Source organism: Manis pentadactyla, chromosome 10, assembly GCF_030020395.1.
Source record: "Manis pentadactyla isolate mManPen7 chromosome 10, mManPen7.hap1, whole genome shotgun sequence".
Taxonomy (NCBI): Eukaryota; Metazoa; Chordata; class Mammalia; order Pholidota; family Manidae; genus Manis; species Manis pentadactyla.
In genome coordinates this window covers 20,319,204-20,463,382 of record NC_080028.1, presented here as the reverse complement: position 1 = coordinate 20,463,382, position 144,179 = coordinate 20,319,204, and the positions used below count along the sequence as shown (strand labels likewise).

General features: G+C 35.0%; 2 protein-coding genes across 7 annotated transcripts; one reads left to right on the top strand and one right to left on the bottom strand.

The window, feature by feature from the left end:
- Positions 1 to 24,588: 24,588 nt before the first annotated feature.
- On the bottom strand, positions 24,589 to 119,526 carry BLTP3B (bridge-like lipid transfer protein family member 3B). Of its 5 annotated transcripts, XM_036891585.2 has the most exons (23): positions 119,202 to 119,525; positions 110,253 to 110,400; positions 81,646 to 81,763; positions 79,688 to 79,850; positions 78,317 to 78,355; positions 76,171 to 76,262; positions 73,309 to 73,498; positions 70,985 to 71,125; positions 69,863 to 70,033; positions 65,283 to 65,463; positions 62,990 to 63,073; positions 61,961 to 62,143; positions 61,287 to 61,405; positions 58,563 to 58,704; positions 54,860 to 55,053; positions 51,981 to 53,479; positions 51,264 to 51,439; positions 48,220 to 48,362; positions 47,412 to 47,562; positions 43,968 to 44,221; positions 43,540 to 43,648; positions 28,541 to 28,734; positions 24,589 to 26,887 (listed from the first exon to the last, which is right to left on the bottom strand). In XM_036891585.2, exons 4-23 carry the CDS (start codon positions 79,748 to 79,750, stop codon positions 26,768 to 26,770), a joined length of 4,245 nt encoding a protein of 1,414 aa, XP_036747480.2. In that variant the 5' UTR covers positions 79,751 to 79,850; positions 81,646 to 81,763; positions 110,253 to 110,400; positions 119,202 to 119,525; the 3' UTR covers positions 24,589 to 26,767. The 5 variants fall into 5 exon arrangements, with proteins under 5 accessions (XP_036747480.2, XP_036747482.2, XP_036747483.2 ...); XM_036891587.2 differs by lacking the exon at positions 81,646 to 81,763; XM_036891588.2 differs by lacking the exon at positions 110,253 to 110,400.
- A 4,643-nt stretch (positions 119,527 to 124,169) lies between these two features.
- On the top strand, positions 124,170 to 140,910 carry ACTR6 (actin related protein 6). 2 transcript variants are annotated; one of them, XM_036891399.2, is made up of 11 exons: positions 124,170 to 124,309; positions 125,341 to 125,458; positions 125,968 to 126,036; positions 126,941 to 127,064; positions 128,214 to 128,349; positions 128,441 to 128,497; positions 130,852 to 130,950; positions 131,046 to 131,124; positions 135,869 to 136,040; positions 137,581 to 137,659; positions 140,293 to 140,910. In XM_036891399.2, exons 1-11 carry the CDS (start codon positions 124,242 to 124,244, stop codon positions 140,420 to 140,422), a joined length of 1,131 nt encoding a protein of 376 aa, XP_036747294.2. In that variant the 5' UTR covers positions 124,170 to 124,241; the 3' UTR covers positions 140,423 to 140,910. The 2 variants fall into 2 exon arrangements, with proteins under 2 accessions (XP_036747294.2, XP_036747293.2); XM_036891398.2 differs by having other exon boundaries at positions 137,521 to 137,659.
- The last annotated feature ends 3,269 nt before the right edge of the window (positions 140,911 to 144,179 follow it).

Below are 144,179 nucleotides of genomic sequence, written 5' to 3'. Positions count from 1 at the left end.
TAAAAGTTTTATCATGAATGGATGTTGAATTTCACCAAATGCATTTTCAGCATTGAGATGATCATGAGGTTTTTAATCTTTTTGTTAATGTGATGTATGACATTGATTTACAAATATTGTACGACCTTGCATCCCTGGAATAAATCCATTTTGTTCATCATGGATCATCCTGTTGCTGTAATTTTTAATTTGGTTTGATAATATTTTGCTGAGGATTTTTTCATCTATGTTTATCAGGGATATTGGTCTATAATTTTCTTTATACTGTTTTTGCTTGGTTTTGGTATTAAGACATAATTATAGATTTTTAAATATAACTATACTGAACAATGTTTTATAAAAAAATGGAGTGTTAGCTATTTTAAATTGATGTGCAGCAGCAACGATTTATTTGCTGAATAGCAATTTTTTTAAGAGAAACCACCTTAATGTATAACCCTTAAAATCATTATTGGAACATACTTATATAACATAAAATTCTCATTTTAAGTGTAAAGTTGTATGAATCTTAGCAAATGTACAGAATTCTACAACCACCTCTAGAATCAAATTTTAGAACTTGAATTACCTCTAAAATTTTCTTATGCCCGTCAAGCCTTTCCTTATCTCCTGCCACAAGGTAAACACTGATCTGCTTTCTGCTGTTATTTTTTCCAGAATTTCATATTCATATTTCACATGTCTTTTGTGTCTGGTTTCTTTTACTTACCATATTGTTTGGGGATTCTTCCAGATTGTTCTGTGCATGAATAGGTTATTCTATTTTATTTGCTAAGTTGTATTCTGTTGAGCACTTATATCACATTTTGTATACATTGACCAATAGATGGATATTTGAGTTGTTTCTCTTGTTTGGTCATTATCAATAATGATGCTATCAACATTTATGTGCAAATATTTGTGTGGACATATATTTTCATTTCTCTTAGGTAAACATCTGTGGTGGAATTGCTGAGTCATGTAGTAGGGATCTGTTTCAGCTTTTAAGACACTGACAAGTGGCTGTGTCACTTTGCATTTCTACCAGCAATAGCTGAGAGTTCCAACTGTACACATCTTCACCAACACCTGGCATTTCAGTCTTTTTAATTTAAGGTATTCTAATAGGTGTGTAGTAGTATCTCAGTATAGTTTTAATTTGCATTTCCCTTATCGTCAATGAAGTTGAGCACCTTTTTGTTAAGTACCTGTACAGATCTTTTTCCTGTTTTTAAAACTGAGTTTTTTATTTTATTGAGTTGTAAAAGTTCTTAATTAGATCTGGATACACGTCCTTTGTCAGATATATGTTTTGCAAATACCTCTTCCCAAGCTATACTTCCCTTTTCATTTTCTTAATGGTGTCAACAAGTACAATATTTTAATTTTCTTGCTGTTCACAAATTTTTTCATTTATGGTTCATGCTTTTTTGTGTCTAATCCCAAGGCCAGAAAGATTTTCCTCCTATGCTTTGTTCTATAGGATATATGTGGTTTTGTCCTTACATTTAATTTAGGTCTATGATCCATTTTGAATTAAGTTTGGTCTATGGTATGAAGAAAGATCAAAGTTCACTTCTTTTCCATGTGGCTGTACAGTTATTCCAAAAACATTTCTTGAAAAGACTATTCTTTTCCTATTGAATTTCTTTGACACTTTTATTGAAAATCAATTGACCACATAAGTGTGAGTTCATTTCTGGATTCTCAATTCTGTTCCATTGATCTTTATGTCTATCCTTTGAATCCTCTCATTTTTAATCATGCAGAAAAGGATAATATTTAGAGAGAAATAATCATGTTCAATATCTTCTATTGAAGCATACAACTTATCAAAATTTAAGCACAATTAACAGGCAAACAAAGATGATTAATCTTTCTAAAAAATGAAACTTTATACAGTTAAAGCAAAAGTGTAATTAGATCATTTTGGATGTTTTTACTGGATCTGGAGAAAATTTAGAAGTGTTAAAAAGGAAACCACAGGCTTAAAATGGAGTCACTTCTGCTAGGCCAAGGCACCAAACCAGGACTTAATACCTACTCTAATTGCAGTTTCAACTCCCTACCTCAACCCCATGGCATCTTCATCCCCCACCCTCAAAATGTAGTCTGTCAGGAATTTTCTGGTCTGCATCAGTGAGGTAATCTATTACATGGGCCCTCTCCATCCCCCAAAAGAAGGTGAAGTAATCAGCCTAATAAGACCTCCTGCAACTCCTCCTAAGGCAGGGTGGCCTTGCCTGAAACAATCCTTTCTTTTTTCTTTTTTCTTTAAGTATAGTTGATATACAATCTTATATTGGTTTCAAGTATACAACACAGTGGTTCAACAGTTACCCACATTAAATCCTCACCCCTACTAGTGCAGTTACTATCTGCCAACATAGAAAGGCCTTCAGAAACATTGGCTATATTCTCCATGCTGTACAATCATCCCCATGACCAAATTATATTATGATTGAGATTTTTGTGGCCCTTTATCCCCTTCACCCTCCCCACCAACCCTCTTCAACCCCTTCTCCATGGTAACTGCCAGTCAGTTCTCAGTGTCTATGAGTCTACTGCTATTTTGTTCATTTTGTTTTGTTGTTTTTTTAGATTCCACAGATAAGTGAAGTCATATGGTATTTGTCTTTCTAAGCCTGCCTATTTCACTTAGGCCTCTAGGTCCATCCATGTTACCACAAGTGGCAGGATTTCTTTCTTCATATGGCTGAATAATATTCCACTGTGTATGTGTACCACCTCTTTTTATCTATTCACCTATTGATGGACACTTAGGTTGCTTCCATATCTTGGCTGTTGTCAATAACATGACAATAAACAGGGGTGCATGTATCTTTTCAAATGAGGGATTTTATTTTCTTTGGGTAAATTCCTAGAAGTGGAATTAATAGGTTGTATGGAATTTCTATTTTTAGTTTTTGGAGGAATCTCCACACTGCTTTCCATAATGGCTGCACCAACTTACATTACCACCAACAGTGCAGGACAGTTCCCTTTTCTCCAAATGCTTGCCAGCATATGTTATTTCTTGTCTTTTGGATAGTGGCCATTCTGACTGGTGTGAGGTGATATCTCATTGTGGTTTTGATGTGCATTTCCCTGATGATTAGCAGTGTGGAGCATCTTTTCATGTGCCTCTTGGCCATCAATCCTTTCTTTTCTTTTGCTAGTAAATTCTTGCCTCACCCTCCTTCCTATAAAAGCCTCCCATTCTGTTCAGTTTCTTATAACATTTCTCTACTTGCTAGATTGGATGCTGACCAATTCATGAATCATTTAATAAAACCAATTAGATCTTTAAATTTTCTCAGATCAATTTTATTTTTTAACAGAAGGAAAAGCCTTCAGATAGTAAATGATTCATAACTACAGTGTTGCTTATATTCATTAAGAATAATTTTCAAATTTAAGAGGGTTAAATAAACATGATTATGAGACAATTGAAGCATAGTGAGAATACATGTCTTTCCTTTAAACTGGTTTAAGTCCTCAGTCACAGATGAATTATATCCACGGGTATAAAACATAATACTAGGTGATGTAATGACATAATTATTGTCAGTAATTTTGAGAAAGAGAGAACACAAGAGTTGCCAGCAGACTGAAGATGCACAGATGTTTTCTTTTTCAAAACATAAAAAGATAGATTCCAGAAACAAATGCTAATAAGCATGATATTGAAAGCTGGCAAAATCATAGAACAGATGAAGCATATATAGTTTATCAACATCTTTTCAAGTGATCACTAGAAGATAAAATCATTTTTTCACCCAACTAAATTACACATCTGAAAGTGGCTAACATAGATCCTGAATTGTTGTAAATCACTAGTAAATACCTTTTAAAAAAACAAGAACAAAAACAAAGCAACCTCTCTGGGAAATTACATAATGGAAAGAAAAGAAGTGAAGTAAAAAACAATGGAATCTAAACAGAATTATTTTTAAAATATCATGTATAATTTCTACACTTAAAAACTAGAAAATCTTGATGAAATGGACTCATCTCAAATTATCAAAACTGATGCCTCCTTCTCTGTGCATGTAGGCCCAGTGACACCATGTATAAGCTGAGAACTATCCACTTGGAAGTTGAAGCTATGAATCTGGAGTCCAGGGAAGAAGCCAGGGCTGGAAATATGAATTTTGGAATAGTCAATACATGTTGGCATTTAAATCCACGAGACTGAATGACATCACCTAGGAAGTGCGTGTGGACAGAGAAAACCCAGGACTGAGTCTTGGGACACTTAGGAATATAAGGAGGATTCGTTAAATGAAATTGAGAGGGGATAGCCAGTGAGAGTGGGTCCTGAAAGCAAAGATGTCACCAGTTGAGTGCACTGTGTGTTCTCTATCCTTGTCTTCTCAAAGGAAAGAATTCAATCAAGACGGGCTTAGAACAGTCAGTCCTAAAGTGGCAAGAGTTTATTAAGCACAGTGGAAGTACACTCTCGAGTAGGGCAGAGAGTGGGCTGTCTGGAAACCGGAAACAGCCCTGCTCTTAGGGTTAGAGTTAGTTTTTTAAATGGTGGGAAGTCCCTCCCTGCACCTTACATTCTTCAATTGACATGCTGATTGATAGTTCCAGGTTATAGAACCTTCCTAGTGAGCAGGCACGTACACCCATATGTACCTAAGTGAAGCCCTCAGTGCTGGGTTTGGGGTGGGTACTGAACCCCGAGGCAGCTCCGAGTTACCTTCTGGTTCTTGGTGTGCCTACGGCCAACACTGTGTGTTCGGGTCTGGAAGCCCTGTTGGGCTTTCTACATCTTGTTTGGCCCTGATAAGGTAGGAGACTGAACCATAAACAGGAGGGGTTTGGGGCATATTCTGCCATCTGGCGACAAGGGGGTAGGTGGAGAGGGGGAGGACCTTGTCCAGGACAGGGTGGGACCCACTTCTGTCTGCCTACCTACCTGACAAATGAAGCATGTTACAAAAGGAGGAAATGATCCACTCTGTTAAATGTTTCTGAGAGCTCAGACAAGATGAGGACTCAGACTTGAAGTGCCAATAGGACTAGAATGATTTCAGTGGAATGGTAGGGACAATTAGAATTGGTTCAAGATAAAATGGGAAGGGACAAAAGGAAAACTTTGAAGAGTTTTTCTATAAGAGGAGCAGAAAAAACTAGCAGAAGCTGAAAGTGAATATGGTCAAGGGAAGTTTTTGTTTCTTAGATTGAGAGATTTTACGTTTATATGCTGGTAACAATAATTCTTTCTCCTATAGATAGAGAAAAATTGATGATGTAGAAGAGAGAGGAAAGCATTTCAGGAGAAAAGCCGTGAGTTATTTAGAAGCAATAGTATTCAGTGTGCAGACTGAGGATTTGGCCTGATTGGTAGCCTGTACATTTCACTCATGCAAGGCAGATTTAGGGGGTGTTTCAGGGTTCAAGGGGTGTTGAGGTTTTCCAGAAAACAGATGAGGAGCCTAAAATGATTATTGGGGATGGACTCCAACAAAAAGACATGGGTCAGGGGAGTCATGAGACTATGATGTGGCCTTTGTGATGCTGTCCTGATAATCTCTGCCAGCCTGGCTTCAGAGTCAAGATTGCCCATTATAGGAGTCCCACCCTGAATGAAAATGGATAGATCCTTGCACACCACTTTGTCACTGGCAGGGGGCCACTGGAGAAGACCACAGCCTCAGCTTGAAAGCTGAAGTGGACACTGAAGGCATTAAGTGCTGGAAGCTATCAGCCAAGCACACACCTAGCAACTAGTCCTTTCTCAAAAGGAGTATAGTGGGTATATATTTATGTCTGTCTGACACAGGATAGGAAGATGTAGAAATTCTTTTTTGATTACTTTCATCTTCAAGGTGAAATAATAGGCAAAATCATGGGCTTGAGTGAAATCATGGGAGAAGAAAACATGAAATAGTTGACTTAAAGAGTAGAAATGTGAATATATAAGGATTACTAGGCAGCCCTGATGATATAATAGTGTTTGGTGGTCATAAATTTAAAGCAAGATCAGTAGATCAGGAGAAACAACAGGAATTATTGAATTATTTGAAGAAAACTGTTAGTGTTAGAATTGAATCTGCCATGTTAAAAGGCCAAGTGCTAAGAAAGATATGCAACATTAGTATAAACAATAAAGCAGATTTATTATCTCACATGAGAATTTCTAAGTTGGCTCTAAGACTGGTTAATTCAGTGGCTCGAAGAACTAGGTTCCTTCCATCATTCCACTTTGCCAAGCTCGGGGGATCAGTCTTGTCCTTAGTTACTCATCTTGTTCATAAGATGGCCCTACAGTTCCAGGTATTACAATTAGACATGAGAATATTAAGTAACCTATGAAGGATTTCATTGGCAAGAGTTGTGTTACATGCCCATTCCTAAACCAATCACTTTTAAGGGGACTGCAACTGGCATAGTAAAATCCATGTTTGGGCAGCAAGCAAAGGGTGGATTATCCAAACCAGAATTCTCTAAGTAAGGAAGAGGGGGAAATGGCTGTTGGGTAGGCAAACAACTGTGCCTCCTTCAATGAGGAAAAAAAATATTGCAGCCTGAACATAAAAAGCTCATTAAACTTTTTTTTTTTTTTAATGAGGGCACATTCTCTGACACAAAAATGCACAGAAAAATATACTACCCAGGCTGATGCTGAAAATTTTTCTTGAAAATTTTACAGATGACTGAGAGAAGAAGAATCAAAACACCTCAGAAAGGGGAAGTCAAATAATGAAAGAGCTGGTAGTAATCAATGAATCCAATACAATGAAGTCTAATTACTTATTCTTAACAAGTATCTCTGTGAATCACTTTAAAAACCAAACACTTATATGACACTTAAGCTGAGACCTGAAAACTGAGAAGTTTTTAGACAGGTGAAGTGTTGGGATAAGAGCGTTACAGACAGAAGGAACGACACGTGGGCACTTCCTTATGACTGGCACGGAAGTAGCACAAGATGACTCCGGTGGGAGTCGCATCATGCCGAGCCTTGTGAACCATGTTAGGGATCTGAGGTTTTAAGAATATTGAAAATTAATGATGCATTTTAAATAGAGTGTTATATCTGCATACTGTATTAAGATTATTCTGATTGCTCTTTAAAAAGACAGATGGGAGAGGGGCAAGGATGGAAGTTGAGAGGCTATTGAAGGTAAAAAATTATGCTGCTTGGACTGGGAAGGAGTGTGAAATGGTGAGCAATTGATGGATAGGAAATATGTGTAGAGAGACTCAGTAAGACAGGCAGATGGATTGCATGTATATGAGGAAAAGTGAAGGAAACTGCAGAAACAAAGACCCAAACTTCTGGCTGTGTGGGTGATAGTGACATTTACTAAAATAAGAAATACCAAAGATCAATACGTTGCCTGTTAACATGGGAAGAGGAGACGGGGTTAGGGGAACCGAGAGTTCTATTTTGAACATTTTAAGTGTGATATACCTGTGAATTTCCAAGTAAAGATGTTAAATAGTTGGGAGTTCAGAGCAGTGGCCTGAGCTGGATACATATTTTTGGAAGTTGTGACATGTAGAAGATACTTAAAACTACAGGAAGTGAATGAGATTACCCAAGCAAAGAAAAAGAAAATAAATCCCAGCATATAAAGGTTGGATACAGAAAAAAATAAAGTGGGAAAAGGAACAGGCAATGAATTAACAGGAAAATCACACAATCATGGAAGCCGTAAGAAGGGAATCATCCATTCTGTCAAACACTGCACAAAGTCAAAGGTGTTTTCACATGCCTGTTTTCACTGAATATGGTGACAGAAGTTGATGGTAACAGAAGTAGTTTCAATTGAGTGGTAGTGGTGGAAATTCAGGTTGTAGTGGAATTGAGAATAAACAGAATGTGAGGAAGTGGAGGCTTGTTTTAGATAATTACTGAGATGTTTGGCCGTGAAGACTAGAGCAATATCAAGGGAAGCTTTTGTTTTTATTTTAAAGGTGGGAGACAGTGGTGTAAGTTTGAATGCTGATAAGTGGTCTGACAGTGAGAGGCTGAATATATGAGGGAGATGAAGTTTAAATGAAGGAGTGTCTTCAGAAGGCTTAAAACCCATCAGTAGATTGAAAGAATGGAATCTTGATGTATTCATCAGTCAATAAAGTTACAATAGTCCTGCCTTATCAGTGGGAGATTATGTTTCAAGACCCCCAGTGCATGTCTGAAATAGAAGACAGTACCAACCCCGATATATATATACTATGTTTTTCCTAGATGTATATACTTTTGATAATGTTTAATTTATAAATTAGGCATAGTAGATTAACAATAATTAATAGTGAAATAGAACAATTATAACAACATACTATAATTAAAAGTTATGTGAATGTGGTCTCTCTTTCAAAAGCTCTTATTGTACTTTACTTGCCCTGCTTGTGATGATGTAAGAGTAATACCTACATGATGAGCTGGAGTGAGTAAATGATGTAAGCATTTTGACAGTGTCACACTACTACAAATGTGACAATACATCAGGAGGAGGATCATCTGCTTCCAGACCATGGCTACCTGCAGGTAATTGAAACTGCAGAAAGCAAAACTATAGGTAAGGGGGGTGACTACTGTATTGAGTGTTATGTGCCGAGCTAGAAGAATGAAGAAGATGGTCAATAAACCTGCCCTCAAAAATTGTTCTAACTAGTGTGGAAGAAAGAAAACATATAAACAATTAAATATACAAGATCATTTTTAATACTGGTAATTGCTATAAAGTCAAGAGAATCCTGTGCTTAGAGTAAGACTATCCTCTGCAAGCCTCCATAGAGTACCCATCAACAATAATCAAATGGGAGCTTCCAAACCATATGTGACCCAGGCAAGACCACACTTCCCCTTCCCCTAAAATTCATGCTTTCACCGCTACCTTCTTCTCTGGGACCAAAAGAATGAGCATCATACCTTCAATCCCTATTTATGTCACTTATCTCAAGCCATTGGCTCCTCACATACTCCATTCTGTCAATCTCTACACGGATCTGTACCTCAACTTTTCTGATCCCATCTTCCATCCCTCTCCACACCTAAAACTTTTCCACTTTTGAGTCCCTCTCGAACTAGTCATCGGCAAAATTAGTTTCCTTAATGTCTTCTTTATGCATTCCTTTAGCTACTTTCTCTGAGACCCGTCCCTCCCCTTAGGGCCCTGCTTCTCCTGCAGCCCTCCAGAGCAGTGGCTGTTTCTCTTCCAGAGCCTTCGTATCACAGGGCCTGAAAGTGGGGTAGGCTTTCTCTTTTTGCACTTCATTGATGCTGTCAGACATTTTCCCTTCTTTTTCTCTTCAAAAACACTATCTTTGACTCTTGCACCATCGAACTTTGGCGCCTTTTGTCCATTCCTGTTGTATTTCCCAACTCACAGTTTACTCTTCTTGGTCCTTGAACATTTTAGCTCCTGGATCACCTCTAATACTCCTCCTGCCATTATTCTTAGGGACTTTAAGATCCTCACGGATGATCCATCTGACGCCCGGCCTCTCAGTTCCTTGGTCACAGCTCCTCCATTGACATTGTCCCCCACTCTTTAGCTTCTCACTCCTAAATTCATTCTAAATCTTTCATAACCATTCATTAACCCTTACATAATCTCAATTTCAAACTTCCCATTTTATAATCCCTACTTTATTTCTAGAATCCTACCTTCAAACACCCTTCAATATCATTGGGATCTGTAATCCAATGATCCTACTACTATTTCATCATCCCTTATCCTCTCATGCCCTTACTTCCCTCTGTTCGGGTGTTATGGATTGAATTGTATCCTTCCAACATATATGTTGAAGCCCTAGTGCCTGTGCCTAGTATCCCCAGTACCTGTGAAAGAGACCTTATTTGAATATTGGAGCATTGCAGATGTAAGCAAGTTGAGTTCATTAGGGTGTGCCTTAATCTATTATGACTGGTGTCAAAAAAAGAAAATTTGGACATAGACACAGTGGGATGACAACCATGAGAAGACAGAGATTTGAATTATGCTACCACAAGCCCAGGAACACCTGAGGCTACCAGAAGCTGGAGGAGGTGAGAAGGGTACCCCTCTAGAAGTCTCAGAAAGAGCATGGCCCTGCCAGCACTTTGACTACAGACTTCTAGCCTCTAGAACTGAGACAACAAATTTCTTGTTTTAAACTACTCAGTTTTTGCTATTTTGTTGTAGCAGCCCTGTGAAACAAATATACTAGGTTAAATTATATATGGTCGTGATAAAATGATAAAGTATTAAATGGTAAAATGATAAAATCATTCCTTTGTTTACATTCTGAATTCCCTTGCCTTTCTCTTTATTGTACTTGGCTGAACAATAAACCCTGATTAAATGCAATTTTCAGTTCTTCCCATGACCATACCGGCACAGTTAAACCTAGCTTGAGAAACACAATGTTGATTGGTCTCACTTAAAACACATCATCAACTGCTCAACCGGACCCATGTCCATTCCTTTACATATTGACTGTGGCTGCTTTCATTCTGCAAAGGCAGAGCTGAGTAGCAACAGAGACAACACCATCCAGAAAATATTTAACTGTCTGACCTACTACAGAAAAACTTCACTGATTCCTGGCCTAATAAATACAGAGCTTAAACAAAATGAGGTAAATGGAAACACTTACATTTATGTTTAAAAAATAAATTACAGACATACAAGATAGGAGAGACTTGATTCAGCAGTAACTACATGAATGAAAAACTCCTGATGGTCACAAATCAAAACAAATTGTATATGGAAGGAGAAAGTGCTTAAAACCCAAGTAAACTTACTCTTAGACTACCCTAAAAGACACAATATCTGGACTAGTAGCTGCTGTTCACCTGGAATCAGCCATGTTCTGATATATACTCTTGTCTCCAACCTGCTAACTAGAATCATCTCATTCTCATCAACTCACTTACCTTTCAGACTTTAGCTTAGATGTCATCAATCCTTGCAAGCTTTCTTTGATTCCCCAAGACTGGGTTACATGTACTTACCCATGTTATTTGGCATTTAACATGTACTTAAGTTGAAATTTACTTGTCCAGCTCAGCTACTAGATTGAAATCCTTGTGAGCTGGAATAGGTAGTGGTATTCTAACACCAGACCCACTGCCTACCAGGCACTAGTTTTAAACATGTCTGGTGGTAACAAATCCCATTATATTCCTCATCAGTTAGACTGCATGGTGTTAAGTATTCAGTTTTAGCGATTAGTAGACTGTTGATCGCTTGCTCAAATCTATCCCCTTCCCTGCCCTTCTGGTAGGTAGAACTCCATTTTAACTGGATTCTCACTTCCGTGTGGCCATATACTCAGGGAAGCGTCTGTACTGCAGTCCTGGGAGTCATTAATTTTAACCAATGGTAGTTTAGGCAGGAGTGCAATGTATTTCAGTATAAGGGCGCACTTGCTGAGGAATTTCTGGGAAGTTTTACTTAAAAGGAAATGAGGAAAACACGCTTCTCTTCCCCTGCCTCTGATGTGGCTATGCAAAGTGGTTGCTTGTGTGGCACCTTGCAACCAGGAGAATGTAAGTCTGAGCATAAAATCCCTTGTATTGAGGATGACAGAGATGAAAGGCAGCCTTAGTCCTTGGTAACATGGATTAGCATTTAGAACCACTCCATCTCCAGATGTATTGTTTTGTAATGTGAAATAATAAACTATTTATTTTAAAACATTTAGGGTATCACTACTTTTAGGTGGGTTTTCTTTCACTGGTAGACTGAAGCAATCCAACTTATGTGACACTTTAAGAGGGACTTTGATAAACTGGGGTGTATCTGAATGACAACTATTAGTAAGGGCTTTGGAAACTGTCTCTTGAGGAGTAAAGGATTAGAGATGTTAAGCCTAGAAAAAGGAAGGTTTGGCAGGAGAGGAAATATAACATCTTTTGTAATGTGAATGAAAAATACAGGGCCTACATGTGGTACTAGGTAAGGAGATATTTTTATTCACTAATAGGGAAAAAATAGTCTAACAATTAGAACTATTTAAAATAGAAAGGCTTATGCAGTACTATGTTTTCTGACTGTTAAGACTTTTCAACTGTAATTTGGCTACTGTAATAAGCAACTCCCTAGTGGGAGAAATCTGGATTTGCTTTGAGTGGGAGGCTGAGCTAGTGGACTTCTAAGCTTCCTTCCAACTCTTAAGGTGCCATGATTCTACTCTTTGACTTAATAATATGCACTGCAATTCTGACTGTAGAAGTGTGAAGTAAAAATAAATATAAGATCAGTGTGTTTTTGCATTATTTGTGGTTCACTTTCTAATACTGGTCATTCTTTAATGGCCTCTGGGCATATTAATTTGATCCACACAAAAAAATGGATTAAAAAAAATCAAAGTTGAAGACTACTCAGCAAAAGATATTAAAATGAAACTGAATTCTGAAGGTAAAAGAGGGGAAGGGACTTAGATATTTGTAAACACTGCGAAGTATTAACCGGACCCCCACTAAAATTATAGGAAAGGACATGTTTACAGTAATTCTCAAATGTCTGGGCTAATGAAGCCAACATCTACCACTTTTAATGAAGATATAACTTGGCTTTGGAATATTTTTATATTGATATTATAATATTGGATTGCTTTAAGTTCTAGAAATAGAAACAGGATATAAAAAAGTTGCTTAACTTGGTCATTCTGTATCTCTTCAAAACTCTTTGGCCTTCACAGCTTTAATGTTCTGTATGGGAAATCTCTTGTTCAACTGCAAGGAATGGGGAAAGTAAAAATAAACCAAAATGAAGAAAGCATCAACTAACGATCATGCCTATTGTAATGATGCCAGTAAGAATTATGAAGCAAATATATTGAATTCAGAAAAAATACTAAGATGTCCCATTATTGTTGTATCAGTAAAATGTCTCCAAAAATAGCAGTAAGAGTCCTCATGCCTTGTGTCAATATTCGAATCTTCATTGATTCTAATCTTAACAGCTTCTTAATAGAATCCAATAGATATTTTTGTGGATGTTCTTTATTCAAGAATTGAATTTCTGGGAGAGGGGCGGAAGATGGCGGCGTGAGTAGAGCAGCGGAAATCTCCTCCCAAAACAACATATATCTATGAAAATATAACAAAGACAACCCTTCCTAGAATAAAGACCAGAGGACACAGGACAATATCCAGACCACATCCACACCTGAGAGAACCCAGCGCCTCGCGAAGGGGGTAAGATACAAGCCCCGGCCCCGCGGGAGCCGAGCGCCCCTCCCCCCAGCTCCCGGCGGGAGAAGAGCAGGCAGAGCGGGAGGGAGACGGAGCCCAGGACTGCCGAGCACCCAGCCCCAGCCATCCGGGCCAGAGTGCAGGGCGCTCGATACTAGGAAAACAGGGCAGCAAGAACAGTGAGCAGGCACTGGAGGCTGGGCGACAGAGGACATAAGAAAAGCGCGCGACCATTTTTTTTTTTTTGCTTTTTTGCTGTTTTGTTTTGGCGAGCGCTTTTTGGAAGTCTTAAAGGGATAGGGAGCCCAATACTAGGGAAACAGGGCAGCAAGACTGGTGAGCAAAGGCCTGAGGCTGGCGCCGGAGAATAAAGAAAAACGAGCGGCCACTTTTTTTTTTTTTTAATTTAAATTTTTTTCTTTTTTTTTGTGGTCGTCGTTTTGTTTTGGCGGGTGCTTTTTGGAAGTCTTAAAGGGGCAGGGTGGGACACTTTATCCAGAGGTAGGGAATCCGGGGATCTCTGGGCACCCTAACCCCTGGGCTGCAGGGAGCAGGGAGGCCCCTTACGGAGATAAATAGCCTCCCAGCAGCTCCTGCTCCAACGCGACTCCACCATTTTGGAGTAGCTGCCCGAGCCAGGCCACGCCCAGAGCAACAGCGGAGATTAACTCCATAGCAGCCGGGCAGGAAGCACAAACCCTGTCTGCGCGCAGCTGCGCAGCAAAAGCCACTAGAGGTCGCTGTTCTCCCAGGAGAGGAGGGCCACAAACCAACAAGAAAGGAAGTCCTTCCAGCCGTCACTCGTCCCAGCTCTGCAAACTATTCCTATCACCACGAAAAGGCAAAGCTACAGGCAGACAAAGATCACAGAGACAACACCAGAGAAGGAGACAGACGTAACCAGTCTTCCTGAAAAAGAATTCAAAATAAGAATCATAAACATGCTGACAGAGATGCAGAGAAATACGCAAGAGAAATGGGATGAAGTCCGGACGGAGATCACAGATGCCAGAAAGGAGATCGCAGAAATGAAACAAACTCTGCAAGGGTTTATAAGCAGAATGGATAGAATGCAAGAGGCCATTGATGGAATTGAAATCAGAGAAAAGGAACGCATAGAAGCTGACATAGAGAGAGACAAAAGGATCTCGAGGAATGAGACAATATTAAGAAAACTGTGTGACTAATCCAAAAGGAACAATATCTGTATTATAGGGGTCCCAGAAGAAGAAGAGAGAGGAAAAGAGATGGAAAGTATCTTAGAAGAAATAATTCCGGAAAATTTCCCCAAACTTGGGGAGAAAATAATCCAACAGACCACGGAAATACACAGAACCCCCAACAGAAAGGATCCAAGAAGGACAACACCAAGACACATAATAATTAAAATGGCAAAGATCAAGGACAAGGAAAGAGTGTTGAAGGCAGCTAGAGAGAAAAAGGTCACCTATAAAGGGAAACCCATAAGGCTAACATCAGATTTCTCAACAGAAACCCTACAGGCCAGAAGAGAATGGCATGATATATTTAATACAATGAAACAGAAGGGCCTTGAACCAAGGATACTGTATCCAGCACGACTATCATTCAAATATGACGGTGGGATTAAACAATTCTCAGACAAACAAAAGCTGAGGGAATTTGCTTTCCACAAACCACCTCTACAGAACATCTTACAGGGACTGCTCTAGATGGGAGCACTCCTAGAAAGAGCACAGCACAAAACACCCAACATATGAAGAATCGAGGAGGAGGAACAAGAAGGGAGAGAAGAAAAGAATCTCCAGACAGTGTATATAACAGCTCAATAAGCGAGCTAAGTTAGGCAGTAAGATACTAAAGAGGCTAACCTTGAACCTTTGGTAACCACGAATTTAAAGCCTGCAATGGCAATAAGTACATATCTTTCAATAGTCACCCTAAATGTTAATGGGTTGAATGCACCAATCAAAAGACACAAAGTAACAGAATGGATAAAAAAGCAAGACCCATCTATATGCTGCTTACAAGAAACTCACCTCAAACCCAAAGACATGTACAGACTAAAAGTCAAGGGATGGAAAAACATATTTCAAGCAAACAACAGTGAGAAGAAAGCAGGGGTTGCAGTACTAATATCAGACAAAATAGACTTCAAAACAAAGAAAGTAACGAGATAAAGAAGGACACTACATAATGATAAAGGGCTCACTCCAACAAGAGGATATAACCATTGTAAATATATATGCACCCAACACAGGAGCACCAGCATATGTGAAACAAATACTAACAGAACTAAAGGGGGATATAGACTGCAATGCATTCATTCTAGGAGACTTCAACACACCACTCACCCCAAAGGATAGATCCACTGGGCAGAAAATAAGTAAGGACACGGAAGCACTGAACAACACAGTAGAGCAGATGGACCTAATAGACATCTATAGAACTCTACATCCAAAAGCAACAGGATATACATTCTTCTCAAGTGCACATGGAACATTCTCCGGAATAGACCACATACTAGGCCACAAAAAGAGCCTCAGAAAATTCCAAAAGATTGAAATCCTACCAACAAACTTTTCAGACCACAAAGGTGTAAAACTAGAAATAAACTGTACAAAGAAAGGAAAGAGGCTCACAAACATATGGAGGCTTAACAACACGCTCCTAAATAATCAATGGATGAATGACCAAAACAAAATGGAGATCCAGCAATATATGGAAACAAATGACAACAACAACACTAAGCCCCAACTTCTGTGGAACACAGCAAAAGCAGTCTTAAGAGGAAGATTATAGCAATCCAAGCATATTTAAAAAAGGAAGAGCAATCCCAAATGAATGGTCTAATGTCACAATTATCGAAATTGGAAAAAGAAGAACAGACGAGGCCTAAGGTCAGCAGAAGGAGGGACATAATAAAGATCAGAGAAGAAATAAATAAAATTGAGAAGAATAAAACAATAGCAAAAATCAATGAAACCAAGAGCTGGTTCTTCGAGAAAATAAACAAAATAGATAAGCCTCTAGCCAGACTTATTAAGAAGAAAACAGAGTCAACACAAATCAACAGTATCAGAAACGAGAAAGGAAAAATCACGACGGACCCCACGGAAATGCAAAGAATTATTGGAGAATACTATGAAAACCTATATGCTAACAAGCTGGGAAACCTAGGAGAAATGGACAACTTCCTAGAAAAATACAACCTTCCAAGATTGACCCAGGAAGAAACAGAAAATCTAAACAGACCAATTACCAGCAACGAAATTGAAGCAGTAATCAAAAAACTACCAAAGAACAAAACCCCCGGGCCAGATGGATTTACCTCGGAATTTTATCAGACATACAGGGAAGACATAATACCCATTCTCCTTAGAGTTTTACAAAAAATAGAGGAGGAGGGGATACTCCCAAACTCATTCTATGAAGCTAACATCACCCTAATACCAAAACCAGGCAAAGACCCCACCAAAAAAGAAAACTACAGACCAATATCCCTGATGAACGTAGATGCAAAAATACTCAACAAAATATTAGCAAACCGAATTCAAAAATACATCGAAAGGATCATACACCATGACCAAGTGGGATTCATCCCAGGGATGCAAGGATAGTAAAACATTCGAAAGTCCATCAACATCATCCACCACATCAACAAAAAGACAGACAAAAACCACATGATCATCTCCATAGATGCTGAAAAATCATTTGACAAAGTTCAACATCCATTCATGATAAAAACTCTCAGCAAAATGGGAATAGAGGGCAAGTACCTCAACATAATAAAGGCCATCTATGATAAACCCACAGCCAATATTATATTGAACAGCGAGAAGCTGAAAGCATTTCCTCTGAGATCGGGAACTAGACAGGGATGCCCACTCTCTCCACTGTTATTTAACATAGTACTGGAGGTCCTAGCCACGGCAATCAGACAAAATAAAGAAATACAAGGAATCCAGATTGGTAAAGAAGAAGTTAAACTGTCACTATTTGCAGATGACATGATACTGTACATAAAAAACCCTAAAGACTCCACCCCAAAACTACTAGAACTGATATCGGAATACAGCAAAGTTGCAGGATACAAAATCAACACACAGAAATCTGTGACTTTCCTATACACTAACAATGAACCAACAGAAAGAGAAATCAGGAAAACAACTCCATTCACAATTGCATCAAAAAAAATAAAATACCTAGGAATAAACCTAACCAAAGAAGTGAAAGACTTATACTCTGAAAACTACAAGTCACTCTTAAAAGAAATTAAAGGGGACACTAACAGATGGAAACTCATCCCATGCTCGTGGCTAGGAAGAATTAATATCGTCAAAATGGCCATCCTGCCCAAAGCAATATACAGATTTGAGGCAATCCCTATGAAACTACCAGCAACATTCTTCAATGAACTGGAACAAATAATTCAAAAATTCATATGGAAACACCAAAGACCCCGAATAGCCAAAGCAATCCTGAGAAAGAAGAATAAAGTAGGGGGTATCTCACTCCCCAACTTCAAGCTCTACTATAAAGCCATACTAATCAAGACAATTTGGTACTGGCACAAGAGCAGAGCCACAGACCAATGGAACAAACTAGAGAATCCAGACATTAACCCAGACATATATGGTCAATTAATATTTGATAAAGGAGCCATGGACATACAATGGCGAAATGATAGTCTCTTCAACAGGTGGTGCTGGCAAAACTGGACAGCTACATGTAGGAGAATGAAACTGGACCATTGTCTAACCCCATATACAAAAGTAAACTCAAAATGGATCAAAGACCTGAATGTAAATGAAACCATTAAACTCTTGGAAGAAAACATAGGCAAAAACCTCTTAGACATAAACATGAGTGACCTCTTCTTGAACATATCTCCCCGGGCAAGGAAAACAACAGCAAAAATGAGTAAGTGGAACTATATTAAGCTGAAAAGCTTCGGTACAGCAAAAGACACCATCAATAGAACAAAAAGGATCCCTACAGTATGGGAGAATATATTTGAAAATGACATCCGATAAAGGCTTGACGTCCAGAATATATAAAGAGCTCACACGCCTCAACAAACAAAAAACAAATAACCCAATTAAAAAATGGGCAGAGGAACTGAACAGACAGTTCTCCAAAAAAGAAATACAGATGGCCAACAGACACATGAAAAGATGCTCCACATCGCTAATTATCAGAGAAATGCAAATTAAAACTACAATGAGGTACCACCTCACACCAGTAAGGATGGCTGCCATCCAAAAGACAAACAACAACAAATGTTGGCGAGGCTGTGGAGAAAGGGGAACCCTCCTACACTGCTGGTGGGAATGTAAGTTAGTTCAACCATTGTGGAAAGCAGTATGGAGGTACATCAAAATGCTCAAAACAGACTTACCATTTGACCCAGGAATTGCACTCCTAGGAATTTACCCTAAGAATGCAGCAATCAAGTATGAGAAAGATCAGTGCACCCCTATGTTTATCGCAGCACTATTTACAACAGCCAAGAATTGGAAGCAACCTAAATGTCCATCGATAGATGAATGGATAAAGAAGATGTGGTACATATACACAATGGAATACTACTCAGCCATAAGAAAAGGGCAAATCCAATCATTTGCAGCAACATGGATGGAGCTGGAGGGCATTATGCTCAGTGAAACAAGCCAAGCGGAGAAAGAGAAATATCAAATGATTTCACTTATCTGTGGAATATAAGAACAAAGGAAAAACTGAAGGAACAAAACAGCAGCAGAATCACAGAACTCAAGAATGAACTAACAGGTACCAAAGGGAAAGGGACTGGGGAGGATGGGTGGGTAGGGAGGGATAAGGGGGGGGGAGAAGTAGGGGGGTATTAAGATTAACATGCATGGGGGGGTAGGAGAAAAGGGAGGGCTGTACAACACAGAGAAGGCAAGTAGTGATTCTACAACATTTTGCTATGCTGATGGACAGTGACTGTAAAGGGGTTTATGGGGGAGACCTGGTATAGGGGAGAGCCTAGTACACATAATATTCGTCATGTAAGTGTAGATTAGTGATACCAAAAACAAAACAAAACAAAACAAAACAAAACAAAAAGGGCAGTTCCTGTGTGGTAACCTCCAATGAGTTCTACACAAGGGTATAAAGGGCACATAAAAGTGTAGGCAAAGGGTCTGTTTGCGTTTATACAGAAGATAAAAGCCTAATTGGGCTACCCTGAAAATGAACTAAGATACGATATGAAAGAGAACTTCCAACATCAGCACTCTCTGGAAGACTCATGCCAGAAGATGATCATCAAAAAACCCCAACAAAGATCCACGCACTGCTGCAGCTGTAGATGCACTCATCCCACCAGCTCCTGGACTTGCCGTGGGAATGAAGGAGATATCTAAGCTGGCCTGTGCATACAGTAAAACAACAAATTTGACTGGATCTATACTGTTGGAACTCAACCAAGAATTAGGAGAAGTGCAAATTGTAGTGCTCCAAAATCTTACAACTACAGACTATTTACTGTTAAAAGAACATAAGGGATGTGAACATTCCCCAGGAATGGGTTGTTTTAATTTGTCTGATTTCTCTCAGACTGTTCAAGTTCAGTTGGACAATATCCACCATATCATAGATAAGTTTTCACAAATGCCTAAGGTGCCTAACTGGTTTTCTTGGTTTCACTGGAGATGGCTGGTAATTACAGGTATGCTTTGGTTATGTAACTATACTCCTATTATGTTAATGTGTGTGTGCAATTTAAGTAGTAGCTTAAAACCTATACATGCTGAAGTTACTCTACAAGAAGATATGTCAAAGAAATAATCAATCTTCCCATGTTTTCTTCCGCCTGCTACTTCTATAGCTTTTCTTCTTCCTTCCTAATTACAACCCTTAAATAGAATTCGTGCCTCGTATCAAATTTACCGAGTATCATAATTCTTCCAAGTGGTAAAGATACCTCAAGACAAATGCTGGGCATAGAAGCCACAGGGCATAAATATGCAAGGAAATAAAAAGCTAACCATTTCAAACAATAAGGCTTCTCTCTCACTTACCAACTTTACATTTCCCTGTATGGCCCCGGAAGATGACTGGTTAGCCAGAGATGGGTAAGATTCCTCAAGGGAGGAACAACCTAAGACAGGCACAGTCGCAGGGGGGTCATCAGGTGAGAAATTGGGGATCAACAGAGGTGAGGCTTAGAACCTCACCCCCCCGTTCTGAGAGAAATCTTCTGCATACGTGGATGTTTTATTGCCCTTGTCTAGCTTGGATTAACACATAGTCTACAGGCACACACCTGATCATCTACATTTGCTCTCTTACAACACTAAACTATGTTTTCTACCTTTATCTTGTATCTACCTACCACTTCAGCATTTTATTAAAAATAATAATAATAAAGAGAGAAATATGGTATCCACATATAAATCAAGTATAAAAACCAAATGAGTATTCATATTTGAACTGACTGTTTAGAGTTCATAATGCATGAGCAAAACCAAAAGTTTCTGTGATGACTGCCCTTGTACTGTTCACTATGTAACTTATTCATTATGTAAGAATTTGTTCTACATGTAAAAACTTGTTTGTTATGCCTCAGAAGATTGGAGACTGACAAAAATTAGGCTTGGGGTGGAATAATGATTGTGCATTGAGCATTGACTCCCCTATACAGAATTTTATTGTCGTTAACAACCATTTGATCAATAAATATGAGAGATGCCCTCACAAAACAAAACAAAAAAAAAAAAAAAAAAAAAAGGACAGACTTCCAATGGTAAAATAAATTAGTAACCGGGATGTAATGTATAGCATAAGGAATATAGTCAAGATATTGTAACAGCCTGGTAGGGTGATAGCTGGAACCTAGAATTATGTATATAAATGTTCTACCACTGTGTTGTACACTTGAAACTCATGTAATGTAATACTGTGTGTCAACTACCCTTCAATAAAAAATAATTATTATAAAAAAAAAAAAAAAAAAAAAACCAAATGAGTATTCATATTTGAACTGACTGTTTAGAGTTCATAATGCATGAGCAAAACCAAAAGTTTCTGTGATGACTGTCCTTGTACTGTTCACTATGTAACTTATTCATTATGTAAGAATTTGTTCTCCATGTAAGAACTTGTTATGCCTCAGAAGATTGGAGACTGACGAAAATGAGGCTTGGGGTGGATTAATGATTGTGCATTGAGCATTGACTCCCCTATACAGAATTTTATTGTCGTTAACAACAATTTGATCAATAAATATGAGAGATGCCCTCACAGAAAAAAAAAAAAAAAGGACAGACTTCCAATGGTAAAATAAATAAGTAACCGGGATGCAATGTATAGCATAAGGAATATAGTCGTTATTGTAACAGCTTGGTAGGGTGATAGCTGGAACCTAGAATTATGTATATAAATGTTTTATCACTGTGTTGTACACTTGAAACTAATGTAATGTAATACTGTGCGTCAACTACCCTTCAATAAAAAAAATAATCTTAAAAAAAAAAAAAGAATTGAATTTCTGTTGGCACATGCAAAAATTATTTCTGTACCAATTTTTGGCCTTAGGTTTTAATTTGTATGATAAACGGATTTCTTTGTCATAGATCTTTCTCAAGTGCTTAATTATTGGAATCTTGTTCCGTGTGTTTCCCTGCACTGGATTTGCTCACTATGGTCACTTTCAGAGCTCCTGCTCTGATCGTACTATCTGTCTATTTCAGTTGGATTGATTTTAATATTCTGAAAGATGGATTTTGGTCATACCCCTATAAATTTGTTTCATCCATATCCTTCAGGGATACTTCTGATTTCTATTTATTTAAACCTTCATTCAGGTGCTTTTAATCCAACCTTAAACTCATTTATTCCTGATGATATCTGATTCAGTATTTTGAGTTTTTCATCATATCAAACAAAACAATCTTGGCAAGTGGTTGCAAGAAACAGGTTAGTCACCTCACTGTATTCTCCTAGCCTCCATAGCAGTCAAATGTTTCTTCACATAAATGAGCAAGTTATTTCTTCATATGAATAGTGAAGAATGAAGGCAATAAGCAATTTTACTTGCCAGTTTAGCATGACTTGTAAGGAATGACGGACTTTTGACTGGTGACACAAATTGAAAAAAAATCTAATTTATAAGTTATGAAGTGTTGCCTTTTTCTCTAAATGGTTTCCGAATCTTTTAAAAACCAGTTTACTCTTTTTGCTTATTTAGTGACATGTGTTTTTTCTAAGGCCAAAAAATTATAGCACGTTCTATTATACAAATAGAAAAAAAGACTTTGATTTCCTGTTTCTTAAAAGAGTTTCAAATTCTCAAACTTGCCAAGACTACACAGTTGTGTTGGCAACACAAAGGCTGAATTTCACGCTGTACATAAATTTTGCTCCACTTTATGGTGATTCATTAGATAGTATCTAACAGCTTACAAAATCCATCATGCTTACATTTTTGCTGCATGCTACCTTAATTTTTGTATTTCTGAAAAAAGGCAGCAAAAATAAATTAAGTATTAAAATTTATCAAAAAGTTAGTGTTTTAAAAATATTGTTGCTTTAGTGTTTCTATATCCTGTGTAATGCCAACTTTTGGTATTTTACATATTCTTAAAGGAAATTTACTTTCCTTAGCATCTCTAGGTGCAAGCTAAAGTAAGATTGTTTGCACTTCAAGGAATTAGGCACAACTGATCCTGTCTATCAATTTCTCAAAAATCAAAAACTATTTCAGCCACTACTCTTTTGGCCTTATTTCCATTTTGTTTAGCTGATAGAACTGGCAGATTTTGACAGCCACAACACCGTATGTTACAATTAAAGCCAGATGACATTCTGGCACCTTAACAGTTTTATAATGTGATGTGCTAATTTTCTGTTTGTGATGGTTTGTAATAAATCAACTTTAAGTTCAGATATTCAAAATTCTGAAGAACACAGTATAGCAAATGTATCTATTCCCCACCTTTTTCTTTCCCTGTGGACTCAAGGAGTCTCTCTCTTAATAACTACCACCACCTTGATACCTCATCCATTCATTTTATTCTTTTAATAAGTTTACTGAGCATCTACTATGTGCTAGGCACTGTATGACACATAAGAAATATAAAATTGAGCAATGACAACAAAACACAATTCCCATCCTCATGGGGTTTTACATCCTAGAGAGTCTGTATTAATCAAACACACATAAAATTATGAAGGTGTTCCATGCTAAGTAGAGGCATGTGTTCATATGACAGTGTAGAGAGTGGGTCTTACTCTGTGACAGAAATTAAGGAATGCTTTCCTAAGGACGTGATGAATGAGCTGAAACTGAAAGTTAATAGCAATTAACTAGAAAATTAACAGGGAAACAATTCAAGCCAAAGGAACAGCATGAAGATATTTCGATTGTGGGAGAAGCACTGTAGTTCTCACTTATTCCAGATTATTTAAGCAATGAAGGTAGAACACAAAGTAACTGCAACATAAGCAGCAGTAACAATAACCTCTATTATGTGCTTAAGATGATGTGCCAGCACTGTCTTTCATGTTTTAAGACATCAACTCTTCGAATGCTCAGAATTACCCCATCAAGTAAATAATAGCCCTGATATATGTGACTTTGAAGAACAGGGATAGGTGGGTTGCCTTGATTAAAATTGCACTTCAAAAAAGAGAGTTCTGCCTGCTGTACAGAGAATGAATGAGAGGAGGGCCAGAGCAACTGTAGGAAGACCAGTCAGGAGCCCAATGCAGCAATGTGGGCAAAAGGTGCTGATGGCAGCTTAGATTAGGGAGATGGTGGGAAGTGCAGAGTAGACAAATTTGAGAGGTAAAATGACAGGACTTGGTAATGAATTGATGGGGGTGGGGAGCAGGGGACATGACACAGTTAAGGACAGGAAGGTGTCTAAGATGAGTTCCAGGTTATTAGGCTGGGAACAAAGTGATGGTGGTGCCATTCACTGAAATAGGAAGATGCCTTGATGAGACTGGGGTTTACTAAAAACTTGTTAAAGAGGAATTTACAACTCCTGTAGTCAAGTACTGAATAGTAATAACTACAATAAAACCCAAAAAGCAGTTTCTGGTTAATTTTTCCACATGTTTTTCGCCTGCCATCACACACAGCCATTCTCACATGGCTTAAATAAAAATAATGCTTCATCACAACTAGTATCACATAGTGGTCTTATGATATTCTAGGATAAAATGAGAGAAGAGAGAAAGATACCACAAAAATATTTTTGACATATATGAAATTAAAAAGCAAAACATAATTATCATTTCTTTCCCCTGGGGGTGAATCAAGAGGGAGGATCAAGATATGGCAATTTTATTTCCAATTTTTAGTCATTTAAAAACTCTGGTAAATTTATTATAGGATTATCCCTACATTTCTCATGCTGCTAAAAAGGTGGTCAAGGTTAACTTAGTTCAACAAAAATGTTCCCACTATCTTTTAACTAGTTTAAATAATATACACACACATCATACATGAACACTATTAAAAGTATATTTTATCTTTAAAAGAAAAACAGATAAAAGACAGTAATGATTCCTCTCCCCACCTCTGTGAATTAATGACTAAGGTAAAATAAAAGCATATACTGGGATTTCAGTCAAAAGAGCAGGTTATTGTGATTTCAGTCAAGTCACTGGCTCTTTCTGAGTCTTGGGGTTTACTTAACTTATAAAATGTAAATAATACCTACCTCCCAGGTTTGTTGTGGAATTTACATGAGATATGTTTTTGGAAGTGTTTCTATGAATTTTAAATCTTTATAAAAATAGCAGTCACTGTAAATTTTTAAAAATCCAACAAAGCATACAGAATGTGCATATCCTTATTATCATCCTCTCTACTGCTTCTATGATTTTCTTGAGAATGCCAAATATATCAAAAAGGCATAAGGAAAATATTCAGCTTCTATAACACAAAACAATATCATAAATTAAAAATTTATATGGAGCAAATAGGTCGATCCTGAGAAACGTTGTCAACTCTGGAAGTTAATGTCCCACCAATTTTGCTTATCTATTATAGACTGTTATTGTAGAATATGTATCTATAGATCAAAGTAATCTAAAAATATAAGCTATACACTTGAAATCTTTAATTAGAACCATATCTGTTAATCTAAGACTCATATGTTTTAGATTGACGTGGTTTATTACTGAGGTAAAATTATTAACAATTTAATGTTCTTTGCTACTTAGCTCCCAAAACAGTGTCTGTAGTTTTAAATAGCATCAAAGAAAATGTATGTTATCAAAGGGAAAGAAAGGCCTGTACTATTTTCAATAAAATCTAAATCACTCCAACACATAATTTAATTGAAACACAAAGTTTCATCCAGATACTCAGATAAAGGGATGTCTATGTCATGCCAAACAAGCACAGCACCATAACATGTCATAATGTGGCTTAAGATTTTCAAGTACCTTAGAGAAAGACTAGCCTGACCTTTCATGCTGTATCTTAGATGTATTTGTTTAAAGAAAGTGGATTTTAGAATAGACTTCACTTCATTTAGTTCTATCAGGAATGTATTTCAAATCGAACTTTTATTTCATAATGCATGACTGATATTCTCTCTCATGCTGGTTTCAATCTTAATCCCTAGAAAATAGAATTTAAAATTACCAATTATTCTTATAGAAGATGTCAAATAGAACTTTAGTCAAAACTAGCTTTATAAATTCAGTATGTGCAAACATCTACCTAATATGATACTGTAAGAATGGTATGAAATTGTTTAATGTATATGAAAAGAAAATTCTCTGAAAACACTTCCTTCCTTAAATAGAGGAAAGATGAAGGTAAAGAAGTAATATAGTTAAAATTCATGTAGTTAAGAAATGCTGCCGAATTCAGCAGGATAAATTACTCTTTTACTTCTAACAATAAATGTTTAAAGGAATGTACAAGTTTGTAAATCAGCTGGCCATATACTCTTAATATTTTTTGATTTTTTAGTTTGTGCTTTTTATTTTTACATTTGTACCATCTTTTTGTTGAAAATTATAGCTTCAATTTAACAGTTTATCCATCATTTAAAATGATTTCTATTTCACATTTTCAAGTCACTTTATAAGTTCAGTAGGGTGATGATTTTCCAGAATTTTCAAACCCAGTACTTACATAATTTATTAATCTGATTGAACTTTACAGTAATTAAATAATTATAGATTTAAGTACATAATTTTAATAACATTTAAAATGTAAGCCTACTTTTATATTACATTAGCCCTAAAAGCATATGAATCTCTGTAAATAATAGTACATTATTAAATAGTGATAAATAAATTCAGCAATCTGTGAGAACACAATAGGTTTTCATTTTTCTTAAAAAAAATGTCTATAATGTGATTATCAAAATTAGGAAATGGTATCTTTTTTTCATTAGGCATATAATTATTTTACAGCACGTATTGGCTTCCCTGTGTCATACCAGTTTAAAAGATGGTTGAGCCCCCAAATACAAAACAATCAAAAGATTGCAATGCGTGTACCTAATACTTTCTAAACTGGCTTTGGAATAGTCACCACTTCACCACATTCCATTCCATTTTACTGTCTCTTCATGACAAGGAGTCTTCCACTAATTGGTAACATAACATTATAAATATAAACCCCCTACAGCAGAGGTTTAAAAGAATTTTTGACTGCCACTCCTGCTATTCAACTGTCATCTTCTTTATATGATGAAGAAGTGCATCTTTTTCCAAGTAAGCCTCTGCAAGAGCCGTTTTAGCTTTAGCTAATTCCTGTTTAAGAGATTCATTCTCTTCCATGAGCTGAAATGATAAAATATGGAAAATAAGAGAATTTAATGATTTTCAGAAATTATAGACTCCATAGTATCTACAGGTGTGACACTTGGAACAAGACAAATCCCCAATGTTGATGAAGGTGTACTTAAGTTGAAAACTGTTTTGAGAAGCTATCTGGAAACACATTTCGAACGCTCAAAAATATTTGTAAGTTTTGACCTAATGATTCAAAATACTGATTAACTCCTAATATCCAAACCTAACAGTGACCTTAATTTCAATTTCCCCAGGCCGCGTGGCTTTAGACACTGCTGATTTGCCCCTTGTTCCTCAACCTTTCTCCTTTTTTGCTTTATGCTACAGCTCTTTCATGTTTATCCTTCTCCACCTATGAACCTTCATCTTTTTATCTGCTCTTTAAGAACACGTATTTTAATATCCTACTGTATTCCATGTTTGGTCATTTTCCCTTATCACTTGGTTCACTCCCTCGGATAATCTCTTCTATTCCTGTGGCTCCAATTATTATATAGTATGATCCAGCATAAACCTCTCTCTTCAGTTCCAGACCCCATTCGAATATTTCATTAGACATTTGATCTAGATGGACAAGTCTCCCTTCCCCTTAAGACCTAGGTTAAGTACTTTTATCTTCTTAGAGAGATTCCCTAACCCCTAACTATGAAGATAACACTGAAGTATTTTTCTCCAGAAAAAATTTCATTTGCACAGATACATTAAAATATATGCATTTAATTTCAGAGTTCTCAGACTTCTTTCAGTTCCAGCTTAAGGATTCTTGCCTTATGGCCCAAGCTGGGTATCACTATAATTCCCCAATCTCTAGTATAGCACCTGACACAGTATGTTGTGACCACTGTGTGCACATTCCTTTCTTTCTCACTAGACTTGAGTTTTTTAAAAGACAGGGATATATACTGTTCAATTCTACATTTGCAGCTCAGTGCTAACACTCAATAAATCCTCTTGAACAGATGAATGACCTCATTCTGTGGTTCTATTATAGACAATTAAAATTCTGCTCGACATTTTATTTATTTATAATGGCAAAACAAGAAGCAACTCAAATGTTAACAAATGTTAAAAGGAATGTTTAGAGATGACAGTTTATCCACATCCATATATTCTACCTTAAAAATATGAAGCGTATGTAGCAGTATGAGAAAATATTTGTTAAACAATAAGTAGAAGGAAAATATAGCATAAACACAAGAGAATAATAATTATTTAGAAAAATTATGGAAATGGGACTGAGAGGAAAGATTTAAAAAATATTGATAGCACTACAGGAGGTTAGAATATATTAAGGTTGTTTTAAAATATTTTCCCAATGTCCTGAAATGTTATAATACTTTTGCAACTTGAAAATAAGCCAACAAAATGAATATATCCTGCAGAAAGTCTTCTTAGATTCCAGAACTGGCAATCTCCCACATTTATTCCTCTATCTTTTCACTGGACTGTAACCTCTCTGAAGGCTGGGAATGTCCCTATCTTGCTCAACACTAGACCCACAGCATCTAACATAATGCCTGGGCACATAAAAGGCACTCAATAAATATAATTTAAGTAGATAAATAATGTTTTAACTACTAAGTATCTAATACTTATTTTAATTGCTGAAACCGAATGAGAATGAATTAATTTCCCCATTACCTGTTCCCTAGTAAAGTCAAAGGAGCCCTCAGGAAAGTTAACTGACTGTGAAGGCCAAAGAACCTCTGGACTTGTCTGAGTAGCTTGAGTGACACTGTGTTGTTTCTTCAGATCATACTTTCCACTGGTAAGCAGCACTGAATCACATTTGACATATTCTTTCAAATCATTTCCAGTGTTAAGCATCTGAGAATCTGAACAAACAAATAAAATGCTTAGATAACATTTCTCTGAAACACTAACTTAAAAATGAATCTATCTCTACTAGTATGAAGATGTTATTATGAAATAGAAAAACAATAGAGGACATCAATAAAGTCAAAACCTGGCCAACAGACACATGAAAAGATGCTTGATATCACTAATCATCAAGGAAATAAATGCAAATCAACTTCCAATTATAAAATAAATAACAGCACAGGGAATATGTCAATAATATTGCAATGTCTTTTTTTTTTGGTATCATTAATCTACAATTACATGAGGAACATGATGTTTACTAGACTCCCCCCATCACCAAGTCCCCCCCACATACCCTGTTACAGTCACTGTCCATCAGCGTAGTAAGATGCTATAGAATCACTACTTGTCTTCTCTGTGTTATACAATGCAATATCTTTTTGTGTTGACAGTTGATAACTACACTTATTGTGGTGAGCATTTAGTAACGTATATAATTGTTGAATCACTATGATATACAACTGACACCAATATAATATTGTATATTATCAACTATACTTCTAAAAAATAGAAAAGGGAACACAGAGACTGGCAATATATGCACACATACATTCCTCATGCATACCAATGATTCAGAGACATACACAGACATTGGAAGGGTGAAGTAAGGAAGGAAGGAAGGAAGGAAGGAAAAAAGGAAGGACAAATGAATGAATAACTAAATAAAGCAGGAGGCTTGTTCACTGAAAAGATATTATCAACGTAACTTCAGATTTACAAAAAAAAAATGAAAAATTGCTAGAAAAAGAGATGAAAAAGGAGACATCACTATTAAACTTACAGAAATAAAAATGGTTAAAAATATTATGAACAACTGTATGCTAATAAATTAGATAACTCACATGAAACAAAAATTTGCAGAAGACACAAACTACCAAAACAACTAAAGAAGAAATAGACAATGACAGTAAATGTATAGCAGGTAAGAGATTGAGCCAGTAATCAAAAAACCTAGGCACAAAGAAAATCCCAGGTCCAGAGGGCTTCAATTGTGAATTCTTCCAAACATTTAAAGAATTAATAACAGACCTCTATAAACTCTTCCAAAAAATAGATGAGGAGCATTTCTCAAAGCCAGTATTACTATGATTCTAAAACCAAAGAAACCACAAGAAAACAAAACTAAAATCTGTATGCTTATAAACATGAGCACAAAAATCCTCAACAAAATGCTAGCAAACTGAACCCAGCAATATATAAAAATTCTTACACATCATGTCCAAGTAGGATTTACCCCAGAAATGTTAGTTGATTTTTAAATCAACTAATGTAATAGACCATACAGATACAATAAAATAAAACAAATACCACATGATCATCTCAGCAGATGAAGAAAAAAACACCTGATAAAATCAAATGCTTTCTCTGAACTAGTGGTTACCAAAGGGGAGGGGTGTGGGAGGGCGGGTGGGGAGGGAGGAAGAAGGGGACTGAAGGGTATTATGTTTAGTACACATGGTGTGGGGGATCACATGGAAAACAGTGTATCTCAGAGAAGGGACATAGTGGATCTCTGGCATCTTGCTGCACTGATGGACAGTGACTGCATTGGGGTATGGGTGGGGACTTGATAATATGGGTAAATGTAGTAACCACATTGTTTTTTCATGTGAAACCTTCATAAGAGTGTATATCAATCATACCTTAATAAAAAATTAAAAAAAAACAAAAACAAAAAAATGAGCATTTATAAGTCATACAGGGAGCACAGAATTTTGTTTTTTCTATTTTTTATGCACATATTCATTTTAATAAATTTATAAAATTCAAATACATAAAGAAGATTTAAAATATTAAACTTTTCACCCAAAACTGTTATCTAAGAACATTTTGATGTGCAATAAATATTTGGTGACCTCAAAAATAAATAAATAAATAAATAAATAAATAATCAAATGCTTTCTCATGATAAAAACACCTCAGCAAACTATGTACTGAAGAGAACCTCCTCTGATAAAGGACATCTACAAAAAACCCACAGCTAATATCATAATTAATGATAAAAGACTGGATGCTTTTCCCTTAAGATCAGAGATAAGATAAAGATATTTACTCTCACCACTTTTATTCAGCACTGCTATAAAGTCTCTAGAGAAGGTAATCAGGCAAGAAAAATACATAAAAGTCATCCAGATTAGAAAGGAAGAAGTTAAACCATCCCTGTTCACAGATGACAAGATCTTGTATATAGAAAAAAACTGAAGAATCCAACAAAAAACTCTTAGAACCAAGGAAGAATTCAGCAATGTTGCAGGGTATAAGGTCAATATACAAAAATCAACTGCAGCCTAAACACTTGTAATGAACAATCAAAAAATGAAATTAAGAATAATAAAGTTAAGAGGACTCACACTTCCTGATTTCAAACCTTACTCCAAAGCAAGCTGATAACCAAGAGAGCATTCTACTCACACAAGGATACATAGATAAATGGAATAGAATTGAGAGTCCAGAAATAAACCCATGTGTTCCTGGTTCTTACCCACACACCAAATAAAAAAATTAACTCAAATGGATCAAATACCTATATTTAAGAGCAATTCTACAAAACTCTTAAAACATGGGGTAAATCTTCATGACTTTAGATCTGGCAATGGATTTTAGATACGACATCAAAAGCATGAAAGAAACAAAAGTGACAAAAGCAAGAACAGATAAGCTAGACTCCATTTCAACAGAAAAAAATTTATGCTTCAAAGGACTCTATCAAAAATATAAAAGACACCCCATAGAATAAAATATTTTCAAATCATATATTTGATAAGGGACTTATTTCTACAATATACAAAGAATTCTTACAACTCAATAAAAAGACAGCCCATTCAAAAAATAGGCAAAGGATGTGAATGAGCATTTCTCCAAACATATACAAATGGCCAATAAAGATATGAAAATATGCCTGACATCATTAGCCATTAGGGAAGTATAGATCAAAAACTTAAGTGATATACCACTTCATGCCCACTAGGATGCCTATAATCAAAAAGTCAGTTAATAAAACTGCTGACAAAGATGTAGAGTTGGAACCCTCATACGTGGCTAATGATAAAAATGTAGAACGGTGCAGCCACTTTGAAAAACAGTCCAGCAGTTCCTTAAATGGTTGAACATAGAGTTACCATATATCCCAGTTATTCCATTCTTATATATCCAAGAGAAATGAAAACTTATACATGAATGTGAGAGCAGTATAACCCATAAAAGTCATAATAATGAAAAAAACCACTGACTAAAAGTAGAAAGAACCCAAATGTCCATCAGGTGATGAATGGATAAATAAAATATAGTATTGGCCACAGAATGAAAAATTACTTCACCATACAAAGGAAATGAAGTACTGATACATGTAACAACATGAATGAACCTCGAAAATATTATACTAAGTGAAAGAAGCTAGTCACAAAAGACCATATATTGTATGATTCCACTTACATGAAATGTCCAAAATAGGCAAATCCATAGAGATAGAAAGTAAATGAAAAGTTGTTTAAGGCTGGGAAAACAATGAGAGACTGCTAGTAGGTATGGGAGTTTTTGAGGGGGAAGAAAAGTATCCAAAACTGTGGACATGGTTGTACCATTTGTAAGCATACTAAATATCACTGTATTGTATAAATTAATTGGGTGAATGGTATGGTATATGCATTAAATCTAAAAAATGCCTTTATCAAATAATAATTATAAAAAACAAGTCAGAATATCTTTCATATCAACACACATGTATTTTACTTCTTGGCTCTCACAGTCAGAGCGCTTTAGGTTGCAAGTGAACAGAAGCCCAACTCAAATTTGTTTTTAAAAAAGGAAATGTACCTTTCTGTAACAGGGAAGTCCAGGTGATGGTATTTCAGGCATGGTTGGACACTGTGATTCTTATGATGCCTTCAGGAGTGTCCTTTTAGGAATCTGACTCTATTTTTCAGGTCCCTTTTCTTTTCCTGTTTTGGTTTAATCATGTGACAGTGGAGGTAGCCAGTGGTGACCCAAATAAGTTTTATAGCCTGTCATCCCTCCTCTGTGTTCTTATCAAGTCACAAAAAGGACACAATACTTGGGTCACAGCTAACTCATGTACGAGTCACTGTGTCACAGGGCTGGAATCTCTTGATTGATCAAGCTGGGTCCTATTCCCACTTTTGTGATAGGGCCAATGATTGCCAGGTCCACAAAAATCACATGGGAGAATGGCAGGTCACCAAATCAAATTACATTGAGTAGACATAAGACTGGTGTCTGCTCAATATAGTTTTCCCCCTTAAAATGATTCTCAGGAGTGGATAGCTAAATCAAAGAATAAAAATATTTTTAAAGCTTTTGTTCATATTGCCAAATTACCCTCAATGATGGTTCTATCAATTTCACCCCATACTGTATATATAAAATGTAATAGTTCTGTCTACATGTATAAGTGCCATCATGTTGAGTTTTGGTCTATTCCTGACTTCACTTTATTAAACTGGTCTCAAACCAGACATTACTTTTTATGATACTGTTTTGTACCAACTATGCTTTAGTAATATAACTGGAAGACAACTACAAAAACTGCTGTATTGGTTCAGATTAGCATACCACTCAGCTTGGTACTGTTAAGAGAAACCCTGAAGTACCGTATCATGGGAAAGCCAAGTTTTCCCCTCTTACAACCTCAAAAAAACTAGTAACACCCCCAAAGTACTGCTTGATTAGTGATTTATAACATACTTTGGTTTTCAAACTTTTAAAAGAGCAAAAATCTTCTTCTAAATGAAATCTAACGTAAGAGTGCTAATAAGAACTACAAGTAAAAGCCGAGTAACACTGACTGTAGTGAGGATAACAGAGGACCCACGATCCATTCTATTGAGAGTCTTACTGCTCAGGAGATCTTAAGAATAATGAAAAAAACACTAACCAACCACTTCTGAAACCCATTTTCTTTCAATTATTGGGAGGTGGAATGAAGAGAGGAAAGAGGAGAGGGAGAAAAGGGAAGAAGAAATATGGGGAAAGGGAAAGCAGGAATGAGATACCAGAGAAGGAAGGAGAGAGAGATGGGGAGTGGAAGAAAGGGAGGGAGGAATGGATGAAAGGAAGAGGGGTGTACAGATAAGGGGATAGACAGAAGAAAGATAAGGGAAAAGTAAGGTGGAGGATAGGTATAGGGAGAGAGAAGGGCAGGAATAGGAAGAAAGAGTCAGGAAGAAGGTAAAAAGGGAAAGACTGGAGAGGGATGGGAAGGAACAGAACCTGTGAACAATAGGGGTAACTGGAGTCTATTACTATAGAAAGACTTATTTTACTTACTTTAAAAGAGCTACTTTCAAGTATAGAAAGCACAGAGAAGACAAGTAGTGACTCTATAGCATCTTACTACACTAATGGACAGTGACTGCAATGGGGTCGGTGGGGGGGACTTGCTAATATGGGTGAATGTTGAAACCAACATAATGCTCATGTGAAACCTTCTTAAGACTGTATATCAATGATACCTTAATTTTTAAAAAAAGAGCCGCCTTCAAGTTTTTGGACACAATTTGATGAACAAACTCATGTCCCTTCATGGATGAAATGTGCAGCATCTCACAGCAACATACACTTTTTCCCTAGTGCACATTCTGCCACTTGACTTCTAGCTCTTTCATCTTGAACAAGTCATTCAGTTTCTTCATTTGCAAAACGAAGGTGATGAGAATACTTGCCTGAATTATCTCAAAGGCTTATGGTAAGGATGAAATGAGTTAATATTTAATGTAAAAGAACTTTATAAACTGGAAAGCATTACAGAAACATTGTTATTAGTACCCCAGTAGGTGCTCTACAAATATCTGACTTTAAATATAGGCTCATTAATAGTTATGTGTATCCCAATAGAAGATTTGTATTAATTTTAATTCTCTGGTCATATAGATACCTTTCACAGTTCAGGTTTTATACCTTTCTTTGGGCTTAGTAATCAAAAAAATCTTCCTACATTCCCAGTTAGGAAGCACTATGGTAGTAATTGTACAGGTGTGTATAGCGAACAGTAACTTATCACAGCCATTTAAATATACAGTGTCCCTCACTGTATCCTGGTACAATCTACTGGGAACTAGTCGCTCCCTCACAACCCTTTTGGCTGAGACTCGATGACATCATGGCCAGTGTTCTACAGGGGAGTAGCCAAGTTCTGGGTGTGTTGAGTGGGAAAAATGCTGAGAGCCAGTACACTCATACAAAAGTAATTAACAAAAGATGGCACAGTATATATACACACAATACACAGACACAGACACACACCAAACATTTTCTCTTATTTGTAGTCTCATTTATAGTCACCTAATTAGCCATGTTTCACTGGAGCAAGAAAGAAATTGCAGTGTGTGCACTTTTGTAATTTTCTAAATAACTTGACATTTTCCTTTAAAGTCTTTACTGAAAAACTGGTATTTTTTTAAGACATTCCCAAGAAGTGTGAAGTACTATAATAAGCAGCAAAAAAGGTATAAAACACCTGTTCCTTCATGATAGACTTTACTTAATCATATCCAGAGCAGCTGTAAGAATACTTTAGAATACACTAGAACAGGAAGGAGTGAAGAAAATACTAGGTAAGCTGCCACTACCACAGCAACAAACACCTACAACTAGTTTTTGAAAGCAACAAACTAGATTACTTTGAATGTCCCTGCTTGCTACGTAACTCTGCTTCAAGGAGGAAGAAAACTGCATACCCTGAAATTTCTTAAAAGAGCTTTTTGAGAAAGTTGGGCCATTTGGATCATTCCCCCAAAGCCCTTCTAAATGCTAAGCAAATAAAATTGTTATGTATTGGTTTTTCATGACTGATGTATTAAGTAATATTTATGCATATATTATTACACAAGCTGTGTGTTACATTAGACTACATATTACAATGCACACTTCATATATTAAAGACCCTAAAGCAATTAACATCCACATAAGATAAAAATCTGCTTTGTGACACTGCTTTCAAGAATACATTGAAATAAGAATACAACTTCTCAGATTCAGAAAGACATATGCATCCCTATGTTTATTGCAGCACTATTTACAATAGCCAAGATATGGAAGCAACTGAAGAGTCCATCAGTAGATGAATGGATAAAGAAGATGTGGTACATATACACAATGGAATACTATTCAGCCATAAGAAAGAAACAAATCCTACCATTTGCAACAACATGGATGGAGCTGGAGGACATTATGCTCAGTGAAATAAGCCAGGAAGAGAAAGACAAGTGCCAAATGATTTCCCTCATTTGTGGAGTATAACAAGGAAGCAAAACTGAAGGAACAAAATGGCAGCAGACTCACAGACTCCAAGAAAGGACTAGCAGTTACCAAAGGCGAGGGGTGTGGGAGGGCGGGTGGGGAGGGTGGGAGAAGGGGATTGAGGGGTATTATGTTTAGTACTCATGCTGTGGGGAATCACGGGGAAAACAGTGTAGCACAGAGAAGGCAACAGTGAATCTGTGGCATCTTACTACACTGATGGACAGTGACTGCACTGGGGTATGTAGGGGACTTGATAATATGGGTAAATGTAGTAACCACATTTTTTTTTCATGTGAAACCTTCATAAAAATGTATATTAATAATACCTTAATAAAAATTTTTTAAAAAAAGAATACATTGAAACAATACATGAGACATTGTATATAACAAAGCATACTGGTTTATGCTTAAAATATGTGTTCTTTCCCATGCCAAAGGAAAACTACTTTAAAGTACCTTGATTTTGTACAATGCTAATATCCTGAATAGCACAACATACTTTTCCATCAGCCCAATGAGCTTTCGAAGGATACATTGACAACTAACATATAAGAGCTGCTGCTTAAATACTGAATTTTGATGCCCTTTAAAAAAATCTAGCATATGCCTTTTCCTCTAACATTTCATCACTACCTAAACTGCTTTGCTGAAAAGATCCATGTGTCACTGTAAAAATGTGAAATAAGAATAGTTTTACAATGTAAAACATTTCATAAGGATCAGCTTTTAGTTTTCAAAAAGGTTAAGAAATGAGGTGCATAAATATATGAGACATGCCATAATGAAAAAATAAAAATAGATATTATCTTGCCTTGTTTAGGGTAGACTGGTAATTTAGATGTGATTTTTAAGACCACTCAACTTTAAAGGCAAATATTAACAATTTCCATACTGAAATGATCTTCATGCAAACAAATGCTCTTTGCTGGACCCGTGATTTACTTCTGCCTTTAGCTACTACATTAAAATACAGTTCAAAATCGGTAAAATATGTACTTGACTATCGGTAAAATATAGATGAGAAATGTAGGGGAAAATACTGGGGAAGAAATTTCAAAGCACCTTAATTTTTAAATTTGTTTTTACTCATTGAACTGATGTTTAATTTGTGAGTGTTTCTCCAACATGTGTATATAAGTAGGTATTTTTCTTCAGATACCATAAACTTCTCACTTAAAACAGTATTTTTTTCTTTACCAAATAGTAATTATTTAGCAAGTCAGGTTCTACATTTAATGATGTGAAAAATACCAAGAAAAATGACCTAGAATGACTATAATAGCATTTTAAAGCAGAGAAGCATGTTAGAAATAATCTAATCTCACCCCAGGTCAGACCAAGTATTTTATTTTCTGCTATACTTTGTGAGTTAATGACAACTTTTATTACATTGAAATCAGACAAATGACCTGCATGAACTCTGTTTTGAAATCTGTTTGAATTTTCCTTGACACTCAATAAATAGAAGTTTCATGGATATGAGAAACTTGTTTTTTTAATCCAAATATGTATATTTATTATGTGTGTACATATATGCATATATATACATGTGTATAAAATTAAAGTTGTTAAACATGCTAATTCAAATTCTCCAAAATCAATTTTTTTACTCATTTTTTGAAGTTTTTTAGTATCTTTTGAAAGGCCATATTTCTCAGTATGATTGTAGTATCTCAATGTATCTCCTACTAGATGACTCCCCACCCTATCCATACACCTCAGCATTTTTAAAGATTCCTTTTCCTTAGACTTTTTACCCTATTCTTATGGCCCAAGATATTCCCCGCACACTGAACTGTGTTTTGCCAGAGCTACAGACCTTGAAGCTCCTTTGCCTCTATTTTTCTTTCACTCCTTCCACGTTGTTTTTCTTGATGATTGCCTCAATATTCTAAACATACTTTTTTAAACACCACACCCCCTTTAGAATACCCTTTGTTCAGTCTTCTATGTGCTGTCCAAAACTGCAGCCATGAGTGGCTATTTAAATTTAAATTAAGTATTGAATAAAATTTAAAATTCAGTTGTATAGCCACATTTCAAGTACTCAACAGCCACGTCATTAGAGATTACAGAACATTTCCATGACAGCAGGAAGTTCTTTTGGACATGGTCCTAGTCAGCTATTTAACCTTCAGCTGTGTTCATTCCGTTTTCAGACTGTGTTTATTCACCGAGTCATTCAACAAGTATTTTTTTGAATGTTTACTAGGTAACAGTGTTTTAGGAGACAGGGATAGCTGTGTAACAAATGAATTCCTGTTCTCACGCAACTTACATTCTAGTTAACAAGTAAACAAGAAAGAATATAGGATATCTAAAGATACAGTAAGTGCCTACTGAGAACAATAAATCAGGTTTAGGGAGAAAGGAAGCTAATGGGGATGGGAAAGGATGGATGGAAATCTCCATTAAGGGAAGATTTGAGCAGAGACTTTCAGAAAGTGAAATGAGGTATGTGGATATTTGAGGGAAGAGCATTCAAGGCAGAGGGACCACCAAGCAAAAAGGCCCTAAGACAGGACTATGCTTGCCATGTTCAAGGACAGCAAGAAGGCCAGAGTGACAGGAGTCAGTGGTGCAAAGGGGGAGAATAGGAGGAGGTAAGGACAGAGAAAAACGAAGAGCTAGGTCATGTAGGAGTTCATAGGTCACTCCAAGGACCTGGGTTTTTACTTGGGAGTGAGAAAGGGAGCCAAGGAGGACCTGTAGCTGGAAAGTAATAATATATCAATTCAGGCATACCTCATTTTATTGTGCTGCAATTTGCAGATACTACTTTTTTTTGTTTGTTTAACTGAAGGTTTGTGGCAATCTTGTGTTGAGCAAGATTATCAGCACCAAATTTCCAACAGGATTTCCTCACTTCATGTATCTGTGCCAAATTTTGGTAATTTTCACAATATTTCAAACTTTTTCATTATTATTGTATTTGTTATGATGGTCTGTGATCAGTGATTATAACTTGCTGCAAGCTCTCATGATGATTAGCATTTTTTAGCAATAAAGTATTTTTTAATTAAGGTTTTTACTTTTTTTTAGACATAATGCCATTGCACACCTAACAGACTACAGTATAGTGTAAACATTACTTATATATTTACTGAGAAATGAAAAATTTATTTTAACTCTGTTTATTGTGATACTTGCTTTACTACAGTGATCTGGAACTGAACCCACAATCTCCTTTAAGTAAATGCCTGTATGTTTTAAAAACAGCACTCTGGTTGCTAGGCTGACAAGAGAATACAGAAAAGCACAGACAGAAGACACATGACTAAGGAAGTGAATATAATCTTTCACGCAGACTGGAAAGTGCTATTGTTATAGATGGTGGGAAAAGATCTGACTCTAGATCAATCTCTTGAAGGGCAAACCAATGGATTATAGGTGAGCTTTTATTTTCTTACTTCAAAGATCAATCTTTTAATTTTCAAGGATTTCTTACCGGTTATTTTCTATAAGAGCTTGTTCTTGTTTTATAAGTTCAAAATCCTACCATCTGTCTGAGGATATAAATTATTTTTCTTTAAAAGTCTCCACTTTTCACGAAAATTAGGCTTGGGGTGGATTAATGATTGTGCATTGAGCATTGACTCCCCTATACAGAATTTGATTGTTGTTAACAACCATTTGATCAATAAATATGAGAGATGCCCTCACAAAAAAAAAAGTACACACTTCCAATGGTAAAATAATAAGTAACCGGGATGTAATGAATATAGTCAAGATATTGTAACAGCTTGGTATGGTGATAGCTGGTACCTAGAATTGTCATGTATATAAATGTTGAATCACTATGTTGTACACCTGAAACTAATGTAATGTAATACTGTGTGTCAACTACCCTTCAATAAAAAATAATTATCTACAAAAAAAAAAAAAAAGTCTCCACTTTTCTTTAGCATCAACAGCATTATTCATTTATTTCGTCTCTTACTGTATTGGTTTTTAAAGTAGGTATTTTGTCATTTATTTCAGCCATCCATCATCTGAATTTCTTTTTATATTTGATGAATTTTATATTTTGAGTTTTATGGGGAGTAAAATTTGCTTCCTTTAGTAAATGTGGAAAATACTACTGAACTTCCCAGATTCCTTTCCATGCATGTGACCTAGATACTGGCATTCAAATTGCACTCACTCTAGATTTCCCTCAGACATGGATGACAGGAGAAGAGAAGAGAAGGGAAGTGAACCTGAGCTGCAAGCTCAAGTTCTAATATAAAAGCTGAAATGAAATAGTGTTAACTGCAGCAGCTGAAGTATAAGTTGAATTTATGGGGCAATAATGATAGTTAAGTGCAAACTATAAAGTCAATGTCCACTGACAGGCAGCAGTCTTTCCCGTAACACCAGATTATGCTGTACTCTTATTTGGGGCATGGGTCCTGGAAGGTAAGCCTTGAGACTAGTTCCCCAGATTACCCACGGTTCTAAAACTACATTTTTACTTCTCAACAGCTTTACTGAAAAATAATTCACATGCCCCATTCATCCATTTAAAGTGCATGATCCAATGGTTTTCAGTTTGTTCATCAATGGTACAACCATCAAGCCACATTCACTGTTCGAACACTTTCATCACCCTCAAAGCCCACTTACTTATTTGCAGTCTCTCCTCATACCTTTCCAGTCCTTCCCACACCCACTAACAGACCAGCCCTAGGCAATCACTAATTTACTTTATGTCTATATGGATTTGCCTATTCTGGGCATTTCATATAAATGGAGTCATATAATACCTGTTATTTTGTAACTGACTTATTTCACTTTGCGGAATGTTCTCAAAGTTTCCACGTTGTAACAGGTTTCAGTATTTCATTCTTTTTATTGCTGAATAACCTTAGATTGTGTGGCTTTTCATTGCCTGTTGATAGCATAATGACGTTTGGGGTGTTTCCACTTTTTGGCTATCATGAATATTACAGCTGTCAACTATTATGTAGACGTGTTTTTACTTCTCTTGGGTGGAATTGCAAGGTCACAAGTAACTGGGTTTAACTGAGTTACTGCCAAACTATTTCCTAAGCATCTCCGCCATTTTACAATCCCAGGAAGGTAGGAGGGTTCCAATTTCTCCATATCCTCCTACGATTTGTCATTATCCGTCTTTTTGATAGGACATCTTTGTGGGTTTGAAGTGGTATTTCACTTAGATTTCCATAACGGCTAATGATGTCAAGCATGTTTTTTCACGTGCTTATTAGCCATCTGAATATCTTGTACGCAGAAATATCTGCTCAGATCCTTTGCCCATTTTTAAATTGGGTTATAGTATTGGGTTATAAGAGCTGTTTATATAGCCCGTGTACCAGTCCCTTATCAGATATATGACTTATAAATATTTTCTCCCATATTGGGGACTGTCTTTTCACTTTCTTGATAGTATCATTTGAGACACAAAAGTTTTAAATTTTGATGAAGTCCAATTCATTTATTCATTTTTTTTGTTATTTGTGCTTTCGGTGTGGTAGCTGACAAGGATTTGCCTAACCCAAGGTCATTAAGATTGACCTTCATGTTTTAAGAGTTTTACAGTTTTCACCTCTTACATTTAGGTCTTCGATCCATGCAGAGTAAATTTTTGTGGATGTTACAGGGATGAACTCCAGCTATATTCATGTGGACACCTAGTAGCTTCAGCCCCATTTGTGCCCTTATTGGCACCACTGTCAAAAATTAGTTAGCCATAAATGTATATGGGCTTATTTCTGGACTCTCAATTCTATTCCATTCCAGTATCTTTTTAAAAGGTCCTCTCTACCCAATTAGCTAGGGAGTGAGTGTGTTTGCAATCATGAATGCTGTCTGGTACTGTTTTCCTCAAATGTTTGAGAATCTTTTGGATTTTTGTTTAATCCCCTTTTCTTGACTAGGGATGTTTCTATGGCCATAATTAATGTCCAGTGATTGTGGGGGCAGAAGAGGTTGTGCTGCTGGGTGAGAGATACCATGTTTGTTAACTAGGTGTGGAATCATTTCCTTCCTGGGGCTGAGCAGCTCTAGAATATGCCCTCAATGCTTTAGTGTATATGCAAACCCTACAGAAGCATGCTACTTGGTATGAGTGCAGGAAATGGTCTCAAAAGGAAGTGCCTAGATTATTCACCCTATTGCCTCAAGGATCCATTCTAATCTCAGCATCCTGATGGGAAGAGTTCTCCTGTTTTTGAGGAGGAACTTCCCTTGAGTAGTTCTCCTGGATTCTCTTGGCCCCCTTTTCCACTTCTTCACAGGGGAGAAGGTTATGACTTACCTGACAAATGTATTTAGTAAAGGAACTACATGTATGTAATTCAGTCTCTTCTCACTTTGGTATAAGCCTTGTCTGCAAAAAGAGTGCATTCTGTTCTGCTTTCTCTGTAAGACAAACCTGCAGTTTTGGGGTCTAAAGATTTTGGGAGAGCCTTACAGGAAACCTGTCTTCTCACACCTAAGTTATCTTCTCTACTGTTTATTAGTAACAAAGCTGACATTTTAGTCTTTGTTGGCCTGATTTCTGTGTTTGCATTAGTTGGTCCCAAGCCCCAGAGGGGAAGACTTCAGTTAAGAGTCCTCCACAAACTGCTCCTACTTCAACAATAGTCCTCTCTTTCATGGATCTAAACAGATCTTTCTGGTTTTCCCTCTTTGGTTTGCTCTTTGGTTGTGCTCTTTTAAGAATTTTTGACTCACCGATGGGATGTATTTTTCTTTTGCAGTACTATTATGGCTTTATTCTTCATTTAACATATTTTTATGTCATTTCATTAGATTTTGATAGATAAAATAGATCCATTTATCAGTTGCTCTAATTTCATACTCTAGCAGCTACTAGCAAAGTGAAAACTATACAAGTAAGTCTACTGACTCAAGCCCTTTCCACTACTCCGCCTGTATTATAAAATATAGTTCTTATACTAGAGATCTTACAAATTTTGTTAGAATGGAGATACAAATATTAATGCAGAACTAAATACACAGCAATGAGTAACTAATGTATAAAGAATAAGTACCTAGGAATTATAAGTCACACCAGGTTACAGAGAAGGGTTTAGTGAATGGAAGCTTAAGATAACCTTGGAAGGGAACAAACAATTACTGAAAAATAGCAAGGTGAGTAAGAATGTGGAGATGGAAAAGCGCAAAACAAATTCCATTACAGGGTATTAACAGGTGATTGGTTAAGTACACATAAAAGAACGGTGGAAAATATACCTAAGAAAGAGATGAAGAGACCCAAGCAAAATTAGAAGACATGTAAGACTGTGAAAGCCTCTCTTACTACCATTCAAAACACACTTGTAGAATAGATACTAAATCAATTGTAGGTGAGTTATTTCCAAGGTAGAGGTCAAAACACAGATGATCTTTTATTACAATGCACTGAAAGTTCTCCTGAATCACATACCAGTACATATGTACATCCATATAAAATAAAAAATGAGTTAAAAACAATCAGCAAATAGAATTTAATTTAAAAATTCATAGTGTTTATTTAAATTGTTTTTCATATATACCTCTGATATGAAAAGAGCCATCATCATTTCTCTCTACCACAAGATGGTCAATATGAACAGTTACAGGAGCTGTTTCAAGGGATATTGTACTACTACGAGGGCTATCATCCTACAGGAAAGAGGAAAGGCTGTTATTAAATGATAAAATTAAAATAATCATTTCCTAACAAATATTAACTCAGTCAAGAAATGAGTTAGAAATCTTTTTAGATGCTTTAGATGATACAGTAGGAAAACTGCCTTATTCTAATATTTTCTAATTTCTAAGAAGGATCTTGACATCACTCATCACAAAGACCCACAAATTCATTTCAATAAATGCTGATAGAGTATATCATAGAGAAAGCGTATTCTTAGACAAGAATCAAAGTGCAGGAAGGCAAAGTGAACATTTATAATGTGAAATATGAAAGCATTTTTTAACATACCTTTAAATTTATTTTTGTGTTAGAAACTTGTATCTGCATTGGCATCACTGTTGCAACAGTTTCATCTTCCAAAAAATGTTGAATGTTCATAAGAGAAGATATAAGAAACTCAGTGCTAAAGTTGTCTATATGGCATTGCAGAAATCCATTTTTTTCTGCAAGCGAAGAGTGTATTACAGCACCAGGTCCACTTTCAAATCTCAGTGTAATCTCAGGACAGGATTTGGAATGAATTACAGATTTATGAACTGAACCTATGGAAAAAGAACACAAATATTGTAACTTTGTAGCACTACTCAAATCAGTCTCGATTAACTGTAAGAGGGTATTGTCACTTTGTATAATGTTAAAGCAATGATAAAGTTTTAATATTTGCCCTAAATTTAAATAGTATTTGCAGTACATATACAACATACCACACACAACCCTGATTTAAATTTTTATAGATTATAATAATCTATAATAGCATTGACTTGTCTATATATGTTTCTATTATTTTCTATTTTTTGGTAACATGAATAAACATTCCATGATACGAATCTATATTGTATACCTCAGAAATTTATAGAGTGTGTTTGAGTATGTATCTATCTACACACTTGTAATATAATGGACAACTGTGGTAGAGGAACAGCCAATGAATTCAAAGTTGACTCTAAAGCCATTTCTCAAGAAGTAACAAAAGCCTGAAGCTTTGCATCTTCCTTATTAAAATTGGGTCCTTAAACAATTGGAAAAGTAAATAGAGAAGACCTCATTAAATTGCTGCTATTACATTATCTTATAGCTGAAATTACAGCAAAGAAAATATAAGTATTTATTTATGCTTTGGCCTTGTTCTGAAAAAAAATTTGAGGTGGCTTACAGAGATATAAATACTTGAGTCTCAAAGCAAATTTTAAAATTTCAATAAAGTACCTATAGAATATCTAATTTCAAAAAGAATAGTTCCTAGTGGAACCACTGAAGTGAATTGGCAACTATTTTATTTTACATTACCTAGCTCCAAAAAAGAATAGGAAACAACATGCACATGGTGTAATCAGATAAAATATAAGCAAGCAATGGAAGAGGATGGAAGGAAAAAGGTAAAGATAGATGGCAAAGTTATTAATTCAAAATTTTATTTACAGTGCCAAAGGAGGACGAAAATGAGCTTCATAGCAGCAAAGAGAAAAATAGTCATTTTGTAATTCATAGAACCCATGAGTTGAAAACAAACTAATTGTTCTAGAAAGGCAAAGCTGTTTCAGTTACTGAGGTATCAAAGTTATCTATTCCAAAGGTCCTCATAAGAAGATGCCACTAATTAAATTCATGATAGAAAGATGCTTGTTTTCCCTCAGCACAGATATGAATACTTTAGTCTTACAGAAGTCAGATGTATACGTTTGAGAGGAGAGGGAGGACAAGAAATTAGCGATACATATATTTATGTACCAAGGATAGAACTCCCTATACAACTCAAGGGGAAGAGTTGTTTCTGTAATTGTTAATTAAGATTCACAATGATACTTAATGTCAGTACTACTTATTAACATACAAAATAAATAAATAATACAGATCCAATAAGAATTCAAATAAAATTCCAAAGAATTCTTTAAACAATTAGAAACACAGATTTTTTTTTAAAAATAGAAGGTAAAGGAAACAGCCACAAACTGACAATGGTTAGATAGTGTTCGACCTACATCAAGAAAAACAAGAGTTGATTGACTTGTGTATTTCATTCTTTTTTTTTAGAAACAAACAACTTGGGAAATGTGACTTTATTTTGCCTTTTATCTATGTATTTGCATATCTATTGTGTATGTGTATGTGTATGTATACACACACTCACACACTCTCTCTCTCTCTCTCTCTCTTTCTCCCTGTCCAGGAAGCTGAGAGACAGCAATAATTTCAAAGAAAACAAGTATTTATTTGGAGCAGAAATAAGAACAAAATCAAGTAAAAAATCACTCCTGTCTTCTGTCTCTTATGCCATGAAACAATTATATTAAGTCTTCCTATTAAAGGAATCCAAAATCCATACATCGTAGAAAAGCAAAATCAACTTCACAATTTTAATTGTTCATGTCAGAGTAACATCAGTATATTTAAACTGTAGATCAGATACTATCTTTGTTCATATAGCTTTTAATGTTTGAAATGTGCAACCTAAATTATTCTTTTTCTGCTTACCCCCTTCCCCTTCCTTTTCCTTTCTTGTCTTGTTTTTTTGTTTATCTTCAAAACAACTAAGACAGTTGGAAAAAAAATAAGGCACTGGACAGCACCAACTATATAACCCATTTCAAAATGATTTCTTCAGTTAGTAACAACATGAAACAGAGTAATAGAACACAGAGCTATAAAAAAATAGTTGAAACAAAATGTACAACTGTAAATAATCTAAGAGTATACAATTTGAAGTGTCTGGGTTGGATAAAGAACAAGGTCGAGGTTTTGAAATATTATATTCAATCATTTTTTTCATTTTTGTGCCCTATGAACCCTTCCCAAGTATATGCCTAGCTTCCTCCATTTTGCATGCACTTGGGATTTACACCTGCTAATGTAAACCTCTTGAAATTTTTTAGCAGATATATTATAAACTGCAAGGCCCACACATAGAAAAAATCTAGGAGCTAATTTTTTTCTACTATGCTGGTTTATGGGCAAATGGCACATTTACTTGCAATTCGCAGGGTGTGAGGTAATAGCATATTTCTTTGACATCAAGTGGGACTGTACGTATTTCAACATGGTATGTATCAGAGAGAGCATTCTGTAAGTACAGCAAAGTATCGCCGCTCAGTGACTTTTTAAAAGATACAAAAAAACTGAACATTGTCATTTTAGGTTCTTAACAAGTATATTCATAAATTCATTTCTTCAAATGACTGAAAACCGTGGTAACTCCATATCAACTTTGAAAAAAGGTATGGTTTAATGTGATTTCCCCTTCATATACTACATGTTTTACTGCTTATATTCCTCTATGTTCAAGTGAATGTGTTGATCTTAGTAGAATGAAGGTCTATTAGAACAGAATACATGATTTTTCCAAATACCAAGTATCATACCAGACTCAGGAAATGTTTGCTTATAAGCAAAATAATAGAATATAGAAATTGATATTTATTCTAGTGTGGAATTAAGTTTGATCTTCTAGGATTACTTTTTCACTCTTTTTATATAGAAAGGAGCTCAGTTTTTTAAGGCTTATTATCTCAAAGAATGGGAAGACTAAAAAAGTAAAATATGGAACTTTTCAACAGCAGAAAGAAAAAAAAAATTAGAGAACATGTCTTCCACACACTATATTTCTAGTAATCAAAATGCTGTAAGGAACGTAATCTAAAAGAACAAATAAATGAATTCATTTATATCAAAGATAGGACTGCTGATGAGTCATGTGTATAAAAAACAAACTAAGTTTAAATTATATTAAAGTCTTACCTACTGGACGATTACAAACATAATGCCGAAGGCTGAGATTGCCTAACTGATCTGGAGTCACTTGGTCCACTTGAAGACAGATTTCTGTATCTTCCCCTCGGATGTCAATTTCCCCATTAACACCAGTAATTTTAAACACCACAACTGACATCTAATAATGATTGCATAAATAATATTAGTATATACCAAGTAATTAAAAATAAAATTCAATATATAATACAGGAAACTGCTATAACCTCTAAAATTACAATCATGACCTAGTAAACTAAAAATATACTTGTGATCGACAGAATTGTGGTTTTTATATATAGTGAAAAACCTTAGCTTATTTTCTTCCTATTCAGTTAAGAACTTTTTAGGGTCACAAAGATTCATCAGTGACATTTCCAAGTGAAATTATTTTCACTAAAAGTTGAATGTGCTTTTTAAGTTATCCAGAAAATTATTTCATGGGTGAGGGGGGCTTAAAATAAACCAGTAACATATTTATTTTATAGAAAGCCCCTCATAAGGACTGACTACCATTCTTACGACCAATTTTTTTCCAAGTGTATTTACATGGAGCTAAAATAAAGGACAAAAACTAAAACATGGAAAAATATAAAAACAGAACTTCCCCTCCTAAATACAAAGAAAAAAAAAATCCAGTAAGAGGGAAGTAAAATTTTCAAGAGTTGGAAAGAGCAAAGTGAATCACCCACCATCCAAGTCAATTTATTTTATATATAATGTCTTAAAAAATGTGTACATATTGCATATGAGATAAAGTCGGTGGCAATTCTCTACTGAATTTCTCTGCAATGATTACCAGGTCATCACGATCTTCTTGAGCACCCTCTGAATTTGTACTAATGGCATCTGGAGAGGCTTCATCATAACTCTGTAGGTTTGCATTGGCATTTGCACTCTCTGCTGGGCTCTGGTAATTTGTAGTTGAGTTCTTTTTAATACCTGAAATAATACAAAAATCATTTCCCTTCTCAGTATCCTACAGTAACTTCTAACTATCTTCTATGTGAAGTTAATGCCACTATTATCAAAGTAATCATTTTCCATCCTTATCTACTTGCCTTAAAATCTCAATGTGCTGTATTTCAGTATTTCTTGAACTCTTTGTGGAAAAAAACAATTAAAAAAAATTTTGTCTCACAGATTAGTACTTCTTAAAAATGCCAAAAAGTGAATAACTAGAAAAGTTAAATTAGAAAAGCCAAAGACATACAAAACACAGCCTCAATTTTTAAAATATTTACTACTATATAATCAGCTTCTAATTCAGTGCCTGACAACACAGCAGGTACTCAGTGTATTATCTATTGAATGAATAAAATCAATTTTTTAGGGCCAGGGAAGATGAATATAAATATAATTGTGGTATAAGGAGATAACAAATTCCCATTTCAAAAGGGGTTCCTAACACAGTCAGGGGTTAAGAAGGCTTCCCTGATGAGATAATATTTAAGCTGAGGCAACCAGAAAGAAAAAGGGCATTCTAGGCACAGGTACTAAGACCCTGAGGTGGAAAAGAGTTTGTCACAGTGAAGAAAATGACAGAAAGACTGAAATATACTATAGTACATATGAAGTATAGTAAGCATGTAGTAAAATAGCAGAAAAGTTAAGTGGGGTCATATCGACAGAGCATTGTCAGTAATGTTAAGGTTTTAAAACAGCCTATAGCAGTGAGAAGTTATCAGGATTAAAGATGGAAATCAACATGACAGTGTTTACATTTTTAGAAGAGTGCTCTGCCTATGGAACAAAGAATTAACTGGAAATTGACAAGAATAGAGGTGGGTAGACTAGTTAGGAGCCTTTAGTGGGGTAAAAATTGAAGGTATCATTTTAATACCACCCTTACTCTGTGCTTGATACCATTTTCCACTCCAGAAATAACCATCAACTTGTGGTACATATACTTCTAGACCGTTTTCTACGTATTTATATATGTGTGTGTATGTTTACACATATCTGTGTGCATATATATATACACACATATATATACACACACAATGTAAACATATATATGTTGGTATATATATTTTAGCACATTTTTACTCTTGATATTTCCATCATACTTTATTTTTCTCTACAATGAAAAAGTATTCATATTTCTCGTAAAATCAGAAAACAAAACACAAGAGTCTTTTCCTAATGAAAATCAATTATTCTGACAAAGAAAATCGTTGCGATTCAGGAGAACCAGGAATATATAGCTTCATCGACAGTTTCACTTTCCACAGCTTCAGTTACCCACAGTCAGTTGCGGTCCGGAAGCACGGGGGACTGACACAGCGTCAGAAGGTTAACAGTGACCTCAAGCTACATCACAATGTCTACGTCATTCATCTCACTTATCTCATCCCATAGACATTTTCTCATCTCACATCATCAGAAGAAAGGTGAGTACACAGTATAGTAAGATATTTGGGGAGAGACGATGGTCATGTGACTTTTATTACAGTATATTGTTATAAATGTTATTTTACTAATAGTTATTGTTAATATCTTACTGTGACTAATTATAAATTGAGCTTTATCAGTTATGTATGTATAGGAAAAAACATAGCATATGTATATATATATATATATAGGATTCAGTATTATCCATGGTTTCAGACTTTCACTGGGGGTCTTCGAACATATCCCCTGTAGATGAAGGGGGACTACTGCATTTTCCAAGTTTCCTACAATGAGCGGTCAGTTTTGTTTAATTTTTAGAAATAATAAAATTCTTTTGTTTTTCTGAGAATAAGTAGGAATATTTTCTACAGGAATACTCTTGTTGAAGTGTATTTTGATCTTAGAACAGAAATCCTCTGTTAAATTGGCCCTTAAGCCACAAAGGAGGTAGGGGAACCAGGCAATAAGGCTACCTGAGAATCTGGCATAGATTTTCATGATCTCTATCAGTACCTCTTCTACACTTAACTGTAGAGTTTGAAGGAAAGGAGATTGCTATGAATTGCCAGTAACAGGATTGAATTACTGGCTTTTTGTTTACATATGGTAATCGTATCCCTAGGTTGGGGAGCTAGTTTAGCATACTGGTTCACCAAAAGCTTAGGCTCTTAAGTAAGACAAACTGAGTTTCAAATGTGCCTCTGTTACTTTCTGACTATATACTAATTTAAGCTTCAATTTCTGAAGCTATGAAGCCTTTCCTTACCTAAGCTGTTTTCAACTGCATCAAAAGGCTTATTGCCCTATTGGTAAATCACGCACAAAGCAATTTATATTTGCCTCTGGTCTCTTATGTTTCAGTGTCTGTGCTAACTAGTCTCTGAATGGTCCATGCTTTTATTTCTGTTCACAGTCTCTAGTGCCTTAGTGATGGGCATGTATCTAATACTTTCTGTCATTCTTAGTGGTCTTTACTGAGTACAGTTGTCTCAGAATAAAATTGGGGAATCATACAATCCTATGATATATAATTAAGCACGTGAAAGAATCCTGGTTATGGGAATCAATAATCCAGACTAGAAAATGCTAGTCATAGAACCACATAATTGGGAATTCACCATGCAAATTAAGCCCACCTAATCAAAATTCCAGTCACAGGAATCTCTGAGTTACAGGCTAGAAGCTTTAATGTTGTCTGCATTATGATCTTAAATGACTATATACAAATAATTGCTGGATGTAAGCCATAATAAGGAAGGAATACCTGGTTAAAAGAAGCAATGGAGCAACCATTTGAAAGTTAGATAACAATGCTTTTGTATTGTGTGTATATGGGCACAAGTAATGTCTTTTGGGGACTGTAATTAGCTATTGAATATAACTAAAAATACTTAACTGTCACTTTCAAGATTTGTATATAATATGGATTCTTAAACTGTATTGCATTACCTTTTTCCAAAAATATGTGACTGTCACTTCCATCACTTTCTAACAACTGCTCTTCCAATATCATACTGTCAAGTGAAACGGTGTCCAGTGAGGTTTGTGAGGAGCTTCTTTTCATGTTCTTATTATAAGAAACACAGAGAGGAGCCATGGTTGGGCAAGGTTCTTTAGGCTTTCCACTGTCAACAAACAGTTATTTTATTAGAAAAACATTACACATATGGAAAAAGTTATTTCTAAAAAACACTTCTAACAAAAAATTACAGTACCCACAACTTTTTAAATTATGTAAGTATGAACATATATATAAATTATTTTTTAATCTAAAATTTTTATTCAGTAAGTTTAAATACTTTTTATTTTACTTAAAAAACTTTTTATTGAAGTATAGCTGATGTACAGCATTATATTGGTCTCAAGTAGACAACACGATTTCAGTAATATACATTAAATCCTCACCCCAACTAGTGTAGTTATTGTCAAAATAAAAAGATGTTAAGAACTACTGACTATATTCTCTATGCTGTACTTTCATCCTCGTGACTAACTTATGATTGCAAGTGTTTTCATATTTGAAAAACCTACTTGTCCATGTGTTAATTCTAACAATACCATGTTTTGTCAGAAGATTTTCTGTCCAAAAACAAAATATGTTCACACACACACACACACACCCCAAAATGAAACTCCCTCCACAAAATTCCAATAGTATGTTGTTACCTTAAAGATGACTGGAATTTAAGTGGTCTAGTTGTGGGTACTTCTTCCTTACTGATATCCAGGTTCTCAGAGAGTAAAGCTGTTTCTGGAGGCAAATCTTCAGCTTTAAAGATTGACTCTATAGTTTCACTTCCTTTACCAGTTAAACTATTTGAAAGTATATTTTGATTACCATCATTATCAAATGACAACATACTTGAATCTTCTCCATAGGTTAAGATACTATTTGAATCTGTGTAAGATGAATCCTTTTTGTCACTTGTTTCTGATCCAATTTCTCCTGAGCCAGTTTTGCAAACAATTCCACTACTTTCATCTTCACTTATTTTCCCTAAATTTTTATCTGATAAATAATCCAGAAACGAAATACCTTTTTGCAGATTTGTATCACTAGCTGATTTAAAAAGCAAAGGATCTTTCAAAGGGACATGGCTAAGATCAACACTCATAGATCTGTTGTCTGACATATGATTAAGAGTAACACTTCTAATTTTAATTATACCATCACTAATTTGTTTTCTCTTTGAAGACAAAAATTGTTCATTTTCTGTTGGCAAATCATCAGGGACCAGTGGGCTCACATTTTCAGAAACAGGAGACTTAAGAATATTTGCTTGATCCACTGGATGTAGCAAAAGAGCTACTTCTGCACTTTTAAGTAAAATTCCAATGCAAATGGATGTTTGACTAGCAGGATTGCCAGTCACAGCTTCTACATCTTTCCTTAAGTTCTCTAAAAGCAGAATAAGTGACTCATGGAGGTAAAGCAGGAGTAGATACTGGTGGTGATTGATCTGCATACTGACATGTTTATGAATGTGAACCAGAACATGAATATCTGCATCTGATGATGAAGAGGAAAATCTTAAAAATGAATCTGAAGATTTCTGACTACCATTTGTCAAGGGCTCAGACTCTGTACTATAATACTCCTTCAAGAGCTTTTTCCGCTTCAGTCGGCCTGTCAGATCACTAGATTCACTTTGTGATGTATTTAGAGATACCTGATTGCAAGTCTGCAGCTCTTTTTGTGACACTGCATACCTTATTGGCTGACAGATCCAAATGGAAAGAGGGAATGAATCTATAAAATTTATTGGTCGTCCTTTTCCACTTTTCATCCCTTCATAATCTATCCAAAATTGAGAAAAGTACACAGCCCAAACATCTGTGGCAGCAGCAGTTTTAAGAGTGTGTTTATTCAACTTGGGAGTAATATTTCCTTTATAAACTTCATGCATTTTGGTATCCTGTTCATGAGCATGTCTCTGGAAAATTGGATGCAGAACATTAAAATTGTCACCAGATTTGGGGAAGCTGGTATAAGTTTTACTGAAGAAATCACAATCTTTGAAGTTTTGAAACAAAGCTTCTAGATCAGTATGTCGACAATTTGGACAGTGCCTTGTATTTGTGGCAATCATTTCAGAGCTCTGAATAGAAACTGCATGTGGCTGATCTTGATGACATTCAGATTTCACTTCAGAAGGAATGACAAACTAGAAGAGAAAAAACATTAGTCTGACTTACAGACTCATACATCTTGAAGATAAAATCATGACGAACATGACTTAGCTAGGGAAACCTTCTTTACACTTTTGCCAAAATATTAGTTTTCTACCCAGACATAAAATACTCTCTTCCCCCAAGTCTTTTTATTAAGTTGAGTGAAAGGAACTAAAATGAAAAACCAGTAAGAGAACTTAAAAAAAACAACACATAATGACTAATGTACATAACATACATATGTATTTGCATACATCATAAAAGAACAAAACTGAATCAAATCAATATTACTAAATGCTTACTATGCTCTGAGTATATGTAAGAAACTGCTAATTTAGGAAAAGGGAATTGTTTTGATAGGATATATTAAAATCCAAGTAATTTGGAGGATGAATGGATGAGTAAATGGAATGACTAGATTGATGTCATTAGAATCACTTTTCTAGGAGAAAACTAAGAAAGTTAACTTTAGAGTACATAGGTCAATTTACTAAAACAATTCACCCAAGTCCTCAAAATATTCACATCAAAGAGTTTAAAGTGACTGTTTTTAAAATTGTCCACACTCAGAAAATGTAAAAATCATTGTATAATTGGGTCTTAAATTACAATTGTAAATGTTATGTGTCACTTTATATTAAACATCATAAGGTCTCTGAGAAGCTCTTTGAAACATGTCTGCAATGCAGTTGTTCGGTATTATTAACCTCATTTTATAGAGGAGAAATTAAAGCCATCTAGATTTAGTCTATCAGCAACACATCTAGAAACTGAAATTTTCATCCATGCTCAAGTTTTGTTTTATTTACTACACTATACTAGCTGTTTTAAACAACTACCTTCCTACAAACTTTAAATATTCTCTATTTACTATACTATGCCAGCTGGGTTTCTTTTTAAGCTTCCTTCTTTTAAAGTTTAAAAATTCATGGAATTCAGATTAACAACTACTTGGCTATAACAAAAAGTAACTTTCTATTATCTCTGGATATTAATAACAGAGTATATGTGAACAAATAAAACCCTGCTGTAGCTTAAAAGCTTCACTGTATTACTTACCCTTCTTAAAAATTTTTCTCAGGTCTGGTAAGTAAAAAAAAAAAATGACTAATTTAAATTTTACTTCTACTACTTACCTCCAAAGGGATAAGCAGCGAAAAAAATGAAAAGGAAGGGGGGTGGTGGAGTGTGTGTCTCTTAAAACTTTTTAAATTGAAAATAAAAATTAAACATTAAATTTCAAAATAAAAATTAAGATTGCAATGAAGTGGATTTATATTAACCACCCATCTTATGTCCTAGAAATTACAATGCTGTCAACTTTTCTTCTGTAAAAGTCATTTTGTTATCACAGCCACTTGTTTACATGGTACCTTTAGCATTAAGCCATCAATTCGAATATCAACATGCTCATCAGATTTTGAATTGTCATTCAACTTATATACAGCCATAAATTGATTAAGACTCTGTTTTAAATCCAGCAGAAACTGATTTAACCATAGAATGCTTCTTTCATCCACAGTAAACTGTAGTGCATTCAGCTGGCTATAAAGGTTGGGAGATGGAACTGTGAAGAAAAAAAATTTAAAAAGATTTTTAATGAGCAGATAGTTCTGAATCTTCCCTGAAAACAGAAAAGATACTTTAAGCAAGTTTTATTCTTTTTTAATAAAGAGATCAAGTTTTTCAGATGCTAAAGTGATACATGTAGATGATAGCAAACACATTTAAATAGACAAACCATTTTTCTATGCTTCACTAACTGAAAAAAATTATAATTTAATCTAAAACTAACTGTATAAATAGGCTATACAATTTAGATTTCTTTTCCTAATGCTACAGTCACCATGAGGCTTATCTTATTAGTAAGTATCATGTCAAAATTGTGGCTCTTAACTGTGTATTTCCGTAAGGGCTTTTACTACCTGCATCTTAATATAAATCCTCTGATATGAGAGAAACACGTCTAATGACTAAGTTCTTTTGAATATTATAACCTAGGCAGATCTCCCTAAGAGGAGGGACCATGCATAGTTTTATTTTCCAATTAATTGTAAACCTTGGTGTAAAGTAGAAACTCAACGATCCCTTGAATAATCAAAAGAATGCACGCTCTTTCTCAGAGCTCCACCTCAGTATTAGAATGCTTAGGGGTTGGATAACTGTTTAAGTACTAATTTTTTTGATTGATGTTTATAATTAGAGTATACATCACTTCCTGAAATCCATATATTTGTAACATAAAAGCCATTATTATTTTCAGAGCATTCTGATGATCTTTTATTCCAAAAATTCAGGCCTATTTACTTCTACCAGAGTAAAACCTATTTATTCACATCTAGACCTTTCAGACTGCAATAATTGAAGGCAGGCAATAAAAGGTATAGGATACCAATAGAGAGAAAGCACCTAACACTGTCCTGAATAGGACTTTTTTGCTTTCATTCATTCATTCATTCATTTTCTTTCAGCAAAGATTCACTGAATGCCAACTATATTTTGTGGATTATGTTAAGCAGAGAAAAAAAGGCTAATAGATTATTATACAAGACAGACATGAAAGCAGAAAGATACAATTCAAGTCCAACAGAGACATCCAACTGGGATGTGGAGATGCTTGTCTTTGGAAATGGCAGAGAAGTAGGATATTGAGGAGGTCATCACATCACACTCTGGAATGGAAGTAAAGAGAAGAAATCGCAAGTATAAATTGAGTTGATTGATGATGGCAGCCAGAGAGAGGACTAGAGAGCAAATGAAGTCCCCAAGGCTAGAGCACAGAAGGAGAGGAGAAACCTGACTGCAGATCTGGGACAAAGGAAGAAACTGCTGTGCTATGCAGTGGAAAGTTCTATATGCAGAATCTCACAGAGGTTTACTTAAGGAAGGATTATTATATAGCTATTGAAGATATTTAAAATGGACTTATAAAAACCTGGAATATGTTCGTATTATTAAGAAAAGGACAGGATGAATTCAAGTATGTAAAATAAACATATACATTAAAAACAGGACTAACAAAACTGTACTTGTTACAGTCTGTATGTTACCACAAAATTGATTTGCAGAAGTTCTAGCCCCCATACCTCAGAATATGAATGTGTTTGAATTATGGTAAAAATGAGTTCATATGGGTGGGCCTTAGTCCAATATGACAGGTGACATACAGGAGATTAGGAAACAGAGGAAAGACCATGTGTGAGAATGGCCATCTACAAACCAAGCACAGGTCTCTGAGGAAACAAACCTAATTGACATTTGGATCTACAATTTCCAGCCTACAAAACTATAGGAATTCTTCCAATTAAAATTTAACAGAAACTCTTTGGTCCTTTGGTATGGCAGTCCTTGCAAACCAATACACTTAGGTTTTAAAGTTGTCTCTAAATTATAGGCTCATGGATACTTTTTTATTTTAGGCATTTTTAAAAATATAAAGGACATATGTTTACAGTTCTAAAAAAATATTATATATATATTTGAAGTTGGAATGCTTAACAGAAAGATATGAGGACTGAAAATGAATACTTGTACAGGGAGACTCAATGCATTACCTTCTTTATTTTTGTGTATATTTGAAAATTTAAATTAAAAATTTACATTAAAAACATTTAAATATAACCTAGCAATTCCACCCCTAGGTATGTAGGGGGCTGGAGTTTAACTACTGGGAAGGAATTTCATATCAGGAAAAATATATAGTTATACAATGGGATTGTAATTCTTTTCACACACACTAATAAAACTGATAGAAATGAACTTAGAACTAAAAAATCCTGGAAAGTAGCCTTCACTTTGAAGAAAATTTACTAGTCCAATGATGCAGTATTTAAAGAGAACAATTATTTGTGGGAATAGAGAGCTGGAAACAATGGAATTATCAATGACAGACAAATGGCTGTGAGTACCGTGGGGAGGCAGTGTAATATAGTTAAAAAAAATTAATTTCAATTTAGAAGACCCATGCTTGACTTTCAGTGGTACCACTTTACTTTTTATAAGGTGCTGAGCAAACGTCTTAACTTTCTCTTCATTTTAGTCAGGAAGGTAGAAGAGAGAAACAGATGAGAAATACACAGAAGACTGTTGAAAAGCATGAAGACAGATGAGAACTAGATCCAAAGGTCACCACAAATGAAGATTAAAGACATAGTTCAGTATATGTTTCTCTGAAGTAGTTTTCAGAATACCTTCTTTTTAATAACAGAGGCATGTTCATCAGTAATTCCCTTTGAAACTAAAAACCTATATTAAGTCAGTATTAAACAAATAGGCAAAGTAGGTCAAAGTATTTTGCAGTTTCCTTTCAAAGAGAGGACATAATTTTTTTTTGCTTCCAATAACATGACCTATTTCATTTATATACTTTTTTTATCAACAATGATTTTCAACTAAAATAATGAAAGAGGTACCACACAAAGGCAAATTTTAATTGGAAGAATTCCCAGATGAACTAAGATAATAGCATAGAATATTTTAATATTTAAGAAATGCAAATGCATAATCATTTTAATTTTATGAAGCTTAAGTAGCTTACAAACAAAAATTCACACAATTCAATGTTTCTAACTAAAGGCAAATGCCAAAAGTAGCGCAAAGTATACACCTGAGTGTTAAAAAACAGCCAAAAAATTCCTCTAGAGCTAAAAGAATAACTCCATTATTCATTTTTTAATTAAATAGTTTTATAAAACAGCTGAACTGTAAATGGATTTTTACTAAGGAAAAAAAATGGTGTTATCCTAAAAATAACCTAACTTCATCAATTTTTTCATTTAACAAACAGCTACCGAGGCTAAAAATAAGTTAAACTTCAGAGATAAAATGAAACATGACTACTACATGATTCCCAACACCAAGGATGCTACCAGCTAGTGAAGAAAAAGAACGTATGAGCAGATAATAAGGATATGTAAAAATGCGATACTAGAATCACATACTAATCAAAATGTTATAAGAGTACATAAAACAATGTTTTCATTTATTTCACACTTACGGAACTCAGAAACTTAGCAAGAAAAAAAAAAAACTTCCCAAGTAATGGACACATAATAACAAAATATGAAACTCTCTTACTTGGAAAATCTTTTCCATCTGGATAGTAGTATTCTGTGAACTCAACATAGACAGCTGACATTTCTTGTGGAAGATAGAGGGATTTTTTATTGCAAGAAATCATACTTTTGGGAGAAGAACGACATTGTTCTGCTGTAGAGACCTGAAAGAATAATTAAATATATAATACTGAATAAACACTTTACAAAGAACTTACAAAACATGGACATCACTTCGAGCTTTAAAACTACTTCTAAAAATTTAATAACAGTTAATTTCAAAGTTCATATATTTAATTTTATATTAAATTATTTTAAAATAATACCAATCAACTTTTAGAAAGCTGTCACTTCTTTAATCAACTTTGTACAGTAGTACTAGCAAACTTATTATTTTGAGCCTTAAAATAACAGAATAGTTCTATAAGATAATAGAAATAAGTAAATGATAGAGTTAGGACACAGATCCAAGTCCTCAAGACAAGAATGCTTCCCCATTATGTACTTTATAAAAAGTCTTCATCGTAATTTATTATTATGAAAAGTAATATATCTATATGCAGTTTGAGTTTGGGATAATAAAAAATTATATAGATAGCAGTGATGGTTGCACAACAATGTGAATGAATATACTTAATGCCAATGAATTTGACACTTAAGAACGGCTAATTATGCTATCAAATCATGTTGTACACCTGAAAATAACATTATGTCAATTATACCTCAATGCTGAAAAATGGCTAAGATAGTAAATTTTATGCATGTGTTTACATAATAAAAATTAAGACAACTATAAATGCTTCTGCCGAATCTTATTTTTCCCAAAAACACTGTTACTTTTAAGGTTCTTGCTATACTTTTTCACTCTCCCCTCCAAAACAGCCAATTTACAATTATATCAAAAATGCATATACTAATTTCCCCAAAGTCCAATGAACAGTTTTATCAATTTCATATATTTCTACTTGTTTAGTAGACCCAAGGATATATCTCAAGGTTTAACTTTTTCCTTCATTCAACAAATACGTATATTTCTCATATGAGGTGGAATTTTTTTCAAAGGTTTATTTATGTTTTCTCTCGTATAAATTGCTAATTAAACCTTTTGACTATTTGTATGTTCTTTATAAATTTAAGTCAGTTCCTGACATTATCTAATTTGAACTTTTCTCTGCATATATGGAAACAAATCCTTTCAACTCAAAGTTTCAACTTATTTTAATAGATAACAGCTTATATCCTTTAATAGTTTAAAAAATTAGTCAAATTGGGATGAATACTCTTATTTTATTTTCTTCCAGTTATTTTTGTTTCGTTTTTGTGTATGTGAGATTTCTTTACTGTATTCCTCCCTCAACCATCTGAGTGATTCCTCTGACCCATTTCCATATGAATTTATTTACATCTCATAATTTAAAGTCTGCTTAAAATAAGATGCACTATATACAGAAAGTAAAGCAGCTATTGCACAGTAAGAAAATAACTGTTAAATCAGGGATTCTCTTAATTGGCACTACTGACATTTTGGGCCAGATAACTCTTTGTTAGGGGGCTATCCAGTGTATTCTAGAATGTTTACCAGCTTCACTGGTCTCCACCCACTTGATGTCAGTAGCAATCCCTCCAGCTCTAATCAACTTATGTCTTCAGACATTTTCAAATGTCTCCTGGGGGTAAAATCAGCCCCAGGTGAAAATCACAGAGTAAACTGAAAACTTTTCAGATACAGTTAAGTCTCAAAGGCATAGGCTTATTAAAATAAACCAGAACAATTCACAAATACTATATACCTAAAATCCTTTATTTTTTAAAAAATAGGTTATATATCCTATTGTGTTGGTCTCATGGATTGTGATTTTAGACATGTTTTATGACTATAACCGGAATAAGACAGTACGACTGAGACAGAGTTCTTAGCTATAAAATTATGATCACAGTACAGTCAATTCTTGGTAGTTCAATAATGCAAAAAAAGTACCTTATCAATCTTCCACTAAGACCACTTTGCAACAAGGAATCTGGCCTCCAAAGAGGTGTGGCTTTTGTCCCTGGTTCCTGGGAGGTAATTCAAAACACTTGGAATTTCCTATTCGTGGTGGACCCCTGGGACCACAACTGACAGTTCATGCTCACAAGATGACAGAGTGGGGCTGGCCACACTTGATAGCCTTTGTTGTGCTTAGAGAGCGGAGGCTTTGGATCACCTGGTATCAGACCACTAGACACTGAGTTCAACTATGTGGGCAATACCTCATGCATATTGGTACAGGTCCGTGTGTCCACGCCCAGGTGCTAATGTGTACTGAGGACAAGAAATTCTGCATTTGCTACCCTCCAAGACTCCCCTCCAGGCTTTCTTCCTATGGTTGGTTCTAACTTACATTCTTTCCCTAAAATAAATGTGACTCTCAGAATAACCGATTTCAGTGAGTCCTGTGAGTTTTTCTAATGAACTCTTGAATCTGCAGGTCATTAGGGTAACTCCCAAACTTGCAGCTGGTGCCAGAAGTTTTGTGCATATTTGGCAGCCTGGAGGACTCTACTCTTAACCCCCCAGTTTGCTAATTTTGGGTAATCATATAAACTAAAATTAATCAACTGCTATTTTCTATCCTGTGTAACTCAGCCATTTCACAAAACCATTCAACACATTTTTCAATAAAATGATGGCATTCATTTTATTACTAAAGTTGCTTGTGGGAAATATTAAAAGTGTTTATCAGAAGATTTAAAAAATAAAACATACCTGGTATATGTTGAAATCTGCAAGTCTAACCACAAGTGAACTAGACATTAACTTAGCTTTGGATTGTGGACATAATACTGAGGGTGTTTTGGAAATTCCTTTCAGAGATGAGTCTTTCTCTATGGGAAAAAACCTCTTTTCAATTTTTTGCAAAATTACTTTTAACAGTCACTCTTCCATTATTAAAACCACTACTAGAAACATAGATGAACCCTAATTTCTCAAAATAATATATGTGAAAATATTTTATATATAAATTGATACAGGAATGTAACTTATTGTGATTGTTATTTTTTTTGTGATTATTCTTTAAATAGAAGCCATACTTACATCACATTTAAGATACTTCATACAATAACTTTTGACTGGAATTCTTCTTAAAAGACAGACTACTAGCCATTTAAGAGCTGAAACATTTTTTTCTTAAAAGACAGACTACTAGCCATTTAAGAGCTGAAACATTTTAGCTGGGTATTACTCTAATTGGTCATATTTATTTAAAAGTACTTTCTTTAGTCTATTACCATCTGAATGAGGTGCAGGATTTTTAGATATTTAACATAATATTTATTTACAGAAAATACATTAAAATCACACACACACACACACACACACACACACACACACACACACAATATTAGGGGAATGCCATAATGTTGTTATAGGTAAAATACCTGTTTGTGTGTGCTGGGGAGAGGCATGTGTTGGGGATTTAGGAGGTGAACCTACATTATGATCCTTTACAGCCTGTTTTAGCATTTCAACGTTGCACTCAAATTCATGTAACAACTCGTTGGCCCATCCGTTTTTTGTTTTGGTTGCATCACTAAAATACATCCAATGATTGCAACTATCTCCTGTAAAATGAACAAGAGGTATTTGCCTGAAAAATGTACAGTTTTCAATTATTCTATTATAGCAATGCTTTAATGACATTTATTCATTCTCTTAAGGGATTCTTTAATCTTACAGTAAATTTATAGCCTGACCTACTATAGATTTTAATATTCCTAGAAAATATGAGTAAAAGACTTAGAATACAGAGAAAGAATGTCAAAAGCAAATAACCTAGGAGGGCTTCTATCTAGAACTCAACCTTGGTTGAACATCAAAGTTTCAATTTGGCCATAAACATACATATTTGTTTTTATTATTTAGGAGAAAACTACCCTACCAATATTTAATTATTAAAGAACGTATTAAATCGTATTCATTGACAAAATTTAGAAAATACAGAAAAGTTAAAAAAAAAAATTTTCTGGAATCCCACAACTTGATTAAAAATTGCTGTTATCCTTTTATCTTTTTCGAATTTTATGATATATCTCTTAAAAATTCAAAACATATTAATAACTTGTTTTTGTCACAATCAGCAAAATAGCACAAATATACGTCCTCTGTATTCTGATTTAAAATTTTTTTAAATAAGTTATTTAGAATATTGCTTATTTCTAACAATTATATTTTCTAATAATCTACATAAACCTCAATATAAAATGCATGAATATGTTCTATGGCAATTACATTTTCTTGGTTAAGAAACTGTTGGGAGAAAAAAGTAACAAATGTTTTGTTCTCTCTTCTCCTTAAACATTTAATTAAACTAAAACACTAAATAATAAAACAAAACAAAATGAAATAAATTGGCTATATAATTTTGAGGTAAGACTTACGTCTTTTAAAGACATAGTTATTACACCTACCTGCTTTGTGATAAGGATAGTAATCTATTGTGAGCTGAGTAAATGAAAGTTGCATAGCCCCTCCAGTAATACGTCTGTTTGAGTCTGGGAAAAGAAAAAAACAGAATTGAGAGAAAGAAAAAGAAATACTAATCAAATATCAAAAGCACTCAACTTATCATAATTTCACTTAAGTAATGATAACTGTCTCTCTGTTATCTTAGATAATACATTAAGGATTTTAAAGTGCAATTCAACCTAGTTAAGTATTTAATGATAAGCCCCTATCATTTGCAAGGTACCATGCTAAAAGGTGACGATATAAGAATAGCACAACTTTTATATTTACAACTCTAACCATAGGCTAATATTGCTTTAAATACTTATTCATTTGTTCTTCATAAAAACTCTACGAAATAGATACTATTACTAATATCCCCACTTTCTAGGTAAGGAAATTGAGACACCAAGAGGTTAAATAAATAGACTGAGGTCATACAGCCAGTAAGTACAGAGATGGTTTTGAACTTCCGAAATCTTAACCACTACTCTCTATCATCCTGCCTCTTATTGAAGAGGAAATTGAGTTACCCAAGATCTTGTAGCTGTATTAAGATCAGAAGTAGATCACAAGTCAGTGTAACTCCAACATAAAAACCAAACTTTAAAAAAGCATGGACAAGCCAATTAGAAGTGAGGAAACTACAAATTAAGATACAGTATAATTGGTTAACTCCAATTTATATGAACTAGCAGAATTTCTAGTACTAATCTACAATCCTTTATTTTAAAAACTGGAGCCAAATGTTTCAGAATTCAGAAATTTTTTAGATTTTATTAAGGTAATATGGTATACACAGGCATATTATATAATACTCTCAATAGGTTCTGGGACAGCACTAACAAATAGTGAATTTCAAATATTTATTTAAGTGAGTAAAATAAAGATGATAATAGCAATGTGTTGTTTAGGTCAGGTTTTGCCAGTAAATGAGTTTTCCATAAACTTATGAAAAAACATCTGGGCTTTTTAAATTTTAGAATAACATAATTAATTACAGATATGTATTATGAGGGATATTTTTGTGTAAGGGTTTTCACATTAAATATCATTAAACATTCTGTGAGGGTATATAAAGACTGAGGAATTTGTAGAAGACCTTAGAAAACACTGTAAACTGTTCTTTTGCTTATTATTTAACGTTGACTCCTTATTTTGTTATTTTGGTTTGTTTTAACTTTTTTGGATTTTCCTTTCAAATCACTAAGCAGAAGATGCCAACTATAAGCCAAATGACACAAAGGCAGACAAAGGAAAAGACAATAAATCCCTCTCCAAACTCCACATCTTCCTCACTTTTTCCACTCCACCCTTTATCTGGCCGCTGATACCTGGCTGCCTTGTCTGATGGAAGGCAAGGTAACTTTCGCAAGGTATCCAGGATTGGCCTCAATATTCACTCTCTCAGCTTTAAAAATCCAAAACTAAAATTTTCAAAGATATAGATTTCTGATTCAGATCTGACATAAATAGGTCAGATATCTCTATTTTAGAGTGTCCTCAGCTTAATCATCAAGTTTGAGAACCACTGTCCTAGAAGTAGGCCTATCTGCCAAACCCTGCCAACACTTAACGGCCAGGGACGTTCTCCAAAGGACAAACATAAGTGCCTAGAACCTAGATTATGGAATGACAGAATTTCGAAGCGACCAAGAGCACTTCCTGCTTACCCTATTGCCTGTGTCTGCTAAATAAGGAAAAATAAGAGAAACAAAAGCTAAAAGGAAAGAAAAAAATCGTCCTAACTGTAACTTAGCTTCTTAATCAAATTTTGGAGGACTGTGGGGAAAGAGACATAAGAAATGTTGAACAGTCAGAGTTGTGTTTACTTGCATATGCAGTCAGAAGAATGTAGTTAAACCGCCATGCTCAAAACACATATGCAACTAATTATGAATTGAATACGGGCTAAAATTTACTTTATATTCAATTTCAAAATTATGAAAATGTTAATTCAAAGGCAAGTCTCCCCAAGGATGTCACCTATTCAGTCTTTCATTTTTTTAAACTTTATTTTATTTAGCATTGACAGCTAGTAATTAATTGTGCTGAAATACTACTACAGCAAAATAAAATTTCATACCAATATATAATGCTTAAGATTATACTTTTCATATTTATGTATCACATAAATGTTAAAATTATGACTAATAATCTTATACTACATATTATATATTACACAGGGTAAACAATCCAGTTAGGTAGAAAATTATATAAAAGTCAAAATAGTTTGAAATAAGTAGCTTTTATTACCTTTTTCTTTAGCATGAATATCATCACATATGTGTAGATCTAGATGAGAAATCACTAAATGATGGGAAGTTTCTTTAACATCAAAGTCATTGAATAGTTTCACAATTGCATCATTTAAATCAGGAGCATTTGAAGTCTGTGATGTCTTCACTTGCTGGGTAGATGGGGCTACTGTGGAGCTCTAAAAAATTCAAAACTGCCTTATCACTGAAAGTTAAATATTTGAAATTCTACAAACAAGAAAACTTAAATCGTTTTAGTAATAAAGTCATGAAAAAGCTAAAACACTTTCATTTGTACCAAGGAACTTGACCTAAAATATTTTCTGAATTATGTAGGAATAAAACTAAAATCTAAAAACTGGAGAACTAAACACAGTTTGAATAAGAACCCAATATATATTTTGGTAAATATCTGAAGTTATATGTACATATTTATAGCCCTTCTTATTTTAGAAAATACATTAACTATTAAAGGCAGCTTATTGAATATTAGTTCTATATACTAAAAAGAAAATGAGTGTAAGTCCTGGACACATCAGCTATATAAACTATTACATATCCTGTAGAAATAAATCACTTCTTTGTAAAAATTATTATTTAGTATTGTAAGTGCTCAGGTGCATCTCAAGAGGTGTGGTACTTATCTAAAGAAGCCGGAGAGCAGAAAAGATTTATAAAAGATTGTGAGTTCACAGGGAAGGCAGTACAGCACGGAGGAGAAGTAATGACTCTATAGCACCTTACTACATTGATAGACAGTGACTGCAATGGGGGGGGTGAGGACTGAATAATATGGGATGTTGAAGCCACAATGTTGTTCATGTGAAACCTTCATAAGATTGTGTGTCAATGATATTTTAATTAAAAAAGATTGAGTTCATATTCTTTTCTCCCTAAAGCAAAAAAGCATAGAATACTTGAAGTGCAAAAATATATATGAACCTCTAATAGCCTAAAATGATTCTGTATCTGTAAGTATACTCTAAGATGATCTGATATATAAGCCACAGAACTGCACATGAAACTATGGAGTAATCAACAAAATTAAGATAAAATTTTCATTATAATTTAAAAACTATGAACAATTCACTAATATAAAAGTATAATTAACAGAAAATTAAAGTATATATTTTTTGCATGTATACATATCTACACATATCTTAAGAACTATGATCATAAAGAGTTTTCTAAAAATTTCAAAGTATACTCAGTAAATGAGAATATCTCAGTGAAAATGATTAGGGCTCACAGTAATTAAAGAAAAGGAAAGAGGAAATATAATTGTGAAGTCTTAAATTCTATAGGCTCACGTAAAACTTTACTAATTAAATGTTAAACTGATTTCTACCAGAAAAATCACTTTTTCTTATGTTTTACCCATCTACTTACAAAGCATTAACAAACTAATATTTGTATCTATGATGGTACTATTTTGAAAGCAAACTCTCCTATATTTCTTTACTCATGTTCTCTCTTCATCAAGATAGTGATACAAATAAAAACAAAATCATTAATCTTCCTATAAACTCTTTATTTAATACTGTGGTTGATTTTAGGTTTCTGGATGCTGTTTTTGAGGGGAAAAACATAAAACTCTTTTGCCTCATGAGTAATCTTAACATCTCCTAATTTTCAATGGAGTCTTCATTCTCTTTTAGAGAAGGAAAGGGTGAAGCCAAGCCAAGTATTTATGATTGAAGAAGGCTGTCAAGTTGTAAAGCTCAGCAAAGGAAGACTGTCAACTACTCCACTTTTTAATCTACTCTCTTGGTACCTCAAATAATCAGGACGTTCTGTATGGCACCTAAATAGTGATATGACAACTATAATCTAAAAGAAACTTTATGGTAATGTGAATTGTTAAGATCTATTTAAGTATTATGGAGCGACAAAAAATAATAATTATAAAAACTAATGACATGGAAGAAAATTACATATATTCACTTACTACATATTTAATAAAACTAGGGGAAAATGCAGATACCTAGGCAAAAAACCTGTAAGAAAACACCTCAGAATGTTCACACTAGTTTTGTTATGGTGGCAGAATTATAGAATTTTGTCTTTGTTTCTAGTTTCCTAAATTGTATCTTTATCTAGTTTAGTAATCTATATTCTATTTTACATAAACATATTCACCTATTGTGTAAGTAAGAATTACAGTACCATCAACAGTTTGTCTATTAGTCTTCAATTTCAACTGCCATCTTTGCTAATGACATCCTAAGCTATACAAATCCTCACTGCAGGCCTTAAGAGACTAGTGTGTTTCTATGATAGGAATATTGTATAATATTACCTCTTCTACTTCTTTGTTTTTTTAGATTCCAAAATAGGACACATTACCTTTTCTTAGCTTTACCTCCCTTAATCAAACCTGCTTTCTTCTGCATTCACTTTACTGGCTAATGGAACTACCAATTATCATTCAAAAAATCCTCAAAACTTCTTCCTTCTTTATTTTTAACTCAGACATCTCTCCTCAGTCTGGCTTGTTACTTCTTCCAAACTATTACCAGAGATTCAATTCCACCCCTCCTCTAGACTGGCAATCTTTTTCTTCTTTTTCCATCCACTATAATACCACCATGCCATACTTAAAAAATTCCGTTAGCTTCCACATGCCTGTAAGAAAAACTCCAAATTCTTCAACATATAATGTCCTTTTTGTCTAGTCACCACATACTTGCACTTAAACTCAGGTTATCTGCCCATGAAAACTTTATTCTGTTATAGCCCAGTGTTCTGTTCATTAAACTTTCAAAATCAGGTTGTCCCAGAGAATTATGAAGATATGCCATTGGATAAATGTTCTCTGATACAGGGTTCACCATCCATCTCTATTTGTTTTTATGGCTAAAATCTCTGTAAAACTTTACTCACATAAATAGGTAGATGGGAACAAAATGAGCTCAATGTGACAATATTCTTTTAATTCTTCAAAGTTACATGCCGGGATTATTTTTAATAATCTAATAACTGACATTTATAGATTCTCTTTCAAATCTGTTGAAGGCAAAGAATTGGAAATCACTGGACTTGTTACTTTGTCTTTAGTCATTCACTTCCAACATGAATACAGTCTTTCAAACTGCCTGTGTCTTGTTCCCAAGAGTTTTGTTTTGTTTTGAATTCCTGTACAAATCCATCAAAGTAAAAATGAGTAAGAAGAATGCCTTTCATTTGTACAGTAGGATAAGAGTTAACTATGGAAAGGGAGAACCCATCTGACATCTTATCACAAGCACATTCTCAGGCAGATCAAGTTTAAGAAAGTACATATCAATGTAGAAGATGTGGAATTCAGTTTCCTTAAAACTTGGAAAGTTACCATATATTTAAGAAGTATGTGTATCTCACTTTCAAAACCCCTGCTCCAGTAACACCAAACTCCTTATTTTTATCAGAAAATACCATTGCTCTTTAATAATACCATACTTTTACAGATTCTATTCCCTCATCTGAAATACTCTTTCCCTCTTATACAAACTTCTATTCATTTTTAACCTTTAATTTCATTATCCTCTTTATGAAACTTTTCCAAACTCGGCAAAGAGTTCACTAAACTTCTCTATACTTCTATGGGCCCCTTATTCCCTTTTTAAATTTTGCATCTAGCATTTACTGCTGAACTCTAATGATTTGTTTTATATTTGACTCCCTACTATACTCTGAGAACCTTGAGAGCAGGATCACACAATACACATTTTTACACCCATAGGATCTAGCCCTGAACTTTATGACATAATAGCAGGCAGTAAATAATGTCAATTCCACAGCCATAGAAAAGCCTAAAATGTATGCCATTTCCATGTACCAAGCTAGATCAACAACAAACTATCTGCAGTATATTACTGTTTCCAAGAAATAGCTTCACAGAAGTATGATTTCATAATATCCCATAAGTTTTTATTAAGAACAGATATAAAAACTCAACTGGACTCCTTATTAATTATCAAATATACTACCCATTAGTATTTTCAATGTCCTTTCTACAAAACCTTCATGTTAAAGTTTTAGAATTTAGTACTGCCTGGGAATGATCAGAAAACCTTTTTCCTCTTCAGAAAAAAACAGTAATGCATCTGATTTTAAGAAAGCAGTCATTAAATGTTCATTGTGCTTCTCCTATTTTTGCCACAGCCATCAGACAACTCAATTTGTGTTCAATTCCATCATTACCCATGGCTTTACATTTTCTGCACTATCAATTTTCATACTTTCTCCCTTGACTATAATTATCAGGTTTTTCTCTTTGCCCTTCTTTTAGCAATTTTAAATTGTATTTTTTACTTCTTGAATAGAGGTATTTATAACATCAAATACTTTTATGTCATCATTACTCTAATGCCTAGTACAGAGTTCCAAAGAAATAAGCACTATCTAGATAGAAGAATGTTCAATGTATGTTTTCATATAGGTGTCATGTATATAAAATTAAATAGCAAGATATCCAGACAAAGAAGATTTTTGGACTAAAAGTCTCACAATTTATTTCACATAAAGAAAACAACTAAACATTCTGATTTTTAAAGCATTTACACATAAAGTTTTTTTCCTATTAATTTAATAGCATACCTGTGTAGGTTCAGGAGCCATAGTCTTCCTTTGTTCTGTTGATTTTTCTATTGCTTCACTAAGAGATTTTGCATATTGTACCATAGCCTTCAACTGGGAATCCGTTAAAACCCACAGTAAATCATCCAAAATTAGAACTAATTTTGTTGCAATGACATTACAGTCCTTTAACTGTCAGAAAAAAATGATTCATAAAATTAAGCTAAGAATTAAGACATATAATGCACTTGTACTAAGAAATGTTTAGAATTTTGAATGGAATTAAATAGGGACCCTCCCCTCATTCACCAAATATTTACTGAGCCCTTATAATATGGAAGGTATATCTCCTGGTATTAGAGATACAGGAGTAAAAAAGCAAAAAAAAAAAACATGGACAAATTTCTGTACCTTAACAGGTAGAAGTTACGGAGGCTCAAGTATTTATATAATTTAATTTTGCATTTGTAGCTAATAAATCACATAATTATCTATATTAATTTAACTAATTCTAGCACAGAAAGGGGCATTAAATTAAATAAAAACTAAAATGCTATTTTGACATTTCACATTTCTTAATATTTGCATTGGTATACTTTGAAAAAAAATTTTTCAACTACATTTAAATTTAAAAGTAATTTGTGTCTAGTGATATAAAACATATTACTGAGACTTCAATTGAGCCATGGTTAAGAAAGTCATTACTCTATCATTCAATTTCACCACAATTCATAAGCAACTCTCAATGTCTGATGTCTTTATGCAACTATCTTTAACTGTTTATCTAAAATGCCAGCCATATCTTAATAACCTTCTAAAGCTAGTAGTTTTGGTGACTGATCATGGAGGCTTTATTATTTGCCCACTACTGAGCAAGATTCATTCAATAGATGAAATCGTAAGACAGTTAATGCTCAATATATATTTCTCTATTTAATCTATCAAAAATAAAAATCTATTAAATCCAGAAGACTGAAAAATGTTACCATTACACTAGATTTCTTCAAATACTGCTTGAGGCACTGTATTTCTTTTTATTTTTTATTTCTTTAATATTCCAGTATTTCACCTAAAATTATTTAAAATTTCCTGTCAATTCTAACACTTATCCTATGAATCAAAAAGGTAACCTTGTTGACTTACTCTTCTTTTAAGTGTAACTCTGATTTTTGATTGGTTGGTTATTAACCGAACAGGAGCACACATAATTTCAAGATGTGAACTTTGTGTAGCATCTGCCTCTATTCGAATCATCTGCCAATTTATTTCTTTAAATGTCAAAACCTGAGAACAGAGATTAGTTTCATTTACTCATACAAATATAATGAGAAAAATGTAGTTGTACAAAACAGAAAAATTTACATAAAAATATCTCTTTACTAATTTTCTAATGACATTCTAAAAGATTTATTACAGTAAAAAATTACAATATGCACATTTTAAACAAGAGTAGTATAGAGAATAGTTAAAAGAATAACTGTAGTAGTATGTGAATCTAAGTAACCACGTGAAGTAATTATTTTAAACATCTTTTTTTATTTATCAGTGACTAAGCCGTTTTGTTTTTTTTTGTCATCTGCAAATAGTGACAGTTTAACTTCTTCTTTACCAATCTGGATTCCTTGTATGTTTTTGTTTTGTCTGATTGCCGTGGCTAGGACCTCCAGTACTATGTTAAATAACAGTGGAGAGAGTGGCCATCCCTGTCTAGTTCCCGATCTCAGAGGAAATGCTTTCAGCTTCTTGCTGTTCAATATAATGTTGGCTGTGGGTTTTTCATAGATGGCCTTTATTATGTTGAGGTACTTGCCCTCTATTCCCATTTTGCTGAGAGTTTTTATCATGAATGGATGTTGAACTTTGTCAAATGCTTTTTCAGCATCTATGGAGATGATCATGTGGTTTTTGTCTTTCTTTTTGTTGATATGGTGGATGATGTTGACGGACTTTCGAATGTTGTACCATCCTTGCATCCCTGGGATGAATTCTACTTGTTCATGGTGTATGATCCTTTTGATATATTTTTGAATTCCATTTGCTAATATTTTGTTGAGTATTTTTACATCTACATTCATCAGGGATATTGGTCTGTAGTTTTCTTTTTTGGTGGGGTCTTTGCCTGGTTTTGGTATTAGGGTGATGTTGGCCTCATAGAATGAGTTTGAGAGTACTCCCTCCTCTTCTATTTTTTTGGAAAACTTTAAGGAGAATAGGTATTATGTCTTCTCTGTATGTCTGATAAAATTCCGAGGTAAATCCGTCCAGCCCGGGGGTTTTGTTCTTTTGTAGTTTTTTGATTACCGTTTCAATTTCTTTGCTCGTAATTGGCTTGTTTAACTTTTGTGTTTCTTCCTTGGTCAGTCTTGGAAGGTTGTATTTTTCTGGGAAGTTGTCCATTTCTTCTAGGTTTTCCAGCTTGTTGGCATATAGGTTTTCATAGTAGTCTTTAATAATTTGTATTTCTGTGGAGTCTGGCATGATTTTTCCGTTCTCATTTCTGATTCTGTTGATTTGTGTTGATTCTCTTTTTCTCTTAATAAGTTTGGCTAGAGGCTTATCTATTTTGTTCATTTTCTCAAAGAAGCAGCTCTTGGTTTCATTGATTTTTGCTATTTTTTTATTCTTCTCAATTTTATTTCTTCTCTGATCTTTATTATGACCCTCTTTCTGCTGACTTTAGTGCTCATTTGTTCTTCTTTTTCCAGTTTCGATAATTGTGATGTTAGACTATTCATTTGGGATTGTTCTTCCTTCTTCAAGTGTGCCTGGATCGCTATATACTTTCCTCTTAAGACTGCTTTCGCTACGTCCCACAAAAGTTGGGGCTTTGTGTTGTTATTGTCATTTGTTCCTATATATTCCTTGATCTCTATTTTAATTTGTTTGTTGATCCATTGATTATTTAGGAGCATGTTGTTAAGCCTCCATGTGTTTGTGAGCCTTTTTGCTTTCTTTGTACAATTTATTTCTAGTTTTATACCTTTGTGGTCTGAAAAGTTGGTTGGTAGAATTTCAGTATTTTAGAATTTACTGAGGCTCTTTTTGTGGGCTAGTATGTGGTCTATTCTGGAGAATGTTCCATGTGCACTTGAGAAGAATGTATATCCTGTTGTTTTTGGATGTAGAGTTCTATAGATGTCTATTAGGTCCATCTGTTCTACTGTGTTGTTCAGTGCCTCCGTGTCCTTACTTATTTTCTGCCCGGTGGATCTATCCTTTGGGGTGAGTGGCGTGTTGAAATCTCCTAAAATGAATGCATTGCAGTCTATTTCCCCCTTTAGTTCTGTTAGTATTTGTTTCACATATGCTGGAGCTCCTGTGTTGGGTGCATATATATTTAGAACGGTTATATACTCTTGTTGGACTGAGCCCTTTATCATTACGTAGTGTCCTTCTTTATCTCTTGTTACTTTCTTTGTTTTGACTAAGCCATTTTTAAACAAAAAAAGAAAAGTAAAAAATTTTACCTCTCCTCTCTGGGGATCCTGAATACGAGTAAATCTTAAATCTCCATGCTCCCAGTTTGCATTTACGCTATAGATCCGTAGCTGGGAAAGTTCAAAGGATGCATTGAAGGCTTTTGCTCCAATGCGGATGACAATGGAATTTACAGAAACAGAAATTCCCTCAACTACTTTTTCAGCAAAGCCATATTCACTGGAAACACAAAACAAAATATAATGCACCCAAACTAAATCATTAAAAGAGAAAAAGTTATCTGTTAATATTCACATAGAAGTACATAAACTGCCAAAATATTCATTTTTGCTTAAAAAATGTTTGGTGATAATAATCAGCTAGCCTGGTTACATGTAAGTTATAAAAATGCTCTTCTCAAAATAATAAAGTATTTAAAAATTGGAGGTTATTCCCTAAATAAAGTTATTGTAATCATTGCTCAAAGGTGCCTATTTTGAAAAAGCATTAGTCCAGCCAACTGGCATCTATAAGGTAAATAAGAGAGTTAAATTCTGAACAAAAAGGCTACAGAGTCTAACTGGAAAATAATCTTAAAATTTAGGAATAAGGTCAAGAAAAGTCCCTAATTCAGTTCACCAAATATTTACTGAGCATCACTATGTGATCAATGTTGGAACATAAGGAAAACCAAAATACAATTATGATATTTATATGGCTCACAGGTTATTTAGGGAGGAGAAAAACACTCTTATAACTGAAACTGAGGCAGCCTGTGATTAAATGCTTTAAAAAGAGGAATCATCATTTGATAGAGGAAGAAACAGCTTGTAACTGGGGAGAACTATATCCAGGGGAAAAAAAATGAACTTTACAGGAGAGATGGGAAAGAGAAATCTTAAAATAGGAAAACACATACGCAAAAGAACAGAGAAGTAGGGAAGTAGAGATCATGTTTTGAGAATGATAATACAATATGACTGGACTGTATACTATCAATATATTTTGGCAGGAGGGTTGGTGAAAGGGGCATATTACTTCAATAACCAGTATGACCATTATTCTTAAATCTATGTCTCTATCTAATTATCTTGTTGGAACTTCGACTATAAAATTCAAATGTCCACCAGGTATCTCCAACCTTGCTGCCTTTCACACATTTCAAAGCCAATATATGTAGAAGTGAACCCATCATCTTTATCAATCATACACATCTCTTCCCTACACCTGCCACCTAACATCTTGATTTACTATCTTAATATAAAAAAAAAGACCCAATGATCTTCACCCCCCCAAAAAAATACATAATCATATTTTTGATATCTATTACAGACATAATGAATCATAATCATATTTTTGATAACTATTACAGACATAATGAATCATAATGAACAAAAAAAAGCTATGGATTTAATAAGCATCCTAAGTGATTACTATAATCAAGCAAATCTGGAAAACACAAAAATTGACTGACCGTACTGTCATTTATCAAAACATAAGGATTATCATATTATTATAGAATTATAAAGCTTACTGATACTATAAAAACATGAATTAGGAAGAACACTATCAACTACACTTAGCACACACTGGCAAAACACCTAATTTCTGCCACACCTAATTAAAATACATCTTTCACTAATAGCAATTTTCCCGATCTTTTCCTCTTTCAACAATCTTGTCTACTTTTTCTCTAATGTTTCTTACTCTAGTTAATTTAAAGAACATCTCCAATCTACTCTATTAAACCTGGAGTTGGGGGTAGAGGGCAGAGCCGAAGGCCAATAATTGTGAAATCACAATCTAAACTTTAAAATCTCAAATAGCTGGATGATGCATGAACTAATGTGAAAACTGCACTAATGAGAAAGCTCTTTCTCAGTCACTATTACCTGTAGTCTACAGATAAACCACACATCTAATAAACCTGGCCCCTAGTTTACTCTTCGTAGTGGATGGATCACCACCAGATTCCCATGTAGCAAGCCACTGAACTGACGGTAGATATTTTCATAGAGTGCACAATGTAAAGGTGGTTCAACCTTGGTGAAAAAGAAGGATGTGTGTGTGTGCGTGTGTATTCAAGGACACGCATATCTGTACGTATATTCATCCTGAAGAAGAGTTTTATCACTGGTTTTACAGAGCACCTAGAATACTATAAATGTTCTGGGCTGCCAGGCTGTACAACTTGAAAGAGGCACTAATCACATTAAGGCCTATGTGAACATTTTATCTAACAGGTGCACAATCCCAAGATAGTGCAGAGAACCTGCCTTAAGGAAATTATAATAAAGTGCCAGATCCAAATTTATGGAATGCAAAAAAAATAAAGTCAATTAAAAAAAACCTATTTTTAAAGAACTATTCTAACTTTTCAAGAAAGCTTTGTGATTGGCCCTCATGCTTCTACTTTATTAGCATCTGATTTTTATCTATAAAAATCCCATCCATATAAAGTGTAAGCATTGTATATTTAATGAATTTTAGAGTAATTCAAAGGTCTATAATTTTTAAGGCATCAACTTAACTTTTAAGAGTCATAAAAGTTCCACTGACATATAGAATAAATGATATGCAGAGAAACTATACAGAGACTAAGTAAGAGACTATCTGAATTACAGATTACCTGATCTCTTCGGTTTCCATTTTCTGTTAACTGCTCTGCCTTTGGCTGATCGTTACTATTTAATATCAGGAAAAGCAATATGATAAAAGAAGCTAAAAATTAACTCTGCTACTTTTGCAACATATGTACTAAGACTGCAAAATGTTTGATAGGAGAGATGACCAAAATAGAGACTGTTTGAGGTTATGGTATTTTTATTTTATATCCCATTATTGCTGATAACATAGCTGACTACAGAAAAGAATTCCTTTGCCAGTCATATAGATTAATAGAAATAGCTTACCTCTGTCCTGAAGCAGTTGCAATTGGAGATGGGCCATTAGGATTTCGTGGTTCTTCACATGTACTCATTTCCATGATTACTTTATCCAGGGACTAATAAAAATACATTAAAAATGTAAACAGATACTTTGTGTATATTAAGAAAATATTATTTAAGACTATTTTCTCTTTTCTTTCCTTAGGAGCAAAGTAAACAGTTAGTGAGTAGCCTCTCAAGTTCTAAAAAGACAAATACTGAAACAGGAAACAGTGCTCAGTCCTTTCTTATGGCACTATTATCTGGTAGAAAAGTTGTATTATAGGGATATGGGAGGAAAAAAAAACATTAAAAGAAGTAGCCATGTGGAGGACCTGAACAGACACTTCTCCAAAGAAGAAATTCAGATGGCCAACGGGCACATGAAAAGATGCTCCACATCACTAATCATCAGAGAAATGCAAATTAAAATCACAATGAAATATCACCTCACACCAATTAGGACGGCCAACATCCAAGAGACAAGAAATAACAAATGCAGGTGAGGATGTGAAGAAAGGGGAACCCTTCTACACTGCTGGTGGGAATGTAAACTGGTGCAACCATTGTAGAAAGCAATATGGAGGCTCTTCAAAAAACTAAAAATAGAAATTCCATTTGACCCAGGAATTCCGCTCCTAGGTATTTGCCTGAAGAAAACAAGATTCCTGATTTGAAAAGACATGTGCACCCCCAAGTTTATTGCTGCACTATTTATAACAGCCAAGATATGGAAGCAACCTAAGTGTCCATTAATAGATGAATGGATGAAGAAGAGGTGGTACATATACACAATGGAATATTATTCAGCCATAAGAAGAAAATAAATCCTATCATTTGCAACAACATGGATGGAGCTAGAGGGTATTATGCTCAGTGAAATAAGCAAGGCAGAGAAAGACAAACACCAAATGATTTCACTTAATTGTGAAGTATAAAAAAAAAAAAGCAAAATAGAAAGAACAAAAGAGCAACAGACTCATAGACACCAAGAAGGGACTAGTGGTTACCACGGTGGAGGGGCTGAGGAGGATAGAGAAGGAGGGGGAAGAGGACTGAGGGCCATAATAATTCTCAATCACAACACAAGTTGGTCATGGGGATGGTAGTACAGCACGGAGAATACAGTTAATGATTCTGCCACATCTTAGTAAGTTGATGACAGTGACTGCACTGGAGAGGGTGAGGACTTGATAATATGGGTAAATGTTGAACCACTGTGCTGTGTATCTGAAACCAACAGAGATTGTATATCAATGATACTTAAAAAAAAAAAAAGCAGCCATATACTGCTGAGATCATCAGATTTTACGGAAGTGAAATCTCTAATCCCAGGATGTAATACATCATCAACGGACAATGACATTATATGTTAATGAATGAGACTAAGCCGCCTCTAAAAGTTTATCCCAATTTAAGACATTAACTATAAAAAGTATGAAACTGGCAGGAAATGTGCAATAAAATGAACATTCCCATAATGAAAAAATGTCTTTCTTGGGGTAACGGTTTTTTCCTGACGTAGACTGAATGTCCTTAGTAGTCATCACTAACACAACTCCAGTCATTCTTCATTTTCTATTTTAATACAGCATTTATTATCTGAAGCTGTCTTATTTTATTTACTTGTTCATTGTCAGTTTCCTCTTTAAAAATACAAGTTCTCTCAGGGCACAGGGGAGGTGCTCAATAAATATTTGTGAAATGTATGAATCACTAAATGACCAAGTGATTTTTCTTCAATCTTCCTTAAAAAATAAAGTATATTAAAGAATATATATTTTTATTTACTAGATCAGTAAAAGCAGAAACACAGAAAATTTGAACTATGTATTATTAAAAGAATCCCACAGTACATCAATAAAGACTTAAATGACATAATAAAATACACAAACTTATTAGAACATAATATTCTAGACCTGAAAAACTTTAAAGACCCTCCTATTTTAAAGTTTAAACTTCTCCATAAAGGCCATAAGTTTATGGACTGAGAAAAATACCATCAAAATAAAACAAAATCTAATTAGTGGAAAAGCCAGATTATGTTTCTATGACAAAAAAAGAGATTATCATTAACAGTTAGGTCATATGTACATATAAATGTTTATTTCTGAGGCAATTCAGAACTCACCAAAGAGATGGGATGTGTTTTCAGTTTTGTCCATGGGATCTATGAAAAAAAAATTTTTTTTTATAAATAAATCATTAAAAAATAATGTAAAGTAGTAATCGACAGATATTCTCTTAATATAGTGAGTCACTAAATTAGATGACTTTTTCTCAAACTGAAAAATAAATTAAGCTATTCATACTTCTGAAATCAAATGTACCTATTTTATATAAGAAAATACTACTTGTCATATTTTTCCTAGTCATCTTTTTTTTTCCGAAGTTTTTTATTTTTTATTTTTTATTTTGATATTGTTAATGTACAATTACTTGAACAGCATTTTGGTTACTAGACACCCCCCATTATCAAGTCCCCCCCAGATACCCCATTACAGTCACTGTCCATCAGCGTAGTCCTAGTCATCTTTTTAAATAAAAATTTCAGGTTCTCTGAAAAATCTTTTTTAAGTCCTTAAAACAAATTTTAATTTCATAATTTAAACTAAGACTGCAACAAAACATAGTGTTTTGTTCATCTTTTTTCTTAATTCTAGAATTCTGACCAATCTCTTTGTAGATACTTGAGAAAAATACAAAAGTTGATGTCAATAATGTAAAATGTAAGCAATATAAAATAAATATTGTTCAAACATACACTACACTAAAAAATCGTATTTTGTAGATATTTGGGTTTATGGAGGACAGAACAAAAATTAAACGTGACCACATAGGTACCTTTCCACATCTTTTCTTTGGAGCCCAATTTTAATTTCATGAAACAAATTAGAATGCAGTTTTCTCCCAAGCAGACTCTCAAACAGGCCTCATCTTTAAGAGCAAGATGTGATATGACATTATGATTAGAGTCAGAGATAAGAAGGAATAAATTTTAATAAGTAGGAGTAACTACAATAACGGAAAACTATAAAATCCTCAAAATATGGAAAAAATTGAGGAAAAGGGTAAAATTTTAAATAGAACTATAAAGTACAGAGTAAGAAAATAATTCATCAGTCCTTATGCCTTCATTTGATATAAAGTGCTTACTAGAAATTTAAATTACTCCATTTGACAAATCCTTTGAAAAAATATCCTTGAATATATGCCAAGTTTAACCAATTATTTAATTAAATTACCGAATTTTATAAATGTTAATATCACTAAATTTAAATAGAATTAAAATCTGTAAATTAATAATACATTAGTACATGACTTCAATTATATTCTTAAGACTCACATTCACATAATTATTTAGATTAAGGTATCTGTGTTTTTAAACTATGTCAATAAAAATGCTTCTTTACATAATTATCTAAAACAAAATACTATTTTAGAAGATGGGGATGAAAGCAAAAGATGAATAAAATTCCTTCCACAGACATCAAAGTCTCACCCTAATTGATGCTTTATTACAAAAAACTTTGTTGATGGCAAGCCATGTTGGCAAATCCAACATATTCTGGAGCACCTCTTCATCCAACTCCAAATTCTTCAGTTCACCTTCTCCTTTGAGGGTACTTAGATTTATCTTGTCAGGAGATAAATTTTTTGTAAATCTGAAAGAGAATGTATAGTGATATTAATTTTAGGGTCAGTTGCTGTACCCCAATCTCATTCCTCTAAATATAAAGGACATTAAAATTAATAGCAGCTCCTAGAAACAAACATTAAATTCACATTGGCTATAGAGAAGCAAGGTGGGGTCATGCAAACAGGTAAAGTGTGTAGGTAGGTGGTTAGTCCATAGAGAGGGCTCGTAGATTGGTTGTTGGATGATGCTTCATTTCAACCCATGCTTTTAAATGTGGTTATTGTTTTGATCTCTGTTGTCCATAGTTCTCTTATACAAAGCCTAGTGTTTTTGGCATACATTTGAGTATCATATCTCTATAAACAATCAAGCTCTGGTTCTTAGTGACCTTCAAATGGTAAGGGAATGAGGAAACCCTTTAAAATAGCAGCAACCACCACGGTTCACCATCGCAAGAATGATGATCAAAGGGCATCGGGATGCCTTTCAGAATCGTCCCGTCATTCCCAGCTTCAGAAACTGAGCCAGATCATTCCAGGAATTACAGTACATATACATAACATCTTGTCCTAAAAAGTCTCTGAGAAAGGGGATTTTGCAACTCTATTTAAGCAGCTGATTTTGGTGTTTCCTACATGAGATTTTTAAATATACCGATTATTTAAACCCAGAATTAGCTGTATAAATACCATCTATCCTTTCCACGGAAGTTAATTGATATTTAAAGTGCCAGAAGTCACAAAGGAAACTGGACCCTAAGATTCTGATTAAAGAACTCAGATTCTCTATAATAACATAAAAATGGAAGTTTTTAAATTTAAAGAAGATTGGAAATTATAATAATAGTTAAAATAATGGTGAACATTTTCCAAGAGTTTACTGTATACCAGGCTCTTTGCGTGCATGCATTACTAACAATTCCCACTAATGAAGGAAAAAACTTTGAGATATTCTAAAATTAAGTGACATTAAGGACCAGAGAATGGAGGAGACAAGAGAAGTTAGTCACCGGCTGTAGGCATAGCCAACGAAAAACTTCACATTCCTAAATGGAGGCTGATAACTTTGTTCCAACTTCCAGGCAGCTCATGAGAAACTGCACCTTCCTGAATGAAGTATTTCAACAGTTATCTAGAAGACCCCACAACTACCTCATCCCTCTTACATGTGAACAGTGGCTGATCATTATCCACCAACAAATCCATGAGGCCTCTCTATGGATTAACCACCCAACTCTACACTTTACCTGTTCACATAACCCCACCTTCCTTCTCTGTAGCCAATTTGAATTTAAACAACTCACTTTCCTTGAAACTCCTTATAAACGTTCCCTGTTTCTTGAATCTGATGGACATGTTGCTTCTGTTAACTGGCCTTGCTGCTGGTGAAGCAAAAACTCCTGTCCCAGGATTCAGTCCTTTTTCTGGTTAGCATCTGTGATGGCTCAATAAACCCTTTATTTTATTTCAGAGATAACTGTCCCTATAATCTTGGATTTGTCACTATGCTTACCAATGAGGAGGAATACTATTTTTATCCCCACTTTTAGATGACTAAACATGAGAAACTAACTTATTTGTCTAATATCACAAATATTATAACAGTAAATCATATATGTACTTCAAATTGCTTTCATATACATTATTTAATTCTTAAAACAACCCTAAAAAATGAAAAATTGCTAACTTTACCCAGCAAATACTTTTTCAAAAGTAAATCTACTGGCAAAACTAATTACTGGCTAAAAAAAAGAGTTATTAGCCAGTCATTTACTTTTCCAAATTAAATATTAAAGCAACGAAACATACTGAGTTATTTACATGCCTTACACATCCAACAAGAATATCAATCAATATACACATTCTTCTCCATTGATTCTAAACCAGAATTTCTTGAGGCAAATTTTATCTGGAGTCATATCTTCTCACAAAATGTGAACTGACAACTAAGAAACGATATGAAAGAGAACTTCCAACATCAGCACTCTCGGGAAGACTCATGCCAGAAGATGATCATCAAAAAACCCCAACAAAGATCCACGCACTGCTACAGCTGTAGATGCACTCATCCCACCAGCTCCTGGACTTGCCATGGGAATGAAGGAGATATCTAAGCTGACCTGTGCATACAGTAAAACAACAAATTTGACTGGATCTATACTGTTGGAACTCAACCAAGAATTAGGAGAAGTGCAAATTGTAGCGCTCCAAAATCTTACAACTACAGACTATTTACTGTTAAAAGAACATATGGGATGTGAACAGTGCCCAGGAATGGGTTGTTTTAATTTGTCTGATTTTTCTCAAACTACTCAAATTCAGTTAGATAATAACCATCATATCATTGATAAGTTTTCACAAATGCCTAGGGTGCCTAACTGGTTTTCTTGGTTTCACTGGAGATGGCTGGTAATTACAGGTATGCTTTGGTTATGTAACTATACTCCTATTATGTTAATGTGTGTGTGCAATTTAAGTAGTAGCTTAAAATCTATACATGCTGAAGTTACTCTACAAGAAGATATGTCAAAGAAATAATCAATCTTCCCATGTTTTCTCCCGCCTGCTACTTCTATAGCTTTTCTTCTTTCTTCCTAATTACAACGAATTCTTAAATAGAATTCGTGCCTCATATCAAATTTACCGAGTATCATAACTCCTCCAAGTGGTAAAGATACCTCAAGACAAATGCTGGGCATAGAAGCCACAGGGCATAAATATGCAAAGAAATAAAAAGCTAACCATTTCAAACAATAAGGCTTCTCTCTCACTTACCAACTTAACATTTCCCTGTATGGCCCCGGAAGATGACTGGTTAGCCAGAGACGGGTAAGATTCCTCAAGGGAGGAACAACCTAAGACAGGCACAGTCGCAGGGGGGTCATCAGGTGAGAAATTGGGGATCAACAGAGGTGAGGCTTAGAACCTCACCCCCCCTGTTCTGAGAGAAATCTTCTGCATACGTGGATGTTTTATTGCCCTTGTCTAGCTTGGATTAACACATAGTCTACAGGCACACACCTGATCATCTACATTTGCTCTCTTACAACACTAAACTATGTTTTCTACCTTTATCTTGTATCTACCTACCACTTCAGCATCTTATTAAAAATAATAAAGAGAGAAATGCGGTATCCACATATAAATCAAGTATAAAAATCAAATGTGTATTCATATTTGAACTGACTGTTTATAGTTCATAATGCATGAGCAAAACCAAAAGTTTCTGTGATGACTGCCCTTGTACTGTTCACCATGTAACTTATTCACTATGTAAGAATTTGTTCTCCATGTAAGAACTTGTTCGTTATGCTTCAGAAGATTGGAGACTGACGAAAATTAGGCTTGGGGTGGATTAATGATTGTGCATTGAGCATTGACTCCCCTACACAGAATTTTATTGTTGTTAACAACCATTTGATCAATAAATATGAGAGATGCCCTAACAACAACAACCAAGAAAAAGTACACACTTCCAATTGTAAAATAAATAAGCAACCGGGATGTAATGTATAGCATAAGGAATATAGTCAAAATATTGTAACAACTTGGTATGGTGATAGCTGGTACTTAGAATTATCATGTATATAAATGTTGAATCACTGTGTTGTACACCTGAAACTAATGTAATGTAATACTGTGTGTCAACTACCCTTCAATAAAAAATAATTATCTAAAAAAAAAAAAAATGTGAACTGAGGAACACAAAGTTCATGTTTAACCCATATTTGACGAATGATGCTGGATTGTATTATACTTCCCATCAATCATGTCTGGCTTAATACTATTAAATTTCTTGATAAGCTACCATTCCTAATCATACAGGAATGACCTGCCACTTCTGCAAGGCCGGATAGTAGAGATAGAAGGTAGCATTCAGTACGTGCTTACTGAGGATTCACTACTCAAACGCACACACAATGGCAAGCAGTACATTCCAGATCCCTGCCTTTGTGCAGTTTTCAATTCAGTTGGTGGGACAGAAGATCAAATAGCACGACTAAGAGAGAATACACTAGGGGTCTTAATCCAGAGCTTCTTTGAAATATGGACTTTTGAGCTTATATCTAAAATATGAGTAGTTGAAGTTAACTAGACAAGGGCAGTTAACTAGAGGAGGGCAGGGAAAGAAAGAATATTCCAAGCAAAGGAAACAAAACATATACAGGTTCTGAGGCAGGAAAGAGTATGGTATAAAATAGGTAGGAATGAAAAAAGATCAGCAACTGGAATTTTGCAAGAGAGCCAAGGAACTAGATGATAAATCTGGAAAGACAAAGAGTGTACTCAATCCTTTTATTCATTCATTCAATAAATTTTCATTGAACAGGCACTGGGTATCTGACCATGAACAGAATAAGAATGCCTTCATGGAGCTTAATGGGGAAGAAGGAGTACACAGAAAAAAATTTTTTTAAGTTAAATGTATAGTGCACCAGATTCTGACATCTATGGAAGAAAAAAAAAGCAAAATAGTACGATAGAAGGTGCAAGGAGAAGGCCTTTTAATTTTTAAAAGGAAGGATAGGAAAAGCCGCACTGAAGAGATGAGATTTAGGCAAAGGTCTTTAAGAAGTGAAGGAGCTAGATATGAAACTACCTGAAGAATGCTCTAGGTAGAGGAAAAGTGAGGGCAAAACTTGAGATGGGAACATGTTTGGCATGTGGAGGAATACCAAGAAGGCCAATGTGACTAGAAGAAATGAATAAGGACAAAAATAAAAGGAAATGAGATTAGAGAAATAATGGGCCAGATCATGTGGGACCTTGGTAAGCCAATCTAAGGATCCTGGCTTTTACTCTGTATAAAAATGAGAATGACAAGAGATGGTTTTGACTAGAACAGGGAACTTTTTTTTAATTAGGGTATCACTGAGATACAATCTTACGAAGGTTTTACATGAGCAACATTGTGGTTATTACATTTACCCATATTATCAAGTTCCCCCGACACCCCATATTGCAGTCACTGTACATCAGCTTAATAAGATGCTGCAGAGCCACTACTTGTCTTCTCTGTGCTACACTGCCTTCCCCGTGACCCCCTACATTATGTGTGCACATCATAATGCCCCTTAATCCTCTTCTCCCTCCTTTCCCAGCCACCCTGCCAGGCCTCTTCCCTTTGGTAACCCCTAGTTCCTTCTTGTACTTTGAGTCAGCTGCTGCTTTATTCCTTCAGTTTTGCTTCATTGTTATACTCTACAAGTGAGCAAAATCATTTGGTACTTGTCTTTCTCCACCTGGCTTATTTCACAGAGCATAATACCCTCTGCTCCATCCATGTTGTTGCAAATGGTAGGATTTGTTAAGGCTGAATAATATTCCATTGTGTATATGTAACACCTCTTCTTCATCCATTCATCTACTGATGGACACTTAGGTTGCTTCCATATCTTGGCTACTGTAAATAGTGCAGAGATAAACATAGGGGTGCATATGTCTTTTTGAATCTGGGATCTTGTTTTCTTTGGGTAAATTCCTAGGAGTGGAATTCCTGGGTCAAATGGTATTTCTACTTTTAGTTTTTTGAGTAACTTCCATATTGCTATCCACAATGGTTGAACTAATTTACATTTCCATCAACAGTGTAGGAGGGTTCCTTTTCTTTTCATCTTCACCAGCTCTTCTTGTTCCTTTTGGATGTTGGCCATCCTAACTGGTGTGAGGTGATATCTCACTGTGGTTTTAATTTGCATTTCCCTGATAATTATCAATGTGGAGCATCTTTTCATGTGTCTGTAGCCATCTGAATTTCTTCCTTGGAGAAGTGTCTGTTCATATCCTCTGCCCATTTTTTAGTTGGGTTATTTGCTTTTTTGGGTGTTGAGGCATTTGAGTTCTTTATACATTTTGGATGTTAACCCCTTGTCAGATATGTCATTAATGAATATATTCTCCCATACTATAGGATGCCTTTTTGTTCTACTGATGGTGTCCTTTACTGCACAGAGCTTTTTAGTTTGATGCAGTCCCTCTTGTTCATTTTTGCTTTTGTTTCCCTTGCCTGAGATGTGTTAAGGAAAAAATTGCTTATGTTTATATTCGAGAGTTTGTCTATGCTTTCTTCTACGAGTTTTATGGTTTCATGACTTACATTCAGGTCTTTGATGCATTTTGAGTTTACTTTTGTGTATGGAATTGGACAATAATCCAGTTTCATTCTCTTACACATAGCTGTCCAGTTTTGCCAAAACCATTTGTTGACGAGGCTCTGGTTTCCCCATTTTATATCCATGGCTCCTTTATCATATATTAATTGGCCATATATGTGTAGGTTTGTATCTGGACTCTCTATTCTGTTCCACTGATCTACGGGTCTGTTCTTGTGCCAGTACCAAATTGTTTTCATTACTGTGGCTTTGTAGTAGAGCTTGAAGTTGGGGAGCATAATCCCTCCAGCTTTATTCTTGTCAGGATTGCTTTGGCTATTTGGGCTCTTTTGTGGCTGGTATGAATTTTAGAACATTTGTTCCAGTTCATTGAAGAACACTCTTAGTATTTTGATAGGGATTGCATTGAATCTGTAAATTGCTTTAGGCAGGATGGCCGTTTTGACAATAATACTTCTTCCTACCCATGAGCACGGGATGTGTTTCCATTTATTGGTGTCTTCTTTCTGAATGTCCTGTAGTTTTCAGGGTACAGGTCTTTCACCTCCTTGGTTAGGTTTATTCCTAGGTATTTTATTCTTTTTGATGCAATTGTGAATGGAATTTTTTCCTGATTTCTCTTTCTGCTAGTTCATCTTTAGTATGCAACAGATTTCTGCATATTAATTTTGTATTCTGCAACTTTGCTGAATTCAGTTATTAGTTCTAGTAGTTATGAGGTGGATTGTTTAGGGTTTTCTGTGTATAACATCATGTCATCTGCAAACAGTGAGTTTAACTTCTTCCTTACCAATCTGGATGCATTTTATTTCTTTGTGTTGTCTGATGATCATGGCTAGGACCTCCAGAACTATGCTGAATAAAAGTGGTGAGAATGTACATACTTGTCTTGTTCCTGATCTTAAAGGAAAAGCTTTCAGCTTTTCACTGGTAAGTATGGCCTTTATTATGTTGAAGTACTTGCCCTCTCTACCCATTTTGTTGAGAGTTTTTGTCATGAATGGATGCTCAATTTTGTCAAATGCTTTTTCAGCATCTATGGAGATGATCATGTGATTTTTGTCCTCCTTTTTTTGATGTGGTGTATGATGTTGAAGGATTTTTGAATATTGTATCATCCTTACAACCCTGGAATGAATCCTACTTGAGCATGATGGATGATCTTTTTGATGTATTTTTGAATTTGGTTTGCTAATATTTTGTTGAGGATTTTTGCATCTATGTTCACCAGGAATATTGGTCTGTGATTTTCTTTTTTTGTGGTGTCTTTGTCTGGTTTTGGTATTAGAGTGATGCTGGCCAGACAGAATGAGTTTGAAGTATTCCCTCCTCTTCCACTTTTTGGAAAACTTTAAGATGGATGGGAATTAGGTCTTCTCTAAATATTTGATAAAATTCAGCACTGAAGTCATCTGGTCCAGGCATTTTATTCTTAGGTTGTTTTTTGATCACCAATTCAATTTTGTTGCTTGTAATTGGTCTGTTCAGATTTTGTTTCTTCTGGGTCAGTCTTGGAAGGTTGTATTTTTCTAGAAAGTTGTCCATTTCCTCTAGGTTATCCAATTTGTTAGCATATAATTTTATATAGTAATCTCTAATAATTCTTTGTATTTATTTGGTGTCTGTAGTGAATTTTCCTTTCTTAATTCTGATTCTGTTTATGTGTGTACACTCTTTTTTTCTTGATAAGTCTGGCGAGGGGTTTATCTGTTTTATTTTCTCAAAGAACCTGCTCCTGGTTTCACTGATCCTCTCTATTGTTTTATTCTTCTTATTCTTAATATTTTTTCTTATTTTTAATAATTTAATTATTTCTAATTTAATAAATTAAAATAAAATTATTTTATTCTATTGTTTTATTTCTGCTCTGATCTTTATTAAGTCCCTCCTCCTATTGACTTTGGGCCTTATTTGTTCTTCTTTTTCTAGTTTCATTAATTGTGAGTTTAGACTGTTCATTTGGGATTGTTCTTCATTCTTGAAGTAAGCCTGTACTGCTATATACTTTCCTCTTAGAACTAACTGCCTGTGCTGCGTCCCATAGATTTTAGGGTGTTGAGTTGTGTTTTCATTCATCTCCATATATTGCTTGATCTCTGTTTTTACTTGGTCATTGATCCATTATTTAGGAGCATGTTGTTAAATAAGCCTCCATGTGTTCGTGGGCTTTTTTGTTTTCTTTGCTTAATTTATTTCTAGTTTCATACTTTGTGGTCTGAGAAGCTGGTAGGTACAATTTCAATCCTTCTCAATTTACTGAGGCTCTTTTTGTGGCCTACTATGTTGATCTATTCTGGAAAGTGTTCCATGTTCACTTGAGAAGAATGTGTATCCTGCTGCTTTTGGATAGAGTGTTCTGTAGAAGTCTGTTAGGTCCATCTGTTCTAAAGTGTTGTTCCGTGCCTCTGGGGGACTTTCCTTTTTAAAGGATCACTTTACTGAAAATATTTGAAAGAAGCCCATGGATAGAAGCAGGGAGCCTAGACGGGAGGCTATTGCAGTAATACAGGTAAGAGATGCTGGCTTGTACCAAAATAGAAGAGCAGGAAGCAGTGTGATATATTCTTAAGGTAAAGCCAAACAGGATTTGACTATACAGACTGAAATAATGACTCTTGATTTTTTGGTCTGAGTAAATGGAAGGATAAAATTGCCATTTATTGGGGTAAAGAGAGAGAGGGAGAAATGTTTGGGATTAAGGAGCAGATTTTAGGTTTTAAATAGTTTAATTAAGAGATGCCTATTATATATCCAAGAGTAGCAATTAGATAGCCAGATATTCAAGTCTCATTCAGTAACAAAAGATATAAATTTGGTAATCACCAATGTTATAGATTATTTATGGTTATAAAATGGAAAGAGAAAGTGAGATGGATCAAGCACTGTGATCAGGGACCACTAAGTGTCCAAGGAAATGTAAAAAGAAACCAATAAGGGAGATTAAGAAGGAAAGGCCAGTGAGAACAGAAACCAGGCTTTCTTTTTTTAAGGGTGAGAGAAAATTCAGCAGGCTTGTATGCTGGTAACAATGATGCAGAAAAAAGAAAACTATTGAAGGTATGGGAGTGATCAGAAGACAGCAGATAGAGTACACAAGAGAAAGGGTTGGCTTTGAATAATTTTGACTATGAAGCATGTTGATACTCAACAAATGAAAGAAAACAGTAATAATAAAGAAAGAATGAGAAGATGGAAAACACTAAAACTGAAAACAAACTGAAACAAATTGTACTTCCAAAATACTGGTAACCATACTCAAGAGGATTACAGGAAGAAAGGAAGGACAGGCAGGGGAATAGATGTACAAAGTCTAACCTGAGTAACTCAAGAACACAAACTACATATCCTTTGTTTGGGCAGGACAGAATGTGTGTGTGCACACCTGGAAGGAGAGGGGTTAGTGCAACATATTGATTGGGATATACAAGAATTAATCTCCGTGATATTTACAAAGGGGAAACACGTACATGTCCAAAGGGGAATAATCCTTTTAATATATTATGTTGGTTAATTATCAAATAATATGTGTTGCCAATCACATAAAGAAATGCTTATAATGTTTGGTGAAAATTCAAGGTTAAAAATTATACCCTATTATTTCAATTAAGTAAAAAATGCATTTAAAAATCATGAATACCTATGGTTGGTGAGATTTTAGATTTATTTCTGCATCTTCATACTTCCCTGTTTAAGTGCTCTAATGTATGAACATATACATTGTTCATAAAGACAAAAGTTCAACAGAAACCCAGAAAGACAGGCTGGCAACAGTAAAAGTGGAAGATGGAAAAATTAAAATACATTATCATTCACAAAAAGTTCTACCTTCAATTTACTTCATACCTAAGGGCCAGCATCTACAAGGAGCATAAGCCTTAAAGACAGAAAAGTATGAATTCTAGTTTAGCCACTTAGTGTGATACTTCTCTGCCTCAATTTGCTCATCTGTAAAATGGGGAAAATAATACCAGCGTCATCTCAGTGCAGGTTAAAGGTAATATATAAAGCATCTGGGTACAAAACAGATATCCCTCTTTCTATTTAAATTATGAATGCACTGATCCCAGTTCTAACTGGAACAGTACCAAAAATCCATGCTTATCCAAACAGGACTTTGAAATGGCCACTTTTAAGGAGCTAACCTTAAAATATCTTACATTAATATTGCTTATCTATTAAAATACTTTAAATAGAAAGCTGAAGATATTGGTAACTTACATCTCCAGCTATTAGAATGCTAGTTTTTTATATTGGGTAGGCACTATATATATCGAGTTATTTATCTTCTATTACTCATACGTTAGGCTTTAATTTACATATATTTCACTTTTACACAAATGTTTTCCAATCATTCATTAATATAATTATGCTCCTTCCCAAAACAAAGAGGAGAATGGTTTTTCAGCCATATTTGTCATAATTTAAATGATATAGGAAAAGCAGACTTTCATCAAGTGTATAACTGGGCAAACAGAAGAAAACTCATGAAAGAGCATTAAGGCATGGAAGAGCTATGCATTATTTACTTGGGCTTTTTCCAAGTGTTGCTGCAGACTCTTTGGACTAAGTTGTCATTTCAAGTCCTCAAAAACTGTGTATTCTACTAAATATTATAATTGAGAAGGGTATAATACTGGGCCTGGTCCTAAAAAGAACAGGTTGTTATCTGAAATAAATGAATTCAGCTCACTAAAGCATCACTTAATACTCTAAAATGTCATATAAACATTTTAGCGCTGAACTTAAAAAAAAAAGGTAGAAATCCAGGTCAGTGAGTTAAACTTCTGAATAATTATTTATTTGGTAAAGATAGGGGGAAGGGAAATGGAAATATGAAATCTATACAAGACCAAACAGATATGTTAACAAAGACTGAAAATAAGGATAAAAGAGAAAGCTGACCTGAATATGTCAAAGTCCTAACAACTGCACTGAAAAAAGTCATACCACATAATAAAAAAAAAAAGGCAGAACAATTACTGTTTCTTCTTATTTTTAAAATTCAGAAAGCACACTGATGTTTCATTATTATGTACATTATGGCAGGCAAAGAGGTTTATTTAAAATAAACGTGTCCTTTTTTCTAACATTACATATGAAATCAATTTTAATGTGAATATATATTTTACTGGTTAACTAACTGTATTTTTTAAATGTAACAATTTAAAAACATACTTGAGATATGAAAACACACTTTCATTTTATTCAAAATCTTCTTTAATGACAAACAATACCTGAAAATACAACTTAGTAGCTTTTTCAGTATTGACAAAAATAGCTAACTATATGAATGAAAATTCTAGACAAATAATGTTTTAGATTATACATTTTATAATAAACACATGATTATTAGAGTCTGAATTATATGTAAAACACTGTGCTAAGTAAAAATTCAGTGCAAAAGACAGTAAGTCCATACAATCCAAGATTTTTATTTGCTTAAGGGAACATAGCATAAATGCCCTAAAGGTCCAAGAATCCCAGCTCTGCAAGAATAAAAATGCCACATGTTACTTAACCTCTGTATGCCTCCTCAGTTTCCTTGTCCATAGAATGGTAGTAATAGTACCTGCCTCATGGAGCTCTTTTGAGGATTAACTGAATTAGAACTTGTAAAATCCTCAGAATTGTCCCTAACACATAGGAAAACTCAGTGACTGTTAGCTATTATTAATATGAACACACAAGTTAAACAGCCTTATGAACAATACAGAGACATTACATAACAATGGCCAAATTTCTAAAAAATTCTCCAGGCTTGATAAACATTAAGTTTAGGGTAGATCATAAATCTGAGGGGTACACATTTTATATTTGACGTTAGTATAAATTTTAGTCATGATTTATTTGAACTTTTTTCAGATTTTACAGCTACATCATGAAAACAAAGATCACACAGTTGTTTTATTTGCTAAAGCAACCTGAAACAGATTTTTGAAATGAACCATCCCCAGGTTAAATAAAACATTTGGGGGTAGAATAATAGAATCTTAGAGCTACAAGGAATCTCGGAAACATAGTTTACAAACCCTTTTCTGACATAATTACCTACATTCTTCCATACTTAACTCTTTGTGTTCCTATAACGAACCCTTGGGACTTTCTTTTAAAACCTCATCAGCAAATACGCATTTCTTGAAATATCCACTTTGTCCTGAAATTGTTTATGGTTGCTATTATTGTACATGTTGTTAGAGATTCACATCAATACCTATTATTCTTTTCAACTTAAGAACGGGCCCTACTACTTGATATTATCTTCTCAAATAATAGCTGTAATTAGAAATAATCATTCCTATTCTATGACATTTCATGCTATCACAGAAAAATAGATTTTACAAGGAATTAAAAAATGCAGTTAAACTGTTTATTTAAAAAACTTAAAGCAGGCACTCACAATGTGAAGTTCTTAGATGGGCTTCATGGTCCAAGGTATTTTATCATATTTTGAAAGGAATTTTTTGTTGGACATTGACAAGACTAAGAAAAATTACCTTAAAGAAAAAGGATTAATTTTAACCATATGGAAAATAATTTCAATATTGTGGTTTGTTTTTTAATACTGTTCTTACTTACTTTAATTAATGGGTCATTAATAAACAAACATCGCTTAGGATGGCTGCCCAGCAACGAGAGATTCTATCTTCCCAGAGAAAGGCTATAAACATAGGGGAAAGGTGCACATCTAAGACATCTTATCATATTTCCTTGGTTACAGCTGACTAATCTAGAGGTTGATAAGGCATTTAGTCTGTAATCAGATTCTTTCCTTCAGAAATCTGAAGTTATCATATGATCAAGCTGACAAATAACAAAGGAGTATGATTGAAAGAAAAACACAGATCCAACATTTAGAATTTAAACGTCCCATATTCTTCCCCTATCATTGTTCGGTTTTTCCCAATAAGGTACAACTCAACCTTTGAAATGAACTAGTCTAGTACCTGAAATCACTAGCTAGTATCTCAAGACTGTGTGCCCCTACAAGGATTAAATTTTCATTGCAAATGAAGAGATAATACAAGACCCAGTATCTCTGTTTAAGCAAATTTAATAGCTTCTGCTTGATTTTATTCAGAACAGTATTTCTAGAAATATACCTTAAGACCAGATGTAAATTGATACAAGAAAGGATGTCCCTGGAGAGACTTCTGAAAATCTGACAGACTACGAAATCTTTCAGTAGGAGTATTAAGTTATTAATCTGCAACTAATTACATCCTTTCATACTCCATAGGATTCATCATGGAGCCATTAAAATCATTCCAATCAAAACTAAGAAACAGAATGCTTTTCTAAAAAAACCCGTATTTCCTCACCTAACACTCTCTTTTTCACCTTGTCATACCGCATTAAACCTGGCACACTCCTCCTAGGACTAGCTGCTTCCTTGTCCTACTCTATGCCTCATTACCTGCAGACTCAAAAAGTGAGTATCTGAAGATGGCGGCGTGAGTAGAGCAGCGGAAATCTCCTCCCAAAACAACATATATCTATGAAAATATAACAAAGACAATCCTTCCTAGAATAAAGACCAGAGGACACAGGACAATATCCAGACCACATCCGCACCTGAGAGAACCCAGCGCCTCGCGAAGGGGGTAAGATACAAGCCCCGGCCCCGCGGGAGCCGAGCGCCCCTCCCCCCAGCTCCCGGCGGGAGAAGAGCAGGCAGAGCGGGAGGGAGACGGAGCCCAGGACTGCCGAACACCCAGTCCCAGCCATCCGGGCCAGAGTGCAGGGCGCTCGATACTAGGAAAACAGGGCAGCAAGAACAGTGAGCGGGCAATGGAGGCCAGGCGCCGGAGGACATAAGAAAAGCGCGTGACCATTTTCTTTTTTTGCTTTATTGCTGTTTTGTTTTGGCGAGGGCTTTTTGAAAGTCTTAAAGGGATAGGGACCCCAATACTAGGGAAACAGGGCAGAAAGACCGGTGAGCAGAGGCCTGAGGCTGGCACCGGAGAATAAAGAAAAACGAACGACCACCTTTTTTTTTTTTTTTAATTAAAAACTTTTTTTTTTTTTAATTAAAAAAATTTTTTTTCTTTTTTTTTTTTTGGTGGTCATTGTTTTGTTTTGGCGGGTGCTTTTTGGAAGTCTTAAAGGGGCAGGGCGGGTCACTTAATCCAGAGGTAGGGAATCCGGGATCTCTGGGCACCCTAACCCCTGGGCTGCAGGGAGCAGGGAGGCCCCTTACGGAGATAAATAGCCTCCCAGCAGCAACTGCTCCAACGCGACTCCACCATTTTGGAGTAGCTGCCCGAGCTAGGCCACGCCCACAGCAACAGCGGAGATTAACTCCATAGCAGCCGGACAGGAAGCAGAAACCCTGTCTGCACGCAGCTGTGCAGCACAAGCCACTAGAGGTCGCTGTTCTCCCAGGAGAGGAGGGCCACAAACCAACAAGAAAGGAAGTCCTTCCAGCCGTCACTCGTCCCAGTTCTGCAGACTATTCCTATCACCATGAAAAGGCAAAGCTACAGGCAGACAAAGATCACAGAGACAACACCAGAGAAGGAGACAGACCTAACCAGTCTTCCTGAAAAAGAATCCAAAATAAGAATGATAAACATGCTGACAGATATGCAGAGAAATACGCAAGAGAAATGGGATGAAGTCCGGAAGGAGATCACAGATGCCAGAAAGGAGATCGCAGAAATGAAACAAACTCTGGAAGGGTTTATAAGCAGAATGGATAGGATGCAAGAGGCCATTGATGGAATTGAAATCAGAGAACAGGAACGCATAGAAGCTGACATAGAGAGAGACAAAAGGATCTCCAGGAATGAAGCAATATTAAGAGAACTGTGTGACCAATCCAAAAGGAACAATATCCGTATTATAGGGGTCCCAGAAGAAGAAGAGAGAGGAAAAGAGATGGAAAGTAACTTAGAAGAAATAATTGCTGAAAACTTCCCCAAACTGGGGGAGGAAGTAATCGAACAGACCACGGAAATACACAGAACCCCCAACAGAAAGGATCCAAGAAGGGCAACACCAAGACATAATAATTAAAATGGCAAAGATCAAGGACAAGGAAAGAGTGTTAAAGGCAGCTAGAGAGAAAAAGGTCACCTATAAAGGGAAACCCATCAGGCTAACAACAGATTTCTCAACAGAAACCCTACAGGCCAGAAGAGAATGGCATGATATATTTAATACAATGAAACAGAAGGGCCTTGAACCAAGGATACTGTATCCAGCACGACTATCATTCAAATATGACGGTGGGATTAAACAATTCCCAGACAAACAAAAGCTGAGGGAATTTGCTTTCCACACACCACCTCTACAGAACATCTTACAGGGACTGCTCTAGATGGGAGCACTCCTAGAAAGAGCACAGCACAAAACACCCAACATATGAAGAATCGAGGAGGAGGAACAAGAAGGGAGAGAAGAAAAGAATCTCCAGACAGTGTATATAACAGCTCAATAAGCGAGCTAAGTTAGGCAGTAAGATACTACAGAGGCTAACCTTGAACCTTTGGTAACCACGAATTTAAAGCCTGCAAGGGCAATAAGTACATATCTTTCAATAGTCACCCTAAATGTTAATGGGTTGAATGCACCAATCAAAAGACACAGAGTAACAGAATGGATAAAAAAGCAAGACCCATCTATATGCTGCTTACAAGAAACTCACCTCAAACCCAAAGACATGTACAGACTAAAAGTCAAGGAATGGAAAAACATATTTCAAGCAAACAACAGTGAGAAGAAAGCAGGGGTTGCAGTACTAATATGAGACAAAATAGACTTCAAAACAAAGAAAGTAACAAGAGATAAAGAAGGACACTACATAATGATAAAGGGCTCAGTCAAACAAGAGGATATAACCATTGTAAATATATATGCACCCAACACAGGAGCACCAGCATATGTGAAACAAATACTAACAGAACTAAAGGGGGATATAGACTGCAATGCATTCATTCTAGGAGACTTCAACACACCACTCACCCCAAAGGATAGATCCACTGGGCAGAAAATAAGTAAGGACACGGAAGCACTGAATAACACAGTAGAGCAGATGGACCTAATAGACATCTATAGAACTCTACATCCAAAAGCAGCGGGATATACATTCTTCTCAAGTGCACATGGAACATTCTCCAGAATAGACCACATACTAGGCCACAAGAAGAGCCTCAGAAAATTCCAAAAGATTGAAATCCTACCAACCAACTTTTCAGACCACAAAGGCATAAAACTAGAAATAAACTGTACAAAGAAAGCAAAGAGGCTCACAAACACATGGAGGCTTAACAACACGCTCCTAAATAATCAATGGATCAATGACCAAATCAAAATGGAGATCCAGCAATATATGGAAACAAATGACAACAGCAACACTAAGCCCCAACTTCTGTGGGACACAGCAAAAGCAGTCTTAAGAGGAAAGTATATAGCAATCCAAGCATATTTAAAAAAGGAAGAGCAATCCCAAATGAATGGTCTAATGTCACAATTATCGAAATTGGAAAAAGAAGAACAGAAGAGGCCTAAGGTCAGCAGAAGGAGGGACATAATAAAGATCAGAGAAGAAATAAATAAAATTGAGAAGAATAAAACAATAGCAAAAATCAATGAAACCAAGAGCTGGTTCTTCGAGAAAATAAACAAAATAGATAAGCCTCTAGCCAGACTTATCAAGAAGAAAAGAGAGTCAACACAAATCAACAGTATCAGAAACGAGAAAGGAAAAATCACGACGGACCCCACGGAAATGCAAAGAATTATTGGAGAATACTATGAAAACCTATATGCTAACAAGCTGGGAAACCTAGGAGAAATGGACAACTTCCTAGAAAAATATAACCTTCCAAGATTGACCCAGGAAGAAACAGAAAATCTAAACAGACCAATTACCAGCAACGAAATTGAAGCGGTAATCAAAAAACTACCAAAGAACAAAACCCCCGGGCCAGATGGATTTACCTCGGAATTTTATCAGACATACAGGGAAGACATAATACCCATTCTCCTTAAAGTTTTCGAAAAAATAGAGGAGGAGGGGATACTCCCAAACTCATTCTATGAAGCTAACATCACCCTAATACCAAAACCAGGCAAAGACCCCACCAAAAAAGAAAACTACAGACCAATATCCCTGATGAACGTAGATGCAAAAATACTCAACAAAATATTAGCAAACCGAATTCAAAAATACATCAAAAGGATCATACACCATGACCAAGGGGGATTCATCCCAGGGATGCAAGGATGGTACAACATTCGAAAGTCCATCAACATCATCCACCACATCAACAAAAAGAAAGACAAAAACCACATGATCATCTCCATAGATGCTGAAAAGGCATTTGACAAAGTTCAACATCCATTCATGTTAAAAACTCTCAGCAAAATGGGAATAGAGGGCAAGTACCTCAACATAATAAAGGCCATCTATGATAAACCCACAGCCAACATTATATTGAACAGCGAGAAGCTGAAAGCATTTCCTCTGAGATCGGGAACTAGACAGGGATGCCCACTCTCTCCACTGTTATTTAACATAGTACTGGAGGACCTAGCCACGGCAATCAGACAAAATAAAGAAATACAAGGAATCCAGATTGGTAAAGAAGAAGTTAAACTGTCACTATTTGCATATGACATGATACTGTACATAAAAAACCCTAAAGACTCCACCCCAAAACTACTAGAACTGATATCAGAATACAGCAAAGTTGCAGGATACAAAATCAACACACAGAAATCTGTGGCTTTCCTATATACTAACAATGAACCAACAGAAAGAGAAATCAGGAAAACAACTCCATTCTCAATTGCATCAAAAAAAATAAAATACCTAGGAATAAACCTAACCAAAGAAGTGAAAGACTTATACTCTGAAAACTACAAGTCACTCTTAAGAGAAATTAATGGGGACACTACCAGATGGAAACTCATCCCATGCTCGTGGCTAGGAAGAATTAATATCGTCAAAATGGCCATCCTGCCCAAAGCAATATACAGATTTGATGCAATCCCTATGAAACTACCAGCAACATTCTTCAATGAACTGGAACAAATAATTCAAAAATTCATATGGAAACACCAAAGACCCCGAATAGCCAAAGCAATCCTGAGAAAGAAGAATAAAGTAGGGGGGATCTCACTCCCCAACTTCAAGCTTTACTATAAAGCCATAGTAATCAAGACAATTTGGTACTGGCACAAGAGCAGAGCCACAGACCAATGGAACAGACTAGAGAATCCAGACATTAACCCAGACATATATGGTCAATTAATATTTGATAAAGGAGCCATGGACATACAATGGCGAAATGACAGTCTCTTCAACAGGTGGTGCTGGCAAAACTGGACAGCTACATGTAGAATGAAACTGGACCATTGTCTAACCCCATATACAAAAGTAAACTCAAAATGGATCAAAGACCTGAATGTAAGCCATGAAACCATTAAACTCTTGGAAGAAAACATAGGCAAAAACCTCTTAGACATAAACATGAGTGACCTCTTCTTGAACATATCTCCCCGGGCAAGGAAAACAACAGCAAAAATGAGTAAGTGGGACTATATTAAGCTGAAAACCTTCTGTACAGCAAAAGACACCATCAATAGAACAAGAAGGATCCCTACAGTATGGGAGAATTTATTTGAAAATGACACATCCGATAAAGGCTTGACGTCCAGAATATATAAGGAGCTCACACGCCTCAACAAACAAAAAACAAATAACCCAATTAAAAAATGGGCAGAGGAACAGAACAGACAGTTCTCCAAAAAAGAAATACAGATGGCCAACAGACACATGAAAAGATGCTCCACAGCGCTAATTATCAGAGAAATGCAAATTAAAACTACAATGAGGTATCACCTCACACCAGTAACGATGGCTGCCATCCAAAAGACAAACAACAACAAATGTTGGCGAGGCTGTGGAGAAAGGGGAACCCTCCTACACTGCTGGTGGGAATGTAAGTTAGTTCAACCATTGTGGAAAGCAGTATGGAGGTACATCAAAATGCTCAAAACAGACTTACCATTTGACCCAGGAATTCCACTCCTAGGAATTTACCCTAAGAACGCAGCAATCAAGTTTGAGAAAGACAGATGCACCCCTATGTTTATTGCAGCACTATTTACAATAGCCAAGAATTGGAAGCAACCTAAATGTCCATCAATAGATGAATGGATAAAGAAGATGTGGTACATATACACAATGGAATACTACTCAGCCATAAGAAAAGAGCAAATCCAATCATTTGCAGCAACATGGATGGAGCTGGAGGGTATTATGCTCAGTGAAACAAGCCAAGCGGAGAAAGAGAAATACCAAATGATTTCACTTATCTGTGGAATATAAGAACAAAGGAAAAACTGAAGGAACAAAACAGCAGCAGAATCACAGAACTCAAGAATGGACTAACAGGTACCAAACGGAAAGGGACTGGGGAGGATGGGTGGGTAGGGAGGGATAAGGGGGGGAGAAGTAGGGGGGTATTAAGAATAACATACATGGGGGGGTAGGAGAAAAGGGAGGGCTGTACAACACAGAGAAGGCAAGTAGTGATTCTACAACATTTTGCTATGCTGATGGACAGTGACTGTAAAGGGGTTTATAGGGGGGAACTGGTATAGGGGAGAGCCTAGTACACATAATATTCGTCATGTAAGTGTAGATTAGTGATACCAAAAACAAAGCAAAAAAAAAAAAAAGGGCAGTTCCTGTGTGGTAACCTCCAACAAGTTCTACACAAGGGTATAAAGGGCATATAAAAGTGTAGGCAAAGGGTCTGTTTGTGTTTATACAGAGGATCAAAGCCTAATTGGGCTACCCCGAAAATGAACTAAGATACGATATGAAAAAGAACTTCCAACATCTGCACTCTCTGGAAGACTCATGCCAGAAGATGATCATCAAAAAACCCCAACAAAGATCCACGCACTGCTACAGCTGTAGATGCACTCATCCCACCAGTTCCTGGACTTGCCATGGGAATGAGGAAGGAGATATCTAAGCTGGCCTGTGCATACAGTAAAACAACAAATTTGACTGGATCTATACTGTTGGAACTCAACTAAGAATTTGGAGAAGTGCAAATTGTAGCGCTCAAAACTCTTACAACTACAGACTATTTACTGTTAAAAGAACATATGGCATGTGAACAGTCCCCAGGAATGGGTTGTTTTAATTTGTCTGATTTCTCTCAGACTGTTCAAGTTCAGTTGGACAATATCCACCATATCATAGATAAGTTTTCACAAATGCCTAAGGTGCCTAACTGGTTTTCTTGGTTTCACTGGAGATGGCTGGTAATTACAGATATGCTTTGGTTATGTAACTATACTCCTATTATGTTAATGTGTGTGCGCAATTTAAGTAGTAGCTTAAAACCTATTCATGCTGAAATACTCTACAAGAAGATATGTCAAAGAAATAATCAATCTTCCCATGTTTTCTTCCGCCTGCTACTTCTATAGCTTTTCTTCTTCCTTCCTAATTACAACCCTTAAATAGAATTTGTGCCTCATATCAAATTTACCGAGTATCATAATTCTTCCAAGTGGTAAAGATACCTCAAGACAAATGCTGGGCATAGAAGCCACAGGGCATAAATATGCAACGAAGTAAAAAGCTAACCTTTTCAAACAATAAGGCTTCCCTCTCATTTACCAACTTCACATTTCCCTGTATGGCCCCGGAAGATGACTGGTTAGCCAGAGACGGGTAAGATTCCTCAAGGGAGGAACAACCTAAGACAGGCACAGTCGCAGGGGGGCCATCAGGTGAGAAATTGGGGATCAACAGAGGTGAGGCTTAGAACCTCACCCCCCCTGTTCTGAGAGAAATCTTCTGCATACGTGGATGTTTTATTGCCCTGGTCTAGCTTGGATTAACACATAGTCTACAGGCACACACCTGATCATCTACATTTGCTCTCTTACAACACTAAACTATGTTTTCTACCTTTATCTTGTATCTACCTACCACTTCAGCATTTTATTAAAAAAAATAATAATAAAGAGAGAAATGTGGTATCCACATATAAATCAAGTATAAAAACCAAATGAGTATTCATATTTGAACTGACTGTTTAGAGTTCATAATGCATGAGCAAAACCAAAAGTTTCTGTGATGACTGCCCTTGTACTGTTCACTATGTAACTTATTCACTATGTAAGAATTTGTTCTCCATGTAAGAACTTGTTTGTTATGCCTCAGAAGATTGGAGACTGACGAAAATTAGGCTTGGGGTGGATTAATGATTGTGCATTGAGCATTGACTCCCCTATACAGAATTTTATTGTCGTTAACAACCATTTGATCAATAAATATGAGAGATGCCCTCACAAAAAAAAAAGAAGAAAAAAAAAGGACAGACTTCCAATGGTAAAATAAGTAAGTAACCGGGATGTAATGTATAGCATAAGGAATATAGTCAAGATATTGTAACAGCTTGGTAGGGTGATAGCTGGAACCTAGAATTATGTATATAAATGTTCTACCACTGTGTTGTACACTTGAAACTAATGTAATGTAATACTGTGCGTCAACTACCCTTCAATAAAAAATATTAAAAAAAAAAAAAAAGTGAGTATCTGATTTTCTAATTTTTTATATGAGCAAAGAAATATATTTTACATTATAATCTAGTCTACACACACAATTGAAACAAAAATCTCACTAAGCAACAGTTTAATAGAACCTGGTATTTTCTATTTTATTTCATTCGTTTAAAATAGTGATTGCAACCTACTACACTGATTTCACAAGGCAAATTATGACCAACAGTTTAACAGACAAAATATAAGCAGCACAATATATCACGATAAACTATTTATTCAAGGAATGAACATTGGTTTAATATTCAAAAGTCAACTACTATAAATCACCACATTAAAAATAAAATCACAGAATGCTCTCAACAGAAACATATAAAAGCATTTGACAAAAGTCAACATCTTGCAGGGAAAAGTAATTCTCGACAAAGTAGGAACAGAAGAGAACTTCCCCAAAACTATAGACATCTATGAAAACCCAAAAACTAATATCATTATGATTAAAGACTAAAATAAAATGCTTTTTCCCTTAAACAGGTAAAGGGCAAAGATGTCTGTTCTCACCACTTCTACTCAACACTGTATTGGAGGTTTTAACCAATACAACAGGGCAAGAAAATAGAAATAAAAAGTTATCGAGTTTTGACAGAAGTAAAACAGTCCTTTTTTCCTCAGACATTATCATCTGTATAGAAAATCCTACAGAATCTTATTTTAAAAAGCTACCAAAATAATAAATGAGTCTAGCAAGGTTATAGGATATAAGACCAATATAAGAAAGAAAATCAATGGGAGGGACACAGGAGCCAAATGAAAAAGTCCCAATGGCCAAAGCTGGAACAATTTGAACAGCAAAATAAATATTACTGGATTACAAGCCAAAATATAAAATAAATATACATGAGTCTACAGACAGATACAAAATACATGACTGAATAAATAACTGGGAGACAACAGATACATATCCTGTGCAGGAAATTCTAAGTAGCCTTGTAGAAATTCCAACCTTAGGGAAGTGGAGCATACCTCCTTACTCCTTTCCTTCCAAAGTGTACAGTATAAATATGGGAAATATAGTAACTTTACAGTGGAGAACCTGAAAAACACTACATCAACCTCAAGATCAAGGTCAACATCAACAATGATTAAGACATGCTAATACTATGTACCTTTGGTATCTAGAATAAAAATCAACTTTACCTCTGTGGTCTTCTTGCCAGAAACCCTTAAACTCATTCTAATCATGAGATAAAAATTAGACAAATCCTGATTGGGAGACACTAAACAAAGTATCTGACCAATATTACTCAAAACCGTCATGATCATCCAGAACAAGTGTGAAAAATTGTCACATCCAGGTGGAGTCTAAAAAGACACAATGACTAAATATAATGTGGTATTCAGAATGGGATCCTGGAGCAGAAACACATCACTGCGTAAAAAACAAAAACAAAAAACTATGGAAATCTAAATAAAGTTTGGGCTAGAGTTAATAATAATTTAAAATATTGGTTCATTAATTGTGACAAACGTACAAGACTAATATAAGATGTTAGTAACAGGGCAGATGCGATGTGGGGCATATGAAAAATCTCTGTACTATCTTTACAACTTTTCAGCAAAACAAAAAATATTCTAAAATAAAAATCTGATTTTAAAAGTCATTGAGCTGCACACGTAAGGTCTATTTTTGTCTTTAGTATATTTCATTAATAAAAAGCTATTTCAATAAAGATATTAATTGTGCTCCCATATGCTAGCAACAAACAATTGAAAAATTGAAAATTTTGAAGTACCATTTACATTAGCATAACAAGTATGAAATTTTTAGGGATAAATCTGACAAAAGGTGTACAAAACCTACATACTGAAAACTTTTCTGTAAAATGTGGCTGTGAGAAATGAAAGAAGACATAAATAAAAGGAGAAATAAAAACATATAGCTACATAAAAAGCTGTTATAGTTGTTAAGATATCAATTCTCCCCAAACAGATTTAACAAGCCCAAGTAAATACCCAGCAAGTTCTTTTGGTAGCAATAACAAGCTGATTCTAAAATTTATATGAAAATGCAAAAGACTTGGAATATCAAAACAACTGAAAAAAATGAACAAAGTCGGAGGCCTTCTACCACCAATTTCAAGACTTACTAAAAAGCTACAGTTATCAAGACAGTCTGAAATTGGCATAAAGTAACACAAATTATCAATGGAACAAAATAGGGAGTAACTGAAAGAGGCCCAAATCTATACTCAGCCGATTTTCAACAAATAGTATTGGAATAACTGTACAGCCATATGCAGAAAAACACAACCAATCACACAAACAAAAAAACACCTCAACAATTATCTCACACCATAAACTAATAATCAACTCTAAATGAATTACAGACCAAAATCTAAGAACTAAAGCTATAAAATATACTTTGAGGACAATATAAAATGTACATTTTAGAACCAGATTGGAAAGTCATTTATCAGTTTCTTAAAAAATTGTTTATATATCCACATATAACCCAACACTTCTACTCCTAGGCATTTGCCCAAGAGAAATAAAAAACATATGTCTACACAAAAGCTTATACATGAATATTCACAGCAGTTTTATCTGTAATAGCCAAAAACTGGAAGCAACCTAAATGACCATCAACTTCTGGATAAACAAGTCACAGCAAATTCACAATGGAATATACTCAGCAGTAAGAGAGGATGCATAAAACAAAACAGATTAATAGATTAATTCAGCAATTAATGTAGCAGTTAATTTTATTATTTAAGAAAATAATTATGCTGAGGAAAAGAAGCCAGGAAAAAAAGTATACCTTATGGTTCATTTGTATAAAATCTAGAAAACGCAAACTAATCTAAGTAAAATAAAGTAGATCACATTATAATAAAGGATGAGGCAGGAAGGGAAGAGGGACAGGATTATAAAGGGACATGGGGAAATTTCTGAGGGCACATGTCAAAATTTCACCAAATTGTACACCTTTAATATGTGCAGTTTATTGCATATAAGTCAATTATAGTCCAGTAAAGCTTTTTGAATCATGTGTGTGTGTGTGTGTGTGTGTGTGTGTGTGTGTGTGTGTATGTCTCTCTATATATAACTGGTTATGCAAGATTGGTTGATTTTCTCTACTTGCATATTACAAAAATAATCAAGCCAAACTTTGTAAGAATGTGTACATTTTTTTAAAAAGTAATTTATTATGAGCATATCAACAAATACACACGTAACATGCACACGTGTGTGTGCACACGTATCTCAACAAAACAAGAATGTACTAGTTTACTTAATAGAGAGTCCTGAAAGAGGCCCAAATCTGTAGTTAGCCGATTTTCAACAAATAGTATTGGAATAACTATATAGCCATATGCAGAAAAACAAGAATTTTTAAGATAGAAGCAAATTTTAGTCAAGTTTAAAATTTTATTACAGCCATAGGCAGCCCTCACACTAGCAAGGAATATCAAATAATTATGGAATTTTAGCACTTGAAAAGTTCCTCTAATCCAAAATCCTCATTTTACAGTAGAAAATGTGAAGCCCAGAGGTAGGTTAAGTCAACTGTTTAAGGTCACTCCAGGGCTATAATCAAATTTGTACAATTTAAGTTTAAAAGTTATTTTGGAATCTATTACCATTTCCTTCTCATACCAATCAATTTTTAATTCAGTAATTTTTACTGAATATTTCCCAGGCATTATAGGAGTACATGGCAATTCTCACCCTCAAGGAGCTTTTGACGTCAATTTGTGAGGCTTATTAAGTATTTAAGGCATAAATGTTATTTTTTAAAAATGAAACCTACAGTGTTAATGGAACAAGGATCAAGGTATGCTCATAATAAATTACTCCTTTTTTTTGAGCATTCCCAATTTACAGAATTTGTTTGGCTCAGTTATTTTTGTAATATACATGTAAAGAAAATCAACTAGTCCTATCTAGCCAGTTTTCCACATAAACATTTAAAGAATGGAAGAGGTTGCAAACGGGCAGTCTGAGAGCTATGTTTTACCCACAGATATGTTTGTCCAACCTACAATGTTCTTAAAAACCTGAATTTGTGGCTAACACTTAAAATGGATAAACCTTACATTAAAATCTGAGTTTCTGAATTTTGTTGAAACACTGGAAGATCTGACACAACTAGATATAACATTCTTTGTGCAAAAACTGAGTACTGATTAGACTCTAGGATAACTTAGAAAATAAGACATAATTACTACTTTCAAAGACCTCACAGATTATTAGTAGAAATAAGAACATAAACAAATCAATGCAGCATGCTACAGTCTTACTTTCCAGATACTGTGTGACAGATGCTACAACAAAAAGTGAGAATAGGTTAGATGGGGGCACGAGGGAAGAGGTGAACATTCTGTTAAAAAGAATAAAAAAGTGGCTTCATGGAGAAGGAAGCACTCAAATTGTTTTTAAAAGTAAGTTTTTGCCAGGGTAATAGGGCAGAGGAGGCATTTCAGACAGAGCAGCAGCATGTTCAAAGTTATGCCATCACACAGAGTAGGCACAGATAAAGTATAAAGAAAGCATCAGGTAGTTTGGGAAGAAATGATATGCTTTGAAAGATGGACTGAAGCCAGATGATGATGGAGTCCTGTATCCCAATCCAAGGAATGTGGGTTTCATCCTACACATTAGTACTCCCAGTGCTCCTAAGGAGACTGCTTATGATTCAAACCAGGTGGGAGAAGAAATAAAAAGTAAAAGAATATGACAGCTGATCCTCCTAATTACTGATTCAACTGTGGAAGTTCTACTTTTGCCTATTTTATGCAGTCAAGTTCTATTTTAATATTTCTTCAGACAAAAAGTTCTACTGTTATAAACAATTTTTTTAAAGCTTGAATATGAGCCAGTAAAAGAATTCTACCAATCTTTACATGATACACCACATTAACAAAATAAAGGATAAAAATCACATAGATGCAGAAAAAGCATTTGACAAATTCAACATGCATTTATGATAAAAACTCTGAACTTTTAAAGTGGGTATAGAGGGAACATACCTCAACATAATAGAGACCACATATTACAAACCCACAGCTAACATCAATGATGGTGAAAAGCTAAAAGCTTTTCCTCTAAGACCAGGAACAAGACAAGGATGCCCACTTTCACCACTTTTAATCAACACAGTATTGGCAGTCCTAGCCAAAGCATTCAAAGGAGAAACCAAAGGCATCCAAATTTGTAAGGAAGAAGTAAAATTGTCACTATTTGCAGAAGACATAGTACTGTAGAGAGAAAACCCTAGAGACTCCACCAAAACCTATTAGAACTAATAAATTGAGTAAAGTCACAGGATACAAAATTAGCAATCAGAGATCAGTTGCATTCCTATACACTAATAATGAGCTATCAGAAAGAGAAATTAAGAAAACAATCCCATTTACAATTGCACCCAAAAGAATAAACACCTAGGAATAAATTTAACCAAGGAGGTGAAAGACCTGTACTCTGAAAACTTAAGACAACTAAAAAAGAAATTGAATATGACACAAATAAATACAAAGATACAACATACAACATGTTTATGGACTGGAAGAATTAATATTGTTAAAATATCCATACTACCCAAAGCAATATATAGATTTAATACAATCCCCATCAAAATACCAACTAGAACAAATAATCCAAAAATTAGTATGGAACCACAAAAGACCCCAAATAGCCAAAGCAATCTGGTGAAAGTAGAACTAAGCTGGAAGTATGCTCCCTGATTTCAAACTACACTACAAAACTATGGTAATCAAAAAAGTATGGTAGTGGCACAAAAATAGATAGATCATGGAATAGAATAGGAAGCCCAGAAATAAACCCACCCATATTTAGTCAGCTGATCTATGACAAAGGAGGAAAGATTATACAATGGGAAAAAGACAATTTCTCCTATAACTGGTGCTGGGAAAACTGGACAGCTATATGCAAAAGAATGAAATTGTACCATTATCTTACAGCATGTATAAAAAAACTTCAAAATGATTAATGACTTGAATGTAAGACCTGAACCATAAAACTAGAAGACAAAGTAGGCAGTAAGCTCATTGACATTGGTCTTAGCAATTTTTTTTTGGACCAGTCTCTTCAAACAAGGGCAACAAAAGCTAAAATAAACAAATGGATTACATTAAACTAAAAAGCTTTGGCAGAGTGAAGGAAACCCTCAATAAAATGAAAAGGCAACCTACTGAATGGGAAAAGTATTTGCAAATCATACATGTACTGAAGGATTAATATCCAAAATATATAAAGAACTTACACAACTTAGTATCAAAAAAACAACCAAATTAAAAAATAGGAAGAAACTTGGGTAGACATTTTTCCAAAGATGACAGATAGGCAACGGACTCATGAAAAGATGTTCAACATCACTCATCATCAGAGAAACAAATCAAAACCAAAATGAGGTATCATCTCACACAGGTGAGACTGGCTATTATCAAAAAGACAAAAAATAGCAAATATTGATGAGGATGTGGGGAAAGGGAGCCTTTGCACACTGTTGGTGAGAATGTAAATTAGTGCAATCACTAAGATAAACAGTATGGAGATTCTCAAAAAAAAAACACTGAAAATAGAACTACTGTACAATCCAGCAATTCTACTTCTGGGTATTTATCCAAAGAAAACAAAAATAACAATTCAAAGAGATATACTTATCCCTATGTTCACTGCAGCATTATTTACAATAGCCAAGATATGGTAGCAACCCAAGTGTTCATCAATATTATGAATAGATAAAGATGATACGGTACATATGTAATGGATTATCACTCAGCCATAAAAAGAATAAAACCTTGTCATTTGCAACAACATGGATGGATCTAAAGGGTATTATACTAAGTGAAATAAGTCAGAAAAACACTGTTTGATTTCACTTTAGATTTTGGAATCTAAAAAACAAAGGAACAAAACAAAACAGAAGCAGACTCAGAGATAGGAAACAAACTGTTGGTTACCAGAGAGAGGGAAGGCTAGGGGGACAGGCAAAATAGGTGAAGGGGATTAAGAGATACAAACTTTCAGTAATTAAATAAATAAATCATAGGGATGTAATGTATGGCATAAAGCACACAGTCCTCAGTATTGTAGTATCTTTGTATGGTGATAGACTATAACTAGACCTAACATGAGGATCACGTTGTAACACATAAAAGTATCAAATCACTAATGCATACCTGAAACTAACTCCTGTTGGGTAACAATTATACTTCAATTTAAAAAACTTCAACATTAAGTGATTAGCTTAGCATTTGGGAAAGAGCTCTCTGGTAACAAGGCCAGAGATGGAATAAAGTATCAGACAAGAAGGAAATGAAAATACTTAGTTGCAACAATTAGAACAAGAAACTATAAATTAAATCTGGGTAGAAACAGCAGAAACATTAAAATCTTACTGATATCATAAGAATCATAATTTGTTAAAGTGAGAAGATAAAGAAGAAAAAGGAATTAAGCTTGGTAGGTGACTTGAATAAATGTACGGATAGATATGGTTTAAACTAAAAATAAAATCAGAACACCTCATCTTCAATAAGCTAAGTACACACCAGGCCCAAAAAATGTACTAAGGAGGTATAATCTAGAAAAAGCAAAGCATTCCAGTTATGACTACACTTCAGGAGCAAACGTCCGAAAAAATTTGCCAGAAGTATATACAAAATCAGAACCATCCTTGAATGACATTATAGAAAACAAAAGTCCTTAACTATCAATATCCTAGAGATAATCTCAAAGGCTTCCCTAATGGTCTACCTAAAGTTGAGGCTTGGCATCTTTCCCTTGCCAATTCTAGTTGAGATCCAGATACCCAAATTATACCATGGAATCAAGGCAAACAAGAACGACATCACAGAATCAAGGCAAACAAGAATATTGGAAAACAATATTTAGGTCCTCAAACCTATATAATTCTTTACTAACATATGGCTAACAAATTTATCAATTGTCCCTACTCTTAGGGTAAGTATGTATGATTGAACAAATCTGCACATGGTTAGTCTTTAATTACCAGTTTCTTACTAGACTTTCAGAATAAGTTCAAAGGTATTTAGGTGGATAAATTTCCCAAGCATTAGAAAAGTTTAATGACATGATTTTCTAGGTTTATCACTGAATCCTAAAATGAAAGAAATTCAGCCCATTTCCATGAATCTGGGTTTACAACAGAACTGCTTTCTTTTAATGAATTTGTAAAAGAGGTAGGGAAGAGAAGAAAAGAATGAGGTGGGCAGTTCTTACATGCTTCAAAAATGAATCGTCTTTTCACTACTGTTATGAAACTCATTTCAATCTCTTTGATAAAGACTAACATTAAGTACACAAAATAAATTCTTAAGTCCTTCAATGAGAGAACTGATAAAACATCTTTATCAAAAAGCCATCATACCTCATTAATTGCATTAGACACTGAAGTCTTACCCATTAAAGAATAGATCAAATGCTAATTACTATTTCCGAATAGCTGGCTGGAAGCTATAATCTCTCTACCAACATCAGGAAGAGTTGATTATAACTAAATACACCGTCAAACCTTATACATTAGAAAAGACATTCTATGAGGGGACTGGATGAGCCTGTAGCTACATAGTTAAAAAGAAGAAATCAGTACCTGACTAAAATGGTAAGAATTAGAAAATATTCTATCTTTATAGGGGACATATAAAAAGTAAACTATCTTTATGTGGGGTATAAACAGTGCTTGCATTTATAGAAAGAAAGAAAAAAAAAAACAATGGGGAAAGTAAGTATTACCTGAGGGCAGGAAATTCAGACAAAAGGTCCCTATTCCTGGTGATGGCAAGTAGTCAGTTGCCAGGGTTTCTTTAGACTCCTCTGGTACTCATTTGGGTGATTATGAAATTCACAGCACACCAATCTCCACCACAGCCAGCAGGGATCGCTGCAGGGAATGGGTACACAGGGGACACAGAAGGGAGCAAGTTTAAGGGAAGGAAGAGGAAAGGAATGATATGATAAAAATATTTAGCTGCACTTAAAAAAATACAGTTGTATTTCACACTGGATTAACATAAAGCAAACACTACTTAAATTCTAAGATAATTGAACCATTCGTCTTTTCTTCATTCACTCTATCATTGGTATTACTACTACTCTAAGTTTTTTTTAAATCTCATTAAAAATGTTAACAAAAATGAGATAGCTGTGTTATACAAAAGTTATACAAAGACTGAACTGTATAATTCAACATTAAATGAAACCAATTAGGACAAGCATCGAAACAGACAAGCAATCTGCAAGTTGTCAGCTTAGTTCAATAGCCAAAAGGCCCAGATGAAACTGTAAGCCTCATTTCATTTCAAAGAGAACACTAGAGAGTAAGTTACCTATGAAAAGTACCTAAACTAAAGAGAGATCCACCACTCAACTATACTGATATACTCAAAAATAAATTGGAGAATATAGTATTTATCAGAAAAAAAATTTCAAATCTAAATTTTTTGGATATAATACAACTTCTTAAGCCTGCCAAAAATGTATTCAGAGCAACCAATTTATGCCTTATGTATTTTACGAAGGCCAAAGTAATACAAATTAATTTTTTCAGGCAGCTGAAAATGTTTCTGAACAATATTACGTACCACAGTACAGTAGCAGATGCTAAATACAGAATAGCAAACAACACAAGAACAGTTACTACCCTCAAAATTCAAAGCCTATCAGGGTGATTCTGCCCTGAAAGAGATGAGAATCTACAGAACAAACATGAAGCTTTTGTTTCAATGAAACAATATATTTTAAGACCTAAAGGAGTTAAAAAATGAAGACCAGTGAAGATTATACTAATTAAAGCTGCCTATGGACGATGTACAAGTAAAATGAAGCCTGAGGATGGCCTGTTGTGAAGGGATGTAGACAAACTGGCTGCAGGAAGTAAGACAAAAAATGATGGGTGGGAAAAAAAGGAGGAGGAAAAGTCTAGTGTGGCAAAATAGTGGAAAGCATAACTGCAGCCAAATTTGGAGGACCTAAATAACCCCTAATTTCTCTAAATACTTTCCTTAAATATTCCCTTGTTATGCACGCAGTGGTCAGAGAAAACATTTAATAACTATCCATTTTATATCACTCAAGCCATTGTTCATGTTTTTATTTCATTTTTTACAAGTTTCTCTGAGACTTAAAATACCTTCATCTCATTGTCTCTGCTTCTGTTAAAGTTGCTTATGTGCATATATAAGACAATTCTACCTTGAATTCTATTTACTCACTCATCTATCTACTGTTTCCAGAAGACATTCCTAACTTAATTTTATTTATATATCTTATAGGATATTCTTTAACTATTGATAGAATAAATAATTACTTATCAATTGAGATAATCATACTATTCCTTAAAGACAAAATAAATCTTACATTTATGATGCTCCTTTTTATTGTACAGTTTATTTATACATAAAGTTGCATCACAGCAGAAGAAAACTTTGGACAAGAAGCTCAATTTAATATCTAAAGGCATAGTTTAACCAAATTTTTTTAAAATCTCTGAATTTCCTAGTATTACTATTCATCCTTAGTAATTCCTAACAATAAAATTATACACAAAGGTTTACAGACAGACAAAAGTAGAGGAAAACAACACCTGATGCTATGCTGGCAGTGCAAAAAGAGCCAGAGATCCCTCTCTTAATGATATTTCTGGGTAGAAAGAGAACACTGCATATAGCTAAAATTAAGTCTTAAAGAATAGATTAATATAGAGATTCAACATTTATATACAACATTCATTTTCCCTGGGAGAAGTCTCAAAATAAGTCAATGAACTATCAAACAGACAAATAATAGCCCAGTGCCTGAAAAATCAAATAAATGATAAATTACTATATCCTGAATCACACAGACTTGAGCTCTCAATTTTGTTTTAATAACTTGGTTGTGATTTGGTAACTGCTCATATCTCACTCATGGAAATAGTCTTTCGTTTATAATTTACATTCAGTCTGAGCACTAGTCACTAACGCCAACTGGTTAAATACCAGTATTTAATAGAAATAATTATTCATTCTCAGTAATATAATGTGCAGAATTTAAAACATATATAGAAAAGAGATCAACTTATTAAAGAAATGTTTAGGCTGGAAATTACAGTATTAAGGCAAAGTGTAATACAAATTGCAAAAAAAATTTATGCAAGTAAAAAGAAATGGGAGAAATTGTGCTTCCCCAACTTCAGAGAACTGCTAAGTGAAAAGACTATGTTTCCCAAGCTTCAAAGGACTATAGAGTAAAATGATTCCCAAACAATAGCAGAATTTCCTAAGGGATACTGCAGTAGGAAGGTTAGAAAACCATAAAATAATAAAAAAGGAGGTGCTGAAAACTGAGTAAAAGAAGAGCAAACTGTTAGGTGAGGACAACAGCCTGAGCAGGCCAACTAGAATAAGCGAATTAAAAGGGTAATGAATCAGTGACTTAACCACTCAGCACTACCTGTCAAACTTGGGCAAGTCACAAAGCTCAACTTTTAATAATTTCCTTCTCAGAGACAGGAACAAATCTTTTCTGATTCTAGGATGGTGTGGATAAAGTGAAGGTTCTTCCTATGGCCAGGATTCTCACCTGGCCCTGGTTGGCTAGCTCACTACACATGTATGGGTAATACATTGTTATTGACGCTATATAAAGAGCTCCACCCAGTGCTCTGGGCGATGCAGTGGCAAGGCTGCAAGGCTGCAGGAGAGCAGAGATGAGACTGGAGTGGTGGCAGCACAAAGGACAGAGACTAAGATGGGTGCAGGGGGTCGGTGGGGAGGGGTGGTAGAGAGGCCCAGAGGCAGAGCCTCTTGCTGTGTGCAGGCTCGCTCTGAGCAGATGGGATTCTAGTGATTGACCTGCCACCATGGGAATAAAGTTGGGTTAAACCCTTTCACCCCAAAAACATTCCACTGTCATTCTTTGGTCTCACGGAATCCATAGCGAACTTGTCCAGGGCTGAAACCCACTGGCAAGGTTGATATCACAACATCCAATGGACCAAGTTTCCAACCTCCTAAATGTAATTTTTGCAAGAATCAAGTGCTTAATAGCCAAAAAACAAAACAAAACAAAACAAATCCACCCCCTAAAATTCAACTCACGATTCACTTTGCTGTAATTATCTAGTTGCATGAACCAAAGGATAACCACACAAAAAGCACTTGAGTGGTTTGCCAGACTAAACTTGTGTAGCCTAAATTCATAAATAAAAGAGATCACCATTATATATAACAAACAACAAAATGAATGTATCCAAAACCAAACTTCTCATAGTCTCCCACAAGCCTGCTCCTCAAGCAGTCTTCCCTAACTAATATGAACTCCATTTTGTCAGTTGCTTTTGTCAAAAACTTTGGAGTTACCTATCACTGCTCTCTCTTCTCTCTCAATCCACATACCTTCAAAACACAACCAGAACCTATCATCTCAGTAACTCCACTGCATCCACCGAGGTCCAAGCCAGGATTTTCCTCACCCAGGTGGTTAACACTTAAAACTGGGCTCCTGCTTCTGCCTTTGCCCTCCTATTATTTATTTCCCACCTAGCTGCAGAATGATCCTTGCCTCAAAGCCTTCCAGTGGCTTTACTAGAAAAGCCAAAGTCATTTAATTACAAGACCCCACAAGATTTGGCCCTTGTGGGAAAAATGGAAGTTCCTATGGCCAGGATCCTCACCTGACCCTAAACTACCTGACAATGTAATTGGCCAGCTGCTAGGCTAATGCTTCGACACCCGTAGGCAGTAAGCTATCATTGACTGAGTCACTATATAAAGAGTTCCACGCAGTGCTCTGGGAGAAGACAGAGGAGATGGATTATGGATCTGCAGATTATTGACCTACCACCTTGAGAATAAAGCCAGGTATAAACCCTTTTACTTCAAGAATGTCCATTTTAATTTCTTGGTTTCACTGAATCCATAGTGAATTTGCCTGGGACTGAAACCCTCAGGCAAGACAGCCCTTGTTTTCTCTTTGATCTCATCTTCCTCACCCCACTTGACTTTATTGGTGAACTCAGTATATTTCAAAATGACAAGCAAGCTTCCATTTTTAGATCTTTGCATTTGCTCCCACCACTTCTTTCAGATATTTTTTGAAATAACACCTTCTCAATTAAGCCTTCTAAATCATGAGATTTAAAATTGCAAAGCCCATCCCCACCTCTTTGCACTTCCTATCCCCTTTCCCTTTGAGTTTTTTCAACAGCAATTACCATAAGCTGCTATTATATACTTCACTTATTTACTCAGTCTCCTCTGATTAAAATGTGAACTACACTGACAGATGGGATTTTTGCCTCAACACTATGGACCAGCACCTGGTACAAAGTAGCACTCAGTAAATATTTGTTCAATAAACAACCAGTATGTGTAGTTGTTTAAATTAACATTACTAGGGATTATTTTTAAAAGAATACTGCCAATTTAAGTAACCAAAAAAATCCCCAAACTTATAAAAGTAAATTTATTTATAATTCTAAGATACCACTTAACTCCATCTTTTTCCAGCTGCCTAGTTCAAGTAAACCAAATCTCACATATTTCATATAGCAGTACAGTTCTAGAAACAGGATGTATTCGGTGATCCTACTCATGCTTCTGCCAGAATGGAAATCATTTAAGTTTCCCAAGAGCTGAGACCACATTCCACCCATACTTGTATCTCTAACGCTCAGGGCTCAAGAACCTGGTATATATAAACTATCAAAAATTATTTCTTGAACTTTACCATAGAAGTAAAAGATGCAAATAGCCTATCGATAATTACATAAAATTATCATTTAAGAAAATAATTCTGACAGTCTAAATAAATTAGGTTGTATTTCCTTATAAGAATGTCTGTACTCATCTCCAATTATATGCTCGACTTCTCTTCAGTAATTCACTTCCATGGCCTTATCTGGTATATTGCGCTAAACTAGGCCTAATCCACCTCTAAAATCTTAAACTTTAATATATGATACTTTCAGACAAACTTCCAATCCTTTCAGTTCTCTCATTTGTTTTTCTCAACTGCTCTTCCACGTAGATATAATTTCCAGTCCTTCAATGGTTCTTTCCTTTTCTCCCCAGGCTATCAGCTGCTGCCCTGCCCCACAAGCCCCCTTGACTTTACACAGTCTGAGACATCCCATCAATACACTGTGAAACACTCTAAACTCTCAATCACTCTGCCATTCGGTCATAAGATCCTGCAAGTGCTCAACTCTTCCTAATCTTAACAAATATTCCAAATATTCAATAATCTTCACTGGCCACCCTCCCTTTTCTATTTGTTCCTTCCCCTTGGTTTAGGGACATGTCTTGTTGAGACTGTCAAGTAGTTTCTCCTACCCAGATCCAGCCCCTTTCCAAGAGTGGTGCTCTAAACTTTTATTGATGTCCTTCCAATACATTACTTTTCTATTTAAGTCGATCAAAGCTCCTCTGAACTCTGTATTTCCACCCCCAGACAATTGCTCCTGAACCCTGGAGTTCCAAAAACAAAAATGATAACCAGCCATCTTTAATGATCATCATGTCCCTCTTTTGTCTGGGATTACTAGCAGTCACCTCCTGGAATGAAAATTTCCTTAACACAGCAAATGAGGCCCTCTGAAATCTAACATAGTTCAGTGTCAAAGACACCAAATGCAGCAGCAAGCCTGACTCAAAATAGTTCTCCCTATGACCATATCCTTGCTGTATAACTCTTCGCTATTGCTAATTGATATGTAGATAAATCTAACTGGGCCAAACAGGTTCTCTCTCTCAGGAATCCGAAACTTGATGGAAAGACCATAGACTGGGCATTGAGAGACGACAGCACCCTAAAGCAGTGCTTTTCAAACAAGATGGATTTTGCCCCCGAGGGGACATTTGGCCTTGAGCTGAAAGGAAGCTTCTGCTCTTACTTCCTTTATAGTTGTTGTAACTTTTCTTTAGGGCTTTCCATGCCTTGTGAAAAATACTCTCCTAGAGACGCCTCCAAAATATTCTGTGCTAGTTATAGCATGAAAGCTCAGGATAATTTCTCCTTCAAAAACTTCTTGTTTCACTTCTCTTAAAATGTAACTATTCCAGCCCCACCTCCCACTTTCTAACTACCCCCTTCCCTGGTTTAGTTGCATATTATTTCCTTCCAAGCACACAAAACTGTTTCTGTTAACAATGCAAGAGATGCTTGGGATACATACTAAACCTCAATTAGCAGGGAACAAGTATATAGATTTATACTTCTCAAACAGTTCAGCATGTACTTAAAGCATTTATTAATCTCTTAAGGACAATTCCTCTTTCATATTCTTCCAATATACCTCAAGCTCTCAAATTTCTTAAGATACCCGTTAACACTGGTTTTAATCTTACAATTTCACCATACTTTGAACTCAAATCTCAAAGTAAGCATTCTCTTTCTCCTGTTCCTTCATAATCTTCTTCCTTACTGCAGTACCCCCTATATAAAGGTTCATTCTCCTAGTCCTTCCTTTCCAGGACACCAAAGGCACTAACTACATTTATTCAATGATTCAATTACCCATTGCCTCCTACAAGCACTGAGAAAATGGTCATACCCAGTATCTGTGACAATATTGGTGGCATATAGTCTTGCCTCAGCTAACAAAATAAATAGTATGTGGGGGATTGTCAGTTCACTGGTGACATTCATCCTACCACTCAAAAAATTGCTGTGGAGTGCCTACATTATGCTAGACTCAAAACAAAAATCTCTGCCATTATGGAGTTTACATTCAAGTGAGATGACAAACACTAAGTATGTATTATGGCAGATGAGGATGAATGCTACAGAGAAGGCCTCCTTTGAAAAGTGCCATGAGTTGCATCCACTGCCCAAAGGAAGTATCTACCATTAGAAAGTTCTATTTCCTGTTAAACTGTGTTAAATTTTATTTCAGATGATTATATCAATACAGTGACATCTTCATTACTGGATAGTTTGTAAGGTTAATCTTGATCTGGATAACTTCCAAAGTTCATCCCTACTCAAATAACTGTAATTTGTCACAACACTCACCTTGTTTTGTGTATTGCCCTTTAGAACTATGAATAACAATGTTTCTTAGGGGATGACAGCAAGAGCAGTAAAATTAATATATTAACCATGAATATGAATTTTTCAATCACCTAAGTTTTGAAATATGAAACAACTGAAAACTCCAGTGTTTCAAAAACTCATCTCTGAAAAAAAATCCTCATTACTTTTTACAGCTACTTAGAAATCAGACAGGTTAAAAAGTTATCCTAAAGACTCAATTCTGAGTATGTGGGTGTTGTCTACTTTGCCAAGTTAAGTCATTACCTTTGCTATTAAGAGTTCTGCTCAACTGGAGTTCTACGAGAGAATTAAACTATAATGCACTAAAGGCAGTCATTGATTGAATTGTTATTCTCCCATGCATCTAGCTATATCATCTTTGGAAGAGTAAGAATACAGACATTCCATTCAAATCATTTTCTGTAGGTCTTAATTTTCTTGGGTAACTGATAGAGAAAGGTTGGAGGACATCTGATAAGAAGGACCTTACCTAAATAATAAGTAAATAGTAAAGATAAAACCTTATTCCAAAGTAGGATAATTCAGTTTTGAACCATATGTGTAATTTAAAAAGAAACTTTTCAATTACTGATAATATTAAGAAATATTCATATACATATATTGGTATAATGTTACTTTAAAAGAAAATTATCATATCTTATTCAGTGTTGTGAGTAATGTATTTGTTGAATCACAGAAATACGTATTTTGTTCCCCAATACATAACCTCTGGTATACAACGATCTGGAGAATCAAGAATTGTCATTACTGTACAAGTATATCAATATACCTAAGTCTTTTCCCCAAATCAGGTAATCACCAACTTAGAGATAATAAGAGAAAAGGATCATAATCCAGGGCTCCGAATTCACGAACAACTTGCAACAAGATCCTGCAGTTGGCCTGCGTCTTGAGACAAATATGGAGAAGCCGGGAGCAATAACAAACTGCCAACTTTACTGAGTCATGTTTCTGACTAAAACCGCGTTATGAAATGGAAAGAATGACAAGTATTGAGTTTATCACCACAGATGTTGACTCCCTGAATTTATGGGTCTCAGCTTTTTAAAAAGCAAACTGTTCTGTAAGAATGATGTGGACCTAAAACGACTCCGGAAAGAACTTGCCAAAGCTGGGAACTCTGGTTATTTACCTAAAACAAATCCTAACTGTGCAAACAGGCACACCCTCTAATGCATCTGAACGACAACGGCGAAGTGGGGTGGATTTATGACAATAACAAGGTTAACAGTTAAGACAAGCCTCAGTCCTAAGAGTCCACATTGCGCCAGATGCCCTAGTTCACGGAGCCGCTCTGCTCCAGGTGAAGACGAGCTCCGAGCTCGCATTCATCCCGCACAGAAATCAGGCACCTGGGGGACGCCAGGCCACCTTCAGCCTCGGCGCGGGACCGCCCCAGAGAGGGGACCCAGGGCGCCTCCAGACGCCGCGTTGCGGGCGATCCCAGTCTGCCGCCTCCGCCGGCCGCCCGGCACGCTCCTCCGCGAGCCGGCGGAGAAGCCGCCCACGGAGTGACCTGTGAGGCCAGTCCCCGGGCTGCAGGCGATGGGAGACGCGAGGACGCGGCCCGTGCCCGGACTGGAGAGGGGAGCTCAAGGGTCGCCTCCGCACGGCCGCCTGGACCCCACGCCCGAGGCTCCAACTGACCTGGAGAGGTGCTTCAGGATCTGTTTTTTGATGAGCCCAGCCATGGTGCCGGGGCGGGCGGCGCCGCGCACTCTCTCCGCTCCTCACTGCCTCCTCTCTTCTTGGCCGTCTTGTCTTTCTCCTAGTTAACCCGGCCGGAGGACAGGCGCCTGAGCGATCACGTCCGGGAAGGACCCGAGGCCCCGGCCAAGGCCACAGCCGCTGCCGCTGCTGCCGAGGACCGGGAGCATCACGCTCAGGCCGCCGCGCCCGCCGTCGGCGCCATCTTGGCTGCTGCATCACCTAAGAGACCGGAGAGGGGATGGCGCTGGGCGGGGCGCGGAGAGGGGCGGGGAGACAGAGCCCCGGAAGGCGTGGGAGGGGCGCTGTACATCACGCGGGCTCTGGATTCCGGCTATCGGGTTCCCTCAGCGTTTTGACTCTAATGCGTCTTCAGACTCGCAGTTCCAGAACCTTCTTGGGCGGTAGTCCTCTCCCCACCCTTTGATCTTGTTCACGCTTCCACCTGCGCGTCCCACGTCCTAACTTCCTTTTCCATTTCCTCAGAATTTGCTCCACGAACTACTCTGCTTGCTGTGCTCTGTTTATCTACACGGCTTTCTTCATATTCTCGCCTCAGTGTCTTCTCTTTTAGTAAGATACTCCGCTTTCTCCCAGCTAAGTGCTATCGTTTCATGTTTCCCCTGTTAATTAAAATCTTGAGGGAAGTAAAAGTTGACACCGTGTCTTAGAAGTCCAGGACCTGGGCATTAGAAGGCCTAAAATTAAGTCCTCGCTCTTGTATTTTCTGGCTGTGTTAACCTGGAAAAAATAATTTCCTTACTTTTAACCTCATTAATCATCTATAAAATAGATTAATAATATCCTTACCACCTCACTAGGTGGTTGTATCTAAAGAAGTAAGTATGTAAAATTTCACTTGAAAATTTCTATAAGAAGGAAGGAAATTGCTGAAATAGCAAGGACAACTATTACATCTCTGCAGCTCCACGCCCAAACCAACATTTTTCAGAGGTGAAAATGACCACCCAGTGATGTGTAAAAGAGGAAAAGAAATTACACTACCTGTGGGGAATGTATCAGGAAGAAATGTGGGTATGTGTGGGGAAGAGGGTAGTTTACGTATAGCCCAACAACCTTGCCCTTTTTGAAGAAGGGAAAAGAGATATGGAGGGTGGATATATATTCACTTAACATTAATCATGTGCTATAAACTAGGCATTATTCAAGTATCTAGTGTTACCTAAAAAAATATAAAAAACCTGTTCATGCAATCCAAGAGTTAACAGCCTGGCATGGAAGGTAGATTCTCAGTGATAAACCTTGACCTATGTCATTAGACTGAAATGCCAGCTTAGCTATTTTGTGCTGGGCAAGTTATTGATCTCTGTCAGCCTCAATTACCTTATCTATTGGAGATAATAGTATCTAAGTCAGAATTTTGCAAGGACTAAATGAGATTATGCATGTGAAATGTTCAATAAAATGCCTACTACGTGGCAAGCTCTTAATAAATGCTATTATTATTATTATTAGTTAATGTTATTAAAAACAGTGCTATAAGTACACAAAGACGCAAAGGAGGGAGTGATTTATTCTATCTTGTTAAGTCAGAGACGGATTTACTGTGGAGATATCCTTTCAAAGATAAGAATAAGTCAGTTTAATGTATTGAAAGAACTGACCTTGAAGGCAAAGACTTGGATTTGAAACCCAATCCTATGGCTTTTGAACTATGTGATCATAGGAAAAATATTGTACCTCTAAAGCTCCAGGATGCTATTTACCTTCATGAGGTTGTTGTGAGGATTAACCAAGCTAATACAGGTTGGGCACTTAGAGAGTACCAGACACAATAGAAATGGGAGCTATTATTATTGATTCACTAGGCAGAAAGGATGTTTGAGGCAGGTGGAACACAATTATGAAAAAGGACAGAAGTTCATGGCTTCTGAATGGCAAGTGGCCTAATGTGAACAAAACTGGGATTCATTTTCAAAGTAAAAGGACTAAAGAAACCCATACGTTAATAATGATACTATCTTTTTATTGAGAAAATACTGATAACAATTCTACTTTACTCTTTCTGTATTGAGGAAGCACATGATGCCACAAAACCACCATGAATTCAGTATTTTACATTAATTTGCATTTGTGTTAATTGCTATTTATCAAAGTATAATTTTCAAAAAGTTAAAAACATTGACTATCATGCAAATATATGAGTGTGTGTCGAAGATTTATTAACTCATTTTAATGCAAGAACCAACAAGATAGGGTATTAAGCTAGTCCACCCATTAATAAGACTTAAAGTCTGTTGCCCATGTTTATTATATATTCATATCTTTAACTTTTAAAATTATATGTTGCCTTCAGCCATAAAAAAAGAAATCCTGCCATTTGCAACAACATGGATGGATCTAGAGGGTATTATGCTCAGTGAAATAAGCCAGGTGGAGAAGGACAAAATACCGTATGAGTTCACTTATTTGTGGAATATAAAAACAAAGCAAAACAGAAGGAACAAAACAGCATTAGTCTCATAGACACTGAGAAGTGACTAGTGGTTATCAAGGGGAGGGGAGTTGGTAAGGGTACGGGGAAGGAGACTGTTCAACCATGGTGATATACACTCGATAATAAAAAATAATTAAAAATTATACATTGCCAAAATATACATATATATCAAAAGTAATGCATGCTTGAAATTATTTGCACTAAAACCTACGAGGGAAAAATGAATAAATAAAATAAAACCTGTGAGGGTAGAGTGCATGGTGTGGAGGTGAATAGTCTGAGCTTTTACTGAACAGTCTTTGCTGAAGTTGGCTCCTAATGGCTCAAGAGAACCAATTGTGTACAACTTTTCCCAACTCTGTGTTCAGTGTTGGGTGAGTTCAGGAGAGCTTGAAATCAGCCATTGTGACAGTATTTACACCACAGAAAGTGGTAAACACTGCAAATCAGGCCTTTTTTTCCTGAAGATCTGGTGGTTAAAATATTTATCAGCACACAATAAAGATGGATTGAAGGGGGATAAGATTGCAAATGTATGTATAATAGACAATGTCAAGCCATGGAAGACTTCTGAAGTGAATTTGGGGAGGATGATCAGATTTCTGGTTCAGAAAATTGTATTTGCTAATAATTATGCTGGTAATACAGAGGACAGATCATAATGAGAAAATAATGGAGGCCAGAGGGGCATTGAGAAGGCAGTGGCATCATTTCAAATGAGAGAGAGGCAGTATCAGTAGAGATGAAAGGTCAAGGAAAGATTCCAGAGATTAAGTCAAAGACTGGAGTTGAAAGTAATTGAAGTTTCTAGTTTGGGCCCGGTGGATTTGGGGGTACTCCATTAATTGAGATTGGTAATGTAAGTGAACAAAGCAGTTCTGGAAATAAGACTCAGTTTTGGATTTGTTGCCTATAAGCTTATCTCAGAATATCTGGGTAGAAACAGTCAGGTTACAGTTTGGGGTGTAGATTCTGCTTCAGGATTTTTCAGTATTTAATGATAGCTGAAGTCAAGAACAAAAATGGTTTTGATTGAGGAGCAGTAAATGTTGAGGAAAGCAAAAAGAGAAACTTAAGTGAAAGAAGGCTGGTAAGCAGAAAGAGAAACAGGATGGAAAGAGTATATTTTAGAAGATAGAGATGAGTAGAAATGATGGCTTCTCTATGATGTAAGAGTTATAAAATATTTTTATATGTCTGGAGTAAGGGCTCTTAACCAATTTCATATTAAATTAGAGAAAATTGAATGACTACAGTTGGACATAATTAACTTTGCACATTCAATGACTTTTTGATGATATAGATACCAATAGAATAGAGTGCATGACTTGAAGAAGTTTGCTGTCTATGCAAGTTAGCAGATAATGATCATGATAAAAGGGTGATGACGACGATTATAATTACTACTACCAGGTACTTGACTTTTATCACTTACTCTTCATAAAACAATTCTGCAAGGGGCTCTTTTTATATTACTACATTTTACAGACGAGGAAACTAAGGCTAGAGAGGTTAAGCAAGTCGTCCAAGCCATCTAGTGGCAGCGACAGGATTTGACCCAGGAGTTTGCAGAGTGCAGAGATTAACCACCATCTCTTTGATTTCAATAATAGTACCTACTTTTTAAATTATATAGATTAAATTAGTTAATATATGTAAAACGCTTAGAACAGTTTACCCACATGCATTAAGTTCTGTGTAAGATTTAACGGTTATTATCTTCATCGCCTAAGGCTACACAGCCATTTTACGGCAGAGTCTGGATTCCAATCCAAAATTCATTCTCCTTACTATTATGATTTATAGGAGTTAGCCCAGGGAATTACAGGAACATAGAAGGAGCACCTAATTTCAAGGGAATGGAGAGAGAGAGAGAATGTGTTAGATGTCGAGAAAGGCACAGAATTCTGTTCTGGAGAAAAAGTAGGCAGGAGAAAAGTGTGAATTTGAGTAAAAAAGGCGATTGATGGAAACAGTGTATTTGTAATTCAGGGTGGTTGAATCCTATAGTCAGATGGGCAGAGGTGGGGAATGAGGCTGAAGAGGCCTCATACCCAATTCCATGCTGTGAATGGTTTTGCACTTTATTCTTCAATAAAAGTCATTATAGTTTTGCACTTTATTCTTCAAGAAACGTCATCTGAACAATATTATCGAACGCAAGCGCCCGCGCGCGCACACACACACACACACACACACACACGAAGCTGGTTCGCTACAGGAGTTAAACACAGGCGCGAGCCAATCTGTGGAGTAAAGGACAAATACACAATACCGAAGAAGCACCAAGCAATTTCCAGTCTTGGATCTGGCAACGACGTAAACAGGGTAAGGTTGGAATCACTGCAAGACTCTCGCGGACAAAGAGGTCGACAACGCGGTCTCTGGCTTCCGGCGTCCTCAGTTGCTAAGGGAAACCGGAAGCGCCCTTGCGCTCCGCCCATGCAAACCATAGAGTGCCGGAAAGAGCGTGAGCAGAAGGATCAGGAAGAGAAAGCAACAGGATCTCCGTTCGATCTAAAATGACAACGTTAGTGCTGGATAACGGAGCATACAACGCCAAAATCGGTTACAGCCATGAAAACGTCTCGTAAGTGTTCGCCTTCTCAAGGGACAGGCGTATACGCCTAGTAGCTTCACATGCTAAGCTTCACTTTGCCGTATTAGCATCTGCAACCGTCCCCCGCGCGGCCCAAACCTGAGCCAGAGGGATGGTCAGGGTGGATGGAGCTGGGTGTTTGGGATGCTTTGAGGTGAGATTTGGGTGTTAATTTTTGACACCGCGGGCCCAAAGTGGGACGTGTGTTTCGTTTCTTTACTGAAAATAGCTCCGGGAAATAGGCTTCTAGAGAAGAAATTCCTCATAGTGGAGTCTGAACAAAAAGTTCATGAACTCTTAGGGCAGCATTTCGTGTGTATATACATTTTCTTGGAGACACGATCATGGATGGCATTCATCAAATTCCCAAAGGGTTCCATTACTCCAGGAAGTGAAACTACTGTCTTAGTGGCTGGAGACTTCGAAGGCTTTGTGCCTAAAGCCTTCGAAGTCTCAGTGGCTGCCCCAGTTGACTAGAGTCAGTTAAACAGAAATACTACGGTGGCATTCATAAAGTACATGTTTTAATAAAGAATAAGGAGATTAAAAGACACGCTTTTCTTCTATCACATTCAAAAAACGTTTCTTTTTTCTTTTCCTGTCTTCCACCTTTTTTTAAGAGGAATGTAAATTGTTAGTTTCTGGAAACAATTTTGGCAGTGTGTATCGCTGTTCTTACTTTGACACAGCAATTCTGTATCAATTACCCAAGGAATAAATTAGAGGTTTAAAACCAGAGAGACCAGGAACTTTACCTAAGCTCCGGTTTTCATCTGTGCAGTGGCAAACTCAGTACCCAACTGTGAGGATTTCTTGAGGATGGCTGCAGAAAGATGAACCAGTATAGAATCTAGTGTATGTTACATCCTTAAAAAGAAAAAAAGTATTTTTATTATTTGAAGACAGAATGAGAAACACTGGTTTTGGACATGTTTTGACATCGATGGTGAGGGTTAATTAAATGTATTTTTAGAAACCAGGTGTTTAGGGAATAATTATAGAATTTGTTTCTTTGTTTCTAGGGTTATTCCTAACTGTCAGTTCAGGTCAAAAACAGCACGTCTTAAAACTTTTACTGCAAACCAGATAGATGAAATAAAGGACCCTTCTGGACTCTTTTACATCCTTCCTTTTCAGAAGGTAACCCAATTATGTTATTTCTAGCATTATAGATCTAAATTTAAGGATACTTTTTAAATGTATGTGTAAGATTTTATATGTATGAAAACATTTTTAGGTCTCTGAGAAAAAGTTATTTAAGTTTTAGGATCTTATTAAAACCAAAAATTGAAATTCAATTGTCTTGTTAAAAATAAATGACCATGATTTAGTTACTGATTGTGGGTATTAAATTTTACTTATTCATGTTAAGGCTAAATGAGGTGAACACATTAAAGAAAATAAGTATAGAGAGGCATCTTTACATATTGGTGTATCTTTTGAACCCTTGAAATTTTGGTTATTTTTTGTATTTGTAATTTTTTGCACTTTTAAAAGGAAAAAAACATACCAATTTAATGGCTTTGAAATTCAAACAGCAGTAGACTGGCAAAGGTAAAGAGATAGAAATCAGTGTTTTAGAATATGTTAATCTTATTTTTAAAAGTTCAAATATTGTTGATAATTTTATAAAAACACGACTTTTTTAGGGTTACTTGGTGAATTGGGATGTTCAAAGACAAGTTTGGGATTACCTTTTTGGAAAAGAAATGTATCAGGTAACAAAATGGAGTATGTATTCAAATTTCTATTTCTATGTCTAATTCAAAAGGAAAGTTAGAACATATTTCAAGATTTATGAATTTTTAAATGTTTCTACTGTATATTTAAGTCACTTCATATACTGTGCTTAGCCTTGTTTTTCTAAATATTATGTAATACAGTTATATATAATAATGTGATTTGATATTACCATCAACATTCATAACTTTTGCAAGTGAGTAAGATTTCCATTTTGGGGTGGAATTTGAGGTTGAGAAGAGAAAGTTTATATGAAATAAAGATTAAAATTTTAATTAATATTTCTATTATTAAACCAATTCTGTATCTCATTTTTATTTTTATGGTAAAATATTTTTACCTACATATCTGAATGTGCAACTTTTCTAGTGTGTGAATTTTGTGTTTTTAATGTCTATAACGTGACTTTAGGTATACTGAGAGTGTTCAGATTTTAATGCCTCTTAAGAGTATGTGGGAGAGAATTGTGTAAACATTAAATATCCTGAAAGCTTCTGGCTTTTTCACTTTTAATAAAATAACAACAGCCCCAATGCTTGTAGTTATACATAACTTTTGCATAGTTATCTTTAAACATTTTGGCAGTACCATTTTATTAATGCTACCATTAAGAGTTAAAATTTAGTATAGTGCATGAATTCTATAACCAGACTTCCTGGGTTCAACTCCCAGCTATGTCAGTCACTAGTTATATGAACTTTAGTAACTTACTCAACTTTTCAGTGCCTCAATTTACTCATCTATTAAATGGTGATAATAATAAGACATGTCTCCAGGATTATTGTGAGAATTAAATAAATTTATTTGTATATGAAAACAACTGTTTATATAATTATAGCTACAAACTGCTAAAACTTTTGGGATTTCTTTTCTCTCTCATAGGTTGATTTTTTAGATACTAATATTATTATCACAGAACCATATTTTAACTTCACCTCAATTCAGGAATCAATGAATGAAATTCTATTTGAGGAATACCAGTTCCAAGCAGTATTAAGAGTAAATGGTGAGTTAAGATTTTGATTAAATTATGTTGATATGGATATCAGTATGTTAAAGAAACACTTAAAATCCAAGAATATTGGGTGACAATTAGATTTGAAGGAAATAAAACATGGAATTTAAAAACTAAATGGGCCCTTAGAAATTCCCTAGTCAAACTTCTCTCAATTTATCTTTTTACTAAAATGATATTTCTCCCTAATGAAGCTAGTAGCCACATATTTCCAATCTCTGAAAAGATTATTGTTTCCCAGATAGTTATCTTTTCTGTCACTGTGTTCACTATTGTTATTATTATTGAAATAGTGTTAATAGCTTAGGCTGCCGATGTGTGGAAAATCTGTAAATATATTCTGAAAGTAACTTTATTAGAGGCTAGAATTATAATACATGACTGTACAATGAAACTATCCACATATGTAGCTTGCAGAATTTAAGTCTGTATATGCAGCAGCATACTATAGTGGTTAATAACATAATCTCTATAACACTTTTCTCAACGGAGGGGGATTTTGTTCCTCAGGGGACGTTGACAATGTCTGGGGACAGTTTTGGTTGTCAAAACTGGGAGGGTGTGACTGGCAACTGTGGATAGAAGTCAGAGACGCTGCTAAACATAACGCACAGGATAGCCCCCCAAAAAAGGAATTCTCTGGCCCAAAATGTCAGTAGTTCTGATCTAGAGAAATAGGCTATTCTAGACATACCGCCTAGGTTTGAGGCCTGGCTCTATTACTTTCTAATGGTGACTTAAGGCATGTTATTTTAACTTCTCCATGCATCATTTTCTTCATCTGTAAAATGCAATTGTTATGAGGATTAAAACACACACTCATAAATAGTTTAGAATAGTACCCCGTGTGTGTAATAAATGCTCAGTAAAATTATCTACTATTAGATTAATTTTTATAAGCTATGAAATGAATGTTACTTTTGAAAATTGTTCAGTTTTTCTCATATTTACCACAAAATTGTGATGTTTTAAAGTTTAAACACTGCGAAGTTTGTGACAGAATTGCAAATATTATTTTAAATGAACATATTTCTTATGAAGTTTCTTTGTGCTTGCCTTAGTTTTCTACCTTTCTTTATTGCTTTCAGTTCATTGTACTTTTACTTAATGTGTTTTTCTAATGTTTTTTTTTTTTAATAGCTGGAGCTCTTAGTGCACATAGGTATTTCCGAGATAACCCTTCCGAATTATGCTGTATCATTGTAGACAGTGGATATTCCTTTACACATATAGTTCCTTATTGTAGAAGTAAAAAGAAAAAAGAAGCAATTATTCGGTGAGCTGCATTTTAATTTTAATTTTATTTCCTAGGATAAAACTGAATGAAATGTGTGATAAACTGACAGATTTGAATTCTCCCTTTTTAGGATAAATGTGGGAGGAAAACTCCTAACCAATCATCTAAAGGAGATCATATCTTACAGGTAATATTTAGCTTTGATTCTTTGAGAGGATGGGGTGCTGAAGATGAAATTTTTAAATTATTTCTTAACTTCAGTTGTAATTCAGGTGGCAATTCTATATTACTACTTTAGAAACATTATCACATATATAACTACTGATGATATTCAAATTAAAAGTTCTCTGGCATATAAAATGGTAATGTCCAGCATATAGAAATTGGCAAGTTCTAGGAAGTTTAATATATCAATAACATTTTAAAATTGTAAATATTGTACACATACATTGTAAAGCAAAATAAAAATGTATTTAAGGGTCTGAAAGGAAAATAAATCTTTCCCTCTCCTTTCCATCTCTCATGTCAGCTCCACTCCACAGAAAGTGTAATATTTGAACTATACTTACCTTTAATTATTTTAATCTCTATAAGTTTTAATAATATATTAATAGTTCTGTTTCTGGATTAACTAATCTTAGTTGATTATCCACTGTTAAAGATGAGAAATATGTGTAATTAGCCACCTTGCAACTCTTCTCTTACCTCCTGAATTTTATTTATGCTATTATTTTTTATTTTATTTTGCTTAGAAATGTACTAGAATTCTTTAATTTCAATTCTTGCTATGTTACCTATGTATGATAACTATGTATATATGAATATAGGTAGTATACTGTAGCATCTCTTACCTCCTCTCTTTGTTATACCAGAAAATAAGTGAACCTACATTTCCTTCTATCTCTCCTCCCTCCATTTACTTCTTTATTCTGTCAGGTGTGCCATTACTTTTTTTAACAGCTGTATTGAGATACAGTTCATATACATACAATTCACCCATTTAAAACATACAGTTCCAGTGGTTTTTAGTATATTAGAACATTTTTAGAATATTTTTGTTACCCAAAAAAGAAACCGACTCCCCTTAGCCATCACTCCCTAGCCCTCATCCCACCCAGCTTTCATATATTTTTTGAAAACTTTCTGTTTTGAAATAATAATAGACTCAGGAAGTTTGAAGAATAGTACGTAGAGCCCCGTGTACCCTTAGTGCTATCTTATGTAATTAGTACCATATCAAAATGTTGACATTGACACTAGTGCATTATTGTTAACCAGACTACAGGTCATACTAGGTTTTCACCATTTTTTGCATGCATTCATGTGTGTCATTCTGTGTGACTTTATCCCATGCATACATTCATGTAAATACCACCATAATCAATATATAGAACTAGTTCATCACTCCAAAGGAGCTCCTTTGTGCTACCTAAATATATATATGTACATATTTCATTGATTCTGAATTGTACTTTTTCACCTTTAACCTCTGAAATTGAGGTGAATCTTGCAATCATTAGTACCTTAGAATTGTCATAGCTTAATTACCATGTTTTGTTCTCTGGTAAATAGTGTCTTGGAGAAGGTAAAAATGTGGTGTGTTATGATGTTTGTCATAAGGAAAGCAAAAAGACAGAAACAATAATAATGATTTTTATTTATTGAATATAGGGACTATGCTAAACACTTCACAGGTATGATTATAATTGTTTACCTCTCATTACTGTGTTAAGTCAGTTATCTTAATTATCTTTTTAGAGTTGAGAAGATTGAGTCCCAAAGAGGTAACTTGGTTACTAAGTTGTGATTAAACCTAAGTCTCTGGTTCCAAAGTCCATGATAATAACACTAGTATCTTTTCTCCCTAATCTAAACTTTTCAACATTAGGAACATTGATAAACACATTTTAATCAATCCCTCTGATTGAATATTTTAAGGCAGTAAAAAAAATTCATTTTTAAAGGATAATAGCATAAGAAAATGTTCATGCGATAAGGTTAAGTTTAAAACATAAAAGGTAAACGTAGTGTATATGAGCTATGTGCAGAGAAAAATATTAAAAGGAAATCTCACATTTTAAAAACCTTTATTTTCTGCATTAAGCCTTTGTTTTCTTTGATTCACTCATCAAATATTTATTAAGCATCTACTATATGCAGGCACTGTATGCTGACTCATAATACTCCTATAATTGAAAAAGAAAGGGCAAAAAGTTGAGGCATTTTAATAAGATTCTATTCAGAGTCACTGAGGGAAAATGTTTGCTCTTTCATTGGGTAAACCTTACCAGTTAAAACCTCTGTTTTCAGTTTCCTTCTGCAAAGTAGACTTTGCCCTCAGAGAGGTAATGTGAAGATTAAATAAGATAGTGGAAATGTATTACATAAAGTTAAAAATATCTTCCACATTCAAGAATTTAATATTTAGTATTGAAAAAATCAGTTCCTCAAAAATTTAATTCTAGAAAAGAGATTTTAAATGATAATTTTAAGTTATATTTAAAAATTTTCTATTTCAAATTTTATAATTTTTCTGTTTAGGCAGCTACATGTTATGGATGAAACACATGTGATAAATCAAGTAAAAGAAGATGTATGCTACGTGTCCCAGGATTTTTATAGAGATATGGACATTGCAAAGTATGTATAATGGTAATCTAAGCATCAGAAAGTTGATTCTTGGGTAATGTTGCACATAGTTAAAATATTTCATAAGTCTCTATTGTGTTTTCCAGATTGAAAGGAGAAGAAAATACAGTAATGATAGACTATGTTTTGCCTGACTTCAGTACAATTAAAAAGGGCTTTTGTAAGGTAATTAAAAAAACCCTCAGTGACATTTAAGTGACCCCTTCAGTCAGATTTGAAAAGCATCCAGCTGGGATTGGTGGAGTCGTACAGTTGTTGACAGCTGCCATCGTGGTGGCCATTTCCAGGCACAAGTGTATGAATGATTACAAAATACCTCACTGAAGTTATTTAGAAGAACCATCAGTCAGTGGTATCACCCTAATGATAGCACTTGAGACAAACCTGGAGATAAATGGCTAACCTCTATTATGGCTAATGCTTTTTGGTTTACTTAAGAATAAGTTTAAATCCAGTTGGAATGCTTATTTGCCTGTTGTGAGAATTATTGACATAGTTGACCTGAAATTTACTCATGTTTTATCTGATACGAGCAGATAGTAGTAGGGCAAAATCCGGTGCACTTCCAAAGTGTTGAGAAGTTTATCATGAATGTTAAAATAATTTCTCCTTCCTTTTTATCAGCTCAGATGAACTATCAGTTTTGTGCTTGGGTAAATGTGAAGTTTGCCCTTCTAGTTACTGACCTGATGAGCACTGCTGGGAAGTTAAAAATCTAGTCAGAAATGTAAGCATATTTGCTCAAGTAAACATGGTGTCATTCATTGCAGTGTATTTTACAAGAGTGAAAAATTGGAAAACACCTAAATATCCAGTAATGGAAGAAGAACAAATAAATTTTGACATAGTCATATTACTAAAATAAGTAGTAATGAAAATGAAGTAGAGCTTCACGATTATCATGGATAAATCTCAGAAACATCTGTGTTAAACATCTAATACAATGATATCTAAAGTTTTAGAAGGATATATATAGTTTCAGGCTGTATGGAATAATAATTTGTTTAGGAATACATGAGCATATGAAAGAAAATATAAAACTATGTGAATGATAACACCAAATTTACATGGGGAGTGTTAACTTATCTGTAAAGTTGCATTAAACTGGTAGATGGATACATGGATTTTATATAATTTTTTTAATTAAGGTATCATTGATATACACTCTTGTGAAGGTTTCACATGAAAAACAATGTGGTTACTACATTCACCCATATCAAGTCTCCCCCATACCCCATTGTAGTCACTGTCCATCAGTGTAGTAAGATGCCACAGAGTCTCACTACTTGTCGGCTCTGTGCTACACTGTCTTCCCCATGACTCCTCCCCACACCATGTGTACTAGTCATAATACCCCTCAATCCTCTTCTCCCTCCCTCTCTACCCACCCTTCCCTTTTGGTAACCGCTAGTCTTTATATACAATTTTTTTTTGGCCAAATTATTGAGGTCAAATGCAAATTAGAATTGAGAATTAAGTTAATGAGGCACAGTCCATCGGTATTCATAACCAGATAGTATACCCAGAGCTTTATAAAATTGAAATCACCCTTTAATGTCCTTAGACCCTTGTGGAAGAACCTAGGCTGGCTTTCACACATGGGAATTGAAAATGGTATCAAGTTGTCTAGACATGAACTGGGGAGAAAGGCTGGAAGCCCAGGTCCTGCTTCGGATATGGATGGTGTACTTTTTTCCTTACCAGCCAAGGATAACTATTCCTAATATAGACAGACCATCCTCATGTAGCTGATTAAAACACTTAAGTGATATAAAGCTTCTTATGGAGAATTCATGGCACACTGTACAGAGTTAATGGAGATAAACTAATATGTATGTCTACAGGGATGGAACCTGAGGAAAGTCTCCATGATTCCCAATTTTTGCAAACCTGACTAATCATTGGAACCACCTGGGGCACTTGAAAAACACTTTGTGTGCAGGTTCTCAGTTCCTGTCCCTAGAAATGCTTAAGTTTGGAAACTTAATCTTAAAGAAAAAATACTTTCCAGATGGACTGTCAACTAGGTTTGGAAATCTTGCTTTTTTTAAAAAAAAAACATAATTCTCTCCTACCCTGCAAATGACAACCCATCAGTTTATTGGACATTATCTGCTAAACACTGCTAGTTTCCTTCTTGCCAAATCATAAGCCTTGTTTTCTGAAACCTGCACTTTGCGCAGTGAGCACGAGCAGAGGTGTGGTTATTCTCCCAGTCAACCATTGTTTAACTGATCATCTTTGGAGAAAAAAGGCAGAAACTACATTGTATTGTCTACAGCTCTTTTGCTGGCATTTGACCTTGGTAACACTGTCTGCTCATGGATAGTTATGGACTGTGCTTCAGTATAGACTCCCTGTTACTTATGTACTTTAGTATCAATTAAGTGGACAGAGTGGGTTGGACTGGACTTTTGCCAAATTATGGAATGTTACCATTGACTATTTCAAAAATAATGGTTTAATCTTTACTTTGTCAGTGTTAAAATTTATACTTTATTCAAAATACATGTTAAATCGTGTGTATAGCTTAATATTTTTTAAGATTTAGAAAGAGCTTGTTTAGTACATGTTAGGATGTATCCTACAATGTATTATTTTGAATTTACTACTTGACTAACTTGTTTTCCTTGTTGCTTGATATGCAACAACTTTGATAAGAGCTGATATATATGAAATTAGAAAAAAATCTACATAAAATGAAAAAAAGTATTTATTTCAGAGCCCTATACTTAGCATGTTGTTAGAACTTGAACTTTGACAGATTATTCAAGAATATTTTTTAAGCACTTGGGAAAAAGTTACAACCTTGATTTTTTTAGTACTGAAGACAGTAACAATAACAAGGTCTGTAATATCATTGCTGATTACAATTGATAGAAATTCAAGTTTTATCTCATGAGAAAGAAGATGCCTGCTAAAGAGTAACACGCTTGACTGACCTACATCAAGAAAATAGCCCTCATAAATAATGATTACAGTACCACTTGCTGCACAGCCATTGTAATTTAAACTGACCATTTTTTTCATGGTACCAGAATGAAATTTATGAGGGCTTTCCAGTAATCATGGCTATGATTAAAATAGCAACTCCCAGCAGCCTTTATAATAAATTTCTTCATTTTTTGTCTGTGTCAAACAATCTTTTTGGAGTTGTACTTTTAAAAACAGAAACTACTTGTAATTCCACATTACATAGTAATAACATTTAATGGCTTTACAGCTAGCATTTAACAAGAATATCTAGTTCTGGCTCTTTCCCTTAGTTAGGGTTAGGTATTTGATCCTGGGAAAGTCACATGATCCTCTTGTGTAAAATCAGGGTTATAGACTGTAGATAATCTCTAATGTTTTGTCAATTGAAATTCTCCAAGTTTGCATCTGTCTCAGGTTACTTTAATGAGTTATATCCTTTAAACTGATGCCAATATAATTTTTAAATGAATTTGTAGGAAATATTTTCATTCTGCCTGAGAAGGAAGGATATTTTGTGGAGGAGTAATACTGTCTTTGGTGCTGTAATAGCTTAATTGAGTTAAAAGTAGTTTTCCTTGTTCTTCCTAGAGCATTGTGAATATTGTGTGATTTTTGAATATTTTCATTTAAAAATAATGTTTTGAGCATGGAATTTCCAAATGATAGGAATTGGAGTCATTCATATCCAGGTAAGAGAGGCAATGTAGTAGAAGGAGTATGTCGCATGTACTTTTGATTATTAGACTAACGATCTCAGGCAAGTCATGTAACCTTGACAAGCCCAGTTACATCATTATGCCTACCTTACAGGTTATGTAAGAGTTCAAATGAGGTAATGTATGTAATATGTCTAATATAATGAATAGCCCATTATTGGCTTACATGCCATTACTTAAGAATTTATTGAATATTTGTTGTGTACTGGGTAGTATGCTATGCTAGGTAGTGGATAATGAACAATGATGAACAATATAGATCAAAAGGGATAAGATAGAGTGATAGCAGAGAATAATGGAGGGACCTTTTATTTCAGGAAAAAGCCTCTCTGAGGAAGCTGAAATATGAACAGAAAGTAGATGATTGATAATATTAAGGAATCTGTAACATTTGTCATATATATTACTCTTTAAAAATAAATGATTAATATTTCTTTTCATATATTATACTTTTATACTTATACAAAGGGTTGGGATATACTCTGTAATGGGAGGAAAATTGCATATTTAAGTCAACTGAAACGAATGTCTTGAACCTAAAAGAGTTGAGGATTTTTAGTAAAACTGAGAGGGGCCATTATTTTAATGATGTGGAATTATTGAAGATTATTTTTTCTGACCTCTTCATGAACACAGCTCACAGAATGGGCGGGTTAACAGATAATAACAGAATTTCAGTGATGAAGTCTATGTATTGTTTTAAATCAGTTGGAAACTGGTTTTTGAATAGAGATTGAATAAATAATAAAGAAATTTAAAGGTGTAGGCTTTTTGCACAAGGGAAAGGGGAAATCCTGATAGAGCCACAGTGTCTAATAAACATTTAAAATAGGGGAGTGAAAGTAGATGGTGGTAGAAACATAAGTTATAGTAAATGTTTTTTTATTTACAATATGTCTTTGTTCTCTAGAAACTGAAATCATCTATGATTATAGATAAATAAGGAAGTTCCCTCTCCTCTGTTCTCCTTTTCTTTCTGTTTTAAAATGTGTGGAATAATGCCAGATCATCTTTGGGGAAATAGCTATATTAGAGTCAGCAATTATTTATTTGTGTGATTAACGCAACAGGAAGAAGGCCACATGTTTCTAACTTTGGGGTATCCTGAAAATTCCAAAACATGGTTAATATGTTAGTGTTACATATTACTAAATGTTATCTAACGTCTAACATATAAGATAATATAACTTGAACTTTTTATCTTATTTTTCTTTAAGCCAAGGGAAGAGATGGTGTTAAGTGGAAAATATAAATCTGGGGAACAAATTCTTCGCCTGGCTAATGAGAGATTTGCTGTTCCAGAAATACTCTTTAATCCTTCTGATATAGGCATTCAAGAAATGGGTATCCCAGAAGCTATTGTCTATTCAATTCAGAACCTACCTGAAGGTATATAAATACAGTATTGAGAAGTAATGATGTATCTTTTTTTAAATCATAAGCTCTGTGAATCCTAGAGAAGTCATCTGTTCTTTCTAAATAATTTCACGTAAGCAGCAAGTCTGTTTTATTTGTAGAGATGTCCATATCCCATAATGAACTTGAATAATTCTTACTTTATTGGTCCTAGATTATAAATTTGATATAGGGAAAGCCATATGGTCGATTTAAACTATAAAAAATTCATCTCCATGAGTATTAAATAGCCATATCCATTTAAGAAAAGTTTTAATTTCACCCAATTTTCACAGAATAGCAATTTATAATTTAATAATTTGATGGGTTTTAGCTCTTGAGACTGGTTTGTTCTATTTGGACTAATATACAGGAAGTTTATTTTAATGAAGTTGATGTATGGTGCTCGCAGTGATGACTGGGCTTTTCTGAAGCATAATTAAACTAAATTTTATATGGTTTTAGAGTGCTTTTTATATCTGAACTGTGTATCCCTACTTCATAAGGAACAGTGTAGGCATTGGAGAAAATCTAACACATGCAATGTCCTTTCCTCCCATTTAAAAAAAAGAATAAAAAAGAAAGTCACACAATACCATTACCTTAATATAATTACTTTACAAATATTTTCATTTTATTTCATATTAATCTCAATTTTGTATTTTATATAGTTACAGTCATAATGTATACAACATTTTGTACTTCATTACTTATGCCATGAGACTCGGTTGTCAATATGATGAACTCTGAACAGAAGCATTAGGTGGGATGGCCAGTACCTATTAATTCTGATAGATTTCCCAGTGATGCTTAGTAGGCTTTTAATACTGGCTAACCATATGGCACTTAAACATATAACTTTATACATCATATAACTTCAATGAGTGTAGAACATTAGATCCTTTCTTTAAATATTAGTATAGATTATAAGTAATTTTTACTATCAAATATAAGTATTGTACAATAAGTATGTCTGTCTCAGTGACATAACATGGAAATTTGGGCTCCCAAGTTAAAATGTCACAACTTCCTTTTCAGCCTTAAAGTAGCTCACTATCTCAGCCTGTAGAAAGACCCCCTCCATTTTAGAGACTAACAAATATAATTATCAAATGTCTGCTACTAGAATGTTACTCATTTATGTATAAAAGAGTATACATGGGTATATAATAAACGTGTACATAGTAAGAGGCCATTAGTTCAGCCCTTTTACCTATTAGCCTTTAAAAGAAATTTAAAGATCTATGAGGTCATATTTCACTGTTTAATGTTTCTATTTGTGTAAACTATAATCTCATTATAAAATCTTGGAAATTATAAATTATAATTTAAATGGTTATAAAAAATTATATGGTTTCCCAGCCAGTAATTGTAATCTAATTCATCTTAACTAAATCTTCATCCCCCTCTTCCAGAGAGAGAAACAAAGTTTTTAATGCCTGTTTTCTTCCTTTTCTCTTTTTTTTTCTTAAAGAAATGCAGCCACATTTTTTTAAGAACATTGTTTTGACAGGAGGAAATTCCCTTTTTCCAGGATTTAGAGATCGGGTTTACTCAGAAGTTCGATGTCTCACTCCAACAGACTACGATGTTTCTGTTGTGCTGCCTGAAAAGTAAGTGTTGGCTGATACAGAAACAAAACACGAAGTCATTTTGTAGATAAAGCAGTATATAGGCAGACGTGAGTTTAAGGCCTGGTTCTAACACATTAGCAGGTTTCTTTCACCTTGGGGATTCTCATTTTCCTTTTCTCAAGAATTTCTCTAAATGATAAACCTTACATTTCAGTGGACTAAATGGGATGAAGTATGTAAAGTGCCAGCCATAACGGTTGGTATATAATGGGTGCTCATAACGTAAGATCACATCAAAAAACAGTCAGTCAGTCCTCGTTCCTAAGAAATTTTTACAGGCAAAAGCGAAGAGGTTATAATTTCTGATTTTATGAGATGTATCATTTCTTGACAGTTTCTATCAAGAATAGAAATTTTAAAATTAAACCACTAAGATATGTCAGTTTATATATATATTGTTTTGGAATTTTTTAAACTAATTTTAAATACAGGTTTCCTATCTGAAAGAATGTTCCTGTGAAACTTTTTGTAAGCTGAAATGGAGTAAAGTGAAGAAGCAATTAGCATTAATTAATACGGAAACATTTTTTAGTGTTCCCAGACCCAAAAAAATAAGTCAAGATAATGCACAGCAGCTCACAGACACAGTTCGGAGCTATGGCAGCTTAATGCTGAGATGCTGAGTGTAGTTTGCAGGGAAAGAGCTTAGTGGACTACCCTTGCTTCTTGGGATGCGTGCTGTCTCTGCAATGGCTCACTGTAAAACTGACATTAAACGCTATTTTCACTCTTCACTTTTTTTCATAAAAGCAAAAGTCCTCTTCAGTTTTTTCAGTTAATGAAAATAGGTACCAATGTCACTTTTTCATAAAGCAAAGTGGCATAATGTAAACTTTAGAAAGCTGGGGAACACTTGTATTTTAAATAAACTTACATTTAACTATATTTTTAATTCAACACTATTCCCTATCCTGTTTTATGAAAAAAACAGATGTGTTCATTTCCACTATAGTAAAAAAAAAAATTAAGATAGCATTTTAGAGCTGTAACAAAGGGTTATAGATGATCCTGTTTAATGTTCTTACTTTGTAAATAAAAAAACAAGAGCTCATGACTTGGCAAAGACTTTATAACAAGTTAATAGCAGTGACCAGACTAAACTCAGTTCTCTGTATCTAGAGTTAGGTGCTCTTACCAAATATATCTAAATAACACCCTCTACCTCCACTGCAATCATAAGTGGCAGAGGTGCAAACAAGACCCTGTATCCCTGACTTTTAATTTGAGAGTTTTGTTTTAAAGTGAAAGTAGAACTTTTCAAAATCAGTTGTAGTTAATTAAAGGCCCTCATCTGATCATTTAATTTTCTAACAGATAAAAATGAACAACTGTTAGATATTGGAATGATTTTTATCAGCATTAATGTTCATATACTCTTTTAGAGTATGAAGCATGCTGGATTTTTTTTTAAAGTATCATTGATATACAATCTTAGGTTGGTTTCAGATATATAAGGCAGTGGTTCAACAGTTACCCATATTATTAAATCCTTACCCCCTCTAGTGTGGTTACTATCTATTAACATAGTAAAATGTTACAGAATCATTAACTGTATTCTCTGTGTTGTTCTACTGTCCTTGTGACCAACTTACATTGTGATTGCAAATTATTATGCCCCCTTATCCCCTTCACTCTCCCTTCCCACTCCCACCCCAATCCCTCCCTCCCCCTTGGTAACCACTAGCCTCTTCTTAGTGTCCATGAGTCTATTGCTATTTTGTTCCTTCTGTTTCTGAAGCATACTGGATTTTTATCCTGCATTTTGAATGCAAGTCATGCACATATTCAGGCCACAGAATCCACAGAAATAGATTTTATTGTTTTATTAGTCAGATCTTCATTGCAGATCTGCATATATTTTTTTAAGGTTAGGAAATACAGTAGATACAATAAGGAACAATAACTTTATCATTTTTCTGATTTGAAACTGAATTAGAGGATAGGAACATAGAAATAGAATTGTCATAACCAAGTATAAAGTATATACTTTATTACTTTGTATAACCTTGGTTGTAGATAAAACCAAACTAAATGTTTTATGTACTCTTAATTTTATTTATTGTCTATGTCCAACCATGTAACTGTCATTCATTGTTTTCTGTGTACTCTATATATATATGTTTATCATTCACTATGTTTTAATTTTGAGGCAACAAAGTATAGCAACAAACATGCAGATTGTGTGAAAACAGTTCTGGGCTAAATCCAAGTTCCATTTAACCTCTCTAAGCCTCATTTTACAAATCTATGAAATGGGAGTTATAATAGCTATTTCATGGGTGGCTATCCAAATTAACAAGATGACATATCTTTGTCACATACATAATTTAGACTGTTATGGTAGTGTTTTTCCTTTTATGTGTTTTTTATCTTTTGCTGGTATTCTTGTTTTTTATTAGATGTAGAGGGTCTATAAATTCAGGGCATGGGCAGATAAAAACGTGTAGTGGTGACCAAGGTTCCTTTTTTTATGAGTTTGCTTTACTCATATGCTTATTTTTACACTTGAAATAATTTTCTGTTAAATCAAGTTAGGTAGAGATTGCCACATTTTAGTTACTAATGTTTTTCTATTGCAGTTCTGTAAAATTATCTGGTTTCATTTATTTCAGCCCAATTACTTATGCCTGGGAAGGTGGAAAATTGATATCAGAGAATGATGATTTTGAAGATATGGTAGTAACAAGAGAAGATTATGAAGAAAATGGACATAGCATCTGTGAAGAGAAATTTGATATTTAAGAAATCTTTATGAAGGAAAGTTTTGACTGATTGTGACTGAAAGGTTTAATTTTATAGTTCTTTTTAAGGAGATTAGGACCTGTGTTACCTTTCATCCTAAGATAAAGTATTGAATTTATGTAAATACATTGATCCATGGCTAATTTTCAAAGGTTTCCTAGCTAGATTATTACAGTAAACTGTAACTTAACCCATACTTTCATTTAGGAACTAGACTACTATAACAATGCTAATACTCTTTCAGAGAGTAACTTATTTTTCACTAGAAGACGAAAGAGTGAATGCATTTTTAATGTAATTCTTCATGTCTAAAAGCACAAACTTAACTGTCTCACTAATAATTTTTCCTTGGAGGGTAGTTTTGTGTGACTATGACTCAGAATTGGCCAAAGTGTTTTCTGGCTGCTATGTTTTCTCTCTTTTAGAACTAAGTGTTTAATTTTTAAAATTGTCATTTTTATTTATACATAGTAAAGTTGGAAAGACTACTCTTAAATGTGTTTATTTTTTACTACGAGTAAGTGAAAAGATGGAGACTAAAGCCACATTTAGTTTTTTTTGTCATTAATGGTAACAAAAATGTATTATTTCACTCACAAAAATACTGTAGTGTTTTTTAGGATGAAAAGAAATTTGAAGTTAACTTGGGTTGTTCAAAAACTCTTGATATAAGTGTTAGTGTTTTGTTTTTAAAATTCTTATATAACCCACAATAAGAGTAGTAAATCATCAAAGGCTACAGCTTTTCAATTTAAGGAAACAGCCGACAGTGACATTCATGAATGCATTAGGTAGGCTTCTTTGATTGAAAACAGTAAAAACTCATTTGGGCTGTTCTAAGTAAAACAAAATTTATCAACAGGATGAACAGTTTATAAAATCTAAGAGAAAGTCAGACCTTTTAGGAAGATAAAAACCAGGATAACCTCAGGAATCTAGGTACCAAGGGATTATCCTTATTGCGCCCTGTCATCAAAATATCTCACATTCTGTATTTTCTATCATATGTCTTTGTACTCATGAATCAAATTCCTACCAGTCTCTTTACCCTAGTTAGGATCATGCACCTACCCCATGGCTTCAGGGACTTTTTGACAGTCCTAAGGTAGCCTAGAGTAAACGAAGGGCATTTTGCAAAGGAAAATGAAGAGACAGCTGCTGTGCAGGGTGAAAGAGCTGTCCACTAAAATCTATATGGTATACTGGGTTAGCACCTGGTCAGTCCTTCCCAGACCTAGGCTGATTACCATTATAGAATCACAAATTGAGTTGTGTTTGTGTGAAACCAGTACTAGCATATAATCTGTGGACAGTGTAGCAGGGTGATGGTAGCATATGAAGTTTTTGCAGCCATACTATTTAACTGTGCTCCAGTTTCAATATGATGTGTTGGGAGATGTGAAAGTGAGTCCCCATCTTAAAGGGCTTTCCTTGACTTTTCAAGACCTCATCTTGGAGATGGCAGAATACTATCATCACCTACTAGGTGTTTTTCCTGTGAGGAACTGGGGCATTCCTGAAAGCTGCATTTCCAAAACAAATACAAGCCTTGAGCTCTCCTGTTATGCTGTTTACTACATTATTACTACAGTAAACTGTAATTTCTGTATATAGTGTAGATCTCATAGTGCTTCTTTTTAATTGAAGTATAGGTGATACTCAATCTTATATTAGTTTCAAGTATACAATACAGTGGTTCAGCAAGTACCCACATTATTAAATCCTCTCCCCAACTAGTGCAGTTACCATCTGTCAACATAGAAAGATGTTACAGAATCACTGGCGATATTCTCCATACTATACTACCATCCTGTGATCAACTTACATAATGATTGAGAATTTTTGTGTGCCTTTATCCTCCTCACTCAGCCCCCTCTGACATGGTAACCACCAGTCACTTCTTAGTGTCTGAGTCTACTGTTAGTTCATTTTGTTTTTAGATTCCACAAATAAGTGAAATCATATGGTATTTGTTTTTTTCCTCCTGGTTTATTTCACTTAGCATAATACCCTCTAGGTCTATCCAGGTCAAAAATGGCAGGATTTCTTAATATTTTATGGCTGAATAATATTCCATTTTGTACATGTACCATGTCTTCTTTATCCATTCATCTATTGATGGACACTTAGGTTACTTCCATATCTTGGCTATTGTAAATAATGCAGCAATAAACATAGCGCTGCATATATGTTTTTGAATCAGGGAATTTGTGTTTTTTTGAGTAAATTCCAAGAAGTGGAATTACTGGCTCAAATGGTATTTCTATTTTTAGCTTTTTGAGGAACCTCTATTTTCCTTTCCATAGTGGCTATACCAATTAACATCCCACCAACAGTGTAGGAGAGTTCTCTTTTCTCTACATCCTTGCCAACACTTGTTATTTCTTATCTTTTGGTTACTGGCCATTCTAACTGCTGTGAGGTGGTATCTCATTTTGGTTTTGATGTGCATTTCCCTGATGATTAGCAATGTGGAGCATCTTTTCATGTGCCTATTGGCCATTTGTATTTCTTCTTTGAAAAAATGTTCAGGTCCTCCATCCATTTTTTAGCTGGGTTATTTGTTTTTTGGTGTTTAGGCATATGTGTTTCACAGTAATTCTGTAACATCTTCCTATGTTGACAGTAACTGTGCTAGTGGGGGTAAGGATTTAATAATAAGAGTAACTGTTCCAAAAAGTAGAAGAGGAGGGAATACTTCTAAACTCATTCTCTGAAGCCAGCATCACTCTAATACCAAAACCAGACAAACAAACCACAAAAAAATAAAATTACAGACCAATATCCCTAATGAACATACATGCAAAAATGCTCAACAAAATATTAGCAAAACCAAATGAAAAAAATACATCAAAGAGTTCATCCATCATGACCAAGTGGGATTTATTTCAGGGATGCAAGGATGGTACAACATTTAAAAATCAATCAACATCATACACAAAAAGAAAGACAAAAATCACATGATCATTTCCATAGGTGCTGCAAAGCATTTAACAAAATTCAACATCCATTCATGATTAAAAACTCTCAACAAAATGGGTATAGAGGGTATGTACCTCAACATAAAAACCATATATGATAAACCCACAACTGACTTCATACTTAACAGCAAAAAGCTAAAAGCTTTTCCTTTAAGACCAGGAAAAAGACAAGGATGCCCTCTCTCACCACTTCTATTAAACATGGTACTGGAAGTCCTAGCCACAGCAATCAGACAACACAAAGAAAATAAAAGGCATCCAAATTGCTAAGGAAGAAGTTAAACTGTCACTGCATGCAGAAGAAATATTATACATAGAAAACCCTAAAGAATCCACCAAAAAACTATTAGAACTAATAACTGAATTCAGCAAAGTTCCAGAATACAAAATTAATACACAGAAATCTGTTGCATTCCTATATACTAACAACAAATTAGCAGAAAGAGAAATCAGGAAAACAATTGCATTTACAATTGAATTAAAAAGAATAAATACCTAGGAATAAACCTAACCAAGCAGATGAAAGACCTGTACTCTGAAAACTATAAGACACTCGAGAGAAATTAAAGGTGACACAAATAAATGGAAATCCATTCTCATGGATAGGAAGATTTAACATTGTTCAAATGGCTATACAGAGTCAATGCAATCCCTATCAAAATACTAAGAGCATTCTTCAATGAACTAGAAAAAATAGTTCTAAAATTCATTTGGAACCAAGAAAGATCCAAAATAGCCAAATCAGTCCTGACAAGAGCAAAGCTGGGGGGATTATG

Coding starts and splice junctions, on each gene's coding strand:
- BLTP3B (XM_036891584.2), bottom strand. CDS start 119,245: ATGGCTGGGCTCATCAAAAAACAGATCCTGAAGCACCTCTCCAG. Junction 70,034..70,984: donor GAGTTACACTTAAAAGAAGA/GTAAGTCAACAA, acceptor TTTTTCTGACAG/TTAAAGGACTGTAATGTCAT. Junction 51,440..51,980: donor AAATTCCAGTCATCTTTAAG/GTAACAACATAC, acceptor GTTTGTTGACAG/TGGAAAGCCTAAAGAACCTT.
- ACTR6 (XM_036891398.2), top strand. CDS start 124,242: ATGACAACGTTAGTGCTGGATAACGGAGCATACAACGCCAAAATCGGT. Junction 128,350..128,440: donor AAAAAAGAAGCAATTATTCG/GTGAGCTGCATT, acceptor CTCCCTTTTTAG/GATAAATGTGGGAGGAAAAC. Junction 136,041..137,520: donor AATTCAGAACCTACCTGAAG/GTATATAAATAC, acceptor TTTTTCTTAAAG/AAATGCAGCCACATTTTTTT.